The sequence below is a fragment of the Megalobrama amblycephala genome, linkage group LG18 (assembly GCF_018812025.1).
Source record: "Megalobrama amblycephala isolate DHTTF-2021 linkage group LG18, ASM1881202v1, whole genome shotgun sequence".
NCBI lineage: Eukaryota > Metazoa > Chordata > Actinopteri > Cypriniformes > Xenocyprididae > Megalobrama > Megalobrama amblycephala.
Window position 1 is genome coordinate 29,319,894 of NC_063061.1, and position 144,179 is coordinate 29,464,072.

General features: G+C 37.5%; 2 long non-coding RNA genes across 4 annotated transcripts; both read right to left on the reverse strand.

The window, feature by feature from the left end:
* Positions 1-26,847: 26,847 nt before the first annotated feature.
* Positions 26,848-84,382, reverse strand: LOC125253377. Its single transcript, XR_007181426.1, has 8 exons — positions 84,059-84,382; positions 83,348-83,426; positions 70,117-70,214; positions 60,733-60,974; positions 52,628-52,711; positions 47,713-48,209; positions 42,938-43,021; positions 26,848-27,040 (listed from the first exon to the last, which is right to left on the reverse strand). It is a non-coding gene; the product is annotated as an uncharacterized LOC125253377 (long non-coding RNA).
* A 12,470-nt stretch (positions 84,383-96,852) lies between these two features.
* Positions 96,853-115,563, reverse strand: LOC125252097. Of its 3 annotated transcripts, XR_007181150.1 has the most exons (6): positions 115,184-115,563; positions 110,358-110,455; positions 108,929-109,028; positions 103,933-104,058; positions 100,470-100,538; positions 96,853-97,594 (listed from the first exon to the last, which is right to left on the reverse strand). It is a non-coding gene; the product is annotated as an uncharacterized LOC125252097 (long non-coding RNA). The 3 variants fall into 3 exon arrangements; XR_007181149.1 differs by lacking the exon at positions 110,358-110,455 and having other exon boundaries at positions 100,470-100,535; XR_007181148.1 differs by lacking the exon at positions 110,358-110,455.
* Positions 115,564-144,179: the final 28,616 nt, after the last annotated feature.

Consider the following 144,179-nt stretch of genomic DNA (forward strand, 5'->3'; position numbering starts at 1 on the left):
ATAGCTGCAAAGTTTAACACTGCCGTGCAAACGGCATGTGCCTGCAAAACATATCTAGATTTACAAGTCAAATCCTGTGGATGGTGGAGCGTTTTTGTGAGGATCTGGGAACAGTAGGGAACATCAGTAGGGAGTCTAGTGGAGCTCTGGCACTAAAATTGAATTCCACCCCCAGCTGTTTCCAAAGTTTCTCTTATTTGAAAGGCCTTAACCAACAAGAACTGAGTAAATCTACACAATTAATTTGACATGAGCTATGAGGTAAAAAAGGTACCAGTTCTTTTTTTTACGGCAGTTGCTGCATGTTTACAACATGAACGCTACCGGTAAACACACTCGACTAAACGGATGTTTCTCTTGATCTCAAAAACATTCTGATCTTAAAGGGATACAATAGTTCACTCAAAAAACAAAAATCTCAAAAATCTTTACTCCCTGTCATGCCATCCCAAATTTGTAATTTTCCCAATTTCTCATTCTAACTCATGTTGACTGCTCTCGATAAGGTAGTGTTGTAGTCAAGACCAAGACCAGTGTGTGTTGAGACCAAGCCAAGACCAGATAGGACAGTAGAAATGCAGGCAAGACCTGGACCTTCAAAAAATGGTCTCAAGACCAAGACCAGCTCGAGTACTACAACACTATGAGAAGGGTCGTTTGGCAAAGCATGTTGCCTGTAGTAGCAGCTAGGACTGCGCTGACTGCGGACTTGCATTTACGTCAAGCTTGAATTGCTCCAATTGTATGTACATTTAAGCCTTATTAAATGTGCTAATGCATTTTTTTTGCCATAATTAATTGCATTTAATTAACACATTCAACTGACAGCCCAATTTAATACTTGATAAAGACACACGCTGCATAGTTTCCTGTAATCGTCTGCACAATGTACATTACAACGTCTTTTCATTACACAGCAGAATAAATGTATGAAACTTTTATAACTTGTATCAACCTAGTGTTAAGCACACATATAAATAACTGCATACATTTGCCCACAGGGCTTATTTGTCACATCTATAATTGAATGCAAGCACATGCACCATGTGTCTTGAATAATGCATGGTCTGTCTGAGACATTTTCCAAATGCTGAAATATTCATGAAATTTCTATAAATTAGAAAGCACCTGTCCCCCATGTTTCAAACATATACACAATGAACAATGGGCTTCATGGATATTCAGTGCTACAATAAAAATGGCCAAATTGAATCAATTAGTGGTGCATATTGGTCATAAACCGACCATTATTAAGATCAATGTCCTGCGCTATTAGAATCGGAGCTGTAAAGGCCAAGGATGGATGATAAAAGTTCATCTCCTTCCAGGATTCTGCTCACTGCTCAATATGCAGATTGATTAATTGCAATTATTCACAATTAATTACACTTATCTCCATTTGCTGAGAACCGCAAAATAACAAATATTCAAAGCCTGCATTATAATGGCAGACAAGTAAATCATTGAAAGACATTTAAAAAAATAAATAAATATATATTTTAAACAAATGGTAACATTTTAGTTTAGACTCCAGTTCTCACTATTAACTAGTTGTTTGTTTGCATGCATATTACTAGGATATTGGCTGTCTGTTGGAACTTATAAAAGCACTTTTTAGAATTTTTTTGAATAAGCTTTCCATTGATGTATGGTTTGTTATAGGACAATATTTGTTTGAGATTTGATAAACTATTTGAAAAAATAGGGATCTGAGGGTGCAAAAAAATCAAAATATTGAGAAAATCGCCTTAAATTGTCCAAATGAAGTTAGCAAAGCATATCCACTCACAAAAATGAATGATGTTTTTATATATTTACAGTAGGAACATGATCTTTACTTAATATCCTACTGATTGTTGGCATAAAAGAAAAATCGATAATTTTGACCCATGCAATGTATTTTTGGCTATTGCTACAAATGCGACTTATGACCGGTTTTGTGGTCCAGAGTCACATATATGCTTAATATTATTTATATTTTATTCATATTTTAAGCATATGAAGCTTTCATTCGCTCCAACTAAAATCACATCCTCTTCAAGGCTCAAATTGCAATATAGTGAATGTTTAACACAGCAGGGATCCATCCATCTCCTCAGCTGAATAAGGTCAAACACTACCTCACATACATGAATGCAAACAACTCGAAGGTCTTTGATTTATAGTGGCTAGATACAAACACCCTTCACTTAGAATAGACGTTGGGCTATAATATATACGTAGCCAAATGCCTATTGGTCGATATGGAATTTTAAGGGCCCCTTTGAAGCTCGGACCGTTTACATTTGCATTTCATTGAGAGAGAGAAAAGAAAATTTATGTGGGAGGACCATTTCATCTCTTTCCAAATCTCTCTCTCTCAAATCCTTCACCCTCGGCCCTTTTCGCTCTGTCTATCTCCATCTCTATTTCTCTCCTTCTTCGCTACTTGCAGAAAGCTCACATGTTGTATTTGATTAGTTTTTATTCCGGCAGTCGTCTACCTATATGTCTGCAGTCCAAGAAGAGGGTAGTGGTTTTGGATCACTTCCTTATTCAAACACAGCCGAAGGGGTCAAAAAGGCAGACCTGTCATCTCCAATGTATTAAACTGCAAAAGAGAGCAACATCTACAATATATGAACTGCAGATAAAAGGAAATGAAAAACGCTAGGTGGGAACTTAACCCCTTGTCTGCCGACACCTCTGACGGCTCCTATAAAGTCATCGGATATCTCAAGTGGAATGGGTGCTCATTGTGTCTCTTTTCTCGCAATTTAGTGCTGGGACAGTGCAAACATGACATTAATTGGTCATTTTCGATGACCCTAAATGGGTAGACGTGGCCCCATCTGGTATTATGAGAGGTCTCTCATTGTGAAGGGTGCAGGAGACATCGGTGACCTGTCGGGCAGTGTTGAATAACCTATTGTCTCCTCGATCGATCAGAACACAATGCGTGACTATGTCGCACCAATGATTTGTGAATGCTGTTGAAGGTCAGCCCTCCATCCAAACCAAAGCGTCCTGCCCAACACACACACACACACACACACCTCTAGAAACCCTCCATCTACTCCTGTCCAACCAGTAACGTTAAAGAATAGTCAGGGACATGCATTGCATGCCAAAAAAGAGCTTCTCTCCATTTTCAGTCCCAGGTTCATTTGCCTCTGTAAAATATAGATGTAAAGAATTTAAAATATAGTCAATGGGAGATTTAGATACATGTATATTAAATAAATTAATAAATATAACATTTAAAAAAAAGATGGACCCTTTTCACAGACAGGTATTAACATCATAAATCTAGCAAAGATATATAAAAATATAATGTACGTCTATAACATAATACTTTGTGTTATATTACCTTGGCATTAAAATCTAGCGTTAGCGTCAGTTCTGGCAGGTCACGTCAGTCAAGCTTGCATCAGCTGACTCCCGGGTGACTTGCGTCTACCTATAGGAATACGACGCCTATTACGGCATCTATATAAGCTCCTCAGTATTATCAGCAGCTATTGCATTTCTCAGGAGCAAATTACCCTCCTCCATCCACAGCTCCTCCTCTCTTCAGTCACGATTGGCCTTATTATTTCCCCTGAATCAGACTAATTCTCGAAAATATGTATGTTAAATCATGACATTTAATGATATCTGCATGTTGGTCCTGTTCTGTTTACCCTGGGGGGTTTATTGCTGCTCTCCCTGCTCTTATCCATGCTAGGCTGCATGGATGCGCAGGGAGTTCTTGCCCAGAACAGAACCATACCGCCAATACAAACTCTATGCATTATCTATCATATTTGACGATAGTGGTCCTGACAGAATTACAGAAAACTAGTTAATACTGCATTATGAGTTTTTCTAATACGTCTGAGGGAGTGATGGCAAATTTGACATCTATCTCTATTCTGACCACCATAATTAAGCTCTCAATACTTTTTTTTCTCTTTTGGAAAGGTATAGAAATGCTGTTATGGATTTTTCTTTTTCTATTGGAGCAAATGGAAATTCAAAAAATGATATATGTTGTGCATTCGATTCATCAAAAGTTTACCCAAATATGACAACTTCCACTTCTGAGAACCCCAGAAATGAGAAATGGGTTTACAAACTTTAAAAATAGATAGCATGTCTAAACCAAGTGTATATACATACATTTCCAGCAAGAAAGCAATTGCTCTGTCCAGATTAAACATGAAAATGGCACGTCAATCACAAAACACCACCAATTAGAATAATAGTAAAATGTAAGTTTAAAGGATTAGTTCACTTTCAAATGAAAATTAGCCCAAGCTTTACACAACCTCAAGCCATCCTAGGTATAAATGACTCTCTTCTTTCTGATGAACATAATCTGAGAAATATTAATAAATATCCTGACGCATCCGAGCTTTATAATGGCAGTGAACAGAGGTCACTAGTATGAGCTGAAGAAAGTGTTTCCATCCACATCCATCCATCATAAACGTACTCCACGTGGCTCCGGGGGGTTAATAAAGGCCTATTTGTGTAAAAAAAAAAAATCTATATTTAACAAGTTATGAAGTAAAATATCTAGCTGCCGCCAGACCGCCTTCCGTATTCAACGTACGAAGAAAGTGTAAAACTCTTGCAGTTCACAAAGCTTAAGCTACGTCCTACGCGCTCCCTATTCAACTTACGGAAAAAGTGTAACTGACGCGACGCCAATTTACACTTTCTTCGTAACTTTAATATGGAAAGTAGTCTGGAGGAAGCTACATATTTTACTTAATAGTTTGTTTAAATATGGATATTTTTTTACACAAACGCATAGCTTCAGAAGGCCTTTATTAACCCCCTGGAGCCGTGTGGATTACACGTTTATGATGGATGGATGTAGACGGAAGCACTTTCTTCAGCTCATACTAGCTTGCTATTGCTAGCCTCTCCAAAACTGCCTACCTTTCCTTTGATGATAGCACATTATTTAAAGGGATAGTTCACCCAAAAATGAAAATTCTGTCATCATTTACTTATATTGTTCCTACTATGGTAGTAAATGGGGAACAAGATTTGTTTGGTTACTGACATTCTTCCTAATATCTTACTTTTCATTTTTGGGTGAACTATCCCTTTAATCTTTACATTAATACATTTCTATATGCTCTGGAAAATGTTTAGGAACAAAGAAAGTGCAATAAGTAAACACTAGCTATAATATAATAACATAGGCCTATAAACAAACAAAAAAAATACTGTAGATGTACGTAATTTTTCTTTTCTATAATATTTCACAACAGTGAAAGAACATGAAGCGGTCATCAAATTCAGTTTCTTGAACATTAACAGTAGCCAAAAGCCTTACATAAAGACATAAACAGCATTTGAATGAACCTCTAACCAGAATATTTAAAGAATATCTTTAAGGTGCTCTGCAGTGTGGGGCCCTACGTGGTCATTGTGAAGCGTGGGTGAATAAATACCCTGTCCGTGCGGGGTAGGGAGCCCCTCTGACACAGGGGAGCACATGCATAAAACAAAGGGCTTCAGAGGGAGATTAATAACCTGTAGATCCAGAGACAGATACTCCAGACAGCCCAATGTGACTTTAAAACCTGAATGAATAGTGGATGGGCCGGGTCAAGGGCACGAAGGCACAGGTTAAAGAGTCTTTTATCAATCAGACGGCATGGGGAATTTGTTTGGACAAGCCGTTGACTCCCAGCGGGACGGAGGGGCCGCACATACGGCGGAGGTTTCACGTGAAGAATCGAGAATGGATGCTGGTGTGAGAGAAAGAGGAATGGAGGGAGGAAAAGGGAAATAGAATATAAATGCGCTTGGGCATTCAATCCCATTTCCCTCTATTCTTTCGTTCTAATTTTAGAGGTTTCTTTTCACTTTTAGATGTGGCACCGGAGCACCATTCACTGCGGGATTTTGTTCAACATATAAAGCAAAATCGATGTGCTTCGCTACAAATGGCTCCCGCTTCCTGCGCGCTCTTATCCCACATCCCAATCGCACGCTATCGAGAGTGTTTTAAATCCCTGATTGCGTTTAACCCTGATGAGCCTCGAGCCGGATCAATGGCCAAGCGTTGCAAACACACACAGACGCACACTACACAAAAGGTGGCTGTATGCGCCCACACGCTCCCCGGCAATATTGGTGTGGAGATTAAAGCCATATAAAAGATGGGAGACAAAGGTGACGCCACCTTCTTTCAAATGGCAAGAGCATGGCTTGACAAAATGAGCGGGTGAGCTTCAGGAGAACAAAAGGAGAGGGTGCGGGAGCGTGTGGCGGAAGCAAAGCTCGGGGCAGCGCGGGTGAGGAGCAGGGCCTTTAATTAAAAGGATTATATGAAGGCGCACGGCGCGAGGGAGAGGCTGTCCGTGTCCTGAGATGGAGTACAGTAATGAAACCCATCACTGGCAGCTGAGGGAAAGTGAGAGAGAGATAAAACCAGAGCTGAAGACCAGAGATGAAAAGAGAGGATGGGTCTAGATTGAATACTGGGGAAAGCACGTTTGAATTAATGAGACAATGAAACAATGGATAGATACGGAGGGCTGGAAACCTGAGGTGTGGAATATGATGCAGGTGTGGTGAACCATTGAAATTGCCTCGTTTACTAAAATCACATGACTTTGGCAGTTTGAAACACGCTCCGAACCACTGATTCGAAACAAAAGATTCGTAAAGCTTCGAAGCTGCATAATATTATAAAGCAACGAGAATATTTTTGGTGCGCCAAAAAAACAAAATAACGACTTATAGTGATGGCCGATTTCAAAACACTGCTTTATGAAGCTTCGGAGCGTTATGAATCTTTTGTGTCGAATCATGATTCGGATCGCGTGTCAAACCGCCAAACTGCTGAAATCACGTGACTTTGGTGCTCCGAACCGCTGACTCGACACAAAAGATAACGATCTGAAGCTTCATGAAGCAGTGTTTTGAAATCGGCCATCACTATATAAGTCGTTATTTTAGTTTTTTTTTTGGTGCACAAAACATATTCTTGTCGCTTTATAATATTAATATTGAACCACTGTACTCACATGAACTGATTTAAATATGTTTTTAGTACATTTATGGATCTTGAGAGCAGAAATGTCATTGCTGGCTATGGAGGCCTCACTGAGCCATCGGATTTCAACATAAATATCTTAAAGGTGCCCTTGAATGAAAAATTTAATTTATCTTGGCATAGTCAAATAACAAGAGTTCAGTACATGGAAATGACATACAGTGAGTCTCAAACTCCATTGTTTCCTCCTTCTTATATAAATCTCATTTGTTTAAAAGACCTCCGAAGAACAGGCGAATCTCAACATAACACCGACTGTTACGTAACAGTCGGTGTACGCCCCCAATATTTGCATATGCCAGCCTATGTTCCCAACATTATGAAAGGCATTAGACAAGAGCAGAACGTCTGGATCTGTGCACAGCTGAATCAACAGACTAGGTAAGCAAGCAAGGACAATAGCAAAAAATGGCAGATGGAGCAATAATAACTGACATGATCCATGATATCATGCTATTTTTAGTGATATTTGTAAATTGTCTTTCTAAATGTTTCATTAGCATGTTGCTAATGTACTGTTAAATGTGGTTAAAGTTACCATCGTTTCTTACTGTATTCACGGAGACAAGAGCCGTCGTTATTTTCATTATTAAACACAATTGCAGTCTGTATAATGCATAAACACAACTTCATTCTTTATAAATCTCTCCAACAGTGTAGCATTAGCCGTTAGCCACGAAGCACAGCCTCAAATTCATTCAGAATCAATGTAAACAATATAACAGTATACAATACTCACATAATCCGAAGCATGCATGCCGCATGCATGATGAACACTTTGTAAAGATCCATTTGAGAGTTATATTAGCTGTGTAAACTTTGTTTATGCACTGTTCAAGGCAAGCGCGAGCTCCGTGGGCGTGGAGCACGAGAATTAAAGGGCCAGTAGCCCTGAATCGGCTCATTTATAATGATGCCCCAAAATAGGCAGTTAAAAAAATGAATTAAAAAAAATCTATGGGGTATTTTGAGCTGAAACTTCACAGACACATTCAGGGGACACCTTAGATTTATATTACATCTTTTTAAAAAAAGTTCTAGGGCACCTTTAATTTGCATTCCGAAGATTAACGAAGGTCTTACGGGTGTGGAATGGCATGAGGTTGAATAATAAATTACATTATTTTTTGGGTCATTTTTGGGTGAACTAACCCTTTAATCATTTCAACAATTAGGTTTAAAGACTCTTTATAATACAAAATTGTTCACAAAACATATGACTTGATATGTGGCTATGAGAGGCCCTCTGTGCTGAAATGTTCCTCAATGAACGACATACTGTTACAGATGGTTGTTTAAATTGTTTAATATTTTAGCAATACAGTTTTCACTATGCATCCAACTTTAGAGTTTACCTTCGGGCAACAAAGATGAATTTGGCATTTAATATAAACATGAGCAGCAGTGCCTTGAGATTTCATTTACGGCACTAAATGACAAAAAAAATGCTGCCTACAATAAAGAGACCTATAAGCCACTGGTCATTTTCTTCATTTGCCTTTTTTATGATGTTATTAAGAAAAATAAACTGTTTTGTGATACCTATGGGGGGAATACTGCAAGAAATATGCAGGAGAAAGATGAGAAACAGTCCTGCACAGACCACTGGGTCAAATACGTTCTCTAAGTTCAGTGAGGTAAAGGATTGTTTAAATCAAATACAAAGTTTTGTCATGGAAGTCAAGCACTATAAGATTTTAAGTTTAGGATCAGTAAGATTTTTTTGTTTTTAAATGATTAATAGTTTTATTGAGCAAGGACGCAAAACTGTAACAAACAATGCTGAGCCTTGTTGAGCATAAGAGACATCATTCAAAAACATTTTAAAAAATCTTACCGACCCTAAACTTTAATGTGCTTGTTTTCATAAAAATGTCAAAAAGCACCATAAATGCTTCATAAAAGTGTTCCATTCAACAGCTACTGTGAGAAACAGATGATATTTAAGTCATAAATCAAATATATTTGACAACAAACCTGCCTAGGATGTGTTTTGATGGGCTATATTTGAATACTTTTGATACTGTCTCATCCTGGGCCGCCTTCTTGAAATCAATGACATTCTGATGGCCTGCTGTCTCAGTGAGATCCCACAGGCCTTGCAGTTCTGTAATGGATGAATAGCTTCTCTGTGTACACCTAGGACACATGCACCTCAATGCATGTGTCTCACATAATCAATGAACACGCATACATTTCATTGCATTGGTATATTCTGCACAAACTGACCTGGAGAGATCATACACATGCACACACAATCCACAATCCCACCTGCATACGGCATCGGCTTGTGTGCGATAAAGTCTCCCCATTTCCTGGCCTGTCCGGGCTAGTCTCCCGTTATCATGCGAGTTGGAAGATTCAGCTCTGCAGCAGGCCCGTGCTGCACACTTCACTTGTCCTAGATTAACACTTATCTCCCAGTGCCACCAGAGTGCCAGACCCACTAAATGAATTAGATGGGAAGGAAGCCATCTAGACACAAACCTGTGGCTCATGTCATACCAAAAGTATCCATACAGTGGCAGTTTATCTTCCCCGGGCACAGCCGAACTCGAAGTCGCAGTTCAGACCTCTACCTCACGCAATTAAAGAGATGGGGAAAAGTTTAAAAATATGGGAAAGACAAAGGTGACACGTAGAGTCCAAATGACTTGTGAGACATTGTGACATGGGCACACAGGGTGAAAGAATTACATCTAATAATACCATAGATCAATGATTGATTAGGAGTATAGGGATGAAATTTTAATGATCCAGGACCTTTGGGCACTTCAAGTAGCCAGTCCACAGAAAGCTGACATATGCTGTATAATTCATCTGAGGGAGTTTGTTCCTCTCTCTCTCTCTCTCTCTCTCTCTCTCTGACTCTCACTCCAAGTAAGGGTTTGACTCTTCAAAGCATTGGATGGGTGCTGGCTGTATCTATTGGTAATGTAGAGAGAGAGAGACAGAGAAAGAGTTCAGGCCTCATTTTAAACATATCTACTCATTATTCTTGGGCTTATTCTTGTTTAATTGACAAGAGGCCAAGAGAGTTCATATTAAAAAAAGGTAAAAATCAAGCACATATCTTGCACATCAAGCACATAATTGTGAGATACAGTTTAAGAAATAAGAAATTAAGTCACAAAGGCATATTGTAGTATGTTACATATCTATATCTGTACACACATCAGAAGTGTAAACAAGACTGCATTAGCAGATTTCATTCCACATAGTGATAATTTGGCTTCATAGAATGATACAAAAATAGAAAGATACAAAATATTGTTAATATATAAAGCTCTGGTGAATGTGCTTGGGCCAAATACTAATAAGTACAGTGATGTTGTGGCCTAGCGGTTAGCGGTTATGCTCCTACACACAAGCCATTATGTTCATGTGGGCGAAGTGAGCTCAAATCCGGTTTGCCACTAGCAATGGGTCAGGATTGTGAATAAATGAGATTGACTGGTGAGATCATGTTGATTTTTTCCTTAGTAATGGTTTAAAACAGTTGAATTTAAAGACATTTATGCTTCTTGGAAAAGGTTTTAGCTTGTAGCATGCTAATAGTCGTGTTTACACTGGAAGTGATTAGCATGTCACACATGTTGTTTGTTATACTTATATTTGTAGACACAACGTGAGACTATTGGCATGCTAAAATGCTTTTAACAAAGTTGCTAAATTCACCTTCCTTTAAAAAGAATTCAGAAATACATTTCAAGACCATTATTGTCAGACTATGACAGATTTGTACAATAAAAGCTTATAGTTATATTTAGCCTACTTATTTAATTACTCCAAAAGTTGTAAAGTGATGTGGCACTTTACATAGTAGCTATTTTACAGTAAACACTTCATAATCTGCCCAAAACAGCCTAAAGAAATATTGTCTATTTAAACATTCTTTTTGCAGTTTAATATTCACAGACACTAGTCTATATCGCGATTAGAATAAAGGATTTAAGAATACAGAACTTACCATTCACAATCCTCAGCTTGATCCTCAAAATAGAACTGAATCCAGTCGTACTCTTCCTCTGAGGTAAATTCTTCCAGTATCATTCCTCACAGTGTCTTAAAAAGACTAAAAGTATAAACATCTAACTAAAGTTAAAGTAAAGGGGCGGCGTTGACTGCTTACTTTGATAGATCGCCTCAGAATTTGCGTCTGAATAGTGCACGCTCCGTGGGCATGGCCACATTAGTGGATAATGAGATGACTCGCGAATGACTGAAATCTCTCTCTTTTCAAACAGATTACATAAGCAGAGTATATTTGTTTTTGATTTGACTTGTGCGATTTAAAACCTGACATTTCAACGTTTCTTTGGACATATGTCTGATGTTTGTGTGGTTATTATTCATTAAGTTACAGTTCATTTTCTGACTATCAGATTGGACTTCATTCACAGAGAGACTACATTTCACGCATCATGTTAGTTTTCTTTATTTTGCAAAAAGCACAACATTTAGTTTTTACTGTGAGTGTACACAAAAGAAGACATTCTATAGTTTTAATGTATGTATTATTTTTGTCTCTATGACAAAAAAATTGAGTATTTTAAGTTGATTTTGCTGCTATGTGAAAAAAATCCAGCAAAACGCACCGGCGCGTTTCCCGACCTCTGAGTGTTAAGGAAATTCCATTCACTTTGCAGCCATCTTGTTAACATTTATTTTCTAAAATAGGAATACAATACAGCTCCTGTCTTCTTAAACTGGGAAAGACTAAAATCTCAGTGTCAAAGTGTCAAAATTTTAAAATTTTAAATCGGCAATAAAATCTGACATTGTATCATAAATTTGATTTCTTTTGGATTTAAAAAAAACAACTATTTTTCCAGCACATTCACATGCAATGTAGAGTAAATAAACTGTCTCTGTCATTTGTAATAAAAAGTCAATTAGCTCTTTTATATGAAAAGCAAGACTTAGTTGGCATTTTAGGTGCATAGTCTTCTGGTAATGCTAGTTGAATGGAACCTTTGCTGTTGGAACACCATCAACCAAAAAACAACATGTGCTTTTAACGAACTACTTTACTGTTTTTTTTTTACTTTTTTCTTTTTTTTTTTTTTATCAGAGACTATTTAAAGTTTCAAAAGACTGATCTTTTATCCATAGCCTATTAAAGGGATCTCAAAAGTCTGGGTAATTTTCAAGACATTTCATGGTTCAGCAAAAATCTCAATCTCTGAGCATTTGCAAAAACAGCCACGATTCCAGAAAATTGCTTGAAACTCATGAATCTCATAATTGAGCAGACCGCTCTCAGCGCTGCATACAGAGAACCCTTCAAGTTGCTCATTCTCCCTCTGGAAGGGAATGCTTTTGGGTGTTGAAGACCCAGCAAGGGAAACGCTACCAAAGGTTCCAGTCAGTCATTGGTGGAGAGTCTGTGCTAAGGCTTTAGAGAGGTTTTCTCAGGGTGAGGGCAAGTGTGCTTGAGGAGCTATGAAATGAATTTCATTTCCTTTTTCTATCCCTTCCCCTCATTTGCCCACAGTCTCTGAGTGAAGCTCGCAGACTCAAGATATGTGTTCCACTATTACAGGACTAATCCATCCATGACAGCTTTCAATTTCCTTCGGCAAATTTTTGCACCTTCTCAAACGAAGGTTCAGTACTGTCTGGATTAGAAATCTCTTTGAGTTCTTACACATTTCCTGGGACCCCACCCCATAAAAAACATCATCATGGACTTTCAAACTGAGGGTCTCGTGCCCCCATTTTTGATTCAAATGTATATTGAATGCAATTTGCAAAGAAAATTATTTCTTAAAAAATTAAGGTGCATTGTTTTGTGGTTTCTAACACAGCTTTTTAGACAAATGTCTAATGTCACATGTCTAAATTTTTATATATAGGCTATATAGAAGAACCGTTTTTGGTTCCCCAAAGTACCATTCAATGATCAGTTCTTAAAAGAACCATGTTTTTCTTTCTTGTACCTTTATCCACTACAAAGAATCTTTTGTGGGATGGAAAGATTGCATGGATGTTAAAGGTTCTTCATGGAGCCATCAATGTCAATAAAGAACCTTTATTTTTAAGAGTGTACATGTAATTAATGCCGTGTTATTCAGAAAAATATGGAAGTGAAAAATAGAATCATGACCAAAGAGCTCTGAATCAATTTAGTTGGCTAATGGAGTGGTGGTCTGGTAATCCAGTCTATCAGAACAAATCATCAAATCGCTCAAAAAGCAAAATGGAATCAAATAAAATGCTTTTACAGGCCAGAAACAGCAATGCACATCTGTTTGCTAGCTAAGCAAATCTGAAGTCATGCAACATCTCGGCGTCTGCAAAAACACGAATGCCTCGAAAAACCTTTTGACACAGACATGTTGATGCAATTTCGCACACTGTACCTACAGTATACATGGGTATATATATGAAAACATCAGTATGTATAAAGCCTTGTGTACCTGAATAACGACATTACCCATCAAAAGACACAACATCCAGTGACACATTGCTATTATTACATAGCATAGCAATCACAAAAACACTTTAATAACTGGCAAGATAAGCTGTCATTGCACAGCAGTAAAACACCTCTCCACTAAACCTATTGGAGCAAAGAACCATTGTGCATTCCTAAACCTGTACTGATGCATGTAAATTATTGATCATCCAGACTTCAAAAGGGGGTTGGGGTGAAGATGAGAAGCGGAAATTGATTTACGTCTTCTATGTTTATGATGCTTTACATGTCTTTACTGTGTCTATACACATTCAAGAAAATATAGTAGGTTATTCAGAGTCTTTCACAGCAAATATTTTATTATAAAATATTTTAATGGTTAACAATCTGGGTGATTATATATATTTGTCTTTTAGGTAACACTTTAGTATGAGGCACACACACAGTATTCACTATTAACTATGACTTTTGTCTCAATAACTCATAATTTACTGCTTATTAATAGGTATGTTGTAGCATTTAAGTTTAGGTATTGGGTAGTATTAAGGGAATTGGGCAGAATAAGGCATTAATATGGATAACTTACTGTACTATATCACCCCTGTCACATTTCATCTGTAATGAAAAACACACATTTATTCTGAATTAAAGGAGATGTTAATTAACCATCTGGACATGATCGTATCCATTTTGGAATCTACATGTTGGTTTTTTATCTTTAACAAGGAGAATAATTACATGTAATTTATTTTCGGAACTCTTAAATCATTTCATTCACACTGTAGTATCACCACTGTGGACTGTGAGCAAACCCAAAATAATTATACACAAGAAAACAGTCTTTGTCCATGTGGATCCTCATGCAGCTGTATCTAGTTTGCAGCTTTTAAACTGATATCAAACCTTTTAGTTGATAATCTACGTGAAAGCCATATTATACAAACACTGGCCTTATAAACTGCAATCTTTAAGAGGAAAAAAAATCACCCTGATGCTCAAAGGAACATCACTACTACATAAATTCAATTTTTAATGTAGTTTCTTCAACATTAATGGGGACTAGTCATTTAGAATGTTTTCTTGATTTACATGGCTCTCGAGGATAGCTCGAACACAAAGTAAACTGCTTAAATAATAATACATTTTAATTGGCTTTAATAGTAGGTAATATGTTAAACTAATGCCTTCGACATTTGCAGAGGAAAATGCTGTTTGCTCGGGAGAAGATAACAAATCCACAAAAGCTGATATTATCATATTACTGTCAAACACGCACATGAGTTGTCGCATGCATTTCTCTGCTGAAATGTGATAACCTTCCAAAAAAGGAAAATTACAAAAACAATCTACAATGTCATTACTGTTTCAGTTCAGGGACAGTATAGTGGCACAGTTCAGTTCTTTGACATTATTTACTCCTGGTAAAATGCATTTCTGTCATGGCAACTCTCTGAGTCTTTGGCATGGTAATGGATATGACAATGTTGAAATGTTTGGTCTTGGCGCAATAGATCTGCTACACCGCTGCTGCTGAAGAGCAAGTATGGGACTTGCTACAGCCAATACATACATGACATGCTGCTTTGAGCAAGTAAGACATGCTGCGGTTACAATATAGCATACACAAATTACCCGTAGCAGTTCTATACAGGTGGAGCTGGGGAAGGTGGAGGGTTTCTGAAAGTGCGCTGCAACTGCTACAGCAAAAGCTGACCAAGTATTTGAAGGTTGAGCAGCAAGCTGATTGGCTACTGATATAACAGAACCCAATATTGTCCAGGATGTGTCAGATTAATGTTTTACAGTACAAATGCGAAATTGTGTTATGCCTTTCTGACTACTTCCTATCAAAAATGTTCCTCCTCACAAAATGTTTTGGACTTAGTTTACACCTGTACTTTTTTTAGTTTAATTCAGAATTAAAATTTCCTAATAATTTACTTACCCCTATGTCATCCAAGATGCTTGCGTCTTTCTTTCTTCAGTCGAAAAGAAATTATAGTTTTTGAGGAAAACATTCCAGGATTTTTCTCCATTTAGTGGACTTCAGCAGCTACCAATGGGTTGAAGGTCCAAATTGCAGTTCCAGTGCAGCTTCAAAGCGCTCTACACAATCCCAGCTGAGAAATAAGGGTCTTATCTAGTGAAGTGATCACAAATGCTCATCTTGCACTAGCTCTGCGATGTGCCACACATTACTTAATCACATTGGAAAGGTCACGCGTGACGTAGGCGAAAGTTCCGTGGTAGGGCGAAAAACTACATCTCATGTTCTCCTCCAACTTCAAAATCATCCAACATCGTTGTTTTACCTTATTTTCCTAAAGACCATTTGACTTAGTCTTTGCACGTTCACTTTGTAGACGCTTGCTCTGAACTTCCACTTACGCGTGACCTTTCCAACGTCATTGCGTAATATGTGGCGCATCACAGAGCTAGTGTAAGATGAGCATTTGTGGTTAAAAAGGTTTTTTTTTTCGTTTTTTTTTCTTTTAGAGAATAACAGAATATTTCACTATGTAAGATCTGCAGGAACACACTAAGCCGACGGTCGGCCGTCGGGCAGTTTTTCTTCGTCGGCCGACTAAGTTTCCTCAGTGTGTTCCACACCGTCGGTTGAAGTTGGTCCTCGTCGGCTTTTTTTCGGCGGATTTGACATGTAGAATCGGCGTCGGGCCGTCGGCGTGAGACAGAACTCTGATTGGCTGTGTAGTATAGCAAACCAGTCAGTTCACGAGAATATAAGCAAAAGTTATGAAAGCAAGCAAATAAGTCATGACGGACGGCACAGACAGAATTGTTGTTCCAATTTTACGTCATCTTACCTGAGCACTCGAATGCACGAATATTTTCATAATAACATGAGCGGAGTGGAATAAAGAACATGATCAGAATGATTGATATCCAAAACGGTAAGGAAGCCCTGCTTTATTTATGGTTTGTATACATGCAGTCATAGTTTCGCTTTCCGTTTTTGAATGACGAATATAGAGAAATATATCTGCTTAAATAGACAGATATCTCATTTATACGCAGGCGCAGAGCGCGTGTGCTAGTTGACAGTCGGCTGAAGTTCTTTCGGTGTGTTCAAGCACACATTTTTTTCCCCAGACGCAGCCGACGTGAGCCAACCCCGCAGTCTGCTTTCGTCGCCACTAGTTCGTCGGCGTCGGCTTGGTGTGTTCTGGCCTTAGTCCTCAGCTGGAAACATGTAGAGCCCTTTGAAGCTGAATTTAAACTGCAATTTGGACTTTCAAACCGTTGGTAACTGTTGAAGTCCACTATTATGGAGAAAAATCCTGGAATGTTTTCCTCAAAAACCTTAATATATTTTTCGACTGAAGAAAGAAAGACATAGGATGACATGGGGGTGAGTAAATTATCAGGAAATTTGAATTCTGAAGTGAACTAATCCTTTAACTACTTGTGTGGAGATTGCTAAAAATTATATTAATACCAGGTATATGCACTTGACCTAGTGGGTGGAGTCAGCTCTACTTACAACATGAGATCACAATACGTTACACATAAAACTACCCCGATACATGGTACAACACAATATTGGCATTGCAATCATTCGGCAATCACATACAACAGGCTTCATTTATTAGTCGTCATTGATTTTGTCATTGTTGTTGTCACCGTGAGATGAAAGGGCCCAGCGCACTCCGGTCTCCACGGTGATGATTTCAGCAGCCGGGTGCTACAGAGACCACGAGGACCAGAATTCAAACGCAGTATCACAGCATAAACTTTCTCCAACCAATACTTGGATTGATCCCATGGCGCAGTTTACAACCTACTGAAGTGGATCAGAGAGCTATAAATAAGAAATTAAAAGATTTCAGTCATATTTCAGAAGTGTGCTAACAAAACAATATCAAAACAGCTGCCTAGGAGAAATCCACAGTCTGGGTTCAAATGCATTGCACGTTGACATACTTAAACGTTAGAAACGCACACATAGATACAAAGTCTATAAGTCATATATCTTCGGTGTGTTGAAGAGAAGCTCTATGAATGATAATAGATGAGGCTGGGATTCTCCAGCTGCGCAAGAGAGTGTTCAAATACCTTCTAGTGCTCCTGCCATCAGCTCAAGGTCGGCCCAAATCAGCTATAGATTGCTTCATATCACTGCCATTGAATCTTCAAGCACTAGCCGCTTTCTTCTCATCAAAAAGGTCGGAAGATTTATTATTTTACCCTTCCTTGGTGAACAAATGGTGATTTCTCCTTTGAAACTTTGTTTTAGCCTAAGAAAGGTCTTTGTGTGTGGTTTAAAAGGATTTTAATATTCCATATTTTGCCCAATTTATACTTTAGACTGAAATGGAATGTGCAAAAATTTAGAGACAAAGCAGGACTGCCAAGTCTGTTCCTTTCCGGTGGAATTGGGCTACCTTTAAACTGTTGCCACGTGTTAAAGGTTTGACATAAATGCTTGTACTGAAGTATTTTATATTCTACCAAAGATAAATCTGTGCCTGATGTTAAGGGCCAATGGGAGCCTTAAAGGGTTAGTTCACCAAAAAATGAAAATTCTGTCATTAATTACTCACCCTCATGTCGTTCCACACCCGTAAGACCTTTCATTCATCTTTGGAACACAAATTAAGATATTTTTGATGAAATCCGATGGCTCAGTGAGGCCTCCATTGCCAGCAAGATAATTAACACTTTCAGATTCCCAGAAAGCTACTAAAGATGTATTTAATGACAGAATTTTCATTTTTGGGTGAACTAATCATTATGTTCATATTGTTTATGAACATAATGATATTGTGGTTTTCAATTTGCATAACAGTGACTGTAAAATATGTATTTTAGGTATGGGAGTGCCAAATTTTGAGTTTTGATTTTTGCGATATGGTCATTAGGCTACTTTTGGGCTGTTTTTGATTGGCCATTGGACTTGTTTTGTTACGCAGACCTGGCAACCCTGAGACAAAGGCTGTGATACATTACTTAAAGACAAAATGTTGAATTGTTTCCAGAAGCCCAAGAATAGGTGAACAACTAGGTAAGAAAAAAATAGAACTGGCTTCATAAAATGGTGGATTTAGACCAAAGATGTAATTAGTTAGAACTACTGGGCAAATGTAACATCACCTAATAATTCTTCATAAAGAAGACTATGTAGATGTCACACAAATTATGAGTTTATGGGTAAAAAGAAGGATTTTGGGTTAAAAGTAAAGCAATTAGCTTTGGCTTGCATAATGTGCATTTTCCCAACTGTAATGTACTGTATACTGCACATGGGTTTGAGAATGAATAAACTGACTTTTTTTACTTTTGTCAAGTGGACTTTTGAGTGCTAATTTGCATTTGTATTTTTCTGCAGATCCCCTGGGTTGCTAGCTAACGATAGACAACTCCATGCTGACAGGATACGTTGTGCACTAAGCGCTTCTGTATAATTGCAAATCAGGTTTAAAAGAACTGCAAAAAACTTAAATCACAAGGATGTACAGACCTATAAATCTGAGAGGACTATATAAACATCAAAAGTGAAATTCAAAAGCATGACTAAAGGCTACTACAATGAAATACAAAAAATACTAACAAACCTGTCAACCTAGGATGAGATATGAAGGGGCAAATTAGCTAAATAGTCGCACAACTTTTGCAAGCAATATTTCAGTGTAGAAACCTACATCTTATTTAATAACCATCTGCTATTCAGCTTGTGCTAGTGCTATCTGCACTACAATAGAACTGTGCCATGCATATTAATCAAGTTTTTTTTTTTTTTTTTTTTTTTATAAATACACCTCCTTTCTGTGCAAATAAGGGTTGCGCGTCATTTGGAATTGAACAGAGAATGCCTTTTAAATTAAATTAAATTTCTGAATTTCAATCGAATTTGAATTGACATAAACAGGATGTAGAATTGCAATTCGAATTCCAGAGCAATGAAGAAGAATTCATTTAAATTCAGAATTCAGAGAGATTATTTTTAAAACAAACTTTGAATATAGGTTTAACAAATCCTTAAAAACTTTTTAACTAAAAATGTTAGGGTTAGTTCACCAAAAATGAAAATTCTGTCAATAATTACTCACCCTCATGTCGTTCCACACCCCTAAGACCTTTGTTCATCTTCAGAACACAAATTAAGATATTTTTGATAAAATCCGATGGCTCAGTGAGGCCTGCATTGAAAGCAAGTTAATTTACGCTTTCAATGACCAGAAAGATACTAAAGACGTATTTAAAACAGGTCATGTGACTACAGCCGTTCAACCTTTATGTTATGAAGCAACAAGAATACTTTTTGTGCTCTAAAATAACAACTTCATTCAACAATATCTAGTGATGGGCGATTTCAAAACACCGCTTCACGAAGCTTCGAAGCTTTACGAATCTTTTGTTTCGAATCAGTGGTTCTGAGCATGTATCAAACTGCCAAAATCACGTGATTTCAGTAAACGAGGCTTTGTTACATCATAAGTGTTTCAAAACGTTTTGAAATTTAAATGGTTCACGTGATTTTCGCAGTTTGATACACGCTCTGAAGCCATTAGATTTTATCAAAAATCTCTTAATTTGTGTTCCGAAGATGAATGAACATCTTACGGGTGTGGAACGACATGAGTGTGAGTAATTAATGACAGAATTTTCATTTTTGGGTGAACTAACCCTTTAATGCATAGGTTATGTTTAGTTTATAGGATAGATTGATAGTTAAATTTAGTGACTCGCTAAAAAATTATGCAAATCAGTTAAGGAATTAGAGTGGGTGTAAATAAATGTGCAGAACTCATTCCCCCAGTATTTTGACTCAATTCAAAATGTGTCTGGTGATGTTAATACTAGTGCTACTGCCCATTTTCCACGCCATCTGATGATCCAAATCTCTCAAATGAAAATTACAGACGCTTGACCGTGATTAACGGCATCCCTGTCAATTACCAGGGCTCAGCAAAACTGCATGCGTCCTAATTAAAATCAATTGAATGAACTGAATTAAACTGAATTCATTTGTCACATAGAAATGTCCAGATGCTGTGGAATCTGGCGTTTGTTTGAAGCTGCAGGAGTGTTTGATTACAGTCACTCTTCCAGGAGTTCTTTGCATCACCCACAGGAACCGAGGCAGCAGAGGCAAGGCAGGAGCGTTTGGCTCGCTGTAAATGGCGCCATATCAATTCTTGCGTTTTCTTGAGAAAAGTCGATGCAGCAGTGCCTCGGGAAGACTGACTGGCTCATTACTCCATTGATATTCTCTGACCATGGTCTCATGCTGAATGCTTCACTCAGACAGGAACAACATTAAAGAGCCTCAAGTTTCTCTCCAGCTGCCCGGGCAGAAGAAGCCTGGTACGGTAAGACTGACTCACTCTTAGATGGTGGTCTGAAAGCCTGTGTGCCACCTCATTAAAGGCTTGGTCATCAGACACAGCTCATAGATACACTGAATGCAAAATGTTAGCAAGATGTTGCAGCTGATAGTGAACGTTTAATGTAACCAGTCCAATATATAACCTTTGTAGTATCTGATGGATATTTGATATGCTCCCAGCTAGCACAACAACATTTAAAAAAAAGTTTTTTTTTTTTTTTTTTAATCAGTAGAAGACTGATTAAAAAAAGAAAAAAGGCTTTTAATATATATATATATATATATATATATATATATATATATATATGTCTTTAAAGAGGCTATATGTAAGAATTTTAATGTATTAATTGCTTTTTTATTGCCATTGTGTGAACAGCTTGTAACAAAACAAAAAACAAGCGGTTCCCTGACTTACCTAGGTTGTCTATAAAACTCTGTAGACTGATTTTTATGTGAAGGACTCGGGACGTTTTTGCCTGGAAAACTAAAAGGATGAGACGTTTAAATACACTTCTGAGAGCCTCTCTTCTGTTCTATGACACATGAAATGAATGCTTATACAATGTTCAGGAGAATGCAGAAAGACCTATTCTGTACTGTAATGTTAATGTGTCATGAGAAGAAAAGGTTTAATTCAAACTATACTATATTCTCACATAGCCCTATATAGTTTATAGTCTCAAATATACTTTATGATTAAACTATCATAACAGTGATACCAGATTATTACATCCAACCTGGTACTTTTGCATCAGAAAATGTTTTCCAAAACTTATTTTAAGTTGTATAAAACTAAAGCATATTTGCAACTAAATCAGAACTTTCCTCAAAGTTTCTGAAATCCAAATCTGCTCAGCATTTTTATTTATTTATTTATTTTTATCATCTGTATTTTCTACAAAAAAAAAGACACAAACAACTTTTTTCATTTTTTTAGAAAAACTGTACTGGCGCTTTAAAGAAACCAATATACAGATAAGAAGAATCTGCATAATGTAACATCAATACCCAAAGACCAATATAGAGTGGTGCAGGTATGACATCACTATGTAGGCCAAAACGCGGAAGCGAGTTAGCATTTTAGCACTTCCGGTTCCATAGTGCCGAAGTCAATGGGTTTTTTGAATGGGATTTTGGTTAAATGGCTGAAATAAAGTCTGTGGTGAACACAAGCTCAAGACACTTTCACGTTTTATTCTACGACATAAAAGGTGGTTGCTAACAAGTAGCTAAATGGGACTACAGAGGCTGTTGGCAATATTAAACGTCATCACAACAAACAGGTAAGGTCAATCCGCTTTTACAGCCTCATTATGCTCATAATTGTGCGCTCATAATCTAACTCAAACGTTCTGGGAAAATGTTTTTAGATAAAAACTGAAAGAGTTGTTGGAAGCTTAGTGATGGTGACGTTGAAGTCGAGCGACCGTGATGAAGTTCGTTTTAGCCTACCTTTAGCTTTTTACTTCTGGCGACTGCATTTATGCTTCAAATTTCAAAAAAGTTGTGTAATTCTTGTCAAAATTATTTAGATGGACAAAACGTGTAAGTATCATAAACCTTTGTTGATCACAGAGCTCGTTTTTTTTGCGATAAGCCTATGGAAAAATCCTATTGGGATTTTGTCGAGGGAACCAGTGTGATGGTAACTGACGGTTGACCTACAAAGTGATGTCATACCTGCACCACTCTATATGCAACTCATCTTTTTAGGGGCTTTTGCACCAGGAACACAATTATAGGAACTAGCCACCAGGGGCAGTCCCCCGAAAACTAGGTGCATCTGAAATTGCATACTTGCCTACTCTATACTAGGTGAAAAACAGTATGTGACAAAAGAAGTATTTCCAAATTCACAGTACTCATAAAGAGGTATAAAGTACCCGGATGACCTAGAAGTGTGCATACGATGGACACTTTACTATCCCATGAGGCCACGGGGAAGGATTTGTGAATAGTGGTGAAACGACGCAACTGATGCTGATAGGTGACATGATAAGGGCAACATGGCGAATGTAGTACGTCCAAATTACTTTCATACTATATACAGTTGAACATACTTATTATTTATTAAAGGTGCCCTAGAACTTCTTTTTAAAAGATGTAATATAAGTCTAAGGTGTCCCCTGAATGTGTCTGTGAAGTTTCAGCTCAAAATACCCCATAGATTTTTTTTAATTCATTTTTTTAACTGCCTATTTTGGGGAATCATTAACTATGCACCGATATATAGGTTGCGGCCCCTTTAATTCTCGTGCTCCCCCTCCCCCGGAGCTCGCGCTTGCCTTGAACAGCATAAACACAGTTTACACAGCTAATATAACCCTCAAAATGGATCTTTACAAGATGTTCGTCATGCATGCTGCATGCATGCTTCGGATCATGTAAGTATAGTATTTATTTGGATGTATTGCATTTGATTCTGAATGAGTTTGAGGCTATGCTGCGTGGCTAAAGCTAACATTACACACTGTTGGAGAGATTTATAAAGAATGAAGTTGTGTTTATGCATTATACAGACTGCAAGTGTTTAAAAATGAAAATAGCGACGGCTCTCTTGTCTCCGTGAATACAGTAAGAAACGATGGTAACTTTAACCACATTTAACAGTACATTAGCAACATGCTAACGAAACATTTAGAAAGACAATTCACAAATATCACTAAAAATATCATGTTATCATGGATCATGTCAGTTATTATTGCTCCATCTGCCATTTTTCGCTATTGTTCTTGCTTGCTTACCTAGTCTGATGATTCAGCTGTGCACAGATCCAGTTCTGCCCTTGTCTAATGGCTTGAACATGAGCTGGCATATGCAAATATTGGGGGCGTACACCCCGACTGTTACGTAACAGTCGGTGTTATGTTGAGATTCGCCTGTTCTTCGGAGGTCTTTTAAACAAATGAGATTTATATAAGAAGGAGGAAACTATGGAGTTTGAAACTCAGTGCATGTCTTTTCCATGTACTGAACTCTTGTTATTCAACTATGTCAATATAAATTCAATATTTAATTATAGGGCACCTTTAAAAATAAGTACCTACTCAAGAGAGTATGCTATTTCGGACGCAGCCCAGATGTTCCCCATTTTCCTGGTTGCATTAGTAAGCCGACCAACAGTGACGTAATTTAAGCGCGGCATTCAGCAACGTTTGTGTCGTGGTTTTCGTGAAAACAGAGATGGAATGTAGTCTTACAAGTTATGTGATTGAAAGAGTAAAAAAGAGGGCTAAGCGATGAAATTTCCTACAACAACTTACATTGTTACACTTCATCGAGGCTGAAGAACACAACACCACAGACAAAGGCAACAGGTAGGCTATCTATCGCTGTTTTCTCATGTTCATGGAGTAAGTAATGTATATGTAAACTGTGTGTTTACACTGCTTTTTAAAAATGGCGGATGTCGAAGTTTCATTTGGCATGTGTTCGGCCAATCACTGTACACTAGTAGTTCCTATTGTGCTGGTAGGAGTTAATTTATTCCCCCAAAAAAGGGGGAATTCTATATCTGAAATCGTTCCCAGTTGTTGTGGTGCAAACACGCCAAAAAGCAGGTACTTCCGCCAGTAGTCATAGGAACGTTCCTCCGGTGCGAAAGCCCCTTCTGACAGAGATGATGAACCTAAGATGCTTTGAAGCACCTAACGTATATTTTTAAGAGTGGAAGGAGGCGGTTTGGGTTTCCCCTCCTCCTCTTGCTGCACAGCAAAAGCCAGCTGACTATTATAAATACAGCATTCTAATGGTAACTTTATGATGTTGCCTGTGTGAGTCTATGACCCTCCGGGGGCCACTTGCCTCCAGCCCTTCTCCTCCTTACCCTTCTTACAACTTTCTCTCTCTCCCCTTCCTTTCGTCTGTGGATTTACAGCCAGTGTGTAGAAAGACGGGAGCAGTAAATTTTCCTCTAGCGTTGAATAATTCATAGCAAGGCCTATAGCACATAAATAACAGATGAGGACTCTGGTTTAGGAGATAAAAGCTGGAAAAGTGTCGGGCTAATTGTCCATGATGGCCGTGTAATAGTGAAATATTTGATTGTGGGTTTTTTTGGTGAGTGGGACACATAAACGTGTACGTATGTCTACATATGTGAGTCTGACAGGCATGCTTGTGAATATATATGAGCATGTGTATACCAACCTTCGTTTAGATTCAACCCTCGGGGCAAAGAGCGAGAGAATGTTTCTGTGTTTTGCGGTTTATGAAAATACATTTAATTGTCTCGCACATAACTTTCAAAGTCTCATGTTGTGGCGTAAATAGATTTGTTACAAGCTTGCCCTGGACCGCATGTCTTGTAATTGTTTTATCCTGCGGTCTGTACAGCCGTTCAAATGATGAATGGCGATAAAACGAGGCCATTAGCACAGTAAAAAGAACTTTGGAAAGGCCACAAAAAAGTGTGATTCACCTAAATTGTCAATTTTCATTAGCTCACTGTGAAATCTAGCTGTATCAGAGCATGACTTCTGAACTTTGTCCTCCTAATGTGGTTTAAATGCAGTTGTCACTGGAAAAACTTTGAAGTGTGGCCATACCGGAATCATAGATTCTCTTCCATTTCACCTCTGGCATCCCTTGAGGAAAAGAAAGACAGAGAAAGAGAGTGAGAGTATCTGGCCCAAAGTCAGATTCCCCTGTGAGGGCAAGGAAGGCAGGACGTAAGGAGGGAAAGATCTGCAACAACAATAGATTCTTATCTGACTCTCACCATTGCCCTGAAAAACACCACGAGCAACATGTCCACCAAGATAAATAAAGGAGAAAAAGCAGCACGCAGGGCCTACGGATCGATCCCGGATTCTGGAGCCCTGCTCTAACCTTTCTCGCTGATAAGGCGACCGTGAAGGTCAGGAGCGGGCGCGCTGAGGAATGGACCTCCCGGCCCGCTCACAACCGCTCTGGGGACCGTTCTACAGATCGGCAGAAACGGAGCCGCCCACTTGACAAAACAACGTCTGTCGGCTTGACCTTTTTTCCAATGCATCTTGAGTCAAAAGTCAGAATATTCTCTGTCCTTAAGAGAGTATCACTGTCTTGTTTCCGCTAAGGCACTCAGGGGGAGCGTCAAAAGAGCAAAACTGAAATTGTATTTACTTTCAGTCATAGCTCTTGCAAACATTTCTACGTATAATGTACTGAAAGGTTTCCATCTCTCTTAAGCATCCTTATGCATATACAGTTGTGCTTATAAGTTTACATGCCCATCTTTTTGTATACATTGATTTTTGTATTATTATTTTAAGCATACAACCTGCAGACTCTACAAGATGTTCAGTATTTTAAAATATAGGCCTAAACTATACAATCATAAAGAATATCATTTTGACAATTAAAATCAAAGATGTTTAGTATTTTAGCCGGCCGGACGGACGGACGGACGGACAGACAGACAGACAGACAGATAGATAGATAGATAGACATGTCAAATAGCAGAATCAGGGCTGGGAAAAAAATGCATGAAGAACTATGATCAGAATATGTATAAAAGCAAGAGTTTAGAATAAATACAATATGAAAGGCTAAAGAAAACAAGCAAGCAAAGTACTGAAAAACAGAGATGGGAGAGAAACTCCCTGTCTCCCTGACCCACCTCAGCAGCGTAACCTTGAAGGAGCAGAGAGATAAATAAATAAACAAGTGCATTTTTTCAGTAAGCCAGATTAGACCTTATCTTGAGTAAAGTGTTCCTATATGTCAGCTAAGAAGCAGCTGATCAAGATAATAAGCTTTTTTCCCCCCTTTTCTTTCTCCCTGCCTTCTCTTTTTGAGGTCTGGGAGGGGGGTTTATAAAGCACTCATCTGTTTTCTCCTCTCTGCCCTGGCCTCTCCCCTGGAGAGCAGCTCTCCTCTAGGCCTATCTTTGCTATCACAATCTTTATTTAGCAGATAAAAGACCACATCTCATGGCTATATATATATATATATATATATATATATATATATATATATATATATATATATACACACACACACACACACACACACATTTATATTTACATTTATATACATATATAATGTGCACATCTCTGGTGGTACTAGAAGTTGCAGGCAGTCATTAATGCACTGTGGGTGGTTGCCAGGGTTTTGCAATGGAGCTGCTAAGGTGTTCTAGCTTTTAGAGTGTTTCTATATGGTTGCTAGGGGATTCTGGGTGGTTCCCATGTGGTTGCTTGCTGAAGTCTTGATATTCCAGTCTCCGGGTACGGCTCGGATCCTTCTGTCAATACAAATATAAGGGATATATAAATATCATCATGCAAATGGGAAGACGGGGGCTGCACTGTAAAAAAAATAAAATAAAAATATCATCATATTAGATCATTATGAGTCATGGCAACTTATGTTTTTACATTACTTTAACTCATTGATTATACTTAAAAACGTAAAAAGTTTATCTGCTGTCTTAAATTTTTAAGTTGAAATAGAGTTTTTTACAGTGTGGATTCACAAAAAACAGGGGTTTCAAAACTGGGTTCCAGGGACTGATAGGGGGTCCATAGAATAGAATAAAGAAAAACAGTGTAAAAATGTAAAAAAAAATAAAAATACGTAAATAAATAAAGAAATAAAACATTTGATTAACATTGAATTAAATTAAAAGTCCCCCTGTAGTCAATAATTTTATCCCTTAAACTCATCTTTGATCACTAAAATTACATATTTACATTTTTTCCTGTGAATAAAATCTTAATGCCTTAAAAAAGCTTGAAGGTAACTCTACACCCTTGCTTCATTAAATATACACAGATCTATGAATATGATAATTAGCCCCGCCTCCACTCACTCGCACAATCTCAGACGAGATCCACTCGGTCAACTTACTAAGGTAAACGCTGCACAATGGTATAACTTTTTTAAAACGTCAGACACATAACGGTAATTAATATGATTTGTGTTCTGCTTGACTACATTATCAAACAACTAATAATGTGTTGCAATGTTACACAAACCATGTTCACATTCATGAGTCAGACAGCTGCCTTTGAAAAATCGAAAACAAATTCGAAAACATCCTTACAAATGCTTTGAACAACTCAGAACGTCAGTAGAGAAAGGCATATAGTTCATCATAACATCGTAATATGCATTATACACCCATGGCGGGATTTATTGCTAAATCTACCCGATTTTTCATGTCAAAAGAAAAATATACCGGTAGAACCTTCTTTTGAGATTCCCTTGTGCGGTCAGTTAATGATATGCTAAAGCCCGCCGGCACATTGACGTGATTGGTTACAAGGTAGTTTTTGACGTAAGAAACACCAGCGATTTCAAAGTCAAACCGCGATTTTGAGACTGTTGTTGGTTCAATGCAGTTTTACAGAGAAAATACTCTTTTTGCACAGGGTTTGTCTTAAACCATGTTAAAAACACCAGATAGACATATAAACAACATTAAAAACTTGATTTCCAAATATTATTTTATTCATATTTATAATATTAATTTTGTTAAGTTTGCAGCTGCCTTTTATACGGAAGAGGATTAGGGCCAAGCAATAATTAAAAAAATAAAACCATCTCGAGATTAAAGTTGTTAAATTCGAGAAAAAAGTCGAGATTAAATGTTGAGAATAAACTCATTAAATTACGAGAAAAAACTCGTTAAATTTCAAGAAAATAGTCGAGATAAAATGTTGAGAATAAACTCGTTAAATTACAAGAAAAAAACGTGTTAAATTTTGAGAAAAAAGTCAAGATAAAATGTTGAGAATAAAGTAATTAAATTACGAGAAAAAAGTCGTTAAATTACGAGAACAAATTCGTTAAATTATGAGAAAAATGTTGTTAAATTTCGAGAAAAAAGTCAAGATAAAATGTTGAGAATAAAGTCATTAAATTACGAGGAAAAAGTCGTTAAATTACGAGAACAAATTCGTTAAATTATGAGAAAAATGTCGTTAAATTTCGAGAAAAAAGTCAAGATAAAATGTTGAGAATAAAGTCATTAAATTAACGAATTTATTCTCGTAATTTAACGAATTTGTTCTCGTAATTTAACGACTTTTTTCTCGTAATTTAATGACTTTATTCTCAACATTTTATCTCGACTTTTTTCTCGAAATTTAACGAGTTTGTTTTTGTAATTTAACGACTTTTTTCTCGTAATTTAATGACTTTATTCTCAACATTTTATCTCAACTTTTTTCTCGAAATTTAATGACATTTTTCTCATAATTTAACGAATTTGTTCTCGCAATTTAACAACTTTTTTCTCGTAATTTAATGACTTTATTCTCAATTTTATCTCGACTTTTTTCTTGAAATTTAACAATTTTTTTCTCGTAATTTAATGAGTTTATTCTCAACATTTTATCTCAACCTTTTTCTCGAAATTTAACACGTTTTTTCTCGTAATTTAACTAGTTTATTCTCAACATTTTTTTTTGACTTTTTTCTCTAAATTTAACTATTTTTTTCTCGAACTTTAACAACTTTAATCTCGAGATGGTTTTATTTTTTTATTATTGCTTGGCCCTAATCCTCTTCCATACTTTTAGGGGGATACATTTAAGGATAAATTCTTCTGCTATTTTCTTTTTCTTTTATTATTTTTTTTCTTGAGACTGTTCTTGACACAAAACTTAAGAAGAAATAAAATTCTTAAAAATGATCTTCTTCAACATCATTGTAGATAACTTTTAAAATTAAGTCCATCTTAGGAAAAAATATTTCTTAAGAAAATATTTTAGAACTTCTTAGAAGAACTGCACTTAGAACATTCTGAAGAACTTAAGCACGGCTTGAGGCATCGTTCTTGTCCTTTTAGTGTGGAAACAGTGCCAGAAAAGAAGAAAAGAGAGATGTAGTATCAAAGTTTTGCAACAATACTGGAATATGAAGCATTTTGTTGGGTGTGTTTTATTGTTTGAGTGGCATTCTCATGTTTAATGGGGAAAATAAAATGTTTGTTTGTTTGTACAAGAGTATCCGTGCGTGGGCTTTTATTTGGGTGAAAGTTATGCGGCGTTCTGTGCGGATGAGCGTGAGGACACAAGCAAACAGAAGTTGGAGAGTAATTGGAAAAGACATCGGGTGTATATAAAGACGGATCGGGCTGCTATCTGGGCCTCCTCCCCCGAGCTTTAGTCTATTAACACTGCCACTCTTATCATCTGTGCTGCACCTGACAGGCCTTAATCACACTCTAATGGATTTAATTACCTTACACAGGTATCCTGCATACAAGCAAGCCTGCTGTCTACATGGTTAAAGAGACACAGACCAGGGAGATGATACAGGTGGCTTTGGTGATAGGCTCGTTTCGTGTTAAAAGGTCATAAAACAGTGACCTGGGCAGTGTCTGTGGTCACACACACGTTTTCATGTTGTATGGGGACATTCCATATTGCTGTACAAACTGTATATTCCATCCACTAACCCTAAACCTACCCATTACAGGAAATTTTATACATTTTTAAATTTTCAAAAAACATAATTTTGAGTGATTTATAAGCTGTTTTCCTCATGTAGGGTTTACCAGAACCACACACACACACACACACACAGGTTTGTTTTGCTATCAAAGTGAGGACATTCCATAGGCGTAATGGTTTTTATACTGTACAAACTGTACATTCTATCCCCCTACACTACCCCTAAACCTACCCATCACAGAAAACATTATGCATTTTTACATTTTTAATCAAACATTGTTTTAGTATGTTTTTAAAGCTATTTTAAAAAAGAGGAATCATGAAATAGCCTCATATTTCATTTTTACGTCGTAATACAAGTGTAATGCCCATGTCATTATACAAATTTGTGTCTTCATAAATCACTAAAACGTGCATACACACACACACACACACACACACACACACACACACACACACACACACACACACACACACACAATGTGGGAGATAGCAACATAGATGTTTAAGATGAATAGTTTTTATGGTATGTGTGTATGCATTAATTTGATTTTCCTCTAGGATTCAAAGACAGGAAGAATGTCAGACTTTTATTCAGGCAAACATAACTTATATTTTAATGTGTTTATGCTATTCATGCTGTTGGCTGCGTAGTCTTTTATCTGTCACTTTAGACATTTGACACATATTCTACAATTTTCGTGACGCTTCAGGCAGAAGAATCATAAAGGTGCTGTAAATATTTATATTAAAATGTCTAAATTTAATGCTTTTTATATTCAGACAATTCAGACAAAACAGACCATTTGTTTTGTCATATAACATTAGCTGTCACTTTTCTTAAACCCTTTTTTTTTTTCAAGCAGGGTCATTATAACCGAAACTAAAACTAAAACCTGTTTCTTAAAATAAACTGAAATAATAAATATAAATATAAATGTTAGGTTAAGAGATATCACTAGCTCAGCATAAAATAGAAGTCCTTTGACAGAAATACAAATGTCCACATGCTTGTTTGGGTGGATTTGAAAGGAGGAGGCTGATGTAAAGAAGCCAGACAGAAAAGAGAATTCAAAACACGACCACTCAAGCTAGCCCCAATGACAGCAAACATCATGAAAAGATATGGAGAGAGGGAAAAGTACAGAAAGGAGACAGATGAAAATGAGAACTGTAAAATAAATGACATCTGAAGCCATTTCCTGCGGGGCTTGCCATGCTGTGCAGATTTGAAACTTTATGGAGTTATATGGCGACTTAAATTTCCATTAGCTGAGGAAGTTTTTTTGTGATGAGAGATTCTGGTATACAGTGTCTTCTATGATGGATGTGTGCAAACCTAGGCCCAAAGAAGGACCCATAATGGTGAAAAAAATTACCACTGTAAACCTCTTCCGTTCTGTCATGTACAATAAGCATTGTTCTGTATTACTGAATATGTCCTTCGCTTGAACAAAACAACCCCGGATACATGGTTGCGTTTCAGTGGTAAAGTGGTAGTCTGCACGTCAGTGGGCAGCTGTTGAAGGAGCAGTTTTCATCAGATCCAGATTTCATCACTCCTCCAGGGGTGAGCTACCGCAGTTATTCCCTTGGACATCAGCACGCATGCAATAGCACAGCCTCCAGAACACCCTAAAGCTTTAACCAAGTAATAAAATGCTTTTGCGAATCCCTCACACACTGAGAAAAAGGATGCTAACATCAGAGAACTCAAGCTACATCTACCAGGGCAAGAAAGACGGTAGCTTAGCTGGGACTCACCTAGTGTTGGTGATTCGCTTTTGAAGCAAGGGATGACTGAGATGATTCTGGATATAATTTTTCAGTTTCAGCCCGACGCAGTTCTCATTTTCACATCCAGTACCACGTTGTTTAAATAGCAAATGCACTCGCGCCCATCTGTTCACCCATGTGCATGCTGGTCTGAAAATGAGGTATGTACAGGTGCATTGTTGGCGTGTTGCTATTTTGAGGCAACTGAAAACGACTGCGCCATTGACCATCTGAAACCTGGTCTAAAGTCAATGGTGCAGTATTTTATTTTATTTTCTTGTTATTTGAACTAGGGCTGGGCGATATATCGCATGCGATTCTCACGCGCATTTCGTCAGTAAAGCCGGTTCCTTGATTACCGCTAAATCGCCATCACCTGCTTTCAAATGGAGCGCCTTTTAATAGACAGAGCCGTAGTTCACGGACAAGCCACGCAAAATCGGGTTCATTATCGAAGTTGATTCATCTTCGATACTGAACGCGATTTTGCGTGGCTTGTCCGTGAACTTCGGCTCTGTCTATTAAAAGGCGCTCCATTTTAAAGCAGGTGATGGCGATTTAGCGGTAATCAGGGAACCGACTTTACTGACGAAATGCGCGTGAGAATCGCATGCAATATATCGCCCAGCCCTAATTTGAACTCTTTGAGAAACTAGGTACAACCCTTTTGGATCATGCGCCTGGTGCGCCAACGATTTTTTCCATTAAACCGTTAAACTAGCAACAGACGATTCGGACACGCTCGGACACGGCCACTATGCACTTAAATATATGGCCCTATGTGTTGTTATCGTTAACTAAAACTAAAAATATTAAAAATCTAATTAATTTAAAAATATATATATAAATTTTAGATTAAAAAAAATAACTGAACAAGCTTAAACAAAAATTGTTTAACTGTCGTCTGAAGTACTAAAATTAGTAAACTGAAATTTTTATATATATATATATATATATATATATATATATATATATATATATATATATATATTAAATCTAAATTATGAAATAATAATAATGACAAAAACAAATAAGAAATTAATAAAAAAAACTAAAATTAAAATATAAAAATAAAAGCTAATTCAAAATATTAATAAATACTACAATATTCTGTAAATATTAGTAAAATACACTGATGACACTTTATAAACAGGACAATTAAAAAAACGTAACTTCTGCTGAACTATTGAGATAACGGATCATGTTTTGTGACATTGAGTTTAAAGATCAGTTTACAAGACCAGGCAAATTTTTAGTATTTTTAGCATTTTCTGGCATTAGCAACCTATTTTATTTTTGCAGTGTGACATATTTCAGTGTAAACCTCTGGAAATTCAACAGGGAAAAAATTATTGTGGCACAGGGATTTGAAATGTATCCATTGGGAAGTGGATAGTGAAAAATGGGTGTTGCATATACCAGAATGAAGCCAAAACTATTCTGTTTGCTAAAACAATGCCTAAGTTAGTTATTGGTTAATGTTATCCAATAGCCTGAGGGCTTAAGTGACGTCAACAGAAAAGGAAAGTAGTTTCAAATGAAGAGCGATTTATCAAATTTGATTGATAGTTACAAAGCCACACTTTTCTTTGGAATAACGTGCACCAGAGAATTGTAAACAAATAAGACGAAGAATGTGCATTAGGAAAGTAAACAGGGACAGTTTTAATTTCATGTTGACATTTGTGTGTTGAGATCCACAATGAGATTTTTTCTCTTTTGTTTGGGTGCAGCACTAGTGTATATACCAAGAGGGGCCTGACGTTGATGGAGAGGGTGATTTCAGGCCTTGCCGTTAGCAGGAGGAGATAGAATATCTTCTTAAGGCCCAAGGATAGCACTTTTTATGAGATGTTCATTGCAGAAGCTACATCAACCTGTCTAGAGCTACTGCAAGCCCATCGCCTCCTTCTCTCCCTCTCTTTCATCACTCCCATTCTCTTGCCCATATCCACTACCTCTTTCCTCTGCCTCTTTCATTGAACTTTTCATGCTCTGAAAAAAAAAAAAAAAAAAATATATATATATATATATATATATATATATATATATATATATATATATATATGTACAGATTTTTCCTCAAATCATCAACAGGACTGTAAATGCAGGGAGAGTCACATCAAGTCAGTGAGAGGAAACTCACCAAACACTGGCTTATTACTGCTCAAAAAAATAATCTTACAAAAGATGTACAGTATTACTTTTTGTTTGCAATGATATTTATATTCATTTTAAAGGGTTAGTTCACCCAAAAATGAAATTTCTGTCATTAAGATGACAACCCGTAAGACCTTCATTCATCTTTAGAACACAAATTAAGATATTTTTGATGAAATCCAAGAGGTTTCTGAACCACACATAGGCAAAGATAGACCAAGTGACTGACATGGAAGAGAAGAAATTGTTGAATAAAGTAATCATTTTTGTTTTGATTTGCGCACAAAAAGTATTCTCGCCACTTCATAACATAAAAGTTGAACCACTGATTATTTTAACAATGTTTTTACTACCTTTCTGGGCCTTGAAAAGTGCAATAACATTGCTGCCTATGTGTGGTTCAGAAATCTCGGATTTCATCAAAAATATCTTACTTTGTCTTCCGAAGATGAATGCAGGTCTTACGGTGTGGAGCAACATGAGGGTGAGTAATTAATGACAGAAATTTCATTTTTGGGGGAACTGTCTTTCCACACCTGTAAGACGTTCGTTCATCTTCGAAACACAAATTAAGATATTTTTGATGAAATCCGATGGCTCAGTGAGACTTCCATTGACAGCAAGACAATTAACACTTTCAATGCCAGAAAGCTATAAAAAAAGAAAAGAAAAGCTAAGAAAGCTTCATATCCAGAAAGCTATGAAAGACAGTTCATGTGACTACAGTGGTTCAACCTTAATGTTATGAAGCGACGAGAATGCTTTTTGTGCACCAAAAAACAAAACAAAATAACAACTTTATTCAACAATATCTAGTGATGGGCGATTTCAAAACACCACTTCATGAAGCTTCGAAGCTTTATGAATCTTTTGTTTTGAATCAGTTGTTTGAAGCATGTATCAAACTTCCAAAGTCACGTGATTTCAGTAAACGAGGCTTCGTTACATCATAAGTGTTTCGAAATTTCAATGGTTCACCACGGGGGGGCGTGACTTTGGCAGTTTGATACACGCTCCGAACCACTAATTCGAAACAAAAGATTCATAAAGCTTTGAAGCTTCATGACACAGTGTTTTGAAATCGCCTATCACTAGATATTGTTGTCGTTATGTTGTTTTTTTGGCGCACAAAGTATTCTCGTCGTTTTATAACATTAAGAACCACTATAGTCACATGAACTGTTTCAATATATGCCTTTAGTAGCTTTCAGGGCATTTGAAAGTGTTAATTATCTTACTGGCCTGCCCTCACTGAGCAATCAGATTTTATGAAAAATATCTTAATTTGTGTTCTGAAGATGAACAAAGGTCTTACGGGTGTGGAACGACATGAGGGTAATTAATGACAGAATTTTCATTTTTTGGTGAACTAACCCTTTAAAATATTATATATTCTTAAAAATAAAGGTTCTTTTTTGACATTCATGGTTCCACAAAGAACCCTTAACATCCATGGAACCTTAAAAAGGTTATTTATAACAGAAAAAGATTATTAAAATGTTCTTCACACTAAGAAAAATTGGTTCTTTTAAGAACTGATCACTGAGGTTCTTTTGGGGAACCAAAAATGGCTCTTCTATGGCATTGCTGTGAAAACCCCTTTTGGAACCTTTATTTTTAAGAATGTATGTGAAATATTCAGGCCAAACTAGTCCCACCCATGTCTCTTTGTTAAACCATTCAACTCATTTAAACAAGTTTGTTTCGATCTAAGCAACAACATCCATCAGCAACTTCCTCCAAACCACAGCATTTTATAACACACAGCAATCTAAGTGTAGTGTGAGAGAGAGAGATGGAGAGAAATAGAGATAGGATGGCAGGTGGCTGTCGACACAGTGAAAACACAGCCCTGCGGAATTGTTGTGCCTCGCTGAGCACTACCACCCCCCACCTACCCCCACCCCACAAACACCCTTCATCACCACCTTCCTCTTCTCCCTCCTCCTCTCCTTGCCTTCATCAGAGAAGAGCCGTCAGCATTTACATTTCCCATCAGCCCCCGGAGACTTGCCATCATCACACAGCTTGGCTCAGTGACCCCCAGCTCCTATCTGCCATGTTCCTCCTCCATGTGATCACAAACACACACTCACACACGCATTTGGATGGCACAGGCAATGGGGGATGGGGCGGCACAGGGTATAGTAACTGTAAAGCTAAATTATTGCCAATCAGATTTTGTTCACAGCTCAACTGTTAGACAAATTGCAGCTTGTGCTATTTGCCATGGGTCAGAGAGCTGAGTAATTTCATTTTAATAAGTCATATTTGACGGCAAGATGACACTACAAATACACAAAGATATGTATACGTGTATCCATGTATCCCATCCACACATCCGTAAAAACAAAGAATCCTCTGACTTACTTCCCCTGTATAAGTTGTATTTTGTACACCAAAGATGGATGGATGGATGGATGGATGGATGGATGGATGGATGGATGGATGGATGGATGGATGGATGGATGGATGGATGGATGGATGGATGGATGGATGGATGGATGGATGGATGGATGGATGGATGGATGGATGGATGGATGGATGGATGTTGATTTGCACTCTAGTCTTTTCAGAAACTTTTCCAAAAACTAGTAGAGAGCACCTACAATTCTGGACCTTTTCAGAAGCCTTTGTTTTATTTGGCATACATTATCGGTCTTCCATTGTCCTTGAAAGGTCTTTATAAACCCAACAATGCACGATCAAACTCATCTCTGCCTCAGACATAAATACCGCTGTTGAATTTAAATAGCTCAGCTGGTAGCCATCTGAATTATTTCATTTTATTTTGGAGAAAATGCAGTCTCTCCATCCATGCAGCCAATCTAAATTCTGCGCTGGCTGCACAGGAAGCAAGTTGATTAAATTAATATATATCTGAGCAAATAAACAACTTCTACCTTCAGGGCTTATGGTCGGTATTCCTTTAGAACTCCGAAGAAATCAAAGCGCTTGATATCCACAGCTGCCAAAATGGCATCAAAATCAGCCTCGGTATAAACACATCAGCCGTTCCAGGCAACGGCAGCACAGATGTACAGTAAAAGGAAATCTCAGATGATAAAAAATAATAATTTGGAAATAGACAGTAAATTTCTCTCTAAACTGGAATTGGTCTCAAAGGGCTCAGCGTCCGCGGCCTGTCATGTTGTGTAGCGGTGTCTTTGAAGTCGCCCATCAGTGGCGCTAGCAGAACCCACTTCTGAGGCCGGCTTCCCTTTCAAGTGTTCATCAAGTGTCCGGGTGTTGCTACATCTGCTGTGAAGCAGATAACCGGTGTGCCGTCATGGAATTCTATTAAATCCAACAATATTTTCTATGCTAAAACCATATTCATTAAAAGGGTTCAAGATTCCCAGTGTAAGGTACATTCAGACTATTACTGGTAACTAGGGCTGTGTGATAGATTAAATATTCATGGTATATATGCTTTTATATGTATATATACATATATAAAATGACGATGATTATGCTGGCTGGGCAGTATAAAATTAAGAAACATTGTGAATATGTAAATTTTAATCTGACCTTTATTCACCCATTAAGTTTCCTATAGATCATATCATTGTTTTGTTATCCCTCTTTGTCTTGCTTCTTGAGAGTATACTATAGAGCATCAAGCAGCTTTTCTGTCTCACAGAAATGTTCACAAAAGTCTTTTTCATATAATTTTATTTAATAAATACATTTAGTTTGGGGACATTAAGAAATTATTACTTTTGTTTAGCAAGGATGCATTAAATTGATCAAAAGTAACAAAGAAAATTCTATTTCAAATACATTTTTTTATAACTTTATATTCATCAAAGAACCCTTAAAAAAAAAAAAAAAAATGCATCACGGTTTGCACAAAAACTTTACCACAATGATTTCTGAAGGATCATGTGACACTGAAGACACTGGATTCATTTACACGACACCGTTTCCAACTAAACTTTGTTATTGTCACTGTGTATTGTCACAAAAGTGCAAATTTGTGAAAACAGTGACGTCATGCGCATGCGTAGTACATGTTTAGTCTATAGGCATGTAGTGTTTCTTTACAAAGTGACATCGCCAACTACTGGCCTGGCATGGATAATACAGTGTTTTTAGTCGTTTTCATGGATCCGTGAACGGGGATTGTTTTGACAACATTGACGTCTGTACGTGAAAAAATGCAAAGGAAAAACGTTCCTGTTTTTAGTAGCCGTGTATACCCTAATGCTGTGTTCACACCAAACACGAATAGAGCGCCTGGCGCGAATGATTTCAATGTTAAGTCAATGTAAAGACGCGTTTACGCGCGTCTGGAGGTCTCGCGGCGCGAATGAGGCGTTTAGAGCGGCGCGGAAGATGCGAATTCGCCTCATTCACGCGTCTAGTTCACGCAAATGGCGCGAATTGAGTGTTTCGCGCGATACGCGCGTTATGCGCGAATGGTGCTTTTTGTGCATTTACGCGTTTGACGCGAATTCGCGTCTGACGCCCAAGTTGAAAAATTTGAACTTTGGCGTAAATTCGCGCCGCGTTAACCAATCAGGAGCCTGCTTGCTGCTGTGGCGGCAGGCCCGCCCGGAGTCACTCATTCAAAATGGAGGAACGACTGATATTATCAGTGAGCAGTCACCCAGAGATTTATGACACAAGTTCATACTTCTATGGAGACAGGAATAAAAATGACCTCGCTTGGAAGAGTGTCGGTGAGGAGATTGGGCAACCTGGTAAGTTGTAAATACACATTTCACTTTTGAGTCACGTACACGTTTATCGACCCGTGAATACAAAGCGGTAGCTCTCTCGATGAACGCACGATCAACATCAGCCATCTTGCAAACAGACAACCGCCTAGCACTTGCCCCTCCCACAAGAAGCGGATTTTGCCTCGGACGCGTGTCAATTTCGCTTCAAACGCTTGTTTTTTACGCGCGTCTATTTCGCTCTAGACGCGCGAATGCATTCAAAATGTTCAAGCGGCAAACTAGACGCGGTAGACGCGAATTTGACGCTCTATTCGCGTTTGGTGTGAACGTAGCATAAGGGCTTAAATACACAACTGCAACAGAAACAGGTGCATAGCTAATGAGAAACCATAGAAACAGACTAGGGAACAAAGGAAACAGGTACAGGAACTAGAACTAAACCAAAACAGAACAGAACATACACATGACAGTCCTAATGCTGCGTTCACACCGAACGCGTCTGGGGCGTCTGATTTACATGTTAAGTCAATGTAAACGTGTGTCTAGACATCCTACGGCGCGAATCAAGTGTATAGCGCAGCGCGAATCGGCCGTTGACACGCGAATGGCGCGGCGCGAATTGAGCGTTCACGCGCCAGACGCCCTAGACGCCCGAGTTGAAAAATCTGAACTTTGGCGAAAATTCGCGGTGCGTTAACCAATCAGGGACTCTGCTTTGGTAGTAACATATTTATGACGTGATCAACGTTGGAGACCAGAACAAAGATAAAAGTCGCTGTGTGTGGCCACCCTCAGCTCTATGTGTCATCATATTTTTATCGAGACAGGAATAAAAAGGACATTGCCTGGAAGAGGATAAGCAAAGAAATCGGACAATCTGGTTAGTTGCAAAACGCTTTGCATGATTTTAGCCGTTGATACTAGCCCACCTGCTAGCTAGCAAAAGCCGGCCGGCATAACCGAGTTAAATTACCGCTACTGGTTTCCAGCTGACAAGATGATGTGTTTATTCAGAGGATCTGTGCAGAAAGAGATGGAAGCCCCTCCCATGACGCGAATTCGCGTCTGAACACACTTTGTTTAGACGCGCGTCTGGCTTCAAAATGTTCAAGCGTCCAACTAGACGCGTCTGCCGCGAATTTGACGCCCCAGACGCGTTTGGTGTGTACGCAGCATTAGAGTTCAAGTTATTTACATATGGTCACCGTGATTTTGCCAAGTAAGACATGTTCCTGGATCAACATATTTTGTTGATTTTGGAACAACATTACTGTCCGAAAATTTAGTCTTAACCCTATTCCTACCCCTAAACCTAATCCTACCCATAACTTATCCCTAAAATCAGAGGGGAAAGATATGTGAATAACACTGATGTAGAAGCACCTAACCCTGGTTGCAAGCATAAACTTGACATAAATGGTAAACTTGTCCCTCAAATATGATTGGTTGATTGGAATGTTGTTCCAGGATCAACAAAGATGTTGATCCAGGAACATGTCATACTTGGTGAAATCACATTAACCATTTACATACAGTATAACACATCACAAATCGAACACAGGCCTGCGCAACAGTGCTCTACCCAGGTCCTTCTGTTTGCCAAAAATGTAGGCCTTGACAGCCTATTACCGCTTCTCACACAGTATAATTACACAAAGCGATTCCAAAGGGGAAAGAGTTAGGAGGTCCAGGATCTCGCAAAAATAAAGACAATATTATCTTTTAATTAAATTCACATCGTTTCGCAAAAACGCGTTACTGTATCATTTGGGAAGTCCTTCTGACACTTTCTCCGGCACCGAGCGGGTTGATCGGAAAGCTCATTTTAAACTTAAATGTATTTCTTTTAAATAATCAGATCAAACCACAGATAATCAGTTCCACACTACCTGGTAATTGAAAAACTGTTTAATCTGACGCTTTAATAGATTATTTCTTTGAAGCACCATTAAACCTGGTCTTTCAATCTAAAACTGATGCAAGAACTGCAGCAGCAAAATTTCACACACTTTTATCCCATTCTTAAAGGCGTAGTTCACCCAAAAATGACAATTCCATCATCGTTTACTCATGCTCATGTCATTACAAACCTGTATGACTTGCTCATTCTGGTTGTTCTTTTCCATCCAATTAAATAAAGTGGGAAAAGATGCAGAAGCAGCATACAAGTATCATAAAGGTGGTTAAATACATTTTTACAAAATACATTATTTTGATGGTCCACTTTAGATAGGGTGGCCACAGTCCCGTATTTCAGCTCTATTTGTAGTGTCCTGTCCATCCTGTCCTGTATTCCACCATGAGAAATCTGGTCACCCAAACTTTAGACATTCTATTGTTGTCAAAAGTACTGACTTCGGTACCAAGTCGGTACTGAAATTGTAAAAATGTGATGATACCAGCATTTCCCCTTAGCATCTTGAGCACTGTTGAGTGGATACTTAAACACCTCTGATTGGTTATTGTGTTCATGTGCTCAACAGATATGTCCATCTATCAGCAAATATATTAGGGATCCGCTGATATACGCCTGATTTCAAATGCTCCTGTGTGTATCTGTGACAAGCGTCAAAGATGTCTATTTACAACATGTTTTGAAACATTGATCATTGTAGCCAATCACAGACATATCTGTTGAGTGCGTGAACACAATGGCCAATCAGAGGCATTTAAGAATCCACTAAAAATGCTAGGGGAAAATGCTGGTATCGTCACATTTTTTAAATTTCAGTACCGACTTGGTACCGAAGTCAGTACTTCTGACAACACTAAGACATTCTACTAACTACATTATAAGTAACTTTGCAACTACATGTCAACTAACTCTCATTAGAGTTATAGTAAACTGTTAGGTTAAGGTTTGGGTTAGTAGAATAATTTGTATTTGCAAAGATACATTCAGTCTGTTGAGGAACCATCAAAATAAAGTGTTAGCAAATATTAAGCAGACGGTCTATTAATACTCTAATGACTGGTAGTTGACATGTAGTTGCAAAGTTACTTATAGAATATCTAAAGTGGACTGAAATAAAGTGTTAGCTTTTAGTGCTATATTCCAAGTGTATAGATGTCATAAATAGGTATGTTTGAGAAACAGACCCAAAATTTGACATTATTAAAAAAAAAAAATAAAAAAAAAAAAGATTCGCAAATGCATTCATACCATGCATAGAATTGAGATATTTTCAGTATTGCTTCTTTTTTCCACAGAATTTTTTATTTTTATTTTTAATGTTTCAAATTTGGTTTAAAAAATGTTTAAAACTATTTCTTCAAATGCAGTTCAAACACAGGCTGGGCCAGATGAGGCAGGGATTTTAATGGTAAAGGCTTACAGTAATGATGATGTAGATTTTACCGCTTCACGCCGTGATGATGAAGATCGGAGTCAGGCCGTGTAAAGCCAGCCCCCGCTCTTGTGATTGATGGCCCAGGTGGCGAGTCAAGGGGCTAAACACCACTAAAAATGCATAGGCACTACACCTCACGCCCACCTCTCAGCAGTCATTCAGTGAGGCATACATCACCTTAATGAAAATGAGATGCTAATGCACTAATTAAAGAGCGGAGTGTAAGCCGACCCACTCTGAGGAGTTTCACTAGCTTTGGCTTGCCATTGTGCCTCGGTTCTGGTCTAAAGAACCCGAAATGAATTCCACAGGGGCACAGCCGTGAGGACAGGATAGAAATTCAACCTCTGATTCAACAAAAAAATGGCATTCAGCGAAGAGATGGACCATTGTGGGTCTCAAAGTAGCTGATGAGTTTAGAAAAAAAGAATAAAAAAAGATTTATTTTTGCCTTTTATTATGATAGGACATCAGGAAGCGAAATTGGGAGAGAGAGAGGGGGGCGGGATCAGGAAAGGTCCGTGAGCCAGGACTAGAATTCAGGTCACCAGAAGCACAACGGCGCTATATGTAGGCGTGCTGCCCACTAGGCTATCGGCGCCGACAAAAAGAAATTTGCCAAATTACAAAAAACAAAAATTTAAAAGATTTTTTTAAACAACAAATATACCGAATACTAATTTAAAGCTCAATAAGAAGTAATTAAAAGTAATTGTACTTTTTGAATTTTTTTGTTCTGTTTTCTCAGATATAAAAATTGTGACATTACCTTCATGTTGTTCCAAACCCACTGGCTTTCTTTTTTCATGTTTTTCCCAGAAATCCACTGTCTGCATCCATTCCAAAATGGAATCTGTAAATGCAACAAGTCAGGTTTGACATCAGTGACATCATGATATCATTGACAATTGCATGTCACATGGTCAATCATAACATGGCAATATGCGGACATTTAAATTAATGAGATATGAGAGCCACAGCTTCACTTTTGGTTGAACTGTTACTTTTAAGAATGTTTTAGATGCATTTCTTCATTTAGCACAGCTTTACCTAAACAATAATGTACACTGCTCAAACCAATCTTTTGTTCATCTACAAATAATTTAATCAAGTTTAACATAGTAAAACAATTTCACATAATCTGAAAACATAGTCTGAAAACTGGAATGCAAATGGTCTCTCTTCTCACTCTTAAGTCTCTGTATAGAGAGAACCACTCCAAGTTCTTCAAGTCATAATCAGGTTCTGTTATGGGAGTAACATTATTGCTTTCTCTCATCTCCACCTGACCACAAAAGGTCAATGGTGTGCAAATAAGTGCGATTAACATGAAGCTTACAAATGAGTCTTCTTTTGAACTGGTGAACAAAACGAGGCTCAGTTAATGCATACCGATGTTGCAGGAATACGATGACTCATTTTACGAATATGAGAACATTCGTTATAATATATCTTGACCTATGCAAATGGACTCCTGCAGGGACAATAAGGACAGGCTCTGTGGGGGTCAAGACTTAATGGAGAACCTCTGATATGGAATCATGATTGGAAGATTTAGTACAACTAAAGTTATAGCAGAAGTTTCTTAAGTTCCCAAGGCATGTATGGCATTTAATACCACATCTATATTTAAATTTATTTGCATTTATTCATTTGGCGGATGCTTTTATCCATAGCGACTTACAAGTGAAACCAATGAGTCGTGCCCTACTGATGTTTGGAATGCTGCAACGGTTCACTTTCTCAACTTATGCGCTCTATATGGATGCTGTAGGATATTTATTTGAATTTTTAAAGGTGATGTGTGTAATTATTCATTAAAATACCTTTTTCTTTCCCAGTTTAATGTACAGAGATAACTGCATTGGCAAAATGATTTCTGCAAAATGTGTAAACACAGCAGTGGGATCAAAATATTGAAGGATGTTTGAGCATCCTGACCACCTAATGTCATGAGATTGGGGTGGGAACATCAGTTTGTCCAACCAACCAAGATGGAAAACTTGCTTAAAAACAAATGAAAGCGAATTGCTTCACCTTCACCTCAGTCAGCATGAAATGGAAGATAGTTGCAATAGTATTTTCTACCCTATTGTGACATCCTGAAATGGCTTCTTGGACAAGAATAAATGTATGGTGGGTCTTGATTTTGTCTATCGGTAATTAATTGGATCATTGTGGTTTGCTATTGCTGTGATCTCATGTGATCGACAGGTTTTCCCACCCTCGTGCCAGTAAACGTCATCAGAGAAAAGAAGAGACAACATTACAAGTGTGAGATTAAAGATTGTGAGGGCACATGAATTATATATCTTAAAAATCAATCCCGTTCCATTGCCCCGCATGGCTCAAGTCCTCCTTGGAAGTTTATATTTCCTACATCCCACATTTCCCGTTACTAATTACGGCATTGCGGTGGCATTCTTTCGTGTTCAACTCGGAAATATGATTTATCCAACATGATTTAACACACCATAACAACTTGCTGATGAATAATACTAGTTCAGCATTAATATAAACCAGCCTGATCTACTGTACCAGGTCATTTCAGCTGGCAGAATTGGACAGATCTGGAGTACTGGAGAACTAGGGTGAAGACTTTGTGTTTTGCCCAGCCACCTTTGTCTTCTCCCTCCAGCGTTCCCCCACATGAGAGCCTGTGGAAAGACAGCATTGGCTTTTCCTCATGGACTAGGATGTGCTCCGGCAAGGACCCCCTACATATTCATGATGTCTGTGTGTGTGTGTGTGTGTGTGTGTGTGTGTGTGTGTGTGTGTGTGTGTGTGTGTGTGTGTGTGTGTGAGAAAGAGACAGTTTCCATCCTGTAGAGAGCCTCCACTTCAGTGATCAAGAGCAGGGAAGAAAGAAACAAAAGGAGGGAGGGAGACAGATAGGAAAGGTGAGAAACAAGGAGAGAGGGAGAGAGAAAAAGCGAAACTCAGGGAGAGAGAGCAGCCATCCAATTCATCACCGAGCCCTCAACATGACTGCCGGGCCGTGAGATTGGGAATAAAGACGCTCGCCAGTCTGCATCCAACACAGACGGCAGCACTTCAAAAGCATTCAGTTTCACACTTCTACATACACATGACTGCAAACATTCCCCACCAGGAAAAAAAGACATTCAAACAAACACGAAACTGGAAAGACAGAGAGAACAAACTCAGAAAGCTCACTGAAGCCCTGCCCCTTTTCGACTACCATCTGCAAATGACTGCTCAGATATCTTTATGATTTGACATTGCTTTGTCTCTTTCAATAAAATGGGCAAAAGCCCCTTTGCTAATTAGATTTCTTGAAATAATTATAGTGGGTAATGAAAATGACCCAGTGGACCTTGGTCATATGAGATAGAGGTGATGCTTTGATTGCATTCATCCACACCATTAATTGCAGTCAGATTTGCGGATGCTTCTGAGCGTGATTTCATTCCAAGCAAGATTTTCACTTCGATTCTGTATGATCAGACAGAGCGATTGCCAGAATTTTCTCTCTCTCTGTCTCTCGGTGTCTGATTCTGTCCGATTTGCATGCTAGTTGGGGAGTGTGTACATGGATCAATCCCATATCTGCTTATTTAGCCGAATCAATAGGTGCGCGTGGACCAGGTGTGGGGTTAGAATGCCGCCGGACCTGCCAGACTGGTGCTCTCTTCGTGCCAAAACAAGGCGATTAGATATTTATCCGTTCCTGTGCCAAAGCTACTGAGGATGTGTTTCTGGCTTTCTACTTCAACAAAAGCCTCACCACTGAACTGTTGTCATCTCCAAGGTCAGAGAAATACAAGATGGGGTTAAACTAAAAGACTTTTGCTATTTGAAAAGGTGCAGCTTGTATTTCTTTTGTAAAACTCACTGCCACAATGGTAAGGCATTGCTATTTTGTTGTTAAAGTGTAGTGCTTTTAGTGCATTGCTAACCAGTAGGATCTAAAACAAAAGCTGCGTTTCCACCGCAGTAACTTTCCCCAGGAACTAGGGACTTTGGAGTGTGTTTCGACCGTAGGAACCAGGGTCTAAATGAAGTTCTGGGTAAAAATTTCCACCTCAGAAAGTACCTGCTCACCAGTTAGTACTTTTCCAAAGTTCAGGAACTTTCAGGGGTGGGAAATGAGTGCTGAACATGTTGATTGGTTGAGTTCACGCAGCATTTTATTTCAACCACCATTTTTAAAAGTCTGTTGCGTGTGCAGCAAGAGTTGTTTGCTATTCTAATCAACAATGGAGTTTAAAAATATGACAAACGAGGTACAGGCTTTATTAAGCTTATATGCAGAGGATGAAATCCAGCTTGAACTGGAAAGTTTCGTGCAGTCCTACGTCACCGGACTTAATGTTCACGGTACTTTAGATTGCGATGGAAACACAGACAGCAACAGGTCTGAGGGGAAAATGTTCCTGGGACAAATTGTTCCAGGTAATTTTGATGGAAAAGCAGCTCAAGTCTCTACTGTGGATATCTCTCAAGTCCCTTTTTAATTCAAATACAAGGGATTTTGCAACCAATTTTATCCACAATGAGACAAATATGATCACTAATTAGCAATAGCACACCTCTCCTCAAAAAGCCACATGGTTTAAAGGATAATTTATGTCTGCTCTGGCTGAAAAACAGTCTTAAACTAGTTTGGTCAATTGGCTCTATATCACTTAAGTGTCTTTTTAATTCAAATCTAAGGTATGTTGTTACCAATTTTATCTATAACGAGACGAATCTAATTGCTAATTAGCAATAGCATACCGCACTAGCCACATGGTTTAAGATATTATTTATGTTCATTCTTACTTACAAACACTTTCTTAAACCAGTCTGAGATGAGTTGATGGTCTTAGTTGGTCTTCCAGTCTGGAAAATTGGCTCTATGAAGTTAGATATCACTCAAGTTCTGTTTTAATTCAAATCTAAGCGAGTTTATCACAAATTTGATCCATTAGACAATTGTATTGCTAATTAGCAATAGCACATCTCTTCTCAACTAGCAATATGGTTTAAGGTATTGTTAATGACCATTCTTGCTGAAGAACGTTCTTAAACCAGTCTGAGATGTGTTGATGGTCTTAGTTGGTCTCCCATGTTGGTCAAATGGCTGGTTTTAGAATTGTTTTGGGCAGTTTTCAACTTGTCCAGACTAGAAGGCTAGCAGGCTCTGCAGCTAAATGAGATACATGTCAATTTTTGCCATGCTGAGAGACAAGCTAGACAAGACCAGGTTGGGAGACCAGCTAAAAAACAAAGAAACAACAACAACAAAAAACATCTTAGTTGGATTAAGCAGGGTTTTTTTCCAGCAGAGGTAGCACTAACAATGCATTTACATGCTGACGTTTAGGATTTGGAGTTTGCTCTCCATTCATCTGACAACCAAATCATAATTTTAAAATCAGATACAAGATTCAATAAATGAATGATATTTTAGTAAAGTGACTGAAATGAGGTTCCCATAATTGTTTTTAAAGAACACATTAAAAAGCAAAGAGTGCACTATATTTCTTATCTCTTGACTTTTTCTCTTTCACATATACACATGCACGGCAACTCACTTACAGATCTGTGATGCCCTTGCAGAGGTCAGTGGTGAGAGAGGTACTCCTCAGGAAAGGGCCAGCAGGTTGGGTTTTAGTGGTCTGATCTGTGCTTATTTAGAGGCTGTGAATAATGCATGAGACGTCGGTGTGCATGGCTCTGCAGGGATAAAGTGGCTCTCAGCCCGATATCCCAGCATTCCCAGGCCCTCCCAGTCGGCACCGCAGGTGAGCTTCAGCCGGCGCTCCGGAGGTAACTTTCATGCTCTGCTGGGCAAACATTTTCCAGGTCACATTTTCAATTACTCTGAGAGCCATGCCGACTCGCATCCCTCAGGCTCCCTATCACACACGCACACACGCGGCCGACGCCCACTCTAAACAAGCTTTGCTTGAGGAGGAAATGAGAAGCGCGAGAGGACAGGGATGCGGGACTCTCGTCGTATGACACCTCTGACAAACAACGGGTTTGTTCCGAGTGTCTGCCAGTGTTCTGCCAGCTTTCAGTCAGTGCCAAACCTGCGGAGGGGGAAAAAACAATCGTGTCAGTGAAATCTGTCAAAAACATCAGGCTTGAGGGAGGAAATGAACGGACTGTTATCCGGGGTTCACTAAAAGTCTTCACGACCTTTTCAAGGACCTGGACATTTCAACAAGTCTTGAATTTAAAGGGATAGTCCACCTGAAAATTAAAAAGTTGTCATTTACTCACCCTCGTGTTGTTCCAAATCTGTTTGACTTGTGGAAAATGAAAAAAGATACATAACAGAATGAAAAGTGAAATTATTTAAATTTGACCAAATGTTATTTCAGGAAATTAAGTTTTCACAAGGACAGTTTACACAAGATGATGCAGGTTTCATTTATAAAATGTTTGAATACCTGGTTTAATTTCTTTTTTGTCAAATTATTTATTTATTTTTTATTTTTTGCTGATACATTACATTCAATAAAAAATATGAATACCTAACAGTCTACAAATACTCCAGTTAGAGTTAATTGACATGCAGTGGCAAAGTGGCAAAGGAATGACTATCAAAATAAAGTGTAACCCTAAAAGTCATTTACTATACTATACATTTACCATTAATTATTGGCTTATCCACCTTGCTCGCTATTGGCGGGTATAACACGATGACGATAGAGAAGCGACAGCAAGCAGATCGTGTTCCAAGTGCGATATGATTGTTACACACCGATTGCAAACTCTATCTGATCTACCCGTCTCTCGCACGACCGTCAATCCAATTCCTTTTAACCTCTCGACGATGCTGAATGACTTCTTTAGTTTAGCAAACAATTCGCTCGAGTGGGTGTAAATACCACTCACTTTCATGGTTTTTTTTTTGCACAACCTGCAAAAATTGCTCGATGCCATTGCTGCTTCTGCAAACCGCTGATTAATGCTACAAACTAAACCTGTCTGGAGTTTTCGCGTCGCTCTGCAAAGTACGTCACCCGGATCGTTGATCTGATTGGTTGAAGGACTATCTAATTGCGTGAATAATACACGAATAATATTGCGTAGAAAATACATACAGACTCCCCAGACAATAATGTTCAATTTTAAATTGAGCTTGGTCTGGTGATAGCCAGACAACAAATAATGCATAATATATGCATAAATAATGCATATATAAATAATGCATATATATAATGGCCTTTACTACTGTATATGTTCAGGTAATGTTCCATTCAATTAGCAGTGTGCTAATGCTTAACTACTGCATAATTATAGACCCTTTAAAGAGATAGTTCACCCAAAAATGAAAATTATCCCATAAATTACTCACCCTCAAGCCACCCTAGGTGTAGCTTACTTAGAGAAATTTTAAAGAGAAATGTCGGAGGAGCTTGAGTTTGTTGCCCAGCCCTATTTGTTTGAACCGCGAGAGGCGTCTACTCCAAGCGGCAACCTCCCCCTGTTTCTCGTGAAGCCAATACGGAAGTGAATTAAACTGCAATTCATCGACTGGCTGCTAGGGACAGGCTGCAGAAGTGAGCAGAATCTCATTGACCATCATGTTAAATTAGCCAAGTTTACAGCAGAAAAAAACATGTTTACAGTCTGGTTCATATTGTGGTTTTGGTCTATACTGCGAATTTTGCCCTTCATGACAACTCTGAGGGGGGTGAATTTTTTTTATAGCTCATCTGTTTAAATTATATTAAGCATTAAAGTTCTGCATAATTAAGGGCGTGGTCACTTGAGTGACAGGTATGCCGCTGCTGTCTGTGAGCCGTCATGTTACCTCAGCAGCTCATTTCAGCCGCTGAATTTGGCATCTCAGTCGTATTTGTGCTTTTTTCTGTATTATTTTATACAATATATGGCTTGCTGCATACTCGAGACAGATGTCAGTCTGTGTACATGTGCTCGCATGCGGAACACACGTTGTTGGATCGTCGTGGCATTGGCTAAAAGTTTTGTTCCTGAGATTTACTACAATGACAATACCAGGAGGATATACAACTCCGACAGCACTGCTTGGATATAACTAAAACTGCTTCACTATTTTGAAAAATTATACTTTGGATACGTGCTCATTAGTTTGAGAGAACATTTGAGAGATATACATCTTGTACATATATTTTACCCAAGTGCCACGGATTGGATTCATCTCGCGATCTCTATTTCATTATAAAGGTATGAAATCCCATTTGATTTGTGTTATTTGCACACCCCACACAAATTAATTAGCCTACTGGTGTTGGAGCATCTATAACGTTATTGTAAAAAAATCACCGTAGATTGACAGTAATCCTTTAGTACTTTCTAATGATATTGCTATCTTTATTAATATTTTAGATAGTATCTAAGATAGATGGCTAGGGCGGGCGTGGTTTCAGCAACAAGTCGCATGGGCTCAAACTTCGTCCCGCCTCTTTGCCCATTTTCAGTTATCCGTGAGTGACGTGCGGTCACGTGCAGCTAAGATGGCCGCAGCCTCATTTACGCATCAAAACTGCTGTTCAGAACTCTATGGGTGACGTCACGGACACTACGTCCATATTTTTTTACAGTCTATGGTCTACTCTCACCTAAGTTTACGTTACGCCTACATCCTACGTCATACGCCGGAACTAGTTACCAGAAGCTAGCAATTACAGCTTAATTATGGGATAGCAAATTATGGTATTTTTATCTCTTTAAAATAAACTGTTATTCAAATTTATTTGCTGTCACTTTGTCAATTTAACGCATCCATGCTGTACAAAAGTAATAATTAAAAAAATACATACATCTCGATTACCCCAAACTTTTAAACTGTAGTGTACATGGAAGAAAGCAGCTCAAACACTTTGCCAAATGTCTCCTTTTGTGTTCTATGGAAGAAAGTAAGTTACACAGGTTTGGAAAGACATGAGTGTGAGTACATGATGACAGAAATTCATTTTAGAGTGAACTATTCCTTAAAATGTAAGACTGCCTGTTCTCCAGATCTGTCTTTGTCTCTCTTTCCCCATTTCTGGGTGTACATGGCATGTGCTCCTGCTCTCTCCTTCTTCAGTCTGTTCTTTCTGACAGGGTGGTGTCACAGAGGGGGATGTCGAATGTCAGCGCACGGACAGACTTACACTCCTCAGCCTGAACACAGTCTTTCATTAAAGCTAGCATCTCTACTTCGCCATCACGTCATCTTTCACACTCGTTCCTGCTCACTTCTTCTTTTTCTCTCTGGGATGAACTCACTATATAGTTGCACTATTTTTGTGTGTAGTTTTTCAATGCAAAAAAACCTGTGTATTGTTCATAAGCCCTCACAATCCATTTATTGAAAGGCATAGTTCACCCAAAAATTAAAATTCAGTCTTCATTTCTCCCCCCTCATGTCATTGCAAATCCTTATGACTTATGAAACACAAATGAAAAAAAATATTTTGAAAAATGTCCAAACAATAAGTCCAATGTTGATTTGGATGGAGAAAAAATAGCTGAAACATTTTTCAAAATTTGTGTTTCGCAAAACAAAGTCATACAGGTTTGAAACCAAATTAGGGTAAGTAAATGATGACAATTTTCATTTTTGGATAAACTTTTTATTCTCTTCAAATAATAATACATTAACTAATAGGACCTTACTGTAAATTCTTACCAAAAATACTAATAAAAATGACAAAAAAAACAACAAAATTAAAAATAGAAATTATAAAAACATTCAAAATATGAATAAAAACTATATTATATCAATAATACTAAAATAACACTGTTCATCTGCTATCCAGTCTGACTCAAACTTTTCCTCCTTGAAAGTTTATGATTGGCCTTGTCTGTATGGGATGTAACATGTGTCGAGTGAGAGGAAAGAGAGAGAGATACAGCGGCATATTTCAGCGATGAGCCTAATGCTGCTTGTGTAGCTAATAGTCCAGAAAAGGCGGCGTCGCATGCCCGAGCTGGCACTTTAAATTATTCATTCTGTGCTGTGGCACGGGCGCAGGCGAAAGCAGCGGCGCTCAGCTGATACACTGCCGCTCATAATCTCTTGCTGTCCACGGGAGCAGAGACGAGAACTGGATTTGAGCAGCCACGGTGACTCCCAGCAGGATGGCGGACTGAAGGCTGGAGCGCAGGAGGAGGAAGTGTGAACTCAATAACTCAATTTGTGAGAGGATGAGAAGGCCGTTTCAAAACAGAGGGTGGAAATGAAAGCTTTGTGTCTGCAGGGCGTAGCCTACTTGAGTGAAATGGATTTGTGGATATAGGCAGGTGAGTTAAAAGGTAGACCAAACGGAAACTGAGGTTATGAAGAAGGTTAAATCAAGGAGTCAAGTCTTGGCTGGTTAACGTGACCCCATTATACCCCACTATTTGATGCCATAACTATAGCATCTACAAGAGAAAACAGCATCTTTCTCCACTGACAGTCACTTAAATGTAGCAGTGCACCACATTATGACTAATATATGTACAGCAGAGGTTTTACTAATCTTACCACCAATCTTCAGCCAGTCAGCACTGTGATGACATCATTTTCCTATGACTCCAGAATGAGTAGTCACATGGCATTTGCATGGTTCTGAAAACGAAAAATTAAAACATACTGTTGATGAAAATACAATGAGAACAATGATTTTTTTTTTTTAAAGGGGTCCTTGAGTATGATTTCACTTTTTTAGCTTTAGTTAGTGTGTAATGTTGCTGTTAGATCATAAACAAAGTTATGATGCTCAATATTCAATGCAAAGGGAGATATTTTCCTTTAAAGAAATTGCTTTTTAAGGACTACAACAAGCTTCTTCCTGGGTTGTTGACATCACAAACCCCAAAAATTTACATAAACTTTGCCCCCAGGAACACCCAACAAAGGGGGTGAGGCCATGATGGGCTGCTTTAGAGAAGTTTCAAAAACGAGGGTCAATTTAACGCTGGTTTTGCACAAAAGATTAACATGACGACACATGCTAGTCGATGATTTGAACTCCACAGCAACTACATAAATGTATCCATTAACCATTCAGAAATGTCCAGATGCATTCTAAAAGTTGTAACTTCTTCCGTAAAGGCAGGAACACACCAAGCCAACGGTCGGCCATCGGACAATCTGATAAGTTGTAAAAAACGGTCTTTACTCAATTTGAGCTCTATATATATATATATATATATATATATATATATATATATATATATATATATATATATATATATTAAGACTACAAGCCAACCAATTGAGCTTATTTGCTGTAATTTACAATTATTTCCCCACTGACAAGTTGTGTTTATTCAGAGGAAGTGTGCAGAAAGCAGTGGGAGAGTCTGGGACACATAAGGAGCGGGAGAGCCCCTCTCATGACGTGAATTCGCGTCTGTTGTGAAGGGATTTTCACACGCGAATGAAGCGAGTAAACTCAAAATGTTCAAGCGTCCAACTACGATTTATTCGCGCAAGTCGCGTCCGGTGTGAACGCACCATAAGGCTGAACACCGTAACTGACAATTGTCAATTTGCTGCGTGAGATTCTCCAGCTTTGTTGTTGTTGAGCAACCGAAGCGCGAGCTGTTAAAGCTCCGCCCTCTTCTGGAACGGGGGCCGGAAGCAGCATTACATTTGCATTTAAAGGGACACACCTTAAAACGGCATGTTTTTGCTCACACCCAAATAGGGGCAAATTGGACAAGCTGTAATAAATATTTTGAGCTGAAACTTCACAGACACATTCTGGGGACACCAGAGGCTTATATTACATCTTGTGAATGGGGCATTATAGGTCCCCTTTAAAAGAGAAATTTAAAAAGAATTTCAAATCTGTAATTTATAGTCAATGTCAGAGTTATTATTGTTTTCCAGTAATGTGTGTGTGACAAAGCAAAAAAAATCCTCTAAAAATATATTGAAATAGATGAAATAAATAAAATTTCTACTTTATATAGGATTCATATGAACAGAGGATTTTTTGTGTGATTAAATGAAGGAATATGATATGGCAATATACTGTATACATTTAAAGGACATTTTCATCAATAGACAAAAACTATAACTAAAAAAAAAAAAAAAACTTTGTAAAAATGAAAGCTATGAAGGACGACAGATGGCAGATGCTTAAATGCTCATATGCTTCTGGGGGGTCCTGCCATCGAGATATACAAGAATACTAACAATCTCCAGGTATTATAGACCACCTTGTGTTAAACAACCTATAGAAATGAGCTTCAAAAATCAAAAATCTGAAAAGATGCACTGCATGGTCTTGCCAAGTCTCTGAAGATCTTTGACCAGGTTGGTTGGCAGTGGACAAAAAGGAGGGTCAAGAATGGCTAATAATACAAGAGAGAAACTCATGAATAAAAAAGAAAAATACAATGTTCCCAAACCCAGCAACCCCCCAAGCCTTTCTTTCTGCATTGGAGGAAACAGCAGAAGTGTGATGTGTGCTTCTCCTGTTTTTCCTCACCTCCTGCGCTCAGTATTTCTGTTTATCACTCCTGCTCAGACACAGTAAACAACACCATAAAGCAAACGACAAAAAACAAAGAGCTTTCATGCGGTCCAGCTACCACCTCCGCTCCCTGGTACACTTATGGGTAACTTTCTTCTCAGACTTACAAAACTTAACAAGAATTGTATGGATTCAAGTGTGATGACCATCTACAGTACCACCCACCCATGCAGACACTTCTGTATATACACGGACACATTATGGGGCTGACAGCAGCTCTAGGAACAGGGGGGACAGGTGTCTGGGTCTCTGGGAGCCAGACACACACAGGTGTTAATTAGACAGACAAAAGTGTGTGCAGAGAGCGCCGGGTCTGACGCAGCAACCTCAGGTCCACCGTTGCCAAGATATAGCAGAGTGTCAATGCCTGCCAGAACTTTCCATCTCTCGATCAGTCACAGGCAGACTCAGGAACTGCAGACAAGACAAAAAGTTGATTGAGTGAATGCTAATAAGCTATCAGGTGCTGTTCTACTCCATTTTAAGCAAGTCAATCCATTTGATGGCCATCTTGGTGCTGCCCCAGGGCAGCTTCTTTCTACTTGATTGGGGAAAGACAGATTTCGGTCTTTCCCCAATCAAGTTGAAAGGAGCTGCACTAAAGCTGCCAAGCATACATTTAAATAACATAATAAATGTAGCTTATTTAGCTCAAAAACACTGAATCTTTCAGGCTGGTCCAGATAAACACTCACACATTCTAGAATAAATTGCAGATGATGGCTTTTCCAATAAAAGCCATTTCGCATGACTCGTGTCAGAGTTGCCCGATGTTACTGTATTAAACTATGGAGTGAAGCAGCTGCTACATAGTTACATGGCAGTCAAGCAACACAACACAACACAAAAAAGTTCAAGTAGTTTCTAACTTGGACCCTCCCTGCTGGAAAAGCCAACTTAAACCACCCTATACGCTGATTTACTAATCTAACCTAGTTTTATATGAAATAGTCAATGTTTTATTATTATTATTTTTTTTTTTTAAATATCAAGTTTATTGCACCTTTAGACATTTTTTTTTTTTTTTTTTTTTGAGTATCATATTTGATACATCAGGCTTGAGGAGATAAAAACACCTCAGTTGGCCCAAATCAAACTAATATATATGCAAATATATGCAATTTAGTGCAGATGTTTATGTGGCCAAAGAGTAAGATGAAATTCTGATGGCTTGTAAATCACTGAGAACTTTTATAGCAGTATAGCAGACTACTTACATAAAATTTGTATAATAATGTCTGATTTAGATTATATTAAATATTTAGTTTTATGTTCAAAGCTCTGGAGTGTTAGATGTACTAATAAACCCTCCTAAAAGCCTGATGTATAATATTTGATACATTTTAATGATTTTTCTAAAAAATATATGATATATGAATAATCAAGTAAACCTAGGTTGCTTCAGTCCAGTAAGAGTTCTTGAAATATTACAAAAAGTTACAAAAAATATTACAAAAGTTATTTAATAAAGATTTCACAGCAAATTTATACTAAGTCCTTTTACTTGCTAAAAATTAAAGGTGCTCTCGAATGAAAAATTGAATTTATCTTTGCATTGTTAAATAACAAGAGTTCAGTACATGGAAATGACATACAGTGAGTCTCAAACTCCATTGTTTCCTCCTTCTTATATAAATCTCATTTGTTTAAAAGACCTCCGAAGAACAGGCGAATCTCAACATAACACCGACTGTTACGTAACAGTCGGGGTGTACGCCCCCAATATTTGCATATGCCAGCCCACGTTTCCAACATTATAAAAGGCATTAGACAAGGGCAGCCAGTATTAACATCTGGATGTGCACAAACAAATCATCAGACTAGGTAAGCAAGCAAGAACAATAGCGAAAAATGGCAGATGGAGCAATAATAACTGACATGATCCATGATAACATGATATTTTTAGTGATATTTGTAAACTGTCTTTCTAAATGTTTCGTTAGCATGTTGCTAATGTACTGTTAAATGTGGTTAAAGTTACCATCGGTTATTACTGTATTCACGGAGACAAGAGAGTCGTCGCTATTTTCATTTTTAAACACTTGCAGTCTGTATAATGCATAAACACAACTTCATTCTTTATAAATCTCTCCAACAGAGTAGCATTAGCCGTTAGCCACGGAGCACTATCAAACTCATTCAAAATCAGAAGTAAACAATATAACAGTATACAATACTCACATAATCCGACGCATGCATGCCGCATGCATGACGAACACTTTGTAAAGATCCATTTTGAGGGTTATATTAGCTGTGTAAACTTTGTTAAGGCACTGTTCAAGGCAAGCGCAAGCTCTGTGGGCGTGGACCACGGGATTTAAAGGGGCCGCAGCATAAAATCGGCGCGTTTATAATGATGCCCCAAAATAGGCAGTTAAAAAAATTAATTAAAAAAATCTATGGGGTATTTTGATCTGAAACTTCACAGACACATTCAGGGGACACCTTAGACTTATATTACATCTTTTAAAAACATAATCTAGGGCACCTTTAAAAAAAAAAAGTATAAACTATCAATCAGTATATTGTGTACAATGGGTTTTTAACTTTTGATCACAATGATAATTTAGAAGCCTTAGAAATTTGTATGTCAAATATGAGCAGGCTTCATAGGTCTCCTAGCCTAGCCAGACCAGCGTTTAGCCTGCAGGCCAGCAGTTCTTCCAACCTGACCAACTGAAAAGTGACCATAATCCTTCTAAAACTAGCCAACAGACTAGCCTGACCAGGCTGGGAGGACAGCAAACCAGATTAAACTGGTTTAAGTTGATTTTAGTCCACACCACAGCTATAACTATAACGGCACAGAGAAATAATATAGCTGGAATCACTTTCAGAATGATTTTATCCAGATGATTAATGATAAAAACACTGACAGCCAATCAGAATACATCCTGCTACAATGAGCTCAAGCATTTAAAGCATCAGGCAACCATGTGCTTAGAATAAACAGAACAATATCGTCCACTGATGTGGATGCTAATATGTGACCCTGGACCCTGTCATAAGGGTCAATTTTTTGAAATTGAGATTCATACATCAAGCTGATTAACCATAAAGCTGAACAAATAAGCTTTCCATTGATGTATCATTTGTTAGGATAGGACAAAACTTGGCCGAGATACAAATATTGAGAAAATCGCCTTTAAAGTTGCCAAATGAAGTCCTTAGCAATGCATATCCACTCACAAAAAATGCATTTTTGATATATTTACAGTTGGAAAATTACAAAATATCTTCATGGAACATGATCTTTACTTAATATCGATAATTTTGACCCATACAATGCTTTGTTGGCTATTGCTACAAATATACCCGTGTGACTTGTGGCTGGTTTTGTGGTCCAGGGTCACAAATAGTTATCATTGTTGGTATGAATGGGCCTTTAAACAGTATTACTAGAATTTGCATAACATATACACCCTGCTAAATAAAAATCTTAAACCAATGGCTCAAACCAGCCTAAGGTTATTTGCTAGTGTTAGCTGGTTAAACCGATTTACTGTATTTCAGACATGCCTAACCAGACTGACCAGGCTGGAAGACTTACTATCCATCTTAGGCTGGTTAAAGTACTATATGACTGGTTCAGTTTGCATCTAGGCTTGTGATTTTCACACGACTTTAGCTCACTAATGATGTCTTTTTTACAAAGCAACAAGACACAAGTTAGAAACAAAAGGAGCAGAAAAAGTTAAAACCTGCAAATCTCTGGAACAAGACCTCTGGAACCTGTTGTCATGGTGGCTCCGTTCTTATTTACAGAACTAATTTACATTTAACAAAAAAGCATGCTGAGGCAGTAAAGTTTGTACACCCACGTTTAACAAGTCCTTTTTTTCTTTCTGTGATGTATCTCAGCCAATGCTAGGACTTTTTTTTAATGGCTTTTTATGAGATTCTTAATGGCTCCCTTTCTATTTATGAGCTGAAATTGTCAAATTGGAAGTTGGAATCTGAAATAGAATGACAAAAGAGGAAATTACTGAACTACAATTCAAAGAAATTCAACAATAAATTGGTCCATGAAAAGCAAGTTAAGTAATTACTAAATACAAAGAAATACATATAAATTAAGTAAAAATTTCTATTAAATTTGAATGGCGTGAGTCAAATGAAAAGGCCTAAAATTGGACATAATTTCCGTCACTGTCATGTTGAGCTTTGCAATTTCTCCCTTTCATTTTTCAACAGGTTGCATTTTTCAGCAAAACCGAAAAACCTTGTACTCTGAAAATGTTAGTTCAGACTCTCCATGTGAATTCATTCATAAGCAGGTAATACAGCTTCCCTAATTACAGATAATGGTAAATAAGTGTTCTGAAAGTTACGGCAACAGCTGTGGCGATCGGTTCCTCCTGTAGAGCGGCTCAAGAGAGGAAATTCACCAGACAGTAATTGGAGCATGAATTCGCTCATTTACTTTGACTTAACGAAGCAGGGCCGTGTACAGCAGCTCAGCGCCGGTCCTCTGATAATAAATAATGACCTGTCAATTATTCACAAGACTTTCAGAGGGATATGCGGTGCATTACAAAGACTATGTGTCCTGCAGAGATACACACAAACACACACTTTGTTCTACCTCTCACTTACATGTACATGTACTGTAGACACCTCATTGTCTCAGCCTATCTTGCTGCTTCTTTCCCACTAACCCAAGCACAGATACACAAACTAAAAATAGTTCCCCTTTCTTTGTCAATGCCACATCCGAAAAATCCACATCCTCTCTCACATCAGTGTGTACAGATGGAGCTGTGCTTCCTAATTGAAGGTGTTAAGTGGACAGCTTCTTGCCGGAGGACACGTTTAATTAGACAGTGGATGCCAGGGGAGACATGGAGGCAGACAGAGACAGTAAAACGCGGATGCAGAGGGACACTTAAACGTCGCTCGCGTCTCACTCTGTGACCAGACACAGGCTGTTCACTCTCATGTACACAATTATCTCTGCACTCTGTTGACGGGACTCTCATTCCACAGTCCGACCCTCCATGATTGAGCACCAAATCCGGTCATTCACGCTCTTGCGCACGCCAAGGAGCATGCCCATTCATTTCAATGGCCCTCTGGAAATACATGATTTGAAACCTTTGCTAATGGGACCACAGAACTTTTTAATGTCACAATATATGGATAATTTTCAACAGCCATCAGTTTTGGGGAAAGTTACTTTTAAAAGTAATGCATTACAATATTGCATTACTCCCTAGAAAAGTAACTAATTGTGTTACTTAGTTACTTTTTATGAAAAGTAATGTGTTACTTTGCGTTACTTTTTCTTATCTCGGCTTGGCTTGCTTGTTTGTTTCTTAATAACAACTAAAAAAGTTATATTTTTGCCAAATGTAAAAGCCCTTTCAAACCAAAAGTGAAATGTAAAGTAATTTGTGCTTATTAGTACGGTTGAATTGGATCATTGAAGGTCAGCAGCAAAGACATTGGTTAATAAAGTGATATTAAGTACATAAAGTATATTTGTGCAATTTAATATAGTTAACTATTACAGGTTTGCATAAAATTCTGAGATTGCATTTCACTGTTTTCATTTATTTTGAGGAGTACTGAATGTTTTTGTGCAGGTGAGATGAGTAAACCATCATGTTCACACAGCGCACACAACACCTCTGCACTTTAATTTTCTCAACATGGGCACAGGAGAGCTGTCAGTCAATAAATGTGAAAAAGTAACTTGCATTACTTCTTTGGATATTTTGTTGTAAATTGAAAAAGTAATGCGTTACTTTACTAGTTACTTGAAAAAGTAATCTGATTACGTAACTCAAGTTACTTGTAATGCATTACCCCCAACACTGGTCACAAATAATTTCTGTAAAATTATATAATTTTGAAAACCTACTTGCATTACAACATGAAAAGTATATAGCAATAACTCTAGACTGTGCAGAAAAATCTAACTGCATAAAACATTACAAAAGACATTAAAAAAAATACTTAACTCTAAAATACTAAATCAAAATCTAAAATAAAAAACAAAATAATCTGAAACTAGAAAACAGCAAAAAAAGTACAATTAAACAGCTTTCACTCTATAATTGTAAATTTAACAAAATCTCCTCATGGAGTAAGATGCATTTACCTGCAAACCATGTACTGTAGTTACAGCGCTGACCAGTAGACAGGGCCATGCTATAAAGCCAAGCCTTGACTCTTTGCCAAGAATGCTCAGACTGATGCCCCCTGCATGACTGACTTTATTAGAAGATGGCAAGGGAGATAGTGAGATGCTCCAGCCAGGCCCATGTCTCCAGAGTCTGTGCTTTTATCAGGATGGGTCACGTTTGTCGCCGTCTGCTCATCAGAGACGCGTTGCAGGGTGCCCTGATGGAACATTAAAGTTTTGTACTTTATCTTATTGTCTGACAGATTAGGAGGGAAAGACAAATACAAAAGAAAAAGGGACAAAAGCAGGTTCTTCTGTGACAAGAGGTGCAAATTCTTTGACTTGTGCTCCTGATGATAATCCTCCATTGCGGAGCTAATGTGTGAAATTCACTGCCGTGAAAGCTATTATTTTTCCCAAACGTTATCTACCTTTCAGCGCAACGGTGGTCTCAGCAAGTCAGTATTCCCCCCATTTTTTTTCCATGGACGATTGGAATCAGAGATGGGGAGACAGCTGTTTGCTCCGATCTGTCGGCCACTGGGATAAATTTTCACATTCCTCTTAACCATAAAATTGAAGCTATCAAGGCTTCATTGGCCTCCCATTACACTTCAACCTGAAGGAGTTTTATCGTATGTCAGCATCGCTCCTTCCCATCACTGTCTTCACCTCTCCTCCTTTCTTCTCTCCTCACATCTGCATATGTCTTGATTTTAACTGGATGGGATCTTATCTTTGACAGGATCCCAACTAGTCTGACTCAAATCAAGGTTTCAAATATTTGAACTTAAAATAAATCTGTCAACTGTGAATTTCTCAGACCCCGATAAGCTCCAAGTGATATAAAAGACTGACTATAAATATGATCTAATCATGTCATTCCACAAAATTTCAGAGTGAAGAGCAGAGATCTTTGAACTTTAGTGAAATTTAAAAGATTCTGGTCTATTATTTCATTGCTAAATTTGAGGAACTTTTCTGAGAAAGTCATAAACCTAATGATTCACAATTAGAGGAGGATCAGCTTTATTTACCAAGCAACAAGCTAAGCTGCTTTGTTTACCTTTTACAACCAAGCTTTACAGACAGAGAGAAAGGCAGATAGCCAGATAGAAAGAATGACAGAAATAGAAAAAAAAAATAGAATGATTGATTAGATACAGTGGGTACGGAAAGTATTCAGACCCCCTTAAATTTTTCACTCTTTGTTATATTGCAGCCATTTGCTAAAATCATTTAAGTTAATTGTTTTTCCTCATTAATGTACACACAGCACCCTATATTGACAGAAAAACACAGAATTGTTGACATTTTTGCAGATTTATTAAAAAAAGAAAAACTGAAATATCACATGGGAAAGATGCAACAAGTTTTTCACACCTGGATTGGGGGATCCTCTGCTATTCCTCCTTGCAGATCCTCTCCAGTTCTGTCAGGTTGGATGGTAAACCTTGGTGGACAGCCATTTTTAGGTCTCTCCAGAGATGCTCAATTGGGTTTAAGTCAGGGCTCTGGCTGGGTCATTCAAGAACAGTCACGGAGTTGTTGTGAAGCCACTCCTTCGTTATTTTAGCTGTGTGCTTAGGGTCATTGTCTTGTTGGAAGGTAAACCTTCGGCCCAGTCTGAGGTCCTGAGCACTCTGGAGAAGGTTTTCATCCAGGATATCCCTGTACGTGGCCGCATTCATCTTTCCCTCGATTGCAACCAGTCATCCTGTCCCTGCAGCTGAAAAACACCCCCACAGCATGATGCTGCCACCATGCTTCACTGTTGGGACTGTATTGGACAGGTGATGAGCAGTGCCTGGTTTTCTCCACACATACCGCTTAGAATTAAGGCCAAAAAGTTCTATCTTGGTCTCATCAGACCAGAGAATCTTATTTCTCACCATCTTGGAGTCCTTCAGGTGTTTTTTTAGCAAACTCCATGCGGGCTTTCATGTGTCTTGCACTGAGGAGAGGCTTCCGACGGGCCACTCTGCCATAAAGCTCCGACTGGTGGAGGGCTACAGTGATGGTTGACTTTCTACAACTTTCTCCCATCTCCCGACTGCATCTCTGGAGCTCAGCCACAGTGATCTTTGTGTTCTTCTTTACCTCTCTCACCAAGGCTCTTCTCCCCCGATAGCTCAGTTTGGCCGGACGGCCAGCTCTAGGAAGGGTTCTGGTCGTCCCAAACGTCTTCCATTTAAGGATTATGGAGGCCACTGTGCTCTTAGGAACCTTAAGTGCTGCAGAATTTTTTTGTAACCTTGGCCAGATCTGTGCCTTGTCACAATTCTGTCTCTGAGCTCTTCAGGCAGTTCCTTTGACCTCATGATTCTCATTTGCTCTGACATGCACTGTGAGCTGTAAGGTGTTATATAGACAGGTGTGTGGCTTTCCTAATCAAGTCCAATCAGTATAATCAAACACAGCTGGACTCAAATGAAGGTGTAGAACCATCTCAAGGATGATCAGAAGAAATGCACAGCACCTGAGTTAAATATATGAGTGTCACAGCAAAGGGTCTGAATACTTAGGACCATGTGATTGGTCAGTTCAGTTTTTCTTTTTTAATAAATCTGCAAAAATGTCAAGAATTCTGTGTTTTTCTGTCAATATGGGGTGCTGTGTGTACATTAATGAGGAAAAAAAATTAACTTAAATGATTGTAGCAAATGGCTGCAATATAACAAAGAGTGAAAAATGTAAGGGGGTCTGAATACTTTCCATGCCCACTGTATACAGAACAGACAGACAGAACGACTGATTGACTGATTGATTGATTCGTTGGTTTTTTCGTTCATTGGTTCGTTCGTTCGTTCATTCATTCATTCTTCCTGTCATTCCAAAGCTTCCTGTGTGCTGTGACCAATTCAGTTTATTGTGGAAACCAGATAACTTACAATCAGAAAGATAGAAATCAGAAATCTGAAAATAAATGAAGACTTTAAAGGGTTAGTTCACCCAAATATGAAAATTCTGTCATCATTTACTCACCCTCATATCGTTCCAAACTCGTAAGACTTTCGTTCATCTTTGGAACACAAATGAAGATCTTTTTGATGAAATCTAAAAGCTCTCTGTCCCTCCAATGACCGTCCACAGAACTACTACTTTGTTCATCATATAAAGCGACCGAGTCTCTTCAGAAAATTTGGACTAAACCACTCAATTCATATGGATTAGCTTTACGATCTCTTTATAAATTAAAGCGTCAAACTGTCAGTTGTGTAGCTGTCTATGGAAGGACAGAAAGCTCTCAGATTTCAGCAAAAAGATCTTCATTTGTGTTCCGAAGATGAACAAAAGTCTTATGGATTTGGAAAAACGTGAGGGTGAGTAAATGATGACAGATTTTCTTTTTTGGGTGAACTATCCCTTTAAGTTTTGTCACATGATTGAGACCACAATGACAAGAACACCAAATGTCCTCTCTGCCATCACAACACCACAGAGGACATGCTGGTTGATGGTTTGCACTAACCCTCAAAGGTACAATGATCAAGTAAAGCCCCCCTTGATGTTTCATCATCTAACTCCCCATCCCTTCATTAAAAAAAAAAAAAAAATCATCTTGGATCCATTCCTCAGGAATGGGAATGTTTAATGACATCTGCTTCTGGAGCAAAATGCCAGGGGTAAAGACGAATCAAACAAAGGCAGCAAATAAATCTAATTAGAGAAAAATATGCTTGTGTGCCTGTAGGTCGAGGATTAGCCAGATGTTGTTATGTAATCTATACTCATCAGAAACTACATTTTGACTTCTGTTGCTAAGAATCGTGGATCGCACGGTAAACCTGGGGGTTTATCTTGTGACGGATGACAATCTGTTGCCTTTATCCATTCTGCCTCTTTTGCATACTTTTGGTTACAGGCACTCGTTTGAGAAGGTCAACTGAAGAGGGATGCTGGTTAGAATGTTGTCACTCAAAAGAAAAGAAAAAAAATTACTTTCATCTCCTAGAGGAACTGTGTTATAACTGCAGTCCTTCTCATATTCATATAGCCCTTAGTTCTAGATGTCATTTACAAGGATTATATGTAATAACAAACCATGGAAATGTCACAAAAGTCACAGTCACTATACTGTGGGTGATTGCCAAGGCATCGCTAGTCTCTATATATGGCTCAGGTCCCTCTTTCAATGTAAGTTTATTAGATTATTTCATCTCTTTTATCATCTGCCAGGCCAAAATAGTAAGACTGATCATTCGGAATAGTTATATGCCATTTAAAACTTAGGGTTAGGGTTTTGTTAAAATACCCTAAGTATGAGCAGTAATAGTGTTGCTTGCCTTAGGAAGCACCGTTAATGAAGACTTTACTCTAGATTGTAGAATATTAAATACCTCTACAGCCACTGGGGGGAAAACAGTGCTAAACTTAAAAATTAAGCCCAATAAATTCCAGATATAATAAGTCTGAAAATTATTTCATCCTTTGTATTAGCACCAGAAAATCATATCTTAAGGTAGAAATAATAATAATAAATTCCTCACCCTTTTTCTCTCTCATTTACACTCTGTTTTATGTTGAACTTCTGCTAATGAGCGATAGAGAGACTTTGAAGAGATCCATTACCATTTGAAAGGCATGAAAACAGAAATCCCTAAATAGAGTTTGAGTTTAAATGAAAACAGGGAACCTTTCAAATAACTGCAACAACATGTGCGAAGATGCCCACCTGACACGTTTGATCATGTTCCTGTCATTGTCCATGCTGAAATCTTTGAAGACTTGGTGTGGTTTTAGATTTAGAAGTTTAAAACGATATACCTTTGAGCTTTGATCCTTAAATTTTGCATGCTTTAATTTTCCATTATTTAAACATTAATGAAATATTCGCCCTGCTTAAAAGATTAACATCATCAGTAATCGCTATGTACATTTAATGAGATGTCACCTAAATCGACTTTCTCTTTTGAGTAATTGTCTTTTAATCATTGAACAAAAAGACTGGAAATACCTTTTTTTGTACTTTCAAAGGATTAGTCCACACAAAAATGAAAAATCATTTACTCACCCTCATGTTGTTGCAAACCTGTATGGCTTTCTAATTCCGTGGAATACAAAAGGATACATTTTGAAGAATTATACTGAAATGAATGGGAAGTGGAGCTTTCAAGATTCAAAAGCATCATTAAAGGATCATTCAGTAGAAGTCATACATATGATTTTGTGTAAAGAAAAAACTAAAATTAAGTTATTAACTGAAAATATTCCACTTCAGCATGTTTACAGTAAGTTGAACTCAAGAACCGGATAAGTCTGATTCATGACGAATTATTCAAAACTGGGTTTGAAATCTGGTTAAACTGATTCATTGAAAACATTTGACTCAAAAAAAGCGATTCACTCAAGAATCAGACAATGGCTGCATCCGAAATCGCATATTTGAGTAGGCCTAGTTAGGCTACTTATTTTGAACAAGTACTTACTTTGCAAGCACTAAAATAGTATGTTCTATATAGTATGATTGTGTGTAGTATGAATGTAATGTAGATGTACTACATTGGCCATATTGTCATTATCATGTGACCTAACAGCAAAGTAGTAGTAGTAGTAGTAGTAGTAGTAGTAGTAGTAGTCTGTTTAGAAGCAGAGACCGTTCTTTGTTAGAAGTAAGAAAAAAACCTCATTGCTTCACACAGGCTACTCTCTGCTGTCTCAGATGACGACATCTTTGTCTTGTATCAGCCAGACGGCCACCATAGTTTCTTCGAAAGGGAGGGGTGTGCGGCATTAGTTGCAGTTCGCAACCTCACCGCTAGATGCCGCTAAAATTTACACATTACACCTTTAAGACGACTTGGAAATTGTGCGGAGTGCTTTTAAGATACTTTTGTCTTTTTAAAATTTCTTAAAAATTCACCAAATTCAAGAAATGTAATGACATGAGGGAATTTTCATTTTTGAGTTAACTATCCCTTTAAGACCATTGTGAAGCTGATCCCTTTCCCTTGAGATGGTTCTTTCCATGAATTACAACATGCCTGACCATCAGCGGACGGGTGGGCGTTCTTTATATGGATCTGACTCTATAAACTGAAGTCTCTGAGATTACAGACCCCAGAGATTTCTAGAATAAGAGGAGAACAAAAGCTATACATTTTAAACAGAAGGGTGTAAACAGGAGGCGTATAAATTATCTATAATTGTAGGAAGAAGCACATCATATAGATGAATGCATTTTCTCTCTGATGGATCTAGCCGGAGTGTCAGACAGCGCCAGTGGTCATCAGCTGTGCCATGCCGACACCACTCAATAAAAGCAGCCGGTCTTATATTTACATTCAAATATGCTTAGATCAAAATGGACCCCAGGGAGACACGCGCCGTCAGATTGAAGAAGTTTCAATTCTCGCTTTGCCTCGGTCTCTCTCCTCAGGCTTTCTTCCTCCATCACTCCTTTTCTCCCTCCCCCTTTCAATCCTTTTTTTTCTTTCTTCGCCCTTCCAGAAACTCCTCACATTATTCATTCTTCTTTTAAAAAAAGTCATTTCTTTAAAAGTCTGTCATTTCTCTGGCTACTAGAGGGACCTGATGATCAAAATACAAATCGGGACAAGTCGGAAATGTGGCTTGCTTGGTAGGTAGCCCGAGTTAAGGGAGACACTTCGGTTCTGTGTGGTTTTCACTCTCAAAACTAACCAGACTGTATGTGAACTTGAATGTATTTAGAGCTCCAGACAGGACCATATCCAACTTAGCCTCTCCCTCACTCCCTATTTCTTCTTCAAGCATTTCTTTCTTTCCCTCTCTCTGAATATTGAACACTCCCGTTCAACATGCTCCAAGAAAAAACTCTTTGCAGTCATAGGTCAGCAATAGCAGAATATATTTCCCCCCTTTCCTTCAGCATTGCATTCAGGCACCATCTCCAATAGCTGTCATGTTAAAATCAATAACTTACACCATTGAGGATATGGTGAGAACAGTGTTCCTGTCAGAGGTGTGTGTGCGTGGTCGGCATCAGGTTTGACTGATGGACATGTGGGTTTATCAGGCGGACCGGCCTCAGCACCGTTATCAATTCCTTAGGCAATTAACTGCTGAACCGGGTGCTTGGCATACTGGATTCGCACAGATAAGGAGTGATACAAGCCCTGTCTCATTAAACAGGAAATTGTCAAAACACTGCCACTGTCCTGGCATGCTCATATTTGCATACTTGATTGAAAAAGACAGGTAAAGTTTACTCAGGAAGGACTGACCAAGATTAGAGTTCGCCATATTGGTATTATTGGTATATTAGTCTTCATATTACTCTTAAAATAATACTGAGACTTATATTAATTCTCAGATTAAGACAAACGCTTATGAGGATTAATAAAAACCAATTAGTACTGAGATTAAAATAATACTAATATGAAGACTAATACTACTTTACTAAGACTTGCACTACCATTCAAAAGTTTGGGGTTGGTAGGATTTTTTTTATGTTTTTGAAGTCTCTAATGCTCACCAAGCCTGCTTTTATTTATTTATTTTTAAAAAAAAAAACAGTAAAAACTGTTGTGAAATATTATTACAATATTAAATATTAAATGTTTTCTATTTTAATATACTGTAAAATGTAATATATTCCTGTGATGCAAAGCTGAATTTTCAGCATCATTACTCCAGTCTTCAGTGTCACATGATCCTTCAGAAATCATTCTAATATGATGATTTGCTGCTCAAGAAACATTTCTTATTATCGGTGCTGGGTAGTAACTGAAATGTAATCTGGATTATGTAATTAGATTCCAAAAATGAAATACTAGTAATTAGATTATATTACTTTTTAAAATATTCATAATCAGAATATAGCTACTTTATTGATTACAGGATTACTTAATATTCACAAAATGGCAGTAAATTATTCAGAATTCATTAATTCTCACTAAGTCTTCATTTTTATATTTTATATTTAATGGAAAATGGAGAGGCAGCAAAGCATACACAAATAAAATATATAAATTTTTTGTTAGTTTCATTTTGATTGTTTTATTTAATTCTTTATTACAATTGAACGTATGATTTAATTAATTAAGCTTTTCATAAATGTATGAAATCCCTGCAGTTCCTCCCCAAACCCCTGACATAATGTAATTTTTGTATTTTTTATCAATACGGTACAAGATTATACTTCAAATCACTTTCAAATAAATGTTATAAACAAATAAGGTCAAAAGTAATCTAAAAGTAATCAAAAGGTAGTCTCAATGTATTACCTAAAATGTGTAATGTAATAGATTACATTACTTTTATCATGGACTACAATTTGTAAGTAATCTACCCAGCACTGCTTATTATTTTGAATGTTTAATGTGCTGCTTAATATTTTTGTGTAAACTATGTGCCTTTTTTCAGGATACTTTTATGAATAGAAAGTTAAAAAATAATTTGAAATAAATGTAAAAGTCTTTACTGTCACTTTTGATCAATTTAAAGCATTCTTGCTGAATAAAAGCATTCATTTCTACCAAAAAGAGAAAGGAAGACTGACCTCAAACTTTTGAACATTAGTGTATAAATGAGACTCAAATTAGGCAAATTTTTAGATTTAGTAGGAGTATTAGTCTCAGTATTAATCGTAATCTTAGTATTTAACTTAGTATTTTTGTTTTTATTCCATTTGAAGCGAAGATTCAATTAAACTGTCGACACTCTAAGGATTATTGGTATTTTCAGTTTTCTATGCAGACCAAGGTCTATTTAGCTTCCAGCTGAGTTAAGATAAGAGCGGAGACAGCGGGCTCCACAGCATCTGCAGAAGGACAGCCTTGTGTGATCTTTACATGCCAAGTCCTTCTATAACCCCTATATCCAATAAACCTTGGTTACCCTGCACTACACTTTATAATGAACATAATAATCTGCACGCTATAGCCGAGTTGTATGTATTTTGCTAGACAATTCCTTGAGAGTCACAATGTGGTAATGCGCAATGCAATTGGACAGTTGCGAAGCGGATTAATATTCCAGCCACAAAGCGGATCGCATTTCCAACATTACCATTAGTGAAGGGGAAAAAAACAAAACAGACCGTCGCCACCCATTTCCAAAATGGCCCTTGCACATGGCTCTGGATGATCATATAATTTGCAGACTTAATTGGAAATATAAATCCCAATGCACACAACATTAGGGAGAGCTTTAATCCACACCTCTGCGCTTGATGCATGATGACACATCGCAAATGTGCAGGGTCAGACATGTCACTTTTAAATATCACAACGTCCTGAGGGGCCCAATTGGAACCGGGAGACAGCAAACATATTAAAATCCTGCTACAGCCCCCTGTCTCCAAACAATTACTCTCTCTCTCTCTCTCTCTTTACCCATCTCTCGCTGTCTTTATATCATTCTCACATTCTCTCTCACCGTTGGCATGTTGGTCCAGCATCTCCAAGTCACCAGCTGACCATGCAGTCTCACAACACAGATGTCGCTGTAGCGTTGCTTTCTCATGCATCACTAAACTGTAGGGGGGAAAATTGTAGGTTTGGTTATAATTCTATTATAGTGTTGTTATTGTTAACTAAAACTAAAAATAACTTCATTTTAAATAAAATAAAATATAAATATTAGATGAAAAGGGTGACACTTTACAAAAAGGTCTCATGTATCAATGTATTAACAAACATGACAATGAGCAATGCATTTGTTACAGTATTTATTTATCTTTGTTAATGTTAGTTACACTCTAAAAACTGCTGGGTTGTTTTAACCCATGATTGGGTCAAATATGGATGAACCCAACTGTCGGGTTTAAAAAAAAAAAATAAAAAATGTAATTAAAACATTTAAACCAACAATTGGGTTTGTCCATATTTGACCCACAAGGGTTAAAACAAAACAACATTTTTTAGAATGCAATAGATAGTCATTCATTAGGGCTTTTCCAAAGACTATAGAATAACACAAGACATGTCACTCGTATTGTTTTGAATGGGAGAAAGTGTAACGCACAATATGGCGGAATAAGTCCCGCCTTCAAAATAAGAGCCAATCGCCGACTGGTAAAGTCATCGCGTCAATGCAGCGGCCGTTAGAGGCACTGGTTTCTATAGAAACAGTCAGGCGCGCGCCTCCGAAATGAGCCACAAGAGACGCGCATTTAGGTCTGCATGCACATTAGCTTGATCCAGCCTAAAAATAGTTTTTTGTCATGATTCGAGCGTTTGAAAAAAAATATTATGAGACAGTTGTTGTCAGATTTCATTGGTGATTTCAAATATGAAATTTAATCGAAAGCAAGGCAAACAGCTTTGGAGAATTTGATGTTTCCCCATTCAAAGAGATAGGAGCTGCATGGAGCTGCATGCTCCGGAGCAGAGTTAGCATCGCTTTTGTGGTGTCAACTCCGCATTGCGGTGCCAGTACAATGCTGTGTTAGAATGTTACAGCTAGATGCTTAGCAACCGCCAACCAATCACGTGCCTCATATTCACGTGCTTTGGGCAGACACGGAAACAGTCTTTTCTGCATATGATAGGAAAAATGTCAAACAGTAATGGAAAACTCAACAATTAGAGTAAAGAAGAGACTGTCATTCTTACCGTTATAGTGCGAAAAGTTCATTCTGAAAATACTTGATAATATAGTTAGCAATGAGGACACGCAACGCTAGAGTTTTTATGTAAACCGGTCACACGCTGCGTTTGCCAGTAACTCTGACACAACAAATATGCAAATAAGGACTTTAACCCAGGGTTTAGGAATGTGTAGTGTCAAACGTCAGTTTATGAATACCCAGGATTAATTGTTAAAGGTGCCTTAGAATTAAAAATTGAATTTATCTTGGCATAGTTGAATAACAAGAGTTCAGTACATGGAAATGACATACAGTGAGTCTCAAACACCATTGTTTCCTCCTTCTTATATAAATCTCATTTGTTTAAAAGACCTCGTACGTAACAGTCGGGATCATTAATATGTATGACCCCAATATTTGCATATGCCAGCCCATGTTCCAGGCATTAGACAAGGACAGCCAGTATTAACGTCTGGATCTGTGCACAGCTGAATCATCAGACTAGGTAAGCAAGCAAGAACAATAGCAAAAAATGGCAAATGGAGCAATAATAACTGACATGATCCATGATATCATGATATTTTTAGTGATATATGTAAACTGTCTTTCTAAATGTTTTGTTAACATGTTGCTAATGTACTGTTAAATGTGGTTAAAGTTACCATTGTTTCTTACTGTATTCACGGAGACAAGAGCCGTCGTTATTTTCATTATTAAACACTTGCAGTCTGTATAATTCATAAACACAACTTCATTCTTTATAAATCTCTCCAACAGTGTAGCATTAGCCATTAGCCATGGATCACAGCCTCAAATTCATTCAGAATCAAATGTAAACATCCAAATAAATACAATACTCACATAATCCGACGCATGCATGCAGCATGCATGACGAACACTTATATATTAGCTGTGTGAACTTTGTTTATGCAATGATAGAGTCGAGAGCTCGGGAGGGGGGCGGAGAGCGCAAGTAATTAAAGGGGCCACAGCCTGAATCGCCGCATTTCTAATTATGCCCCAAAATAGGCAGTTAAAAAAATTAATTAAAAAAAAATCTATGGGGTATTTTGAGCTGAAACTTCACAGACACATTCAGGGGACACCTTAGACTTATATTACATCTTGTAAAAAAACGTTCGATGGCACCTTTAACCTTGGGTAAATTATGAGCAGTGTGAAATGTGAAGCAAGATAACCCAGGATTCCATTTACCCGGGGTTTAGAATGACCCAGGGTTAACTATTTCAAGTGTGAAAAGCCCTACATTGTACATTCCTAAACCCTAACTTTCTTATTTGCATATTTGTGGTGTCAGTGTCATTGATTGGATAAACGCAGCACGCGACCTGTTTACATAGCGCTAGCATTGCACATCCTGTATTGCCGACTGTACTATCGAGTTTATACTGGATGGACATTTCGGACTAAACACATTTTTCCTCTCAAATGCTGAATTTACTGTTTAGATACAACGTGCAATGTTTCTGTGACTGTCTAAAGCAAGTGAATATGAGGCACGCTATTGGTTATCCGTTGCTATGCATCTAGTTGTAACATTCTAACACTGCATCGTTTCACACTGTACAAGTTTGTCACCGCAATGCAGGGTTAACGGCACAAAAGTGGTGCTAATCCCGCTTCTAAATTACAAGTGTGAAACGTTTCTATACCCGGGGTTAAAAGCGGTGTTTAGAACAACGATAACCCAGGCTTAAGCTTAACTTTTGATTTTAATAATGTATTAGTAATTGCTGAAATTAACATTAACTAAGATTAATAAATGCTGTAGAAGTATTGTTTATGTTAACTAAAATAGTTAACTAATGATAACTAATGAAACCTTATTGTAAAGTGTTACAGATGAAAATAGAGTTTAAATAAAATATTACATCTAATAAATATTAGATGAACAACTTAAATTAAATGAAAATGATAAATGTTTGATAAGCAACAACTGAATAATATAAGTTGAAGTACTAAAATGACTAAAAATAAATTCAAAAATAAAGCAAAATGGAACAAAAAATTACAAAAGCACATAAAAACACATTTAAAAAAGAAAAAAAAAAAGTTATACTGGAATATACATATTATGCACACAAGGTCATGAAATGTTTAATTCATTACCCCAAAAAATGCTGTTTTTAAACAAAATACATTTGTTTTTAATCAGAAATCAAGCATATCTAATAGAAATAAGTCTTTAAGTTTAACAAATTTTTTGAATTTTTACATTGCAGGCAGGAAAATCATAACGTTAACATTGCTCTAAAATGTTAAAGACTGAGATGTTTTGTTGGTGCACGCGAAACGCTTCATTGACATTTCACTGTAGCCACTAGCTACTGCACACTCTCTTACTGAACAGCTGTTCTCCCGTCCCCTTTTACATTAATATGTTTTTGCTTCCTTGTCATCAAAGCTGGCGAATTACAATGTTGGGCCATAATGGCATTTAATCTGGATAAAGGCCTCTTTTTTTAAGGCGCAGAAGAATCTATCTGATGTGCCACCAGCCCTGTGTACATTTCCACACCTCCACACACGTAATGCCTTATCAATAAACCACCCAGGCGTTGACTGTTTTTATAATGGACTTGCGATTGCACGCTTTGGGTCCTAATTATCAAGGCAAACAGAGCTTGGCAGTCTTTCAAATGGAGGGTAGAAAAAGAGAAGGTTACAGGGAGGGTGGGGAATAAAGAGAGAATGGAGTGAAACAGACTAAAAAAAAAAAAAAAAAGCAGCCCTTTATTAATAACTCAAGAGGATTATTTGTTTGGCCACCAGCAAAGAGTATTTTTTGGAAGAAATTCCTATTTAATTGAAGGGAGGGGGGGACAAGCGCAGGATCTTAGGATATGCAAAAGTGACATTGTCGTCACTTTTACTGTGAAAACAGGCTTCAAATGTTACGGTGAAACATTATAGGATTTTATCCACAGAGATATGTCCTATTATGTATGGAGATATGATTGCATGGAAGATGTATGTGGATTAGCAACAAAGCCTCTAAAAATAGAGAATATTTCATATTTGTCTCATGATAATTCCTGCAACAAAACCAAAAGCAGATTAAAATACGATATATATTTCCTTGCGAGTTGTTTTCAATCATAGCATCGTGCGAGTCCCAAAATGTGGTTTTACTTTAAAATAAAGCATCGAAGGCACAGGGACCTTTTAATACCATGAATCAGAGTTAACCCTGAGCCTTAGACCAAATCTAGAGCCCCCTGACATGCTTGATCTTGTGTCTTTCAACTAATTCACTCTCAAAGGAAGCGTTGGCATTGCTTCAGCTTAGTGCTGCTATCTGCAAATGCCCTTAAAGACCATCGGAGCGTGTTTACCTTTGAAGATACGTTCACGCTTAAACCTGGGGGGCTTGGTGTCAGAACATGTTACTTTGTGTTTAGCTCTCACCTGATGAGTCGACCTTATTTACCCTCCGTTCAGAGATGATGTACACACATTTGTGGAAGCACATTTCTGGCTTAAGGCACTGGAAGCCGTTTATGAAACAAAACAAAAAAAAGATGAAGTCACCAGTTCAAGAAAACTTGAAACATTTAATTTTCTTGTGGAAAAAGATTATGTATTTTGCAGTGTTAGTGAAAAATATGTTAGTGACATTATTACATATCTATTATTTATTTCTTTTTTTCTCTCTCTGGAAACTCACATTTCCAATAAAGCACATATTATACATCCTATGAAATAAAAAATTGGATATTGTGGCAGTTAGCTGTAATGTTATGTACTGTGTACGCTATACTAAAACCTTAATGTACTACTTAATGTATACTAACAGCCTACAATGTTAAAAATCCACTTCTTTTTTTTTTTTTACAATTTCCATAAATCAAAAGCAGTCTCTTCAAACTCTATTCAAGCTGATTCAGATTCCCCCCTTTGATTATGTTATTGTAGGGAGAAGCCCTGCCCACAGCCGGTGACGATATGGCCTAATAGCATAGACACATCCCTGAGTGAGAAGACACAGAGTCCTCCATATCTATATCCTTGCTGTAGCAGCTGGAGTTATACAATGTTTACACCAAAGAGGTATTGCAAATGTTGTGTTTTGGGATGTACCAATGCACATAAGAGTCACTGAGGAAATCGTAGCTAAATTTCATTTTCAAAGGAAATGTGCCGAAGAAAATCGGTAAGTCTTCTACATTTGCGCCAATCATTTTGCCCCAGACTGCTTCACAAATGAGGGTCTTTTTTTTAATGACTCTGGTTCAAACATATAAGGCTGAACACCGCTACTGTCAGTTTCTGATATTTTCAGAGCGTCACATTGTCCTATTTTGTTGTTGCAGGTATGCCAGAGCTTGAGCTCTTCAAGCTCCGCCCTCTTCTTGAAAGGGGGCCGGGAGCACCAGTTAATTTACATTTAAAGGGACACACACAAAAATTTTAACGTTATAAAAAATGATCTGCAGGGTATTTTGAGCTAAAAATTCACATACACACTCTGGGGACATCAGAGACTTATTTTACATCTTGTAAAAAGGGGCATAATAGGTCCCCTTTAAGTAAATTCTTGCATGATGGGATTTTACTGTGCTGAAAACAAATAAGATAAAATCAAATTACGCAAAAAAAAAAAAAAAGAAAAGAAAACAGCCATTTACTACTGGCCCTTCACAACAGGATTTTTTGTTTGGCCACCAGCAAAGACACATATTTGGAAGAAATTCCTAAACAAGAAAGAAGCTGGATAAAACAAAGACAGACGCTGCGTCTGAAATCACGTACTAAGTACTACATTTGAATTTGAATTTACTTCACGACTGTTAAAAAAAGTATGTTCTATATAGTATAAATATAGGCAGTATGAATGAAATTCGGACATACTACATCCACCATGTTGTTACTGTCACGTGACCTACCAGCGTCAGTTGCGTCACTTCACTGCCGTTCATAAATCATCTCCCGTAGCCTCATGGGATAGTAAAGTATCCATCGTACGCACACTTCAGAATCTCGCCGGAATTAATGAGTCATACTTTTCACCTACTGTTTTTCGGATACTATGAATTCAGACTTGCTGGCGTACACTGTAAACCCTAACTCTCAAAATACTAATTGGTAATAGTAATTGGTTTGAGTAGAACAAACTTAAATTGAACAAAATTAACTGTTATGAGTATTTAGAACTTTCTATTTCTTTTGAGTTCACAGAACTGATATATTTCAAGTAAACTGAACTATTTCATCATTTTGAGTTGTATGAACTCATTTCTTTTAATTTAGACTAACTTAAGTTTAACTGAAACTGGGCTGGGATTTCTATTTCCCAGTAAGCTTTGCCCATAGCACTCAAAATTGAGAGTAAATGCTAAAATTAAGCGTTTTTTTTTGTTTGTTTGTTTTGTTTTTTTTGTGCAAGATTAATGGTAAGGGAGATTTAGTAGTGATTAATGTTTTGTTATGCTAATTTAAAAGAGTTTCTGTTAATGTGCCTTTTTGGAGAGTTGCCATCATGGTGGCGCATGCAGCTTGGTTTGAGAGCAGGTTTTAAGTTGCTATACTCATTCAGTAAGTGCTATACCATGCTATTGTTAACATTTTAGCAAATTAGAAAGTCAGCATTTTTTTAAATTTTCTTATTAGGGTTTACAGTGAAGTAAATAATTCATTTGATTTGCAATAACTCAAAATAAAAGTTAATTAAATATTTTATGTCCATTGCTATCAATATATATGAGTTATCTAACTCAGTTAGGAGCAATTAACATGCATGAGTACTACAAACTCAAAACTTGATAGTTTACTTAAAATTGGGAACATCATAACTCAAAAAAAATTGATGTAACTGATTACCTCAAATTTTTTGAGTTAGCCCAACTTATTTGGGTTTACAGTGTACTGTTTTTCACATACTTTCACATACGATTTTGGACACAGCGAGAGTGTTGGGATATGCAAAAGTGACATTGTTGCCACCATGAAAATAGTCTTGGACTATTATGGCTTTTAGAACATATCAGTTAGTTTTAATGCTATGCATATGTAAACGCCAGACTAAAACCTTAAACTGATTTTATAGGAAATTACTTTTAAGTCATTTTGAGTCTTCAATGCATTCTTGCAGGGTGTGGTTTTGTCATGCTGATAAAAAATAAAATAAAAACAAATTACAAAGCAAAGTAAAACAAAACAAAAAGCAAAGCCAAACAAAAATCAAAGCAAAGCGAAATAAAAAATAAAATGCAGTTCTGTTATTCTCACTTCTTTTCAAGTTTGCTTACAGTAGATGGTTTTAGCAACCTCTAAAGTGTCTGCCTGTAACACAAGACCCCTGTTGTTCAATGTGGCTCTCCAGCAGTCTCTAGTGGTGGATTGTGGGATACCTCAGAATTTGGGGTATAATAATATTGTTTAAAAAAAAACATAAAAATACCACAGCTAATGGCTCCATTTGCATTTAGTCTTCTCTTCCAGTTAGTGCCTCAAAAACAGTATCCAAGTCAGAGAGAAAATTTAATGATTCACACAAACAAAAGGAGTGAGAGAGCCCAAAGGAACCACCCAGAGGACAAACCGCTATATTCTAGAGTTTGGCAGAGGGAGGGAAAGATGGTTTTTAAAGCAAGCATCCCTACAAAGCCAGCAGCTAAGAGAGGAATGAAAGACACAGCTTCTTCTAATAAAGTTTGCCAAAGAGGATGGGGAACAGGAGTGAGCTAATTTTGAACAGAAACATGAGAGCCATGGAATGAGATTGTTTTGAAAAGCGTGCAGGTGATTATGATTTTTTTTCCAAAGATGCTAATGAAAAAGAAACCTTACACTGATAGCACATGAACAGTGTCAACATCAGTGTGTGCATTTACTTGATGAAATTCGTTTTCTCATCTGCAACACATTGTTTAAAAAAAAAAATCTATTTAAATTTTCCTTGCTGGATAAAAGTAATAATTTATTTTTTTAAAAATTGTTTGGTAGACACACGCACACACAATCTATGCATTTAGATACAAATACAGTACCGGTTATGCTAAAAGCCTGCAGGATGTGTTTTCGGGCGTAGCTGGACGATGGGGGGACGTGGGCGGACAGGCCCTGCTAATGGAAACTTAATGGGAGCCGTGTGAACGTACAGCCAGGGTGGCATCCTCAGCTCTATAGCCATGTGACAGAAGGCGCAGAGAAGTGACACATAGCAGCAGGGAAGGATGGGGCGACAGGGAGTTAGGCGCTAAAAAAAAAAAGCAATGGAAAAAAAAGTCGACATGACACCTTTGACAGTGACCACGGAGCCCGGCCTAATCGTGACGCACTTCGTTTGTTTTGTGTAAGCCGTGGCAGGCGGAGCAGACTGCGCCCCTCCGCCTCACCACAGCCAAGATCTGAGGGCATGCGTCACTATTCTCTGTGTGTGTGTGCCTGTGTTTCTTCTCCACAGCTTTCAAACGAGGTGGAGGTAGATAAAGGGAGAGGGAAGAAGGAAGCATAAACACAAGAAACTCTGGGGGAAAAAAACAGCTCACACCTCTGTTAATTAAGAAACAGAGAGACTCAACCGATGAGAAGATCCAAGACAACAACGTGCCAGCCATTGGGTGACAAACATCTGAGGAGCTATTTTAAGGACGGATCAGAGTGGTGTTCCCTCCGAGTCGAGCGAGTAAGGGCCCACGACACATGCAATTAAAGTTTCCTCAGAAGACGGAGAAACTTTTGTCTCCTTTGTAAGAGGCTCTCTCTTAAGTTTGTTGAAAAGGGCCTTTTATTTTATTTGCCTTTCATCCTTATAACTCCCGATAGCTAATGGGCAACCAAAAGAGCACCAAAATGTTTCAAAATGCATCTTGATAAGGCTCAATTATAATAATGGAAGGTTGTGCGGTGCAGATGTAGCTGGGCCTAATTATTGATTTTTTTTTTTCTCTCAACATGTTCCTTTTAATTCATTCTGAGTGTGGATATAAAACTAGACTTCTACATTTCCAGAAGAATATGTGCTATTTGCCCACACACAATTCATCAAATCAATGCTGGGAGTTGTGGGTGCTTGCCAATGTATGGCTGGGTGGTTGTTTACTCTAGATACAGCTTGGGTCTTGTCTTCAATGTAACCCTGTTGAAAAAACTTTCTTGAACCGGCTTAAGCTTGTCAAGTTGGTCTTCCACCAGAGGCGTAGTTTGTGGGGGGGAATGGGGGGGAGGTAACCCCCCCCCCCCCCCCAATATTCAAAGCCATCAGTTACAACCCCCCCAATACAATACAACCATACCAACGTTCAACCCCCCCAAAGTTGAAACCAAATCTACGCCCTTGTCTTCCACCCCGACCAAGCTTGGGTTTAAGTTGGTTCATGCCTGACTAGAGGAAAAGTGCAAACAACTAAACCTTATTTCAGTAATTGAAATAAAGCTGATGTAAAACAAAAAATAAATATTAGATTAAAAAACTTAAACTTTAAAATGTTGCCCTGGGTAAAACTGAAAAAAAGTTCAAGACAAAGTACTAAAATTAAAGCTAAAAAAACAAACTATAAATGGAACAAAAAAATGCCCTGGCAAAAACTGGAAAAAAAGTTCAGGTTGAAGTACTAAAATTAATAAACTAAAAATAAATAAATAAATAAAACCTAAACTTGAAATAAGAAATGCCCTTGCAAAAAAAAAAAAAAAAATCAAGTTGAAGAACTATATATAAATTAGTTTAGGCTTTAAAATAAATATTGTTTGTAGCTAATGCATGCCACTATAATTTGTTCATTTTATACTTACATTTTTCATTCTTGTTGTTATGGAAATGGCCTAAAATACAGGTTTATAGCCTATTTTTTTGTAAATTTTTCCTTTTTTCCTGGTATTTTAGCTACATTATTTTTGAATGTACACTCTAAACAAAAATGGTGCTATATAGCACCAAAAGTGGTTCTTTGGCTCATAATCATAGGGGAACCTCATCAGGAACCCAAACATAAAGACTGTAAGTTCAGTCTTGACAGAACACGAGGAACAGAGCACTTTAAGTACACCATCCCTCAATCTTACAGGAAAGGTACAATTTTTTTATGAATTAAAAACATACTTGAGCAAACAAACAGTAAATCACGTAGATTACCCAAACATTTCACTGTGTATAATAAAATACGACTGATACACAAATGGGATTTATCTGGGGTAGGGCTGTTCAACGATAATTCTCAATAACTTAAGTCTGACCCAATGCATGTGACATCAGGTGTGACTTATTTTCCAGAAAATAAGGAATGCTAAATGATAAAATTGTGCTTTATTTTTAGAAACTGCATATTTACAAATAGGGATGTTCATTACTCTAAGGGCACAGCCATTGATACAGGCATCGAGAGGTATTTTACACTATATTTGCTTCTGATTTTCAAGTGTGGAAGTGTGATAAAGGCACTGATTTAGGCTATATAAATTCTCTATTATAGATCAGATAAAGGTAAATGTACACGTCATGTACAAAATATGTTGTTTTAACGAGAAAACATGTTTTAATGACATAATATCTCAACATAATATCATAATATCTATTATTACGACATAATTGAGTGGAAACAATATTATGTATGTAGCAGCAATGCGCCACCATAAAAAACTAAAACTATAATTGAAATAACAAAATGCCCTGGAAAAAAAGTTCAGTTTGAAGTACCAAAATTAATAAAGTAAAAAAAAAAAAAAAAAAAAAAACTAAACTTGAAATAAATATCGCCCTGACAAATACTAAACAAAAATAAATAAATAATTAAAATTCAAGTTGAAGTAGCCTACTAAAATTAACAAATTAAAACTAAACTAAAAAACTAAAAAAAAAACTGAAAAAAAAGAGTTCAGGTTGAAGTAATAAAATTAAAAAATGTAAACTGAAATTGAAATCAATAAAAAAAAAATGCCCTGACAAAAACTGGAAAAAAGGTTAAATTTGAAGAAAAAAAAAAAAAACTAAACAAGGAAAAAAAAAACTAAAACTACAATTGAAATAAAAATTCCCTGGCCAAAAAAAAAAATTTCAAGTGTAAGTACTCAAATTATGAAAATAAAGATAAATTAAAGCTATACAGAAATGTATAAAAATATAAATAAAAATAACAAAAGAACATAATTTTAATAAATATTATAATAGTATATAAATAAAATGGCACTGGTTGGGAGAAACCATGGTCATTTAAGACATTCACACAAAAACACACACAACAACCCTGCTTAAAAAAACAGCCTAATTTGCTGGTTTGAGTGGATCTCCCAATCTGACAAACTGAAAAGTATACAAAACCTCTCTAAAACCATCCAGTCAGATCAGCCTGACCAGGTTGGGAGACCAGCAAACCAGCTTAGTTTTTCTATTAAGCAGGGAAACATATACACCAAGACTACAGTGGATAAAACAAAATTGGGGCAATGAATCTGCAGGGTAATTAATGATGATAATTACGATGAGTTATAATGATGTGTTTTCTGAAAGATAAACCTTCTTCAAGTTAGTAACAAAGCATTTAGAGTGTGTGTGTGTGTGTGTGTGTGTGTGTGTGTGTGTGTGTGTGTGTGTGTGTGTGTGTGTGTGTGTGTGTGTGTGTGTCTGTGTGTGTGTGTGTGTTTGTGTGTGCGCTTATTTGGTACAGAAGAAATGAAGAAACAGAGAGGATGGGGTATGAGTAAAGATAGAAGACTAAAAATGATATCAGTGAACGTCTCGGGGGGGCCAGCACAATGCCACCGTGATCGAGGATGACAGCTTCCTGTTTTTAATTGCCATGGTTGCTGTTGCTTAGCACCTGGGGGGACAGGAATGAGGCTGATACAGATAGTCTCTAATGAGTATTAATCTAATCATGCACAGACACAAATATAGCCAACGCTCATAATCACGTAAACCCCCCAAACTCTGACATTTAGGTGGGGGGTTATTAACGGATCTTAAAAATCGTACTGCTAAAAAAAGCGTCCCTTTGAAACGGAGAGAAAAAAAAACAAGTTGAAAAATACAATATTTACCTAACACAGTTCAAAAACATCCAATTATTGCAGGTTCATCAAACCGAGGCGAGAGAAAACGTCATAGGTATCTTGTGGGAGAGAAAAAAAAGTTGAGTTTGGTTAAGTCAAACCATAATCCAAACCAGAATGCCGTCCTCAGATTCACCAGTGCAGTATCTAATAAAAGCGGGAGACATTTAGCATCCCATATTAAAAAATAAACAGCAATAGATATGAGGTATTCGGTGTCTGCGGCGGCCTTGCAGGTCTTTTCACATTTGCTGGCAGACTGTAAATATCCTTTCACAGCCACAATGATCTAACGGAACAGCGATCTCCAGCTTTGAGCGCAGTAGTGCATGCTGGGGTTTTTATTTCTTTATAAGTCTCATTTAGCCGCGTTGGTTTATTCATAACTTTCACTCTCTTGATTTTTATGAGAGGACAAAAAGCCAAACAACCAGGAGGAATAGCGCCCCAAATACCCGCCGTGTGTTATTGAATTGTAAATAAACCAAGAAAAAGCCCATCATTCTGAAACAAGGGTGAGGAGAGCACTGGCTTCTGAAACCGAATGAATGTGAGCTCAATCCTTGACCTGTCAGGATTGTTTGTTGTGTTTTTTCACACTGTTAATTCATTTACAATGCAGATTGAGAGTATGGTCATTAAGGTGCTGACTATACATGAGTAATGCACCGCATCTGTACCTGTTCCCGTGTCGCAGAACTTTGGAAACGAGCCGTCTAATTATAGCGATTAGTATTTTGGAAGCGGTTCCGAGCCCACGGTCCGGCCTTAACAAATGAAGCCTGGGATTATCCAAACAAATAGGATGCCTGCCATCTTGTTTTACATGCCAACACTGTTAGAATCACAATGAAAGTGCTGGTATGTGTTTGTGATGTTTTTAAAATTCTGAAATCTGCAACAACAGTGACATTTAAGGGCACAGTCCGCCATTGAAGATTGCCATTCACTCTAGGGTCAAAGGACAATTAGTGCAGCAATATATTGATATATTTAAATACAGATCAGATTTTAGAGTATCCTGTGGTCTACTGTTTCATAAGAGCATTTACATTTGAATAAATCTACCTGTACGGTTGGCTTCCGCCGGCTGAAACGCAAAGAAGACTAGTCTTCTGCAGCAAGTTCAAGTTTGGTGAACTCCAACCTGCAAATTATAGCCACAAGACATTAGACCAACAGATGATCTAAAGGTCACAGTAAACACAGTTAGCACAGTGGTTTATTTTAACATTCTGAATCAACAATAGGATATGATGTCACTCTAGGATTTATAGGGCTATTTAATAAATAATAAATGACAAAAAATAACCAGTTAAAAATGTTTAATTACACTAAAGACATAGTCCCATCACAAACTCATACTATTGGTTACAAAAAAAAGAAGTTTATTCAGTTGTGCTACTAGTAGCCTATACTTCTTTTAAACTAAAAATAAGAACATATACTTTGAGGCTACTTTTTATTTAATTCTCAGAAATATACTTAAAATTACACTTAAGTATACTTGACTTTGAGAGAAGTCTAAGTATATTTGACCTATACCTGTAATCAATCTTTTAATCAATATATAGGCTACTTAAAAGTATATTTAAGTATTCTAAGTATACTTAGCTTGTAGTTGTGTTTACTCTTTTGATTAATATTAAAGACTTTTTTTCACATAGTTTTACATATTGTCTTTATAAAGAAAACAGATATGTTCCTAATTCTCAGTAGGTGAATTTTTGTGTTGTCCGCTGGTAGTGCACATAGGAATTTACTTCAAATCTACTTAACTCTTTCTCCGCCATTGACAGCATTTTCCGTCATTTATGACACAGTGCTTCTTGACGGAATTTTCCAGCGATCCATTTTATGCATCTTCTGAAAGACTACAGAATTCTCTGGATCAAAACACAGGCGAAGAAGAAGCAGAAAGAAGAAGCATTGCTTACACACATGCGATCATCAAACATTAAGGGTCCTATCATACATTTTTTGCTAGTTTCAGCCCGGCGCAGTTATCGTTTTCACGTCCTGCGCCACGTTGTTTAAATAGCAAATGCATTTGCGCGAATGAGCGTGCTGGTCTGAAAACAAGGTGTGTTCAGGAGCACTGTAGGCGCGTTACTATTATGAGGCAACTGAAATAGACTGCGCCGTTGACCAACTGAAACCCGGTCTAAAGTCAATGGTGCAATATTTGTTTTGTTATTTAAAGAGCGTGTTAGTAACATGCGCCTATATGCGGGTGCACAACGCGCGTACACTCTGCTTATTACACACAAACACACACACAGGGACGAGCAGCAGCACACAAACGTGCCAAATATATAAAATAAAAGGATTACAATGTAAAAGATTATTATTGTGTTCATAAAAATAAAAATCCTTTGGTGGAATCCGGCTTTTCCCGTAGATGCAAGAGCAGATCTGTTTCATATCTGATCATATTTCAGATCTGTTATATATATATATGTGTGTTTTAAATGTTTAAAAAATAATTAATATATCATAGAGTTGTTTGTGGTGGGGTAAATTAAACGCGATCTGCGGTGATGTCACAATCGTGTTGCATTGTGGGTTATGGAGCTGCCTGAAGTGTACATATGAAGTAGACTCGCTCCCTCGGTCAAAATCGAGGGTGCGAGGGTCTGTCCATATAAACTTCCCTCGTCCACTTCACGAAGTGGAACGCACTTCAAAATGGCGGCAGGGATTCCCCTGAGGGGAAGTGTTTAGGGAAGTTCGCGAGTGCGTGTCTAAAACCGAACTGGAACGCAGCCTGGATCGATGTACTCCCATTTACGGGTTCTGACGTCGCATAGCCCGCGAAACAACAATGGCAGCCCCTACGGATGCGGTATGGTAAAGTAAAAGATATAACAGCTTCTCTTGCCTTGCACCGTTTTCCTCCTCTGTTTCCCTCAAATAAGCAAGGAGTAAGCACCTTTGGTGATAGAAATAATTGTTAATGAGCATAAACCCCGTATGGTCCGCCATGTTGGTTTGTTTACACTTTTACGCAGTTTGGCGTGACTTTCCTGGAACGCTACAAAGTTGTGAGTCGTGATTTGAAGTCGTGACTTACGGGCTCAAAAACCTGCCTGGAACAGCATTAAACTAGCAAAAGTGGATTTGGACACGCCCTAAGTGCACTTGCGCCGTGCGCTTTAGACCATGCGCTTAGATAATTAAAATAGGGCCCTAAAGGTGGGGTATCCATTTTTTCAGCTACACTGTTTGGAATTTAGTCAGGCCCATACCAACAACAAACGTCTAACCAATCAGCATTAGGGGGCGTATGACAGTTGTGGAGACAGAATGAGCAAGAGAGAGATTTGGAAAAAGAAAAAAAAAAACGCAGAAAGCGAATGATGAGACACAATACAAAAGAGCTGGAATGAAGGTTTATGACTGGGTAAGTGTTTTAGGACCTGCGTTAATATTAGAAAAGCTTTCCAGCGCTGGAGAGAACAAAGCGGGAAGGCCTGAAAACAGACACGGAGGCTGCTTTGAACCCGCTTTTTATGTGAGTAACTGGGTTTGAGTGTCATGATTGTCTGGAGGTGCTGTGCTGTTGGCGATTAACAACAAACTCTTGTTTGTATTTACTCTTGTGTACTGTATGTTAATTTTTTATGCTTCCTTGTCGTTCGTTCATCAACTGCGCTTTATTTTTCGTGAAGCATTTTGTTGCGCATCAGCTGTGATAAACAGACACCCACTGTCGTATTGCGTGTGTAACAGTGGCCAGATAGTGAGAGTTGTGCAGTTAAACTACTGCACACTGACGCCCACTAGAGACTGCGGTGTTTAGCAACATTGGTAGTGCACTCGCCTCGCATGCCAGAAGTGGACAGGCCGGGGTTTGAGACCGACTCGGAGCAGGGTGGTTAGGATTGGAGTGTGAGTTTTGGAGGCGGAGCAATGAAAAGATGGGTGGCTTTGTTTGGGTTGATTTCAAATGTCAACAATGTCTAACAGTGTTGAAAAAATGGATACCCCACCTTTAAACAGCATATAAATCAAAACTGCCTACCATTACTGAGTGAAATGTCGACCCAGGAAGAGGTATAGCGCTGTGCAAGCTTTGGGTGTGTTGATGGACTCGATCTACTCAGTCTGTTTTGATCATCGTTCTGAATCAAAAACGCAACAAAACTTACAAGTATACTTGCAATATTAAACTACTAAACTAGTATTTTACTGAGATACTTCAAAGTCAACTTTCATAAACTGTAAACTGTGCTACTAGTATTTAAATTGTAACAGTATACCTATAATTTCACTTGTAGTATAGTTACTGTACAAACGAAAAATGTAGTTGTAAACTAGTTAAGTTTACTACGTTACACTTAAATTGTAACAATATTTCACAATATTACAGTTTTTACTGTATTTTTGTTCAAATAAATGCAGCCTTAGTGAGCGTAAGAGATTTATTTTAAAAACAAAATCTTGCAGACTTTTTGAATGGTAGTGTTGCTACTTGTAGCGATCGTTACATATTATGCTAAAATAAGATAACATATTTTAACACAAAAACAATTACACACTTTAATGTATATTTGCACTGTTTTTTAACATAACGGGATAACCTGGAACAAGAACGGTCTTCATTTTTGTGCATCCATCAACCTCAATCCATGGATGCTCCTATTAGCACTAACTATTAGCAACTGCATTGTCACTTGTTTATTGCCTCTCATTTTGCTTCATTTCCAAATGTGCCATTTACCTCATATTAAAAAGATGCCTACCTCCCTTCCCCTGGCATTAAAGCTCTCTTTTTCATCCTTACACCTCAAGATCTTGAGTGAGTGGCTAATTGGTAAAAACCACCACTAAAGAGGCTAATCTTAGCAGTGTTTAGCGTGAAACAAAAGGCTCCATTAGCGAATGATTGGTTAAAATAATAGTCACGCAAAGTGCCCAGCTTGCTTAACAGGTGTATTTATATTGATTGTGCAACCTCAATTTCCTGGAGTGAAAAGAAAGAAATAAACAATAATTGCTAGCATTTTTTTTTTTTTAGCATTTGTCGCACAGGCAATTATTAAATAGCACTTTAGCCATTCGGTTAGAAAGAAAATAGCACTTAGGACATCTGTTTGGTCACCACAATGGCCTCTATAAGGTTGGGATTATCTCTCCGATGAGTCTTGTCTATGCGTGTAGTTTCATTCCGTGGTCATTTCGGTGATGTGGACCATCCATTTGCCTCTTTTCATTTCCATAATTGTTTTCAGAGCGCGAGGCTGTCCCGCTCTTTGCCGAGGACTAGGTGTGGACTAATGGACGCTAGATTGGATTCTGCCTTATACATGGTGAAATGATTTCTTCTTCATTCTCTGTGCTGGATCACGTCTCTCTTTTGGACTCATGAATAATGGATGGATTTAAAGCGTTGCCCTGCCCAGGCTCTCTCTTATTGAAATCTGTGCTCAGAGAGGTGCTTATTTACTGAGACTGATCCCACATCATTTGTGTCAGTTTCTATGCTCCTCTGCTCTGGCTTTCTCACGGTCGGTCTTTCGCTCTCCCTATGCTGCCCTCCATCTCTTTCTGTGAGTCTCTTTCTGTTTATGACCCTATTCATTCCCTTACAGTCTCCTCATAGGCCTCTCTTGCTCATCTCTCTCTCTCTTATTAAAGAGCCACAAGTCTTTGAAATGTGTCCTATCTTTGGTAGCACTATTAAAACTGCATGAAATCAAAAGAGCTTTGTGGCTTTTAGTCCATTGCTGAGTTCGGAACTGCATACTTGCATACTACTATTTCTGCCATAGAAAGATATGATAAATGTAGTATGAGTAGTATACAAGTATGCAGTTCCAAATTCAGCACGTCTATAAGCTTTGAAGCCTCTACTATACGTGCATATATATGACTTCAACCCTCAAGTTGTGTGACTATACTCTCTTTATGTTCAAGGTCAAATGATGTATGTGTAAAATAACAATAGCAAGCTATAATTTCAAAATTTAAATCAAACTGCTGTTTAAAAGTTTGGGGTCAGTAAGATTTTCTAATGTTTTTGAAAGAAGTCTCTGCTCACCAAGTCTGCATTTATTTGATCTAAAATGCAGTAAAAACACTAATATTGTGAAATGCTATAAGAATTTTTTTTAATCGTTTTCTATTTTTTACATTTTTAACAAAGTGGTATTTTAAAATGGTGCTCAAGAAATATTTCTTACTATTATCAATGTGGAAAATGCTTAGCCTACGAGTCAAGGTGTCATCATCGTAAAGTCTACATGCATGTCGTACCCAAGTTTAATAGATCCATATCGCACAATGTGATAAAGTAATGATCTTATAGGATTGCTAAAATCGTGCAGTGTATCCTGGGCTTTAAGTATCATTGGCAAAGCATGCTGGGAAATAGAAATCCCAGCCCAGATTTAGTTAAACTTAAGTTCGTCTAAATTAAAAGAAATAAGTTCATAAAACTCAAAACAACGAAACAGTTCAGTTTACTTAAAATATATCAGTTCTGTGAACTTAAAAGGAAAACAAAGTGCTATAAACTTATAAAAGTTAATTTGACTGAACTAATTTGTTTAATTTAAGTTTGTCCTACTCAAACCAATTAATTATTTTGAGCATTAGGGTTTACAGTGTTGTTAAAAAAAAAATCCCGTTTTTGCCTTTGCCTTTATCCGTTTTTAATCTGCACTACTCCAAAATGTACCCTTAAAATAGCAACAGCACATAGAAAATCATGACTCATGGCTGTAATGTAAATGTTTTGCTATTTTAAAATAAGGGACAAGCCCTTCAGTATATATCCCAGCACGACTTCCTGTTTTAATACATAAAAGGAAAAAATGCACTAGTAAAGCAATTTCTGTAATGCCGTCTTAAGCTGTTGCAACTAATAAGCTTTGTAAGCCTTGCATTGGATTTCTTCTAAGCAAAATAAGTCAATACAAGTTGTCCCTTTCCACAGCAGCATGAACGGTACAATTACCCTTTGCTCATTGTTGCTTTTCATAACCACATCCAGCGTTTTATGTGACAGTCCCTGCATTGTCTTCACTGAAGAGCCTCTGCATCGAAGCCTCGCATGTCCATTCTAATCATGCGACTGCGTATTTCATGCTCTACAAACATTTACCACACTGACTGAGCCATAAAAGCAGATCCCGTATCAATGAATGGAACTAGACTTGTTCCCCTGAGAAGCCATTGTTATCAAGTCACCTTCCTTGGGCATCTCCCCTTGAACTTTTAGTGTAAATGCACCACGCTAACCTGGGAATTATCTTCTGAAGAAATGTACCACAATACCACGAGAGTCCTATCTCTTCGTGGCTGAAGCTTTTACTGCTTTTTTCTTCCTTTCTTTCATCTTGTCCCCTTCATTTTCCCTGGAAATAACAGCTTCCATTTAGTCTGCCCTGCTCTTATGCAGAGTTGATCAGACCCAGCCTTAATGAAATGCTGCTACCCAGAATCCCTCTCACTGGTGGAATCAGGACCCAGGGCCATTACTTGGCTGTCTTCGGGAAAAAGGCACATCTACATAAGTTATTTCATTATCTCCCTAGGCTGTGAAAGAGGTAGCGGCGTACTCACTCGCTCTATCTCTCCGCGTAGATTGCACCATGGGGAGGTCATTGGAAAGCCGGTGGAATTATCTGCAAAATAAGGGGAGGCATTCTTTAATGGTGTCCCAGTCCAAATATTTAAAATGATCACCTAAACTTCCATTCGGCTCTTCCATTTCGGCTGATAGAGCTCAAGTGAGTTTGTCTTCATCTTGCCAGCAGCTTACAGAAGAAATTGGTGCGAGTGTGTGTGTGTGTGTGTGTTTTGCACATCACACTGCCAGCAAGAAAATAAGGAAAACTCTGCATTGCCTTTCTCGTGAGACTTGACCATAACAATATAATGGAAATCAGCAGTGAGAGTAGCCTGTTGTGAAATAAAAATAAATTAATAATGTACAAAATGGGACACATGGCAAAAGCAATATTCGTAATCTTTATTTTTGTCTTGTTTTGGAGATGTTTTTGTTTGGAAAAAAAAAAAAAACATTTACTGCACAAGCTGTTAAGACTTGTTTTCAGAGAACATCGCTTGAACTAAATTTTTAAAAGTACATTTTTTTGTACTTCGTTTTTTTACTAAGCATAAATCTGACAAAATTTACAAAGGGTTATAAACTAAAAACAGACTGACTCTCAAATTAGTTCTTTTTAAATATGTTTCCATAGACCCTTTTCACATTTCCGGGTTTCTCAGAAGCTGAAGTCGTCATAGTTGGGTAAAATTCTATAGCCGGTGAATGAGAGAATACATTAAATATATTTTTTTATGTTTCCATTTGCTCAAATAGCACAATAGTGTTTCCACAACTTTCAAAAAGAGAAAAAAAATAGAGAGCGATTGATAACGGCAGTCAGAAGAGAGAAATGTCATTTTTACCGTCACTCCCATAGCTGCTGTATTAGAAACAGGTGATGAAAAAACATTGCAAGATGCAGAATAATGACCAAAATATGTCAAATGACCAAAATATCGCAAATATTCAGGATGATTGGGATTTTTGCCATTGAGATGAATTAGAAAAAGTTCCCCAATCAACCTGATTTCACCCTATCTGTAATAGGCCTACTTTTTTTTCTTTTTCTTTCTTTTTTTTTCATTTGCCAAGGCAATTTGATGTCTAAAAGAAATTATCTTGAAATGTTTTATTGAAAGTGGCGATTTTTATTTATTTATTTATTTATTTATTTTTACAAAAGTCAGTGGTGGAGCTTTTAAGTATCGAAGATTATGCCCGGTTCAGACTATTCAATATTTTTGTCGGTTACGATAGTCACTGTGTCAGATTATGTGATCTTGACTCCTAAAATCTTGTTGTGTCATGGACAAGAAACATGTCAGACTTCACGTTGCTACCCGACCATTCACCGCTTGCCGTCTTTAATGATATGCGTGCTGTCATCAAGAAGGCGGGACTATCGACTGACAGGAGGTGCCATGAGCGTAAACAATCGCTACCGAACTGAGTGTTTTGCTCTCTTGACAGAAAAGCCCAAAAAATAAAGAAAACATGACAGTGGACACATATCTGGATTGCATGAAGAGGACAGTATAGACTGTCAAAGAGAACTGAGTTAAAATATTGTTTTTATTTGACCTTTTTTCACTCAGTTACGGAGAAAACATCATAAAAAAAGGAGTATTAATGAGTATTAATTCCACCTAGCAGGACCAATACCATTGTCTCTCTTCCATTTCAGCATGTTTGAAAGCATGTACAAAGGCACTTCTGTGCTCCTATTGGCCAGTGTCACACATGTGACGGAACTCGTCGTGCTAGTCCTTCTGTATTGACGTCGTGAAGCGTCGCAGACTCGACATCGGTTGTTGTCCAATATGACACACTACACAAGTTGAAACGATCAAATCTTGCGTCCCGACACCCATTGTTGTTTAGGAATCCCCATGACACCCTACGTCAAGCAGCTCGTGCCAAAATCGGGCTAAAATCACATAGGGCATTAGAGAGTTTATCACACTGACAGTCTAACAGCATGATATATATCGACACTCTTTGAGAAGATACATCTCCAAATTTCTCCTTTTAAAAGCACCACCATCAAAGCTAAAACCAAAACTCCAAGAAAATCTTGACAAGCTAATCAACTAGTCAGCCTCCAGACTCGATAGTACTTCGCTACCAGAACTACAACATGAAATGGTGATCAAAATACCATTTCTGAAGTGTTTAGTCATAGCTAAATCTCTCCAGGAGGACTGAGCCAAGCACAGAGCTAAAAGACAATCCTCCTGGTAGCAGAGAGAAACAGCATGTTTTGCACTACGGAGCGTGGAGGCTGGCTCCGCGCTGCAGTTGGCTTTACAGATAAGTGAGAACAGACCCATCAGATACCAACTGCCAAGAGCAAGTTCTGCCGTGAAGCTGGCACTTTCTACATGTACGCCTGAGGAAAGACATAGAAGGCACAACCTATGCAAATGAGGATTCATTAGTCAGTGTATGGGGAAGTGTTTGTGTATGTAGAACAAGCAAAGGGTTTGTACCGAGGTAAACGCATGCACGAGTGGGTGATCTTTCTTGCCTGAGCGAGCCTGTGCATCCTCGCATGCGTACGTCTTCCATTTCCTCTGATCTGTGACCATTCCCTTTGATTCGGACACGGTGATCCGGCTTAAACGTGAAGCAAACACAGGATTAGGCCTCAGCCGCACAGATAACGCGCTGATCAAAGTGCCCTCTGAGCGCCTACAGAGGGAGCGAAAATATGTTAAAGAAAACAGCGTGCTCACCTCAATCCGCATTTTATCTCCACTCAGACAGGTGGAGATCACCCCAACCCCCCCTTCGTTCCAGAACTTTCAGTGGCTGGCGGAGAATATACTTCCGCAATCAATCTTTTTATGCCAACTCTCTGGCAGCTCGAGATGAAACAAAACCAATGTGATTTCTGATGAGCTTCTATTTTAGCCTTGTTGTCTTTGCTTTTCTCACACTCTCTGAAACGTGGAATCGCACGTTCGACTGTGTTACATGGCCCTGTACAGTACAGACTGCAGTTCCTGCTGGGTGGTTTATTTCAAGACATGCCGCTAACAGCTCTTGTCATCTTTTCTATCTCTACTCGTATGGTTCTGGTGGGGGGTCTTGGCCCAGGCCCAGAATTGCGCACTTTACTGTGGACGAGTGTCCTGTGGCACTTGTTTGTCTGTACGTTTTGTTATTTTATAACTCAAAAGGTTCTTGTGTGCCTGCAGTGGAAGCCTCTACTGGTGTGAACTAACAGCTGTTTCGCTAATCGATTCATTTGTCAATTATTTCTTCATTTTTTTTTTTTTTTTAAAACGCGTTATTCCACGTCTTGCCAAGTTCTTTACTTCAAATAAAGTGCAAAATGAAGCCTATGAAAAACAAGTGAAAATGTATGAATGTTAAGAAGAATAATTTAAACCTTAATTCAACTTCTGTCAAAAAATATTTAATCAAAGTGAATAACTGCGCTCCCTTTCTCAGTGGCATACTGTTAGATAGATACGAATGCACGCGCACGCTTCACAAAGTCTTTGAAATTTAACATTGACTCGTTTGCCATGAGGACAAGCAGTTTTGTGAAATGGAAATACTTGCGTGACTTCAAATGTATAATATTTACTGTTGGGAAACTGTGGAAAAACACCTATAAAACATAATAAAAAGCATAAGCACCTCTGTCAAAGCACTAGGTGCATCGACTTGGCCGTATAAAAATAAATTCTTATGAACTTCTTTGAAATGTTTAATATAAAGGGGTCATATGGTTGGACTTTTTGGGTCATGGACTTTTTCCCTCTGCAGATTGCTGTGGCTATGGAAGTTTTTAAAGATTTCTCTTCTACAGAAATGCAGTTTTTCAATAGCGTACTATGTACAAAGACCCAACTAACTGACAATGAAATTCATTTTCATTCTTTATCAACCTGTTCCCAACAGTCTATGTGACTGCGTCACCAAACTGAATTCTGAAGTGGACCGCAAGGGTTTTGTACCCTTCAGGGTCCTTGATGATTCATTCCAGGAGGTCGCTGATTGAATGACAATACTTTAACTGATTTATCCCTAAGCACCAAACTGCATGAACAGACAAGAGTCCAAATCAAGGGTTGATGCGCCAAAATGAGTCAGACTGAGCTTTCAACTGTTTTAAAGGGGTCCTTGATTATGATTTCACTTTTTTAACCTTAGTTAGTGTGTAATGTTGCTGTTTGAGCATAAACATCATCTGCAAAGTTACAGTGCTCAAAGTTCAATGCAAAGGGAGATAACACCGTTACCGACAATCGTCATTTTGGCTGCGTGAGATTCTCCAGCGTTGTTGTTGTTGAGCAACCGAAGCGTGAGCTGTTAAAGCTCCGCTCTCTTCTGGAAAGGGGTCTGGGAGCAGCAGCTCATTTGCATTTAAAGGGACACACACAAAAACAGAGTGTTTTTGCTCACACCCAAATAGGGGCAAATTTGACAAGCCGTAATAAATGATCTGTGAGGTATTTTGAGCTGAAACTTCACAGACACATTCTGAGGACACCAGAGACTGATATTACATCTTGTGAAAAGGGCATCCCTTTAAAAGGACAGTTCACCCAAAAATGTTACTTTTGACATTATTTTTTCACTCCTATGTCTCCAGGAATGTCTCTTTTTACTCATGTGGAAAAAAGGCAGGATGTTCTTTAAAAAAATAATCTTTTGTGTTCAACAAAAGAAAAAAGTCAAACATGTTTAGAAAGACATTAGAGTGAGTAACTGATGACAGAATGTCCATTTTTAGGAGAACTATCATGTTAAAATACATTTTAACCAACCATCCAGGGCATGACATGGGCAGTCCTTTCTCCACCTCCCTGATTGATGTGTCCACCGTTGATGTATACTAGTCCTCATTTATGCTGGTCGAGTCGAGCCTAATTAAAATATTGCCTTCGCACAGCTCAAATGCGTTTGTCGATGTGGAGAAGAAGTGGTGCGTGCCGACATGCTCTGCAAGTGCTTGTGACGTCTTGACAGGGAGCCTTGAATCCATCCATGCAATGCTAACTTTCACTGAGTTCTTTGATTTCAGTACTTCTTGGAGCAGTGGCAGGAAGCTCAGCTAAAAATCAACTCCGATCTGCATCAACCTAGACAGAGTTTTAACAAGAGAGAGGTCTGAGATGTAAATCTTCCTGGTGATATTCCAATAATCTTTGTTATACCGTACATTTGCATTACATTATACCAACAACGACATCATGATTATATAAAGGTTCAGACTGTCTATTCTTTGTCCCAGTAGTCTTGGACTTTATATATGCATGTATCACTGTTGATATTGTTTAGAAAACTGCTGCCATTTTAATTCAATTCATTTCTTTTCATCTATTTCACAAAAGTACTATTTATTTCTTATGGTGTAAAACTAAAATGGCCGAGTAGACCTTTAAACAAAGATGAAAACTTCAGAGTTTGTCAAAGTGAGGGTATTCATGAGAGATCATGGGGTCTAGAGATATAAAAAATGGATGTTTTGTAGAAAACAAAAACATACTGTAACATTTCAACTAGTCTGAACCTCAGATGGCATACATACACTGACTGTCCAATGCATTTTGCACATGAAATTTGAAAACACACGCTCCTATCAGATTGCACAGGTTTTATCAGTCATTCTGATAACAAAATTGTGTCTGTAAGAAAGTGTTTGGCAGGTTAGGTAAATTTACTAAAGTTTGCCAGGTTAGTGGCAAAAGAGATTAATCTCTTGTTTTATGAGGTAATCACAACATGTCGCTAAATAAAACCTTCACAAAATATCATGCAACAACAAAGCAAACTCTGATTGGTCAATGTGCATGTCAGTGGGTGGTTCTTAGCAAGAATAAGCTACAGTGAGGAATAGACTTTATGCCAAGTTAAAATTGTGGCCAAATGAGACTGCATTTCCACTAAACTTTGATAAACCACAAGAGAGCAAGAATCATTTGAAAACTTACCGGAAGCAAAGCCCACAAACATTGTTTATCACCATAATAATCAGAGGAGCTGTATATTTATAACTATATTCAATGCTGGTCACAGCTTTCCCTTTCTGAACAATTCAATTCTCATTATAAGCAATGTGAGACGAAAGCTGGAGACATGGAGAAATCGAGGGGGAGAGAGAGTGGCCACTGTGTGATATCTTGGGCTGCAGAGCCACTTAGCAGACAGAAAGGGAATAGCAGAGGCTGAATCAGAAGAAAGATGGAGGTGATCATCATTTTGGGACCCCAGTTTTCTTAGAGGTGATTTCATTGTTTATACTGTATCTGTCTTTTGTTGCTCACAAGTAAATCTGTCGGGATGGAAAGAGAATGAGATGCTTGTTTGATTATCGCTAAACTTATCAAATACATCCCAAAGAAAGTGTATTAAGAAAGACTAGCAGTCATTATAACCTTCCCTTCCCAACTTTCTATATTTATTATCCCACTATTCTAATCAGTCCTGCAATGCTGCCTTCAGATGAATCACCAAATCCTAATTCCACAAAATAAACCTAAAGCGAGCATCACTATTATTATGGTTTGTTCTTATTATTATCATTCTGCACAAAAACTTAGTGCTGTTTTGTGCCACGGACATGAATGATACCTAAAATCATGTGTGCTATTGGGAAGAGGTGTGCTATTACTTTTTGAAATGATCAGATTTATTGTTCTCATAAAATGAGCAAAATACTGTATCTCATAGATTTATACATAAAAGAGGCCACTCACACATCTAGGGATCAGAACAACAGAGCAGGGGTCTTCAACAAGAATGAAAAATGAAAATGTGTTAAACAAAAATACAATGTTAAGTTCAAAATGGGTCAGTAAGATTTTTTTCACATTGTTAGAAAATTTTTTAAATCTTCTTCTTTTGAACCATCTATTCATCAAAGAATGCTGAATTATTTTTTATTTATTTTTTTTTTAACATTTATAATAATATGAAATGTTACTTGAGCAACAAATCAGCATATTACAATGATTTCTGAAGGATCATGTGACACTGAAGACTGGAGTAATGCTGAATATTCAGCTTTGCATCACAGGAATAAATTACATTTTAAAATATATTAAAATAGAAAATAGTTATTTTAAATTGCAATAATATTTTACAATATTCCTAATTTTACTGTATTTTTATCAGAATAAATGCAAAATTGGTGAGTCTTCTTTCAGAACATTAAAAAACCCAACCCTAAACATTTGAAAAGTAGTGTACATATACTGAACTCCTTATACAGTATGGACAATATGTCTGGCTTGGTGTGTCAAGATATAGCTTTTTTTTTTTTTCCTCTCAAATGGTTATGAGCTAGTCTTGATCACTTAACCTTACACTGACAATCATTTTAGCAATCAAGGCCCAACCACCACTCTGCATTTACAGATCTCAGTTTCTGACCTGGTTTGCTTACAAATTGAGCGCTGACTCAACCAGATGAGTCAGACTATGCAACAGCACAGTGTATTTATTTGTGACTGCTGCTGCGCTGCAGGGGCGATGCAGAAAGGTTGAGAACGTGGGCGTTGTTTGTGCGTATTTGTTTATTATTCATAATCACTCTGTCCCACAGAGTTGTTCATGGGTACCGTACTCCACGAGGGCCTGTACTACTGGTCAGGAGAGGACGTGACCCTGACAGCACTCTCTAAATTAGGAATCAATAGGATCAAATTAACAATCAGCCGGACAAGGGAAAATGAAGTCTTGCGGTGGAGATTCGTTTTACTGCCTACATGATTAATCGCAACCTTCATCTCATTCCAAACCTGTAAAACACAAAAAGAGAAAGTTTAGGCAAATATCTTTTAAATATAATATAAGCAGTCCATACGACTCATTCGGTCATAATCATCTTAAGGCATATGATAGATTTGGAAAACATCCAGAAATTGAAGTCACCATTCACTGAAAATCTTGCAGGCAAGTTTATTCTCAAAAATTCTTGGAATCGTTTTGGAAATTTCTTATATTAGAATAGAACTACATGTTTGTTTAGGTAGCAACATTCTGAAACACCAATTTCCTTAGTAATATCCTAAACGGTATGACCTTCGCGTCTATTGCGATCTCAGAATTCAGGCCAACTGATAATACCTAGAATATCAAAATCAAAATTCAGGCGGTAGATCCTTCTCCTATTTGGCACCTAAACTCTGGAACAATCTTCCTAGCATTGTTCGGGAAGCAGACACACTCTGTCAGTTTAAATCTAGACTAAAAACGCTTCCCTCTTACCTGGCATACACATAACACATTATCAATTTATATTTTCAAATCCGTTAAAGGATTATTAGGCTGCATAAATTAGGTCAGCCTTCCTATAACACCAGATGTACGCATTACATCAGAAGAAGAATGGCATCTACGTTAATATTAGTCTTTCTGTTTATCCCGAGGTTTACCGTAGTCAACCGGATCCGGGAGCAAGGACCTACACCTTGACACGACCACAATGCAGCCCTGAAGTATCAGCAGAGATCGAGTCAACTAGATCATCCACTGTGAAGGCCTCATCGACATGACAGCCATTAGCATAGTTCCTCAACAAACCGTCCATACCGGCGTGATGAATATGATCCTCAACTGGATGGAACTGAAATAAATACTTTGAATGTTGCGATCCTATCAGACTTATGATAGCAATCTGCGTCGTAACAAAGCACTGTTCACCAGAGGAGAACTGGCCCCCCAACTAAGCCTGGTTTCTCCCAAGGTTTTTTCTCCATTTTTACACCTAATTGCAACTTGTTTGCCACCTGATGTCACCTGTTGGAGTTTGGGTTCCTTGCCGCTGTCGCCTTTGGCTTGCTTAGTTGGGGACACTTGACATTTGACTTGACATTTGATATTCAACAGTGCTTTGATCTGCCTGCATTGACACTATTCTTCAAGAGCTGCTGTGCAGCCAAAATAATGTACCAGTTATCAATGTAAAGCTGCTTTAACACAATCTACATTGTAAAAAGCACTATATAAATAAAGGTGACTTGACTTGACTGCAAAATGATTATTTAAACAACTTTACAGTTCAAATAATACTAATTTTGAAAAAAAATAAAAAGTTTTATAAAATGATAAACATCACATTTCGGCCAAATAAGTTATGTACAGTGTGTTATATATAATTGGTCTGAACAAAAACATAAGATGGGTGAAAAGGGGACGAGTTTGCAGGTTTGATCTTGACATCTTCCCTAACTTTCTTTGCGTCTTCTTGAGAAAAGTAACAACTCCTGAATGAATAATTCTTTTGAGTCAATGAATCAGTTTATCCAGTTCACAAACTTCACATTAATTTACTAATCAGCTCATTGGGTTCTCTGATTCAGTCATCTGGTTGTGGTAGTTTTGACATGTTCCTTTCAAAAAGTTATCCAGAAGACCTGGAAATATAGTGCATGAGTCATATGAACAAATTTATGGGCTTTTTTTGGTCATTCATTTGAGTCCCACTCCTCATTCTCTTTCATTTCAATAAGAAGAGCTGCATGAAGAAATACATGAACATTGAAAGTCCATGAAAAAGCCCTTAGCTGAGAGATGTCAAAGCAAAACACTAAGCCCAATATCAGTAGTATCATTTGAATACGCTGGAAATTCAGGGTTTTTTCCCCCGTGGTCCACTTGAAATGGCAGTATTTCCCTTTAAAACACTATTAGCATCAGACTACACAGTACTCAACAAAACTTGGAGACGGATCTGCAGTAACCGCAAAGCCATGAGAACAATCTCTACTGATGGCTTTGAAAGCCATTAACTGCTGCCTTTCCATCCAGAGAGGAAGTTAAGATGGTGCTTTAAATAAAATATACAACCCATTCTTCAACAACTAGTTAAGTAAATTTATACAGAGGCCCAAAGGCTTCTGCGATTTGTAATGCAAAGTCTATTTAAGGCTGAAATGCATGGTCTCGCTGCGGATGCCATTAACAGATTCCCAGGCCGTTTGAACAGCAGCTGATGTGTATGTATAGATGGGACTCAAGCAGATAACTCACGTTTACTGTCCGGCCCACACTATTACAGAGCTACGCAGGGAACGCACCCGAGGACGAGAACGAATGTCGAATCAATATATAGGAGAATAATATGTCTAAGGGAGGAGATGAGTACAGAATGGCATTTCATTACAGATCGATGCGAGAGTGCTTTTCATTGCCTTGATGCTATAGAACATCCCACTGGGTCCACAGAACCAGACCAGCTCCCTTCTGCCACAATGAATGCAGAATGCAGTGATGCTATGGACAGACTGTTGTGGGAATGTGTATTGAGTATTGAGTAAGTATCACAAAGCAACTTGCCCTTAAAAAATTAGCCATATATCTATGACTTTGTGAAAATGTTACTACAAGTTAGATAATGTTATTAAAATTAAACTCTTGAAACTTGGTGTTAGCCACACTGTCATAAAAACAGAAACAAAATTATTCGTAAATGTTGTTGTATAATATTAATTAATTGCAATAAATGTAATAATTTAAATGTAACATATATATATATATATATATATATATATATACATACACACACACACATACATTTATTCATCAAGAAAACATTTAAATTGATTATTCCAGTCACAGACTTTCATAAACTACATTTTTACAATGTAAACCTGAAGAAAAGTGTAAACTCACCATGATACTACAATGTTGTGGATGGTTGCCAGGTGTTCAAAGTGGTTTTTTGCTTGCTTTAATTAACTGCTGGGGGAAAAAACATCTGGTTTAATCCAAACTCCAATCCAGAAGGGGGCGAGCACAGTAATTCAATGCTGTTTGCTAACCACCACAACAGGAAAAAGTGCAGAAGAAGAACAGACGATCTTGTTTACGGGTGATTCTCAATATCCCTCCTGGTTTCCTCACACAGGTGTATCCTTTGCGGAAGACTTTCTCGTCGAGAAACGTGACACACGTATACATTCTCCTCCCCTTTCATATCTGTCACAATAATTTAAATGTATGCTTTACTTTTGCAGTTTAAATAAACTTCAGGTATATCAATGGGGCATCATGCTTTATTAATATATTATATTTTTTTTAAATAACCAAACTTTATCAACATGTGGGTAGATCCCTCGAGTGCAGCTGATGACGCTTTAAAGTGACGCTAAAAGGAGCGAGGATATCATTACACTTGATTCAATTCCTCCATCCTCGAGTCTTTTCCTTGTGTCCTTCCTTCGCATTCTGAAGGGGTGGAGCTAAGACGTGAGGAAAGGAAGCGAGGAAAGGAAACAAGGATGCACAAATAAGAATTGAGAAGCACCCTATGTGTAATCTCTCACAACCAGTTTCAACCGCGGAAAGACATCAGTTAAACAGCTTGAGAATAATATCTCACATAACATTACATTTACCTCAGGCAAGTCATTTAGTGTCCACAGCATGTTAGTTCACTGGAGAAATGAACTCTAGAGGGGAGCATTTCACTTAATATATGCCCAATATTAGCTTATATATTCATTATATTGTTATAAATTATAATAACAAATATATATATATATATATATATATATATATATATATATATATACACAGTGGGTACGGAAAGTATTCAGACCCCCTTAAATTTTTCACTCTTTGTTATATTGCAGCCATTTGCTAAAATCATTTAAGTTCATTTTTTTTCCTCAATAATGTACACACAGCACCCCATATTGACAGAAAAACACAGAATTGTTGACAATTTTGCAGATTTATTAAAAAAGAAAAACTGAAATATCACATGGTCCTAAGTATTCAGACCCTTTGCTGCGACACTCATATATTTAACTCAGGTGCTCTCCATTTCTTCTGATCATCCTTGAGATGGTTCTACACCTTCATTTGAGTCCAGCTTTGTTTGATTATACTGATTGGACTTGATTAGGAAAGCCACACACCTGTCTATATAAGACCTTACAGCTCACAGTGCATGTCAGAGCAAATGAGAATCATGAGGTCAAAGGAATTGCCTGAAGAGCTCAGAGACAGAATTGTGGCAAGGCACAGATCTGGCCAAGGTTACAAAAAAATTTCTGCTGCACTTAAGGTTCTTAAGAGCACAGTGGCCTCCATAATCCTTAAATGGAAGACGTTTGGGACGACCAGAACCCTTCCAAGAGCTGGCCATCCGGCCAAACTGAGCTATCGGGGGAGAAGAGCCTTGGTAAGAGAAGTAAAGGAGAACCCAAAGATCACTGTGGCTGAGCTCCAGAGATGCAGTCGGGAGATGGGAGAAAGTTGTAGAAAGTCAACCATCACTGCAGCCCTCCACCAGTCGGGGCTTTATGGCAGAGTGGCCCGACGGAAGCCTCTCCTCAGTGCAAGACACATGAAAGCCCGCATGGAGTTTGCTAAAAAAACACCTGAAGGAATCCAAGATGTTGAGAAATAAGATTGTCTGGTCTGATGAGTCCAAGATAGAACTTTTTGGCCTTAATTCTAAGCGGTATGTGTGGAGAAAACCAGGCACTGCTCATCACCTGTCCAATACAGTCCCAACAGTGAAGCATGGTGGTGGCAGCATCATGCTGTGGGGGTGTTTTTCAGCTGCAGGGACAGGACGACTGGTTGCAATCGAGGGAAAGATGAATGCTGCCAAGTACAGGGATATTCTGGACAAAAACCTTCTCCAAAGTGCTCAGGACCTCAGACTGGGCCGAAGGTTTACCTTCCAACAAGACAATGACCCTAAGCACACAGCTAAAATAATGAAGGAGTGGCTTCACAACAACTCCGTGACTGTTCTTGAATGGCCCAGCCAGAGCCCTGACTTAAACCCAATTGAGCATCTCTGGAGAGACCTAAAAATGGCTGTCCATCAACGTTTACCATCCAACCTGACAGAACTGGAGAGGATCTGCAAGGAGGAATGGCAGAGGATCCCCAAATCCAGGTGTGAAAAACTTGTTGCATCTTTCCCAAAAAGACTCATGGCTGTATTAGATCAAAAGGGTGCTTCTATTAAATACTGAGCAAAGGGTCTGAATACTTAGGACCATGTGATATTTCAGTTTTTCTTTTTTTAATAAATCTGCAAAAATATCAACAATTCTGTGTTTTTCTGTTAATATGGGGTGCTGTGTGTACATTAATGAGGAAAAAAAATGAACTTAAATGATTTTAGCAAATGGTTGCAATATAACAAAGAGTGAAAAATTTAAGGGGGTCTGAATACTTTCCGTACCCACTGTATATATATACTGTGTAAATGATCATATTTCAAAAATGAATTGGAGTAGAAAAATAATTGAAAAATAAGTTTATAATTAGATTTAGAAGTTAATGTAAAATCTGCCTTATCTGCCATTTACATGTTTTATTATTATTATTTGAGTGTTAATCATTATGTCTAAAAATAAATAGCAACTGAATTTACTAGTTGTTACTCTGTTGTTAATTGTAACCTTTAATATTATAATAATGTGCAAGAAAGGGCTCCCTATATATAGTGCAGTATTAGCTGAGATTTTTTTTTATCCTTAAGAAAATGTTAATTATAATTGAAATTATTTAAAGAAAGAGACATAATTTGTTCAATAAACCACTGTTTAAAAAAAAAAAAGAAAAAAAGAAGAAATTTTATGCTTAGTTTTCTCCCCCCTGCTGTATCGAACCTGTACCGAACTGTCATGTTTGTGTACTTGTGTTCATTTAGTACATGCATACTAAATGAAAGTAAGGAAATGTTTACTGTATTTATTTACAGAAGTTTATTTATATCATACCTCAAACTTCTCTAATAAGCCCTACTGGAGTCTGCGTGTGATGATGTTGCAGGAAGTGGCGTAGTGCAAATCCGCAAATTGTTGTTCCGAAGTGAAGTTAACTTCAAGTAGTAGGGAGTAGGGACCCTGTCAATCGGAACACAGTTCATGATGCTCTCTCTCTATCTCTCTCTCTCGCTGATGATCTGACTCGTGTGTGTTGAATAATAGAGACATATAAAACATGCAGAGCAGGATTGAGAACCACTGGGTGAAGGCTTATTTTGCTCTAAAGTGGCTATTAAGTTTGGTCATTTTGATTGACAAGTTCAAAATCATTTGTTTCTTGGTTGGTGTGTGTTCTCCTCAGCTTTCCGCTGCTGTTTCAGAGGTGCTTTTCTTCCTACCTTGCTTTAATTACACGCTCAGGCCCTCCTGCCAAGCCTCTCTTTCTCCCCCCATACCCTCCAGGCGATGGAACGGTCCACAGTTATGAAGCTTCCTCCTTTACCAGTCTCTCTCATCGCCTTGGCCTGGTACAATGAGAACGACAGATAAGAGTTTTCATTATCTGGCTTCTCTCTCGGGACTCTCCCCACTCTATCTATTCCTCTCTTTCTCTCTCTATCAGACTCAAAGGGCTTTTTAAATAGGGAGACAGTCCAGTTGATGGCCATGGCATCTTTTTGTCTTTTGTTTTGATTTCCCACTCCCTTCATTTCTTCCCCCCCCCCCAAACAATCACAGCAAGAGGGCATGGGAGGCCTCTAAAGTCCATTGCTTGTTCTCTTTCTAATTTTTATCCTGCTTTTCCTTTCCATTTTCAACAAAGTGGTGAACGTGCGAGGATGATAACTGTGTGCAAAATGGACAACTCCCCTGTTTCTGCTCCTTTGAAATTCACTCCATTGTCTGGGCCGTGGAGTGATAAAGCCAAAGCAAAGGCAGCCTCTCTTATCTCGCTCTCTCAGTGAAAGGGACTTTCCTCCATCGCCACGGTTGTTGCGCATGTTTGTTGTACGTGCAACGCTACGTGAGGATAATAGCCTCAGACAATGTCTCTCTATTCAAAAGACTGTTCGGACCAGGCTCCACGTCTCCCGCTTTGAAACGGCCTGTCCTCGCTCAAAGAGCAAACAGACAATCAATCGTGGCCAACCTTATTGCAAGCATTTTGTCTAATCAAGGTATTAGAATAATAATGGGAGGCTTGTTTCTGAGAAGTTTATTGAATTCGATAACGACAGCAGGCGAGCTGGCTCAGGATGGTGAAGGTGGCATCTGCTGTCAGTTTAGTTGGCCTTTTTGTCATGGATGTGACAAAAATAGAGCCTTCTGCCATGAAATGCTTCTCGGAAATTTGCATCATTGGAAAAAAAGGTTGTGCAATACTGGGAAAGCCAGTGACCACCTACTTTTAGCAAGTATTTTTTCGAATTCAGTTTCTCCATAGGATATTAAAAATTTGTTCAACTAACCAATGAACCAAATCAACCAGTTGCAGCATTAATCCCAACAAATTTGAAACAAAAAAATTACATAAAAATGTAGAAAAAAGACCAAGGTACAAGACTAAATTAATTTATGAAGAAATCAACTACTCATCCAATAAAGCACTGTGAATCCGAAATAATGGTACTACTTATTTAAAGTCATTGAATATAAATATAAAAAGCACTATATATTAAATGCCCAACTAATAAATAATTGTTATTTAAATAATTTATAGTTTGCTAATGGGACAGAAATGAAATACAGTATTTCACCTTTACATTTATTGCAAAGTATTGAAATAAATGTATAATTAGAAATATATATATATAATTAATTGTAGTATAGGGGAAAACTGAATAGATTACGCCATTCACAATGCTTTATGGATTGAGCAGCTGCTTCTGAGCTTGTGTTGTGAATCTTTCTTCAGGAAAATGTGTTTTTTCTGGTGTACATTTTTTACAACACTCATGGTAGGTCTGTTTTGAAAGGTTATGTTATCATCAAAGTCAGTCTCTCTATGGAGAAAATCAATGAACGCAACCCTACTGTAGAGCTCTATTGCATGATACTCTTCAGTTCGACATAGATAGTCATTCAGCCATCAGTTCAACATTTAAAAAAAAAAAAAGGTTTGATTATGACTGGAATATCTAAAGTTCCAAGAAATCCCATTTTAGTATCTGAGGGTCTCTGTTTATTCTGGTACACTGGCTTTAATGGAATACTCAGTGATCCCTGAAAGAATGTTCGAGAATTCATCCGAAGCACAACAGCAAACAGTGAGAGATAACAACATACTGTATGTGAACTTCAAATGAGCTGAGCTCCGCTGGAGATGGTCACGTGAGCAACCTTCTGTCATTAATTTCATGTTTGAAAATGTCTCAGTGGCAAATGAGAGACGTCTTCAGCCCTATCATTACATCCGGATATATGGAGGAGTGTCAGATTTTGTCATTTATTAGCGTCTGAGCTGATTCCATCAGACAAATGTTATATTATGGAATCAGCTCTAAATTATTAGGCCTTCAATCGTTTCCAGAAAGCTGAGAGCATGAGGTGATTAAGAACAATTACTGAATACAGCACTGATCATGCAAACAAGAAGGTACGGGCCTGAGGAGCCGTACTGTAGCATGTGTGTGTGAGTGTGCGCACATGTGGCACACAGTCTGTTACACTAATGAATCTCTGTGCTGATAGGTCTGGAGATGCAAGGTGACAGATCATAAATAATCATTTATGCCATTGTGTCTCTGTACTGCATAGCAGGCCACCAAGCACTGACACACAGCAACCAAGCACAGCTGCTCCGCTAATGCCACCACACTAGAGAGAGAGAGAGATATGAGGGGGAAGAATGACTTAAAATCACTGAATATAAAAATAAAAAGTTATATATTTTAAATATTACCTTTGTATTTTTTGCCCCACTAGCAAAAAAAGCATTACAGTAAATCGCGCTGCCAATGGTGATTAAATCTAATGATCGTTTAGCTCATATCACGTCAAACCTTGCAAATTATTATAATGTTAACAACATCAGCATTGCGTGACTGTGTATTTAGTGTGTATTAGCGTTACCTGTAGATTTCAATTTCTCCACAGTCTAATCTCTAACGTTAATTTGTCATACCATACAATCTGCCATCAAAATGATAAGTTTAATTATTGCAGCTGCTGTGAGAAAAGGCTATAAATGATCCGCCTCACATGCGATATAGCCTACTAGCTGGGACTCGTTCTTTATGTAAACAGACGTGATGCAATGATACAAAGACAAACGGCAACATGCTCAAATTTCCCGCGAAAACCCACAAGTACCACCCGAATTATAAAACATTATTACAAGCTTACCGTTTTGAATACTGGGTGGTTATGTACATGCTCAAAAATTGAATTTGAATAATTTTTAACCAAAAAAAGTTACGGACAGCAGCTTTAATATACGAATAACTTAAATATATATAAATTTTATTGCAATAAATAAATACATTTTTCTTAAAAATTCAATACAGTATTTTCTACAGTATTTTCAACTTTAAAAATTAGTTTAACACCCCAAAAAATTGAAGTCTTTCTTCTGTAGTGCACAAAAGGATATGTTTGTCACACTATTCACGCTGCTCTTTTTTACATACAATGCACAAAAATGGAGACTTATGGCTGTCAAGTTCCAAAAAGGATGAAAAAAGTAGTCCATATGACTTTTCTTTTTTTAATTTTTAATTGCCACAGACATTGCTCTCTCATGAAAAATTATGATGTTCTTCATTTGTAAGTCGCTTACACTGTAAAAGTTGCTCCTGTACAAGTCATTTCAACTTAAAATATATTAAACTGACTTTAAAAAAAATGAGTTGAATCTTGTATAACTTGTATAAGTTGAAAATTGCTTAACTTATTTTGATGAGTTGAAGTAATGTAAAAACACACTGACATTACTTATTGGTCATATTATTTTTATAGTGCATAAATATATGTAAAAATGCATCTGCTAAATAAATAAATAAACAGGCTTGGGAGGGTTCTTTTAAAAATGTATTCTGTTACAGTTACAAATTACTTAATAAAAAAAGTGTTTAGTAACGTAATCCAAGTACCACAATATGAAAGTAATGTAATCTGATTACTTTTGGATTACTTCAAGGTCACATATATAAAGAAATTTAATTTTAATTATTTATTCTCAATTTCTGCAAGTTTTTAAATGTTACACGTTCCATACTTTTGAATGGGTCTCAACAATCTGATAAATTATCTATTGCAATGTTATCATTATTGTTGTTGTTTAGAGTTTAAAAATATAAAAGTGACATCAGATTATAACCAAACTGAACAAGCTCGGATTAAACATTTCTGTTCATGTTTGTTCTGCTTTAATTTTAATGTTTAGCATTTTGGTTACTTTTAAAACCTATTAAAACTAAGCAATCATGTCTCATTTCCACAACTTGGGAATACACAGCCCTGAATATATATATATATATATATATATAAATATATAATTATTTTTTTTTTTTAAATTTTCAGGGCTATACAGACATCTAGTGGCTACAGTATGGTATTACAGATTATTTTTTTAGTACTTTGATAAAGAAGGTGTTTTCGTAGCTGGAAGGCAGAGTTTGCATTTTCTTCTTTGAAAACAAAATAGCAGTGAAATTTCCAAGAATTGAAAGCGTTTTTTCCCGTAGGCAACATCGTTTCAACTAGCAGCAGTGTTCCAATCTGCATCCGAGGAGATCGTAGACGGGTGTTATTTGCGCATGCTCCAGCGGGTGGCTCACGTGAGTCATCACTGGCAACAGAACCAGGAACTACTGTCTAATCAAGCAGCGTTTAATATGGTGTTATAATGGCAAAATAATGATTTATTTAGTTTTAAATGAAACCACTGCAATCCTGACAGTATTCACCCTTTTTTCAAAATGTAACTGTAATCTGATTACTACGTTTTTTGATTTAACTGTAACGAATTACAGTTACTGGAATTTTGTATCCTGATTACGTAACTCCGTACTATATACTTACATGTATTCCGTTACTCCCCAACCCTGTAAATAAATAAATGTAAATGACTGAAAGATATTATTAGTCACATAAAAGTGTAAGCTCTATCACACCAGTCTTGTGCCAATGCTGTGTAATGTTTTAGTGTTATGGCCAAAGTAATTTTGACTTTATATCTCCTTTTGTGTCTTTTGTATCTCATAGTGTGACTTAATTTTTATTTTAAACCTTATCTACATTGTTTTAATTTAATTCTGGGCATAAAGGGGCTTCTATATGAAACAGTGTGTGATAACTGCATATTTTACACATTTATTCACAGAGCTGCCCACTTGCACACTGAACTTCCATTATAAGTGTACTCACTGCAACGTTTTTGAAGCATATACTCACTTAGGGGTGAATCAAAATGAGTGTCAGTGGTAATTGACAGCAGGACTTGGATGCCATCCAGAGACGTGAAGTTTAAAAGAGCCCAACATATTTCTTTAATCTGAGGTGAGAGGACAAAAAAACGTTGAGAGATGTCAATACACAGCACAGCAGGAGAGCGAAATCTTCAAAGATATTCTCTCCAAAATGCAAAATATTTCGACAGGTCGAAAAGTATCAGGCAAAACACCTGAGAGAAAAAGAGTTATAAAAAATAAAGCAGATGAGGGTAAAAAAGAAAAAAGAAAATGGCACCATAAAAGGCAACTAGAGAAGAGGTGTAATGAGAGGTAAAAGAAAATCAAAGGCCTCTGTATTGTAATGTAGGTTATTTACACTATAATCAATAGTTGACATCCCATTAACGTTTAATGTGGACCTCCAGTAGATAGCAGAAATTGGAGATAGCACAGAGGATTCCCCAGCGCTCGGTCATTAAGCAGAGAGACGCGCTTCTCACTACCACGATTATTAATTAAAAAAGGGAAATAGATTTAAATGCTACTTTCTATCCTGCAGCTTATAAAAGTTTATAAAATGATTTCTCAGAGGTGGTCAAGGAGACAGTACCTCACAAAATTAGGATGAGAAATTAATCATCAGTACAAAAATAAAACTAAATAAATATGACAACAAATTACAACAGCAAAAACAGTGAAAACAGGCTAAAAGTGCCTCCATGTTACTGTGATTGACAGATTACCCTGAAAATGTCAATAATGACCGCCTTTTATGTTCGCAACTGGTTCACAAATCTGCTCTAATGGATCAAACTTGTTGAAATTAACAGATTAAGTATCAACAAATCACCTACTTGGACAAAATTACTTTTGCTCATGTCCAAATCTAAAGGAACAAGTAAAAAAAAAAAAAACGTATAGTGTTGTGAAGGTCCCATCTTATATTAGGTGTCTTTAACTACTATGCAGTTAAAGTGGGTCTGAATATTTAAATAAAATGAAATATTATTCAACATTTTGTAACAGGATTTCCTGCATTTGGAGGAAAAGGTCAATATCACTATTAGATAAGCTAATGGCACAGCTTACCCCCAAACTATCTTTTACACTTCACGCCACAGCTAACTTTTTGAGAAAATGCTCCCGTTTAGTAATTTACAGCTAGTCTTTATCCAAATAATTTGCATGGTTTTACACATCGTGGTTCAGCACGATTTATAATTTTAGATCTGGAAAATGTGCTTTGGCATTAAATTAATTTTACCTGTCATGTAGAAAATTGACTTTGACATGCAAAAACATTTTTAGCATAAAAAAATAAAAAAAAATACAGGCAGCTGTAAATGATAGGAATATACGGTGACATGACAAAAATTATGCACAGTTTGCTAGATTTAGGGGGCGGCACATCTTACCCCACTCTCCTTTACCTTTATATTTTTCCTTCTGTCTCAGGAATAAATCGTAAGCTCGTTCTTGGTGAGACGCTGCAGTATGTGGGTATGATTCATTCGTAAACTGGATCACTCTACAAAGAGATTTTAAATGAGAGGAGTCACGCTATATGAAAGAGAATCATAAAATTAAATGCAGTCAGGATTCATGAATATATTATGATGAGAGTCACAGAGTCTGTATTTGGAAAGCCAAGTTTTTGCAACAGATCTCCTTCATCTCCATTCTCCTTCATTCATTTTGAAAACTAAGCACCATCGTTCTGCATTAATACGTTTCTGTTGTTCTCTCTCACTTTTCACTTCCTCTCCATCTAAGGGCGAAAAAAGCAGGGTTCAGAGCAGAGAAAACGTTCTTCTTTAATTTATAGCTTCCGCCACAGTGGTGGAACACGCCTGACTACAGAGCTCACTGCCGTTTATGATGTATAAAATTAAATTACACAGGAACAGCAGCACGCACAAAACCCAACACACCTTCTTTCTGTCTTCACTTCGCTACCTTTTAAAAGGTGTCTTATTATTGCAGTGGATTATCAAAGTCTTCACACCCCCACCTTCTCTCTCTGACGCACACACATTCACTAACCGTGGATTTTCACACAGAAATCATGATTCATTACCAAGTCTTACTTATTTCAACAAAGTTGATGTGCGTTGTGTAGCCCTATCTGAGAGCAGGCATAAAAAGCTGCCATATAGTATAGGCCTACAGTGTTTATTAAGCTTTGATAATACAAGATGCTTTTGCAGAGAGTGACTAATGGAAATGGAAAGCATATAGAGATTGTTAAAAGACCAAACAACGGATGACTTACAACTACACAATGGCGAAACGTCCTTCCACACAGTGCAGCTACAGTTTTCAATATCTTTCAGGTTTTTTTACTCACTACTATATCAATGAGACCTTCTGGCAGGGTGAAATCTCAAACCACAATCTAATAAAAAGGACCATGATGGATCGTAAATATTTTTGATTGGGTCACTACAGGACAGGGAAGCCCCACAGGTCTCTGAGACTCAGCTTCAAGTAATATAGCAAAACATCAATTGACAGCTCGTATTGATGGGAACATGTGCACACATCAAGCCTGAGCTGTGAATAGAAAGTGTGAAAAGCAAGATCCCATCTTCTGTATTATGTTATTTTATTAGTAACTTATTTAACACTGTAAATGTGTTACATTTATTTGACATTAGAAGAGAGAGCTGTATTTTATGTGTTATATATCTAGGCCCTATACATATAAATCAGGAAGGTAGTGTCTCCTCAAAAAACATTGGATGAGAAATCCAATATTACAAAAATAAAACAGCACAAATATTACAAAATGTTATTAAAGGTGTATATCACTCGTTTTTCTAAAGTAACACTGTCCTACAGCGACACTCATGGGTAAAGTTACAGCGGGAGGCTTGCCTCCCCTGATCCTATTGAGTTTCAACAGACCCCCTAAAGAGTGCGGTGAGTTTGATGAGGGGTAATTGAGAATGAATGGGGGAAAGTCACGTGAGAGGAGGCAATGCCTCCATCGCGCTATGATTGGATATGATCTTGTTCATTTTTAAATCTTGTAAATTTCAACAAGTTTGATCCATTAAGAGCAGATTTGTGAACCAGTTGCGAACATAAAAGGCGGTCAAAAGGCGAAGTCAACCAATCAAAATGATGCAAATGCTGTGTGAACTCAACCAATCAGCAAGTTCAGCACCCATGTCCCACCTCCGAAGTGAACTTTGGAAAAGTACTACCTCAGGGACTTTCTGAGGGGGAAATTTTTACTCGGAACTTCATTTAGACCCTGGTTCCTGCGGTCGGAACACACCGAGTACCACCCCAAAGTCCCTAGTTCCTGGGGAAATTTCCTGCGCGGCTATAGTATTTTTTTCCTACTATGGTAGTCAATGGGGGGTGAGATCTGCTTGGTTACAAGCATTCTTCCAAATATCTTCCTTTGTGTACAGCAGAGCAAAGAAACGTATACAGGTTTGGAACAACTTGAGGGGGAGTAAATAATGACAGAATTTAAATTTTTGGGTGAACTAGCACCTGAAAGGTTCATTGACTTTCTTTTTTCTTTTCTTTTTTTGAAAAATACAAAAGTATTTCATTTTTTAAGAGTACCATGCTCTATTTTGTATCCATTTCATGGAACATCGCTGTTTCATTCTGTTCTTTGTCAGTGATGAGATAAGCCATTTTGACAGCTACTTTATTTTATCTACATTGGACTTTTAAAAGTGCAGTATTTCTACATAAAATGTGGTACACTGAAAGAAAGAAACAGTACTTTTGACAAACATGTAAAGTGAAGTACGCGCCCATGAGATGAAGACTTCTGCCATATCAGAAGCCTAGAAAAAGCTGTTTTGCTCTTTATAAGGTGCTCTTTATCCTTTCATGATGGCCACCATGTTAAGATCACATGACCAGCTGAATTCTTCTCACTTTATCTTGGTAATCCCCTTTTCGATTACAAAGCCAGATAAACATGAACAAAAAATTACTTTGTGCACCTTTGCATTTTTTTGCATGGCTGAACTTAATTGGTTTAATGGAGCTCAACAAGTATGAAATATCAGCTACGAGAAAATCAAAGGGTCATTTAATTCCTGGTGATATCAATAAAATAATCTCTGTTACATATAATGTTGTTGGCATCGATTCAAAAGGAATTAAAAGTGTATAAGCACAGTGGTTGTCAAACGTTTCATGCAGAGCAAATGAAAGCATCCACCTAGTCATAACAATATTCATTCTAATTGTATTAATTCCCACTGATTTTTGATGAATGGACAAAAAAATACAATGGAAGTCAATGGGAACCGGAACAGACATTATTCAAAATATTTTCTTTTGTGCTTCACAGAAAAAGGAAATGATACAGATTTGGAATAACTCGAGGGTGGATAAATAATGACAGAATTTTCATTTTTGGGTGAACTAACATTTTAAAGACTGTGATACGGAAGAGGATTAGGGCCAAGCAATAATAAAAAATAAAACCATCTCGAGATTAAAGATGTTAAATTTTGAGAAAAAACTCGTTAAATTTTGAGAAAAAAGTCGAAGATAAAATGTTGAGAATAAAGTCATTAAATTACGAGAAAAAAGTTGTTAAATTACGAGAACAAATTTGTTAAATTACGAATTTGTTCTCATAATTTAATGACTTTTTTCTCGTAATTTAACAACTTTTTTTCTCATGATTTAATTAGTTTATTCTCAACATTTTATCGACTTTTTTCTCAAAATTTAATGAGTTTTTTCTCGTAATTTAACGAGTTTACTCTCAACATTTTATCTCAACTTTTTTCTTAAAATTTAACGAGTTTTTTTCTCGTAATTTAACGACTTTTTTCTCATAATTTAATGAGTTTATTCTCAACATTTTATCTTGACTTTTTTCTCGTAATTTAACGACTTTTTTCTCATAATTTAACGAGTTTATTCTCAACATTTTATCTCGATTTTTTTCTCGAAATTTAATGACTTTTTTCTCATGATTTACGAGTTTATTCTCAACATTTTATCTCAACTTTTTTTCTCGAAATTTAACGAGTTTTTTCTCGTAATTTAACGAGTTTATTCTCAACATTTTATCTCGACTTTTTTCTTAAAATTTAACAAGTTTTTTCTCGTAATTTAATGACTTTATTCTCAACATTTTATCTCGACATTTTTCTCGTAATTTAACAACTTTTTTCTCATAATTTAATGAGTTTATTCTCAACATTTTATCTCGATTTTTTTCTCGAAATTTAATGACTTTTTTTCTCGTAATTTAACGAGTTTATTCTCAACATTTTATCTCAACTTTTTTCTTAAAATTTAACGAGTTTATTCTCAACATCCTTGTCAGCATCTGGTTAAGACACATATTAGAGACATAAAACAATATTAAACTGTAAATAAAACATTGAAAATTGTAAATAATTAATGATAATAAAGAAAACACAAATAAACAAAACAAAAAAAATTCATTTTTAGGGGTTTCAGGCCCTATTTTGTACTCTTTTCTTGCACCGTTTTGTTCTGTTCTTTGTCAATGATGAGAAAATACTTTTTAAGAGCTAATTTACTTTTAAATTAAATCTATAATACTTGTTTAAGTGCAGTTTTCCTACTTTGTATAACATGTAAAATGGTAAATATTAATATAAATAAAATATTAAATATTAATAAAATAAAATAAAATAAAATAAAATAAAATAAAATAAAATAATAAAATAAAATAAAATAAAATAAAATAAAATAAAATAAAATAAAAAAAAATAATGGTAATTTCCAGGGGCAGTGCACATTTATTAATTACAATAGAAGAAAAAAAATCATTGTGGTTATTTTAATCTACTGGCATCCCTAATAAACTATTTCACGTTTAAGTAGTTGTGACTGTGGACCATTGGTGATTTACAAGACGTGTCGTGCTCATGACACTAGCGTGGGTGGATTGTAAAGGTGGCTTTGGGCCATAATGTCTAAGGTGTGAAGTAGACAGCCCATGTCATGCACTGCTGCTGTAAAGGCAAGGGATAAGCTCTCATCTGGCAAAACCCTGTCTGATTAACACCCTGTCTTATCCCGTCACCCTCCCCACCCCTCCTCCATCTCTCCTCATCTCGCTTACCGCAGGCCACTTCCCTGCCACTCGTTCAAAAATCTGCTGAGTAATTCTCCCTCCCTCCGGTGCCCAGTTGGAGAGTTAAACAGAGAGAATTTGAAAGAGACAGTGAGCGAGAGAAAAAGAGAGATCGAAGAGGGAGGGTGGATAAGGAGCGGACGGCGCTGACGTTACCCTTCTCGCAGGACTTGTCCGTAAATGAACTCATTTTTCATCCTGCCTCCGCCGTTAATGACTGGCACTTTCCTCACGCAGAGCGCGGGCCTCTGAAGACCGGCCCAAGTGACAGAGTTCCATTCATCTTCACATGACGGGAGCAGAGGGCCACAGGACACAGCGCCACGCCATGCGGCCAGACACACACTCGCATACGTCTGGACACAGACCCGTTGTGGGACCGCGGGGACAATTGGACAGGAGAGACACGGACCGACTGGCAGGGATGCTATCGCTGAGTGCAGCTGCACCAAGACAAGAGGAAGTCTGTCCAGGAGGCTGCCACTTCCTGTTTTCAGTGGTGGTTTATAACATAAATGCTAGGAAAGTGTCAAGATTAGGGACGACTATTTTGACAATTTTGGTCATTTTTTATTTATATTAAGTAATTTTATTTGGTTTTACACTTTTGATTTACATTACAAATATTTATGGACCAGTGCTTTAATAGCAACTTCTCAGAGAGGATTTTAGCGGTTTGTGCTTTAACTTGCTATAAAACGCTCTCAGAAGTTGCGTCTCTTAATTCATTCTCATTAAAAGCACTGTTACTACAGCCACCAAACATTGTTTGTGAAAAAAAAATTCAAAAATTAATTTATACATATAGTAAATACTTTTTAATATCATAGTGGCCACTTTAAAAAATTATTTTTTAAAGTCCCCCTGAAATCAAAATTTAAGTTTTTTAGCTTTTATTATGAATATATTAGCCTTAAGGTTTTGAATAAGATGGTGTTCCAAAACAATGACAAAATTCGCATTTAGGAGATATAAGACTTCAGCTTCTCATCAGATCTTCTGTCCAATCAAATGCTCTCTAGAATCTAAAGCGTCCCGCCCCTTACATTAAAAGAGACGCTGAAGCTGCGGCTGAAATCGGTCACTTGTTCACACATTAACTATTTTCTATGTGGTGAATGGCATATAGTGCACTATATAGGGGATAGAGAACAATTCAGACAGTGTAAATATGCTTTCCATTGAGGCGAATGAAGTCTAGTTTCACGATAGTGTCGCAGCAGCACTCACACAGTCTGCTCTGGTCCAGAGACACATTAGCACAGAGCGGATCATGACAAAAGAGTCGGCGCAGACCCCAAAACGCATCGGACCCATTTGAATTCTGCACAGAATGCTATATTTTAAAGTGATATGGAGGAGATTAGGAGGAGAAATAGTTAGAGATTAGAAGGAAACTGAGTTTTTGCCGAGCTGTGATATAAACGAAACGCTATTGGCTATTTTAAAAAGGGGGAGGAGCTGTTCGATATGTCCCCCCGGAAACAAAACAGTTGTTTTAGATTGTAATAATATTTGAATAATATTCCAATTCACAATCAAATTATTGCAGCCTTGGTGAGCATTAGCGACATTTCCCATTTAAGCAGTTATACAGCATACCAAAACACTATTTTCATAAATTTTTTAGCCAAATCACTCACTAAAATTAGAATAATGGGTTTCCAGAGATGTGAGCTAAGGAGCCTCGCAGGACCTTGATTCCATATGCACCTCCATAACATTAAGTATATTATGAGAAAAATATTAAACATTCAAATCTGATGACAACAGAACAGTTCTTGTTTGAAATATTATTAAAAATTATTACCAAAGTGTAATATCATGTTTTGAGATTTAGTATTTACTACATTGACTCATCTGAACCCTCTCAGAATAAATGTTTCATCTGTCTAACATTTGCAATTATGCATCATTTAAATATCTAATAAATGCTAATGACAAGGTCAACCATTGATCTTATTTTAGACCATCCTTGACATAAAAGTGTAGGCTGAGAGTTTCAAAGACGTTGGTCAGAGTGGGAGGGGAGCTTGTATTAAGTATGCAAGTGTGCGAGGGAGACAAACATCTCCCACTGTCAAACACAAACTTAATTGTGCCGCCTGTAGGTCCTCAGTATTGTATTACCTTTTGGGTGAGTGATGAATCACTGCCATAAAAACAATGTTATTATGGGATGACAATAGCATAGGTCAGGGTTAAGGAATGACAAGAAAAACAGCATGCAATTCTTTAATTTAAGAGCTGCACTCATTATAAGATCACTTCATGTTTTTTTCTTTCCGTTGAGTTCTGATGCCGCTCCAGTCTTTCTAGGCATGTTGACACAGAAAGACCTTACATCTGTTCCTACAGGATGCTCATAACAACAGATGACAACAACAAGGGCTTACCGTGCACTTGTAAATGATAGAGATCTGCAAATGCAAATAACAGAGGCGGAAGCAGTGCTGTACTGTGGACTTATCTCATAATAAAAAATCGATGCAGTAATGATGCTCTTTTATCAATTTATTTGCTGATTGTGTGTATTTGCTTTGCAAAAGCTTTCTAACCAATGAAACAGCAATTCTTATTATCTCCCCAGGTTTTAGGACCATTTCACCATGCACACAATTGTTCGTTCATAGCTCAGGAGACTTTATTTAAAAAAAAAAAAAATCTAAACATACATATAGCTGCGAGCAGCAATTATCGGCTTTAAGGCCTTCAAGCACTTGTGTAAAAAGGTATTATGTTTTAATTAGCAAGCCTGTAACCATCTCGATAGATGGAAAAGACCATTTACAGCAAATACAGGCAATTTACCATAGGAAATATACAGCTTTTAAAGCTTTTTAACATTTGTCGAGGTTGACTAGTTCTCCAAAGTTGTTTTTTTTAATTATCTTCAATATTTAACAAACAATTTGGTGGACCGCGGTGGTCCTAGAGGCAAAGTAGCTCAGAATGAGGAGTTTGACCATGTGGTACGAATGTCGTGGGCTTGTGTGAAAAAAAAAAGTGCAATACACAATTCTATGTACGCGAAAAATGCGAAGGCGCCCCCTGGTGGCCGATTTCTTTCGAATTTCTCACAGGCCATTAGGGCCATGAGTCAAACAGGCCCAGCCAGTTTCGTTCCAATCGGCCTCCGTTAACCTCGTCTGATAGCTGCTCAAACTTTATTGGCCGATGGCGGATGTTTTTTAAGATATGTCAATGTAATCATGGCACCTCGGACAAAGACACTGCATGCCAAGTCAATCGGACTTACAGTGAAATAGTTATAGCCATTTTCATGTTTTTTTGGCTATTGTAGCACCACCAAGTGGCCAGTCGCCACATCCTTTTTTTTACATAGGTGTGCCTAGTTTGGTGAAATTATCTCATTTCGTTCATGAGTTATAGCCATTTTAATAAAAGTGGCTCCACCCACTTTGAACGTTTTGGCAGCCCTTAGGGACCGTGAATTGAAATTTAAAATTTTGTTTGATAATTATTGACAATCAGACTCCGGAGAATCTCGCTGCACTAGATTGTTCCGATTGTGCCAAAAAACTACAGTAGGACTAGTTCGCAAAAGTATGTTTTTAAAAAAAAAAATCCAAAATACACTAAAATTTTGTGCAAAATTGCATGCGTTTTGTCCGTCTTGAGCTACGTACTTGAACCCCTAAATATAAATTTCCTATTATTAGACTATTTTGATGTTCATTAAGAATATGGTGCTATGGAATTAATGTGAATAGCATACGTCATATAATTTGGCCTTGAATATTTGAGTTTATATCGAGATCTCCATCCTTAGACTGCAGATAAATTTGTGCACGGTTTGAGACATTGTTGAGATGTCTTCTGCGTCTTGTTTTCACATGTGAGATTACTGGGGAAATAAGAAATTAAAGCAAGTAATGAGTTTTCCACCCAATCTCATTGCTGTCAAAGAAACAATTGAGATTTTAAAAGAATTCTAGGTGACATTTCTTTCGGATTTCGGATTAAAAACAATCTAGTAGAGTGTATTTAGAGTACAACTGTTTTATATCCTGTCTATGTGCTAAATCTGGTGGATAAACAGGCACTATCCCTTGTATGAATGTCACAACGAGAGAGTTGAAAGACAGGAAGAAAGCAGACAGGAGAGGTTGGGATCTACACGACTTTCCACAGCAGATGGAAGCTTCTCAGAGTGACACTCAACAGTGAGGTTACACCTGGAGGAGAGAGACTGGCCACAACTGCACCTGTGGCCATCAGGAACGGCCGCTGTCATGCCAGCCGTGCTGGCACCGGGGCCCGGTAGGGCCATGCCAACCTGGAGCGGGTATGTGCCAGAGCACATGGCAAACAAATCAACACTGAAATGATGTTTGAAATACATTAACAGCTGTGATAAGGGATATAACACACACACACACACACACACACTAAGAGCTGAGGTGCAAAACCATTCAGACAGGGTACACATTACTGATATTTGCTCTTTGAGCACATGTGCGCAATTATGATTAAAGTGGAAAACGTGTTTCACAATGGATTATGGGTACTGGTCACCATGACTCACAGCTGTTCGACGATCAGTCACATCATGCCAGAGAGGCTTTTGAATCATTAAAATTGTGATACCTATTAACTGAATACAACACACAGAAGCTATTAGCTGAAATTACCTCAAATATTTTTAGCTGAAGTGTTTTGACCCTTTATCCTATTCCTTAAGTTTTGCTAAACACAATTTCTGATCATTGTTTGCACTTTATTCACTTTAATGTATAGGTTCACTGCAAGATTGTAACTCCAAAGATGCTCATCGATTATCAAAGAATATAATTTTGACTTGTCTTTTAAGTTGTAAAAACAAGCAAAGACTGTATGGAAAATAAAGTAATGTACAACTGAAGTCTATTGAAATGAACTGCACAGGAATAAATGTAAAAATACCCACAGTTTTGAAAATAATAATAATTATTAACTTAATGCAACCCAATCTGTATGGAAGATAAACGCTTCAACAAAAATATAAACTGCTCTGCTTCTAAAACTTCGGAAAAACTCCCACTGCAAGTGCACTACTGTAAATATAAGGGATGTAACGATACCCTCACGATTCGATACGTATCGCGATACTGAACTCACCATACGATATTATTGTGATACTTCAAGACATATGGTAAAAGGTTAACAAAAAATTAACAGCTGATTAAAATGCTAAATTTGGTATTACACTGGAAATAACTAGGCTTGGACTTGGTGCTGGTAACCCAATGCACAGGACAATGGTGACACCAGAATAAAAACATTCATGATTCTGAAGATGAAAATACAGAAAATTATTGACAAGATATATTTAAAATAATACTTTTTACTGGCAACACAAGACATTTGGCATTATCAGGACCCACAAATATTGCCCCACTGCATTATTATACATTATATTCAACATTATATATAGTACTTTAATGTAGTACTGACACAAAAACTCTGTAATCTTGAATTTTTTCTCACACAGTAATTTTCATTTTAAGTGAACTATACACGATACATACTGAACAGGATCTTTAAAAAGCAAGGAAATATGTTCGCATCACATGCGTTTTACAGACAATACCTGTTATCTTTCCATTATTGTAGTGGTTTTCCTGAACTTTGCCCTTTAGTGCTTATCTAAGAATGAGTTTTCCTTTGCTTGTATTTCCTGTGTGATTTAGAGTGGCTGATCTGTGTTTAGATGGCTGTATCTACACAGAGGACATGCTGCTGACAATCGAGTATATCCACCACCTGACTAAACGGACAAAGTGTACCGAATACTCACAAAGGCGTCCCTCTCAGAACAAAAGACCACATTAATGTAGACAGGAATTGCCATTTGATTTCTTTCAGGTCTCTTTCTCCTCTCGCAGTGGGTCAGATAGGTCCCTGAATAAAAACAGACAAAGGAAGCTTTTCCTCTATTTTGAAACGGAAGGGAGTGGAGAGAAAGGTTACAGGCAATGATAACATGTTTAATAAGACAAGGCCACAACGGCAAGCTCTGTTATCTCACAAAAGACAGCAGAGAGAGGCAGTGGGAGAGAGCGAGCGAGCGAGGAGCCGTATGGTGTGCGTTAACCCCTCCCCACCCCTGCTCCGGTGGCCCAGCCCGTGGTCCACTCCAGAGCCCGGTCAGTCAGAAGCCATTACACCCACTATTAACTCCTGCTCAGCATCATTAAGCATGCAAATTGAAGGGGGACGACGGCTCGGAAAACTTTTTACTGCCGCCTTCCCCCTCCCCATCACGCCGTCAGACCTTCTCACGTCGTCTGGCGCGCCGTAGAGCCGGGGATCTTAACGAGAGGTGCCCTGATCACTGTCAGTCCAATGTTATCCTTAATTTAACTCCATTCCCTCCCTCCTTCTGCTTCACCCGTGCACTGTCTGTTCTTCTATGAGAGATCTGACCTTCTGCGATAAACACAAATCAAAGCATCGAGTGCACAAAAAAGTGAAACGTCAGAACATTACAGCCTTTTGAGAACAAATATATTGATTGCATACACGCTTGGGTCTCTTTTTTTGGGTTGGCATTTACTTGAAAGAATCTAAGCTTGTCTGGTGCAAAAGGGGCTTGTAAATTCAGTAGAGATAGAAAAGATCGAATTTACCTGTTTGAAATGTTCTGGATGTGTGCAACTACACAGTTATGAAGTATTTTTTTTGTTTTTTTTAAAACATGCTTATGATAGTTTATCAACTGCTCAGTTAAAATCTGTGCATTGAAAAATGTGTAGAAATAATAGTGCACGAGAGTGTAAATATTCTTCATCGTGTTCATTTTAGCTTGTATATATATATATATATATATATATATATATATATATATATATATATATATATATATATATAGTTGTCATATTAAAGTTTTTAATAAACTAAAATGAAAAATCAATAAAAATAAAATGTAGCTCAGTCATCAAGGACTTTTCACATTGCGCTTAACCCCGGGTTATCGTCATTCTAAACACCGTTTTTAACCCAGGGATATGAAAACCCTGCTCTTTTGCTTAATTGACCCAAAAATGAAAATTCTGTCAATTATTACTCACCCTCATGCCGTTCCACACCCGTAAGACCTTCGTTAATCTTCGGAACACTAGTTAAAGGTGCCCTAGAATTAAAAATTGAATTTATCTTGGCATAGTTAAATAACAAGAGTTCAGTACATGGAAATGACATACAGTGAGTCTCAAACTCCATTGTTTCCTCCTTCTTATATAAATCTCATTTGTTTAAAAGACCTCTGAAGAACAGGCGAATCTCAACATAACACCGACTGTTACGTAACAGTCGGGATCATTAATATGTACGCCCCCAATATTTGCATATGCCAGCCCATGTTCAAGCATTAGACAAGGGCAAAATGTCTGGATGTGCACAGCTGAATCATCAGACTAGGTAAGCAAGCAAGGACAACAGTGAAAAATGGCAGATGGAACAATAATAATTGACATGATCCATGATATCATGATATTTTTAGTGATATTTGTAAATTGTCTTTCTAAATGTTTCGTTAGCATGTTGCTAATGTACTGTTAAATGTGGTTAAAGTTACCAACGTTTCTTACTGTATTCACGGAGACAAGAGCCGTGGTTATTTTCATTATTAAACACTTGCAGTCTGTATAATGCATAAACACAACTTCATTCTTAATAAATCTCTCCAACAGTGTGTAATGTTAGCTTTAGCCCGTTAGCCACGGAGCACTATCAAACTCATTCAGAATCAAATGTAAACATCCAAATAAACACTGTACTTACACGATTAGACATGCTGCATGATGAACACTTTGTAAAGGTCCATTTTGAGGGTTATATTAGCTGTGTGAACTTTGTTTATGCTGTTTAAGGCAAGCGCGAGCTCCGTGGGTGGGGAGCCTGAGCATTTAAAGGGGCCGTAGCCTAAATCGGCTCATATTTAATGATGCCCCAAAATAGGCAGTTAAAAAAATTAATAAAAAAAAATCTATGGGGTATTTTGAGCTGAAATTTCACAGACACATTCAGAGGACACCTTAGACTTATATTACATCTTTTAAAAAGACGTTCTACCACATTTTAGTTGAAATCCGATGGCTCTGTGAGGCCTGCATAGGGAGCAATGACATTTCCTCTCTCAAGATCCATAAAGGTACTAAAAACATATCTAAATCAGTTCATGTGAGTACAGTGGTTCAATATTAATATTATAAAGCGACAAGAATATTTTTGGTTCACCAAAAAAAACAAAATAACGAGTTATTTAGTGATGGCCGATTTCAAAATACTGCTTCAGGAAGCTTTGTTTGTTTGTTTTTACATAACTCATCTAACTCATCTAACTCTTTTGAGTTATGGTTATTAGGGTTACATAACTCTTTTTGAGTGCTATTGGTAGCCTTCCTTGTGGTTCAGCTGGGCTTGTAATGATTTCATTACAGCTTATTATTTCATGGCTGTTGTTAATACGTATAGCTCAAAAAATACAGGTCAAAGGAAAATGCCATCATAGGAACCTATTTATGCTACACACCACCATAAATACACAACATACATCATCAACAGTCAAGAAATAAGGACTTCATCAACAATTTCAGGACATATTATGAAATTATGGTAATCTGGAAGCAGTTTGTGAGCAGGGGAAACAACCTTATAGCCCATTCATTCCATTTAGCCTCATAGATGGAGAGAATGCATGCATTTCATGGGACACATCGCCCTCCGTTGGTGGCTGGTGGAAATGTTACATAATACTGTAGGTTTGAAATTATAACAATAATGACAGATTATGCTGTATTGTAATGAAGGCTTTTTAAAATGCATTTTTCTAATTAATTTTTATAATGGACAATAATAGGCATTTACAGAGGTGAACTTTAGTGGCTGTCCAAGTTGGGATTTCATCTTTGATGAAATTGTTTTTTTGTTCTAATCTCATGTTTAAATCATTTCCAATCTTCTTTTCGGCATTCGTATTATAATTGAGCTTAATTATTTATGGCTTCATTAAGGCAAATGACCTTTTAATATTTCTGTGCATGTTTAATTTTGACGATAAGCAAGACAAACAGAGTTGATTGGAATTGCAGACGAAAGATAAACAGCTTTCAAGGCAACAACGCAGATAAGTAGCATTTAATTTACTTCACTGACAGGTAGAAGTTCCTTTGAGAGAAACTTTTTAAGATAGAAGACAATTGATGTCGGTGACCAAACCTTTTACTGATTCTTAAAAAAAAACACTCTAATTTAATGGTTTAAATACACCTGATTCATCTTAAAAGTAATTTTCACTTACTAATTAGTTATTAATTATCTGCTTAAACTATCCTAACCATTCTCAAGCCCTGAAACTTTATTTAGGATTAGTTCACCCTCATTTTGTCCCAAAGCTGTGACTTTTCTTTTGTTGAACACAAGAAGAGATGTTAAGCTGAATGTTCATGCTGTCAAACTCCAAAACGAAATGGTAACACTTTACAATAATGTTCATTAGTTAAACATTAGTCAATGTATTAACTAACATGAACTAACCATGAGCAATACATTTGTTATTGTATTTACTAATCTTCGTTAATGTTAGTTAATGAAAATACAGTTGTTCATTGTTTGCTCAAGTTAGTTCACAGTGTGTTAACTAATATTAACAAGATTTTAAAAATGTATTAGTAAATGTCGAAATTAACATTAACAAAGATTAATAAATACCTTATAAGTGCTGTTCGTTATTAGTTCATGTTAACTAATGTATTTAACTAATGTTAATTAATGAACCTTATTGTAAAGTGTTACCAAGAAAACACTATAAATGTGGTCCATACGAGTTGTGTACAATATCTGAAGTCTTTTGAAGTTATATATGCGAAGAAATTAAAATCTGACCCTCCATGTCAACGAGTTCAACATGACTCCATCTAGATAAACTGCAATCTCCTTATCTTTTCTGTAACCTGATAACACACAACACCTAGTGCTTTTAGTTTCATTGAGAAACAAGTGTAACTTTGACAAGACCATCTGTCTCTGCTTGGAAAAAAAGAGGTACGGTTGTTCTCCTTTTATCAGTTTTCTTGTTTACCATGACACAAATCAGAATGATAAGACTAAGAGAATCTACAAAAATGTTTTGGCACTCCTAAGTCATGCCACTACAACAGGTGTCACATTTGCAGCAATGAGGGCCAGCCAGATTATTTGGCTCATTGGTTCATTTTACAGGGGTGAAATTAAAGACCTGGCTCAGGTCCTTTCATTCTCTAGTAATTTGGTTGCGGGCCAAAAGAAGCCTAAATGATATTTTGGCAATATGAGGGTTATTATGCATTACATGGACAGGTTTCAATATCAGATTAATCAGAGATGAAAAATTATCAGATGCATGTTTACTTGAAAAAATTAGAAAGCCACCATGTTTACGGTTGAAGAAAAGATTTTAATGAAACGACAAAAAAAAACGCAGTACGTATAACTAAATGAATGCATTGATCTCCGACCAATCGTTCAACGTCATATTTTAATTTCATTCTCCCTGACTTTTCAGTTTCATTTTGATGTGACTCAGCTAAAAACTTGCTCATGTTAATTGACGGTGTGTTCGAGCCCAGGCGAGGGCCAGGGGCCAAGAGCAGGACAGGTGGAGGCCTAATCATGCAGAAAATGAGGCCTTTGGTGGAATGGAGGAGGAGAACGAGGAGGAAGAGAGGAGTAGACAGATGAAGGGGTGACACACCTGGGACCTGACCCGACTGGAACAAAACCAGCTCCACTGCTTCATATCCTCTCATTTCGGAGATGAGCCCAGGCCACCAGCATCCAGAAGTCCTCTTCCATCCGTCCACTGGCCAGACCATCTGACGGAGACTGATTCTGCTCATTGCACTAAAAAACTGCATAACAGTCAATAATCAAGAAACATAATTATGCCAACCAACAAATAATGCAGATCACTTTTGAATCAGCAGATACATTTACTTCTAAACTAAAGCTTTCACCTAGAGTTGCAACACGACTTATAAACTTCAGGCTTTTAACATGAGTTTATCCATTTGTTTCTGCTGGACCCACAAAGACTGAACAGTACAGTTTCACAGTGTATATCTGACCCAGGAGTTTGATTGACAGGCGATCTAACCAGTCATAATGCCGAATCTGCCATTTTGTCCGAAAAAGCAGTCAGGAGTTAGTAGATTAACATTGGTGGACTTGAACTTGAAAATGGTGTGTACTGACGTCTTTCCGCGGTTGAAACAACATTCCTTCTTATGTTCATTCATGTTTATTTGATGCTATAAATTAACTAGAAAGAAGAGATGATCAGATCACAAGAGGCTCTACAGCGATCTCTCATGACACATTAAAGAGCCACAAAACAGTATTTATTGTTTAAATTTCTTTAAAAATTACAAAATTTGAGACTTTGTTTCATATCAAAAGCAACCTGCTCTATCTTGTCGGTGTTCTCTTTGCTCTGCGATGTAGCCTATTTTTCACTGCGTGAGAGAGAGGCATGGCTTTTGTCGGACGTCACGTAACAACAGTAACTAAAGGGGGTGGGTCTTTGTGAACAATCAGTGTAAAATGTTTAATTTATTTACCTTTATATTCATATTTTTTACCTTTAAATAACACGCTTAAAATTAAATGAGGTGGAGTCGGGGGAAAGGGTTGATATATACATTCATTTACAGAGCTTTGGGATAAGTTATATTTCTCAAGTCAACCTTTGTAGCAGACAAATGTGGGAAAATTTGAACAAACATTGAGTTGCAGATGTTATAATAAAATGCATTGCAACCACCCGCTACTGTTATTTAATGTTATAGACTAATGGTATAGCACTTTCAAAATGACCCTGGCCATCTGCAATCCTGTCACATTCTGCAATTCCTCAGTAGCTTGTTTAGAGTGTTGTATATGACATAATATTAATCAAAAAACTAAAATTCACACCAGCTATTGGGCTCTATTACATTAGCTGAGAGAGCACATTTCCAATATGTAGAGAAATATTCTCTGAGATGGCATATGCATCGAGAGAATGTCCTTATTGGGGTAGAGATGGAAGTTGACAGCGGTAAATTGGTAATCAGCTTCCTGGATATTGAAAAATTTCTCATTTATCAGGTGGCAATGGTAGAAATCTTTTCGCTGCATGTTTGTTAGTGTCTTTCAACCGTGGGTATGTGCAAGGGGATATTGTATTATCCTGATAAGGTCTCCCTTCACACGTTTTGGATTTTTACAATGAATATGAAAGTATTGATTTTTACAATACATAATATGAAAGAAGATCTTTATCCGTGTGAAAGGCCCGAACGTAAACACACGAGATGACACTTTAAGACAAATGTGATAATGTTTTTGTAGTTAATGTATGCATAGTCAACAAAATAAAACCTCACACATCTTGGGCTGCCAAGATGAAGGATTAAGAAAAAAAATGAATGCTATATGGAACACTTGGGGGGGAGAAAAGACTGGAGTTATAAAGGACGACAGAAAGGAAATCAACTTCCTCAGCTGTGGCCATATGTTACCAAGGTGATGTTCCATGAAATCGATCCCAGTCTTAATATCTGCCAGCTCTTGGGCTTCCAGAGTCTTAGCTGGCTCTTTGCATGCTGATCTGGGCATGGCTGAAAAAGTGAGAGTAGGCGTTACAGGCTACTGAGAAAAGAAAATATTCAGCTCTGGGGGTGTTTTTTTAATACTTATTTTAAGTTGTGTTAGATGTATTGATATCTCACTTGAACTGATCATTTTCTGTATCTGAAAAAAGTTCCTCCAGTGTTTTTGTAGGATGAATCGTCTGTCGCTGTATCGTTGCGTATATACACAGAGATAGTCAGAGTAATTTCCTGCCTCACCCAAGCCAAGCTAAAACACATTCACCCAGTTTCACAGACAAGGCTTTAGTCCCAGACTAAAATGCATGTTTGAGATGATTTAACTGAAAGTAACTTGCACTGACATATATTAAAATATGTCAGAGCCATTGTTTTGTCTCAAGATGAACACCAGTAATGTTTTTCTTCTAGTGTTCGTTTATAAAAGCTAATTAAATAGCCTAATTGAACTAAGGCCTAATCCTGGCTTAGGCTGAGCCCTGTCTGTGAAACCACGCCATTGGTTTCCTTTGGTACAGCTCTTGAATTTTATCACTTCTATTGTAACAATTGCACAATTTAGCAGGAAAAAATGCATTCATTCTGCAACCGTCTTTGTCATGTGTACAGAATCTGTAAGGTTTACACAAGAAATTAATGCTTTTTCATTGACTCTTAGGGCTGGTTTCACAGACAGGGCTTAGACGAAGCCAGGATTAGGCCTTTTAAGTAGCTTTTATAAACGTGCTTTAGAAAAAAACATTACTTGTGTGCATCTTGAGACAAAACATATTTTAAGATATGTCAAGTTGCTTTAAAACACACTATAAAAAAAATCCCAGTAAAATGAATGGTAAAAAAACGCCAGCTGTGGTTGCCAGAATTTTACCGTAAAAAATACGGTAGCAACGTAAAAAAAAAAACTGTTAAATTTACGGTAAAATAACATATTTCATTAACTGATATTAATGTTAATTTACCAACTTAATGAAGTACTAATATCCGTTTTGCACTGTTGGAAATCTCAGAAGCATAGACCAGGAGACTTTGGGATCTCTTGAAGCAGAAGTTACTCTTTATTGAGAAACACGCTGTGTGTCGCTGTGGTCATCCAAAGTCTAACTAAGGCAGTGACTTGGTAGTTCATATACATTCAAGGGGGAGGGATACATAGAGTAGGGGTGTGGACAATCTAAACAAAGGATGCAAATGCAGTACAGGAATCAGATCATTGCCTACATTTCCCAGCCATGATCTAATCAGCATAAATGTGTCATTCAAATGCATAGGTGCTAATCCAATCAGTCTGGCAGTATCACCTATACCTTTACATTATCATAGAGACAAAAGCACAGCTGTATCTTGAGCTGGTCATGCCACATGGTCAGGAAATGCATGAGACAAAAGGTTAGTGTCTCAGACACCTGGTCTGCCTGCCTTGCCACAATATACATAAAGTTTTCAGTTCATATACTATTACATTGGAACCTAAATATAACATAGAACAAATTTGTAATCCCACAGTTCCCCCTTTGAGAGTTCTAATAACTCTCACATAATACAAATTTAAACCTTCTTAAATCCCTTCTATAACATATGTTTGTTAACATAAGTTCCATCTTCCAGTCATGCAACTTGTAACAGTTACAGGCACATACATCTTATTCTGTGTCGTGTCCAACATTTACATAAGTGTTGTTCTTTAACTTGAGTATACTGTTGACACACATATACAACGCAGGGTGGTAACATGTTGTATTAACTACATGATGACACAGAAAACCATGTAGCATAAGCGTGGAAGTCCTAAAAGTCCATGGCGCCTGAATAGCTGTGGAGTCTGTTCCCGGGAGAGTCCATTTCCATGTTTGTCCAAGATGATTCTTTGTCGTTGTGCAATTCTGAGTTGCTCAGATGACTCCATCATCATGAAGGTTGTTCATGGATATCTGAGGTGATGTTTTACACCAGGTGCTGCTTATGAGACATCATGGCATATACACATACCTGCACACAAGAAAACAAAGAGACAGCAGACCAGCAGTATTCATGCATAGACTTTAGTACGTTAGACCTCTGATGATCGTATAGTTTTTCTGTCTAACTCTGATCATCATAAACTTCTAGTGATCGTATAGTGGTTTTGTTCTTCTTTTTCTTAACCTAGTCTTAATCAATTTGACACCTATAGACCAGTAAGGTGGGGATAAACTGAGAGAGGGGGAAACCTATGAGGAAGTCTTCACCACAGGGTTTAGCCCCCGAGGCCTTATGCACTTCGGTTCTTCCCTGGGCTCCTCACTGGTCTGTGTGTCCTATTCTCTCCCTGTAATTAAATTGCAAACTTTATTGTGCTACATCTCCATCTTCCATTGAAACATCAGTCATAGCAGACATCACAACCCATAGAGGAGTGAATGGAGTGTGCTGTAGCATAACATTTAAGGCTGTGAGTGTACTTAACCTGTGTCCCCAAATGGTGGAAGTAATAGTCAACTTTCTTTTGTTCAGAATGAGTCTTTCAGCTTTCTTGTAAATGACTGGGGAAATTAAGCACTCACAGCCCAAATGGTTAGCATGTCAGCAAGCTGCTGCTCCAAGAGTTTGGAGAAGAGGGGAGGGGCAGTTTCAATGTAGCAAGTAGACTGAGTAGGAGCTAGGAGCTGAGTAAAGCTGTTCATTTCTTTTAATGTCTTTTTGTTTTTCCTACACTCTTTTATCCAATGTCCAGGTTTACCACAGTAATGACAAGTGCCTTCTCTCTTAGGACATTTACGTTTCTGTCGATTCTCTGTGTTGACCTTAAAGGATGCTGCTGCAATTTTTACTCTTGTCTTGACATCAGAGTCTCTTTCCCAAACAACTAACCTATTAAAGTTGTTTTGCAGAGTTCCATTGGACCATGTGAGGTCTAAGAAAGGCAATGCATTTCTGTATTCTGATGAGAGCCATCAAACCACATGCGGACCAGTGGTCCATTATCCTGTAACACCTTATCTGGAGTGTCAGCTATTCCACTGTATGCTGCAGCTAACTGACAAAATCTTTCAGTGTACTCACTTACAGTTTCATCCTTCTGTACACAACTAGTGATCTTTGACCAGTCTACCTTTGGTCCAACAAGGTTCTGTAACACTCTCAGAACTCCTTCTCTCAATTCGCCTTTGCTGGAATGCTGAAACTCAGAATTATTTACAGCACTTTCAAAATCATTGAATTCTGACTCTTTAAGGATTTGTGACATTAGCTGTGTGACTTCAGCTAGGGACATATCATAGAGCTTCATTTTTCTGGACAACTCTGTCCTAAACTCAGAAAAGTTTCTATGCACTGATGGCAAATTCTCAGCAATTCTTTCTATGTCTTCAGGACCTATAGCGGTACTGACTGCTTGTAACTGCAGTATGGGGGTTACAGATGGAACTGTGTCAACCCCTTTTGCCCTACTCTGAGCCTTTTGTCTCACTCCACACACTTCAACTGCATTTACATCTTTATCCATGAATCCAGTATTGCTATTGCCCTCTAGTATACAGAAACTCTGTAAGTCAGGATAGCTTTCATCTGACTGTTGGTCTTTTGAGTCACATTTGGTTGAGGCTTTGTTAAGGCCCAACTTCTGAGTGAGACGAGACACTCTAGTGTGCAACTGTTTGTTCTGCTCTTCTAACTTAGCAATACGTTGAATTTGGTCTTGTGCAATGGATAGAGTAAATTCTCTGTGGCAGCAGATAATGCCCATCATATTTTTCTTCCGAATACAAGCACCAAGTACCTTTTTGCATTCTCCAATAGACCAAACTTTTCCTGGATGAATCCCAAATTTCTTTGTCAAATCCAATCTGACTGACTCAGTCACTATTGAGTCCATGTGTTTTCCTAACAATGATTTGAACTCACTATCTGTCCATAAAGGGTAGCTAGTCCACCTTTCTCAGTTGTTGGAATTAGTCTAGCATTCTTTCTCAACATTTTGTAATGTCTTTCTGGCACAACAATACACTTCAACACTTCCCTGACAGAGCAGAGGTTAATCTAGTTAATACACATCGTAATGTATTCAACCTTCTCTGACGAGCAGAGTTGAAACAACTTGCTACCACACTTTAACAGTTATAACCTTCCCTGAATTAACAGAGGATGAACCTTCTTCTCTAGCAAAGTAGAGGATGGCTATTCTGTTAACACACCACCTTCCCTGATAAAACAGAGGACAACACAAATTATTAGCACTTTACACTAATTCTTCCCTGCCTGAACAGAGGATACCTAATTATTAGCATGTGATGCTAAACTTCCCTGCCTAAACAGAGGATAAACTTCATCTCTAAAAGAACATTTTTAGAGGATAACTTAGTTAACCAAACCCTACAGCTGTCTGTTAACTCTTCTCTGACGGCGCAGAGGATAACACATTAGTACTGGTCTTTGGTTCTTTTGGATAGAGTATCACTCACCAACCCTTGGGTGAACAGGAAAATTCAGCCTGGATCTTCCTTTGGATCAGATCTTTGTTGTGCTTGAAGTTCCAATCTGATTTGAGGTGAGAAGCTCTATCCGGGTCACGGCACCAAAACTGTTGGAAATCTCAGAAGCATAGACCAGGAGACTTTGGGATCTCTTGAAGCAGAAGTTACTCTTTATTGAGAAACACGCTGTGTGTCGCTGTGGTCATCCAAAGTCTAACTAAGGCAGTGACTTGGTAGTTCATATACATTCAAGGGGGAGGGATACATAGAGTAGGGGTGTGGACAATCTAAACAAGGATGCAAATGCAGTACAGGAATCAGATCATTGCCTACATTTCCCAGCCATGATCTAATCAGCATAAATGTGTCATTCAAATGCATAGGTGCTAATCCAATCAGTCTGGCAGTATCACCTATACCTTTACATTATCATAGAGACAAAGCACAGCTGTATCTTGAGCTGGTCATGCCACATGGTCAGGAAATGCATGAGACAAAAGGTTAGTGTCTCAGACACCTGGTCTGCCTGCCTTGCCACAATATACATAAAGTTTTCAGTTCATATACTATTACATTGGAACCTAAATATAACATAGAACAAATTTGTAATCCCACAGCACCTTTATAATACGCTGACAATCTCCAAACACAGTGGTGATGAGAGTCACATGATTAATCAAAGTTCATCACAAGCAGCTTTTCCACAAGCTGAGAAGGACAACACTAACATATAGAAGGTGCACACAGTGTCATTCACACACACCCTAAACACCATCATGGTAACACACATGACATTTTAAAAATGCAATAAACATTAATTTAACAACATTAGATGTAACATAAAACCCTAATGTACATAACTGATTAGAAAAAAATGAGAAAAACTAAGAAGAAACAGAGTTATTTCAACGAAAATATATCAAATGTGAAGTGTCACGCAGGGAATTGTGGGAATGTCAATTTACGGTTTTTCACTGTAAATTTTACAATGAATTGTTATTTTTCACTTCCAAAAACTGTGAATTTAACGGTATTTTACCGTAAAATTACATTAAATGTACCGTTAGATCTATTACAGTTATTCACCGTATATAGTACGTGAACTTTCAGTAAACCAATTAACAGTTTTTCACTGCAGCGTTTTTACAGTCTTTTACTGTTAAAATCACGGTCATTTTTTTACAGTGCAGCTCAAACGTGCATGTTAGTCTGGGACTTGGCTTAAACCTTGTCTGTGAAACCAGGTAATAGTGTTTTACACCTGAATTCTCATTATAAGAAACCAACTTAAACCTCTTTTGATGGGCCAAAAATTAAACAAGGAACAAAGAACCCAGTTTTGTTTTGTATTGTTTTTTGCATTCACACTATCCCTGTCTGAGTTTTGAAAGAGTTTAGTTGTGTTAGCACGTAATGTTGTTATTTTAAAGGGATAGTTCATCCTAAAATGAAAATTAAGAAACAATTAAGAAATTCTTTTTTTTTTTTTTTTTTTTACTTTTGTCCCTGTCCTTCAATTAATTGTGATACTTTCGCGTCTTTTTTAAAATGCTTGATGCTGGTCACTATTCACTGCCATTAAATAGCAGGACATTTTTTAAAAATTCTCCTTTTGTGGTCCATAAAAGAAAAAAGGGCATTCGGAATTAGAACAACATCAGGGTGAGTAATTTATGACTTAATTTTCATTTTAGGATGAACTATACCTTTAATATACCCATCACTCTGTAATCTCCTTAGAAGCAGAAAACACAACATCTCATTTTGTGTCATCATTACCTCTGTACCATCTTAAGAAAAAAATTTCTAAACAGTACCAAATTAGGGTTCTTTGGCTTGTATCAATAGTAGAACCCTTTTTGGTGCTAAATAGAACCCTTTTTATAAGTTTCCATAAAGAACCATGCTTTGAAAGAACACTGCTTCATGAAGCTTCAGAGCATTATGAATCTTTTGTGTTGAATCAGCGGTTCGGAGCACCAAAGTCACGTGATTTCAGCAGTTTGCCGGATTGACACACGATCCAAATCATGATTCAACACAAAAGATTCATAAGCAGTGAAATGAAGCAGTGATTTGAAATCGGCCATCACTATATAAGTCGTTATTTGTTTTTTTTGGCACACCAAAAATATTCTCGTCACTTTATGATATTAATATTTAACCACTGTACTCACATGAACTGATTTAAATATGTTCTTACGGTCTTACGGTAATGACATTATTTTCATTTTTGGGTGAACTAACCCTTTAAAATTTATAGACATTTTAAGAAAGAACTCTTTTAACTGTTGAGTGTGTAGAGTGACAATCTGTAACTGGATGGCTGAGCTCCAGAAAATCAGTAATGAGGTGGCTTTGACAGTTACAGATTTGAAAAACAAAAAGGCGGGAAAAAAGAACCCTAAGCACTAAAGAACCATTTTAGCATATAAAGGGTTCTTCAGGATGATACAGTTCTAAATAGAACTACATGTAAAGGACCTTTAAAGAACCATGTTTTTTAGAGTGTATTAAAGATTCAAGTGTGAGAATAAAAAGAAAACTTGAAGCATTCTGTATTCATAAAACACACTATAAGTGTACTCTTATCCCCTTCCCCCACACATTCCCCTGGAATGATCAAAACGGTCAGTTGGATTACACAGCCTCAGGAAGTTACAGCCTCATTCCTTTATATTGCACCTTCTTTATCAAATTCAGCAGATATCCGACAGTACATCTCATCACAATGCTAATACGAGGAGCTTTTCGACGCAAGTCTGTAGGAGGCATGAGAGACGCTGTTGGGGAGGGCCAGGCCTGAAGACATGCAGCCAGACAGAGCAGGAAAACAGCGGGCAGGAAACAGCAGGCAAAAAAAGGCCTTTTGTCCCTGTCCCTCTATTAATCTGAAGACTGTAGAGAAATCCCAAAGGGATTAAATGTGTTACTCCTAAAGCTTTTTTGCTCTTGCCAGTCTGACTGCAAATTAAAAGATGGGGAGGGGGGAATAGTGAAAAGGGAGGGACTGTTAATTGCTCACCAATCGATAATTCTATAATTACTTTGTGACAAATGGCTGGCTTGCAGTGTTGGAACTGTTGAGGAAAGGGAGGGTTCAGGTGTCGGTGGGGACGTGTAAAGGGGGTTGGGTACGACCAGAAACGGAAATATTTGCTTTTGTGCCTGCAAGCGCTGTCACTCTGGGCATTGTGACATGGAATTTGTGTCAGGTTTAAACAAGAAGCGAAAGTCTCCAGGGAAGCTTCTGTCTGGGGCTTCAGTGAGAGTGAAAAGGGAAAGAATTGCAGCAGGCCTGCATCCCTGATGAAATCACAGGGTGAAATTCATTCACAATGAGAAACCAGGTGGATTTAAAAGGTATAGTTTACGCAAAAATGAAAATTTTGTCATCATTTACTCACCAGCATGACGTTCCAAATCTGTATGACTTTTACAAAGAGTTTTACAGAGCTTTTCCTTGCAATTAGTCCCCACTGGAATTGAGGCTTTCAGACTAATAGACAATCAGAAGCTTAAAACTGGTCCACATGACACAGGTTTATTTTTTTAAAATCCAAGGTCTATATTTCTGTGTCAAATCACCTGTCAGCTTGCCTTCGACACCAAATCCATTTTATTTCATGTCACCATTAACCTTGAAGCAATTAGATTTATTTACCTTCCCTTCAATCCAGACACTGACCTTTGTTCATTGTTACCAAACCCCTGTGTGGATTTTCATGTCTGTCTTTTTTGCTTTCAGGGTTACATTTGCATTATAACAGCATAGAAACAGAATATATTCAATGCGAAAGCATTTAACTGAATACATTTCAACGAACTGATTTGCATTCCTTCAACTGACTCTTATGCATGTCTTATGTTTCTCAGCAGGTGAAAGAGCTTTTGTGTGCCTAAAATCATCTCAATTTCAGATTTGCTGGTAGCCAACTCTTTTGAAAGAGCCTGAAAACAAGGAAAGACGTCAAATGTAAGATGCCAGCGTGGGCCAATTGATCCTGGACTTCTACAGACCGTTCAGACGCCCCCGCCCTCACAGAGCTGTTTTATTTAGAGCTACTGCCGAGCCTGTGTGTTTGCGCTTAAGTATCACAGGGAACTAATGAAGTGCGGTGGGAGGCAGCCGCACACACTGTGGCATAATAAAGCCGGGCATGGACCACCGATCACCTGACTGCCGGAGAGCTGCAGGAGAGTGGGGCAATGCTTGTCATTTAGCGCAAACCCTTTCTGGAATATATTAGCCATGTTCTTACTGCTCAGACAGCAACATAAACCTTCCACAGATTCTGAAGCAGTGACTACATTTTGAGAGACTTTTAGTTGCACCAATCAATCAATAATGTGCAGTTATGTTATGTTGTGTATGGGATATTATTTTAAAGCTTCCACTAGGCATAAATACTCCATTACAATCTACAAAATAATCTGCCTAGCAACAAGACAGGCATGGCAATAATATATTAATACTGATGTTCTCTGTGGTCATTTTCACAGTTTCATTTACCCAGATGAACAGTCTGATATACAACACTGCAATGGACAACAGTGAATATTAAGAAATATCTGACCACTGGATGCCACGATTGACCAATCAGAATCAAGTATTCCAGAGAACCATGTGTATTAGTGCCCATGCATGAGTCTTTTTTCCATTCATTTTTCCCATGGGGATTTTTAAAACATCTAATTTAAAGCTACGATTTGAATTATTCATAACATTGCAAACTTTCATTTGAAGCAAAAACATATTTAAAAATCTGACAAAAAGGTTTAAGACTTTATTGAATCACTTTAGTGAAGGAATACAATACCATGAAGCATTGCGAATGACAGTTCTTGTGTTTCTCTTTTCTTCAGTGATTCTGCTTGTTAACAGAAGGTGTTCATCACTAATGCACAATCATTACTTAATTAATTGCTTAATTATCTCATTAACTTTAACTCTGCTTTAGTTTTATTTTAACACTATTTAGAGAGGGACCATATGTACTCTGAGCAGAGCTGATTTAACTCTGGAGACTTTGCCGTTTTTAATCTTTTTTGTGGATCCGTGTGAATGGGGATCATTATGACAACGTTGTCGTATGTACATGAATAACTTTTCCATTTTTAGTACGTCATTGTCGTGTAAATGTACCGACTTATCGTTAAAAATCAATTTCCATATGGAGAAAATGAATGTTTTTACTTACGGAAACCGACTGTTTCGTAAGTATCCAATAACAATGGATGAATTAATAATAGCATACTAGCATAATACTCTTCCAATTTTTGCCACATGGCAGAAACAGTAAAAGTAGTAGTATACTACTAAGTCATTTCAAATTCAGCCAATATGTTTCGAGTCCCGGTACACAGTTTAAAAATATTAAACAAATACTATTTCAGTCTTTGTACTTCAATATTTCACATTTAATTCGGTGTGTTACTTGGCATTTCTTTGTAATTATTTGTTAAATTTACTAGCAGTAAGCAATTGTTTTCAGTGTAGGATGTTTTGGGACAGAAGTTAGGAGAGAACAACTTGTCCAACAGTAGCAGCTCTGTGGCCTACAACCAAAACAAAGGAGCTGCAGTATTAATAGAAAAGTTTACATTGGTCATTTCAAAGCCTTAAGGACACCAAAATGTTGAAATGTAGGAAGTAACAGTATCAGAAAAAGATTTTTTGAGGGCAGTAGGTTGTGTGCTTAGTGAAGCAATGATCAAAGACCCTACCTCTACCTCTACCAGCGATTCCAGTGAATGAAACCATCTCACGGAGCAAAGAAGCCAGCACTGCAGCTCCAGGCCAGCTCTTGATGGATACTGATTAGTGTGAGCGTAAACACTTCAACACTCCTGGCATGATCCCTTTGTATCAAACCTAAAATGGAATGATTATCTCCAATTTTTTGCCACTCCTTTGATCCTAAATTGCGCCACCTTTGGTGCCTTCTGTCCGATTATTGGACATTATTGTATCTCGCCTGTCGTGGCTCCTTTGAAATGTCTTGGTTTGTGTGACATCTTTAGAACTCTCACTCGCTTCCTCCAGGAAAGCTCTAGAGTTGCTGCATGCATTTGCACATCCCTCCATTTTTCTAGCCCCCGTTCTTACTCTTTTTCACACATATTGCGCTACATTTTTTGCTTGTCAAAGTTACTCATGAATAAATGGGTTCTGGCTCAACTTGTTAAAGCGAGCGAGCTGAAAAAGTAGTGATTTTGTTTCTTGCTGAACAAGAGACTAAACATCCTTACAAGTCCTTGTCTGCTTGAATTAATTACACATTTACATTAGAATACAGTGTATGAGAACTGTAGCTAAACACTAAGTAATCAAGAAGTGGAGGTGTTCAGGGTAAACAGGCTAAGTGGTTTCTTTCTGTTGCAAAATCTAATTCAGTTACATTTTGAACACATTACTACTACATTTCTTGGCAAAGAGTGCAAAAAGAAGCAGAAGATTTATGTGCACAATTAAAATACAGTGGGGTCCAAAAGCCTGGGAACACTAGTTAAATGTTTTAACCATTTTTTATATATATATTAGAAATTATATAACGAGTTAAACTGAAAAATTAACATGAATTACAGAATTCCTTAGTATTCTACTATATATGGGTCATTGACGAATAAGGTTTTTAATAGTGTAAAAAAAACCATAATGGAGATATAATTAATTTTAAGGTTTTATTAAGTGTTAACAATGAGATTGTGTGGTTTTTATAATCTATTAACACTGCTTTTGTCATTTTTACAAGAAGGACAAAATGTGTCACCAAAAATGTCATTTGGTTTAACCAAAATTTCGGTTTTAATGAATGACACTTTTGGTTATACCGAATGATGATATTTTCAAACATTGCCTACAGGCTGATATCTAGCTAGCTAGCTACCAAAAGGACAATCAAACATTTTATATTTAGTAAAAGTTTTTTAAAATATTACAACATTTTCCATGTTTTATAGAGGTTGTATTCGAATGACCTGTTTCGGGACATGCGTATGAGCAAGTGAAAACATTAATTTTTCAAATAGTTAAGAGAGAGTTAGTTAGCAGGTGTCTGAATGATGTCACATCCTGTCACATGATACTGACCACATGACTTGATCCAAAATGGTCCTTTATATTAGTTAATCCAAGTGACGTCAATGAAATTAATTTTTCCGGACATTCATTCTCATAACAAAGCAACGACTTCTACACATAATTTTAATACCATTTTGCACTATGATGATGCTATAAAATCATGCCAGAATAAAAAAATACATACATTTATGAAATTTTAAGATATTTTAATTACAAATGAAATGGCTGTATTGGCCTTTGGACGGTTAAACCGAATGACCTTTTGACACGTCAAAATCTTTAAAATATCTTTATATGTAGCAAAATATAATTAAACCATTTTGATTCAATGAAAGAGGTCTATTTGTACTACCTTACATACTTTGGATGTCATATCTTTGTTTTTTATTATTATTAAGGCCTTTGGACAAAAAAATGACCCGTCACGTCATTGGCCCATATACAATATTCATAGTATTTTTTAATAATAACTGATGATTATGTTATCCAGCATGATTTAAGAATGATCCGAAGAGCAATAAATAAATAAAACTTTCTGTACAAAGAATTCTCACAAAATGACTCATATTAGTGACCAAGAAATAGTGTAGAATCTTAAATGTACTCCTTTTATACAGTGCCGTTTAAAAGTTTGGGATTTTTTTTAAAAGGGAGTCTGATCACCAAGGCTGCATATATTTGATTAAAAATACAGTAAAAACTGTAATATAATTAAATATTATTACTATTAAAAATGACTGTTTTCTATTCATCATAAAGAGACAAATGAACACAAGAAGTGCTCACAATTCAAAGTTTCAGACATTGCTTAGAGTATAGGGAGGGATTAAAGGAAGTGAAAGCATCGATTTTTTTTTTCTGAGATGAGTTTTCAGCTGTCTTTTGAATGTTGCCAGGGATTCTGCATTCTGGATGAAGGAGGGGAAATCATTCACCAGCAAGTAACAGTAAACGAAAATGTTCTGGAGAGTGATTTTGTGCCTCTCTGTGATGGTCTTTACGCAGGTCAATATTCCCTGCATAGCTTAACAAGTGGTTGCGGCTGACCTAGCTCATTAATGTCAATAGTCTATTCACTTTCCTCCTGGAAAACATAATGAAAAGCAAATGTTGTCTGAAGTAACATCTGTCTCCTTTTAAGAGTCAGGATGTACTCAAAGACCTCAAAATTAAGCAGCTAAAACGAAATGTGCAAATGCAAACCCAACAACCTCAGCACTGTACATGCAGTATATTTAGAACATATGCAAATCAACCTTATCTCCCCCTACCTGGTGTCTTTTCTCTAGCACTCTCTAAATGTAATATACAGATCTGAGTTTCCTATGAAGTTTTAATTGGAGCCCCAAAAGCTTCTTAGTTCCCTAGCAGAGTCATTCTGCAATACATCTTTGGTGCAACTAATTACTTTTCCAAGCCGGCATAATCCCCAAGACAGATTCTTGAGCATTTCTAAAGATATTTATGACCTTTTTGAACTCGCGAATCACAAAGTGTTAGGTCACAGTGCCGTGGACAGGTATCATCTAAATATTCGACATCTTCGGATTTAATTGAGGAAGAAAGTATAAGTTCTACAAAAAGGTTATTTTAAAAGCTTACTAAAACACAAGCGCGAAAAGTCGACGGCAACACCCGGCATCTCTCAACAGAGAAGTCCTTTGTGCTGTACAATTTCCATTTTCTCATTTATCTTTTGGATACATCTTGCAGACTGACATGACATTAATGAGCAAAAAATTCTCTAAAACTAATTTGAGCCTCAAAGTTATGGGGGGTTTTATGCTAGATTTAGATAATGATGGAAAACCAGTTTTGAGTGGCACATCAAACTTCCCCTGGCTCATTTGTGCTCAGATCAGCACAGAACTCTCATTAAATGGCTTGCGTGCTGCAGACCGGAGTCTTTCATTGGCACGGGCGGCCAGCAGACAGCCTGGAAAATAGCTGCTCAGAAACTGAGCGAGTGTTGAATTCTGGCAATACTTACTGTCGGAGTCACTCACTTTAACTCTGGAGATGATATGCTTTGCTCTGACACAAATAATGTGTCTGGATTCACGATGGCATGAATAAAGAAACCCTCTCAATGAGGTTTCAATTCATTTACAAAGTATTTGAATTTTCTATTCGCCCTGATTCAACAACATCAAACACAGCCAGTTAATGTGAACCAAAGCCATTGTAAAGTACCTTATCATTAATAGTCTATTCACTTTCTCCCTGGAAAACAGGACAAATCCCACTAGTTCATTCCATGTTGAGATCAAACCAGCAACTGTGTTCAGCAAGGGCCATTGGCACTAAAAGGACGTACACAGTCCCAAATCCTTTACAAGCGACCATCATGAAATGCGATATGAAAGACAGAAGACATACACTACTGTTAGTGGACTGACAGCTGCTGAAAATTCAGCAATATCATCACACAAATGTTATATTTTTAAATATATAACAGTACTTTTGAATTGTAATAATATTTCATAATTTTACTGTATTTTTAATCAAATAAACACAGCCTTGGTGAGCATGAAGAGTCTTCTTTCAAAAACATAAAGTACATTTCAAACAGCACATTTCATAGTTCACTCACAAATAAAAATTCTGTAATCATTTACTCACTTGGATGTCGTTGAAATACAAAAGAGGATATTTTGAAGTATGGTAGTTGTCCATACATTGTTGTTTTGGACCCCACTGGCCTTCATTGTATGGCCAAAAATCCTTTTTTAAGATCTTATTTTGTGTTCCACAGAAGAAAGAAAGACATACAAGTAAATAATGATAGATTATTGGTGAACTATCCCTACTTTGGTAAAAAAAAAAAACACCAACTACGACACATAACATGAAATTTTGAATTTTGAATGGCCATCAATGGGCAATAATGCCACTTGACCCCCAGATGGTGTAGTTATTGCATCAACCAGCAAGGGCCACCTCATCAGTCAAACCTAGACCCCTTGGGCATGTCTTTACCAAGACCACAGGTGGGCAACCTTCAGGAAAGGAGGGTGAGATGGATTCTGCTCAATGCAACTTGGACAATGTGGCACAACGGGAGAGGAACTGAGCTTGGAAAGGCTTGTTCGATATGTAATGCAGTCATGGGAACCATAACGAGATAAGTCTCTAGGTGCAAGGTGATATCTCAGAGGGTCCGAAAGCAGATGGATAGGGGGGTGGGTTGTGCAGGGAGGCCTGGCAGACAGACAGAGAGCTCAGGCTGTCACACACGCAGAGCTAAGTGACAGCCACCAGCGTGCAGGACCAATTGCTACAATATGGCACCTTGGCCCAAGCCATCATGGGCAACCTGGCAGGCCGTTCATCTCTAAGGAGATGTACGGCGAGACAGAACAGTGCTTTTTCTCCATCTTTTCCTTTATAGAACAACAAATGCAATCCTACTTGGCCTCCAACTCGAACCTCCATTATCAACTGTACATATTGACCACTTGTGTATCCTGCACTCTCCCCCACTCAATAAGCAGTTTAATTATGTTGAGTGAACAAAATCAAACTACAACAGATGTTTGTGTTGTGTAGCAGGGGTCTGAGTGAAAGCAGGAAATTGAAAGGGGAAAAAAATTACATAAACTGTACTCAAAAATATTTTCATTCAATAAGCCTAATTGCAGAAAACTTTCCAATGCAATTAAATAAAGCTTTTCTAATAAACCTGCCTAATATGCTGTTGGTCCTCCATGTGCTGCCAAAATGGCTCCGACCCTTTCCCAGCTTGACGTCGTCCCACAGTGCATCCTGATTACATCACTTCCCCATTTAAAGGGGACTTATTATGCCCCTTTTTACAACATGTAATAAAAGTCTCTGGTGTCCCCAGAATGTCTGTGAAGTTTCAACTCAAAACAGATTTGACCCTTTTTAGGTATAAGCAAAAATGCGCCTTTTTTATGTCCCTTTAGATGCAAGTGAGCTGCTGCTCCCGGAGCTTTAACAGCTCGCGCTTCGGTTGCTCAACAACAACAAAGCTGGAAAATCTCACGCAGCCAAAATGACCATTATCAGTAACGGTGTTCAGCCTTACATTGTTCAAACTGGAGTCGGACACTGATGGAGAGACTCAGGAAGAAAATACAACTTATAGAATGCAACTAGACGTTTCTGAATGGTTAGTGGATAAATTTATGTAGTCGCTGTGGATTTGATTCAACTCATCGACTAGCATGTGCCGTCGTGATAATCTTTTGTGCAAATCAAGCGTTGAATTGACCCTCGTTTGTGAAGCAGTCAGGCGTAAAATGACAGCATGGCAACAACACTCTACTACAAAAACTCTTCCTCTTCTCTAAAGAAGTGGAAACTGGTACTGGAAACTGGAGACTTGCGAAAACAAAATGACGGTGCCATGGGTGGAAACATCCAGATTAATGGGCAGTAATATTGTAATAAGATCCTCTTCCTATGTCACTAGGGGAGCGAAATCTGAACGGCGCGTTTTTTCACATGGTTGCAGAGAAAGGCTTCCCAAAACAAAGTTACTGGGTTGTCCTTTTTCATGTTTTCTGGATTGGTGGATGCACCAGGGACCTGATTATAGCACTTAAACACAGAAAAAGTCAGATTTTCATGATATGTCCCCTTTAAACCAACATGTCCTCCAACCAATATGACCATATAGGTCGATTGTCACTTCCCTGAAATACAACAAATAGGAGCGTTTACTAAAGTTGTGCCCCTATCGACAACAGGACACTTTCCCGGGTGTAGTTGTTAATAAAAAAATAGTTTTGCTAAATGGAAATAGGAGAAATGGTGTAAAAAGTCCACACATTGCATTTAAAGGTGCCCATGATTCAAAAATTAAATTTACCTTGGCATAGTTAAATAACAAGAGTTCAGTACATGGAAAAGACATACAGTGAGTCTCAAACCCCATTGTTTCCTCCTTCTTATATAAATCTCATTTGTTTAAACGACCTCCGAAGAACAGGCGAATCTCAACATAACACCGACTGTTATGT